Raw genomic sequence first — 144,179 nt, forward strand, 5'->3', positions numbered from 1 at the left:
TCTCAGAGTATGACTTAACACTGTAGCTAATTCTCCCCACACCAGAAAAATCAGATAAGGTTGTCAAGATGGAACTATATATCCAAATAATGGTATTCAACTCAGGGGCTAATTAGTAGGTTAAGGACTGTCATATTCACCCCTACAAGAGCCTGGGTCTCAGTCCTCCCCTGAACATCTGCACTAAATAGCTCAGGAGAGGGTTTACTATTCCTAAAACAAGTTGAGGAAATATTTTTAATATTTAACATTAAGAATGTCTCAGCAAATTTATTTGATAGTGTAGATACTCAAGAGAGGACAAAGACTAAAATTCTTGCATATGTGAACTTTTTAATCATATGTGCTCCTCACCTTTTTTTTTAAATAAAGCATCATGGACCTGATTGAACTTCCTCTCTGCATTTTGTTTCTATAATAAATAAGTAATATTATTGTCTGTCTGTGACATATGGTTAATCTTCCTTTGTTAAAAAATTGAATTTCTCATAATGCTCCAAACAGTATCAAAGGCCACTTTATAAACCAGAGCTTTCAGTCCTAAACATGAATGAGAAGTCTTGAGAGCAAGAAAAAAAGTGTAATTTTTCCAAATTAGCAAAATGTGCATTATACCTCTTTCTTCTCTCAGTCAAGACAAATGTTTGCCTACTAAATGATTTCACTCTTATGTGGAACATAGAGAAATGAAACATGTTTAGAAGAAGGAGGAGGAGGAAAGGAGTAGGAGAATGAGAAGAAAGAAATGAGAAAAAAAGGAAGGAAAGAGGGAAATACCGCACTAGGTTAAGTGCACATAGTGTGGAGCACAAGGTCCAGCCCAGGGATCCTGGTTCAAGCCCTGGGAGCCCACTTACATGGGGGTCACTTCACAAGCTGTAAATCAGATCTGCAAATGTCTTTCTATCTTCCCATCCACTCTCAATTTTTCTCTGTCCCACCCCAAAAAAATGGGGAAAAATGGCCTCCAGGAACAATGGATTTGTTGTGTAGGCACCAAGCCCCAGTGATAACCCTGGAGGCAAAAGGAGAAGAAATGACACTGGGTTTTCAGTTGGAGTTTCAGTATCACAGGTTGCCAATAAGAGCTTCCTTCAGGTTTTCTTCAGATCTACAATGTAGATACAAATCAATCTTCTTATTATGAGCGTATGGCTGGCAGAATAGCTCACCTGAATAATGCAATGCTTTGCCATGTGCACAACCCAGGTTTAAGCCTGGCCCCCATTGTATTGTATTGAAGGAAGCTTTGGTGCTGTGGACTCTTTCAGTCTCACTCTACCTTTGTGTCTCTAAGATAAACAAACAACCCACCAAAACAAAACAATAGTGCTTAAGGGCTGTCCAGTTATGGTTTTAGAGAATGAAAAGAAAATCAAGACAGTAACCCAAGAGAATGTATTAAAGGTGGTTCCAGTATTAAAATATGGCATATTTATTTTGCATTATATATATATATATATACATGCACATATATATCCTTATATATTTAAATTCTATGTATTATTTTGTATTTGATAGGGCAGAGAGAAATTGAGAGGGATTGGGGAGTAGAGATGGAGAGAGACAGAGAGACACTTGTAGCAACGTTTCAACTTGTGAAGTTTCCCTCCTTTAGGTAGGGATCAGAGGCTTGAACCCAGGTCCTTGCACTTGGTAATGTGTTCACTCGACCATGTGTGCCACTACTCAGCCCCCTAAATATCGATATATATTCTTGATTTGTCTATACTTCCCAGAGAGAAGTCCATATAACCTTGTTCTGCTCTCCTTAAGGAATGTCACAATATTCACAATGTCCCTAGCTCGAAATGTCCTGCCAATGAAGAAGTGTGTCCTCAAGTTCCTTTTAGTTAGAAAGCAGTTTTTTTTTTTTGCCTCCAGGGTTATTGCTGGGGCTCAGTGCCTGCACTATGAATTGAATCTATTGCTCCTGGAGGCCATCCTTTCCTGTTTTTGTTGCCCTTGTTGTTGTCGTTATTATTACCAATGATGTCATTATTGTTGGATAGACCAGAGAGAAATCCAGAGGGGGAGAGAAACATATTACCTGCAGACCTGCTTCACTGCCTGTGAAGCAGTCCCCATGCATGTGGGGAGCCGGAGGCTTGAACCGGGATCCTTACGCTGGTCCTTATGCTTTGCTCCATGTGCGCTTAACCACCTAGCCGCTGAAGGAAGCTCTTGTTGGCATCCTGTGATATGGAAAACCCAATTGATGTCAGTGTCATATCTTCTCCTTCTTCTTTTTCTCCTCTTCCTCCTCCTCCTCCTCATCTCCAGGGTTATCTCTGGGGTTCGATGCCAGCTCTACAAATTCATGGATCTCGGTGGCCAATTTTTCCATTTTTTTGGATAGGATAGAGAGAAATAGAGAGGAGGGGAAGATAGAAAGACACCTGCAGACCTGATTCACTGCTTTTGAAGAGACCCCCCCGCAGGTAGGGAGTCGGGGGTTTGAACTGGGATCCCTGTACAGGTCCTTGCACTTCATACTACATACTATGTGTGCTGAACCCGGGTCACCACTGCCTGCCCTCCTCGGTGTCATATCTCCTAGGAACAGAAGCCAGTAAGATGTGCTGAAGTTTACCAGTGCCCCTGGAGCCATACCCATTGCTAGAGGCCTCAGTCCTTTGCTAACCAGATGAAGACAACCTTCTGGGAGCCACGACTTCTACTGTTCACTATCCCAGGGCCAACAGAGAAGGGCTCGTCAGCTTCTCATTGCTCTGTGATCTGACTTTCCTCTCTGCTGTGTACAAATTGCCATGCTGTGCAGGAATAAGTGTCTGATAAATCGGTTGGTCTAACATGGTGGATGTTGATCTTAGGATGAACTGACTGCTCCAGATTCTAAACTTGATGCTATGCAACCTGAGGTCACAGGCTCGGCTGAAGACACAGAGGTCTATGGTACCTATTGGAGACTGGAGTGCTCAGCCCTTTATTGAAGTCTGCCACTCTAACTGCTCAGGTCCCAGAGTGAGGAGGAGAGGCTTGTTCCTTTTATTTTTTAATTTAAAATATTTATATTTCTGTGAGAAAAAGAAGAGAAGGTGGAGGAGGAGAAGAAGAAGGAGCAGGAGGAGAATGGGAGGAGAGATGCTAGAACACCATCTAGCTCTGGCTTATCCAGTCTTGGGGTTCAAACTTGGGGCCTCAGACTAATGATCTATCGCTGTGATCTATTACTTACCTATCCCTCCCTCCACTTTTGACCTGGGTAGAAGTAATTTTTTTTTTTTTTTGCCTCCAGGGTTATTGCTGGGGCTTGGTGCCAGCACCTTGAATCCACTGCTCCTGGAGGCCATTTTTCCCATTTTTGTTGCACTTGTTGTTGGATAGAACAGAGAGAAATCAAAAGAGGAGGGGAAGACAGATACAGGAGAGAAAAACAGACACCTGCAGACCTGCTTCACCACTTGTGAAACAACCCTTGGGGAGCTGAGGGGCTCAAACCAGGATACTTGCACAGGTCTTTGAGCTTTGCACTATGTGCACTTAACCTGCTGTACTACCACCCGACCCCCTAGAAGTAATCTTAACCTAGTTGTCCCCAGACTCTTCTTTTTTCTTCTAATTCTTTTTTTTTTCCTTATGATTTTATTAGGGGTTTGTTGACACATGGGTACAGTTTCTCATCTCCCTGTTATAGGTGTTTGCAGAATATTCTCACCCCCAACTTAGGTCCTTTTCCATCATCATGCACCAGGACCCCACAGTCAGACAGCCCCCCTCCCCTACTTCTCAAGAGTCCTTTACTTTGGTACAATATGCCAAATTCAGTCCAAATTTTACTTTGTGCTTTCCCTTTTGGTCCTTATTTCTTAGATTCTGCCTATGAGTAAAATAACCTGATATTCATCCTTCTTATTTTGGCTTATCTCACTGAAAATGATTCATTTAAGCTCCAAGACTCTTAAAACAGAATATGGAAGGAGGATGGTGGGAAAATTAACTTTCCAAGAAAAAGAAAACACCTGTCCCTGTATTCATGACTTATATAGTTCTTTTCCTCATTGTTAGGGTTTGGCTTGATCAGTAAGATAATAAACAGGGGGGTGCCAGGTGATAGTACTCCCAGTTGATTGCACACATTACCATGGGCAAGGACCCAGGTTCCAGCCTCCACCCTTCCCAAATGCAAGCTGAAGCTTCACATGTGGTGAAGCAGTGCTGCAGGTGTCTCTCTCTTTCTCCTTCTCTACCCCCCTTCCATCTCAATTTTTCTCTGTCCTATCAAATAAAAATAGAAAGAAAAAATAAAAAAGGAAAAATCTTTCTTCCCACAAACATGAATCCCCACAATAACTCTGGTGGCAAATTAAAAAAAAAGAGAGAGAAAAAGAGGGGCTATATGCAAACAATGACATAAACTTGGATTTAAAAGGCATTTGTGTAGGGTCAATGAAATCACAAGACTCAGGTTTGAGCATAAGCCAGGTTCAAATACAGTGCCCCACCCCACCCCTCCCATAGCAATGAAGAAATCTCCACTGTAGAATGATCTCTTTCTGCCTCTCTGTCTCTCTCTAGGAAAAAAAAATGCATTGGGTTTTATCCTCTTGAAAACACTGTACCAAAGCCTGTGCTAGCCTCCTGAAGACAGAAGGCCTAGCTGACATGAAGATATATGAGTGAGGCCCTCTGAGACCATGCAGCCACTACCCAGTCGCCATGGTTACTGTTAAAGCCACCAGAAAGCCACTTACCTGAGTTTTGTCCAACCTGATGACAGTGGAACTATTAACTTAGATATAAAATAGTTGTTACCTTAAATCATTGTTGTGTTGTACAATGATCTGTAACTGATACAGCAGGCATAGTTTTAAAGACATTAGCAAACTAGCCCCATTTATTACTTTCTATGGAACAAGTAACCTTTAGAATAAACAGGAAAAACATAAACTTGAAATCAATAGTAATTATGTTGCACTAACAAGATAATCTATTAGCTGTCCACTTGCATAGAAACATGTCCACTTAACAATTAGGCTGCAAAGATCAGGGCATCCAATGGAATGTCTCATAATTTCTTATTTAAATTTATATGTGGAGGTTACCGGTGGTATTTACAAATACATGCTGTGAGTGTTGATTGGATTATTTACCAGGGCCATTCTTCTATTCAAGTAGATGTTTAGCACTTATCTTTCTAGTACTTAGGAACACTACTAGCCTGAGGGAATGTTTCAGTCAAATCCCCTACTTTTCCCCTACTATATTAAAAAAAAAGAAGAAGAAAGCAATAAACAGGAAAAAGAATGGTGCTCTGGTTAAAAATCATTTATAGTAATAGAAAAAAAACCTGTTGAAATATTGCTGCTTGCCAGGAATTTTTCTTCACTTTCCATCCAGTTGAGGACCTAAAGGGACTGGGAAAAATGATTTATATTTGAAGATCTCTGTTGTTTCTATTAACAAACCTGATGGTCCACAAAGAGTTAAGAAAAGCCAATAAAAGCAGAGTATGCGGGTGTCTTCTGGTAAACATAGCACTTGGCCTTGTAAAAAAATCTCTGTACTTAAACATTTTTCTGGAGTTAAAGGAGAACAAAGTGAACATGACTCAGATCAACTTGGAGCTCTTGACTCCTCCCCTCCTTCTTAGTCTTCAGGATCAAGTGGTGTCCCGTCGAGGCTGACTTAACCTTTTGGCTTTACCTGAGCCTTCAGGGTTTGTGTCAAAGACCCTGTGGCTCAGCTCTTTTCAGTGAAACGAAACAAAACAAAACAAAACACAAAACAAAACTACACAAAAATCTTCAAGATCCCAAACCAGAGCTGGGGTTGGAGCCCAGCAAGGAAAGCCCAGGAGGTGTGGGAACCTGGGCCGCGCACTCCACCTCCAGGGCGGCGCGGGGCGGGGCGGGGCGGGGCCGGCGGGGACCCGGGACTGGGGCGCAGGGCGCGCAGCAGCCGCGGGAGCGGGCGCTCGGAGCGCGGAGTCCGGGGCGCACTCCGCGTTGTAGGGGCGCGCGGACCGCGGGGACGCTCTAGGACGCAGTGTCGGAGCGCGCCGCCCCAGACCCTGCCCCTCCTCCGCGCCTCGCTCCGCCCGGACATTCCGCAAGTGCCCGGACCAGCTGGACAGCTCAGATTGCCCGTGGCGATTGGCGCTCCAGGAGGCAGCAGGTGGACCCGGGCTTCCCGCGGGCGGCCCCCGTCCCAGACTCCCACGTCGGGCGTGATGGAGGCGGACGGAGACCCAGACGAGCTGTCCAGGCTGCGCAGGGTCTTCGCCGCCTGCGACGCGAACCGCTCGGGCCGCCTGGAGCGCGAGGAGTTCCGCGCGCTGTGCGCCGAGCTGCGCGTGCGTCCGGCGGATGCAGAGGCCGTGTTCCTGCGGCTCGACGCGGACTGCGACGGCGCCATCACCTTCCAGGAGTTCGCGCGCGGCTTCCGCGGGGCCCGGCGCGGGGGGTGGCGCCGGAGCTGGGGACCCCGGGAGCCAGCGTCCCTGGCGGCGGCCCAGGCGGGGCTGGAGCCCCCGGGCAGCGAGGACGAGAGCGAAGAGGAAACAGCGGCGGCGCTGGCGGCTCCCTGGGGCCCGGAGAGCCCGGGCCGCGCTTGGCAGGACTTCCAGGCGCGACTGGGGGACGAGGCCAAGTTCATCCCCAGGTGCGTGCGGCGACTCCACCTGCATCGCTCCCTGGGAGCTGATGTTCTCCGCTTTAGTGACTCAGTATAACTTTTTTCTTTCTTTCCTTCTCTCAGATATATTTTTATTTCATTATTATTTTCTTTTTTTTCCTAATTTTTTTATTAGATAGGACAGTGAGAAATTGAGAGAGGAGGGGAAGACAGAAAGGGGGAGAGAAAGACAGACACCTGCAGACTTTCTTACTACATGTGAAGCATCCCCCATGCAGGTGGGGAGCCCGGGCTCGACCCTGGCTGGGTTCTTGCGCTTGGTAATATGTGCACCACGGCCCGGCCTCCTCTTAAATATATTTTACTTTGGATACAAACAGAAGTTGAGAGGGAAGGTGGAGATGGGGAAGGAAGGACTTGCAGCACTGCTTCGCCACCTATGAAGCACCACTTCCTGCAGGTGGGGACCAAGGCTTGAACCTGGGACCTGATGCACTGACTGTACGTGGGGGCTCAACCAGCTGCATCATCGCCACCAGTCACCCCCCTTCTCTCTTCCTTACCAGAGTCTTGCTCAGCTACCCTGGGTCCTGGGAAGCTAAGCCACACACACACAAGAAGCCTTCTGCATAACCATTATGCTATCTCCCAGGTCTAATTGTTAACTTTTCCAAGAGTTCAGGAGAAGAAATTCGTTCAGAGTCAAGGTTTGGGAGAGAAAGTTTCCCAGCCACATCCCTGAGCCTTTCACAGGGCTTTAGTGAAAGCTTAGGTGTCCCAAGACTTCCGGGATAGTCTTAGCAGTGCTCGCCACTTCTCCATGCGGTTTGGTTACGTCAACTCCAGGCCTCCTGGCTGTGCCCTGGCCGAGCCAGGCTGTCTGCCAGTTTGGCAGTCTCTGTAATAATCGTTTTTGCGTTTGCTGATTTCTTTTTTTTTTTTTTTTTTTTTTTTTTTTTTTATTTTATTTTTTTTTTTTTTTATTTAAATTTTTAATTTAAGAAAGGATTAGTGAACAAAAGCATAAGGTAGGAGGGGTACAACTCCACACAATTCCCACCACCCAATCCCCATAACCCACCCTCTCCCATGATAGCCTTCCCATTCTCTAGCCCTCTGGGAGCATGGACCCAGGGTCGTTGAGGGTTGCAGAAGGTAGAGGGTCTGGCTTCTGTAATTGCTTCCCCGCTGAACATGGGCGTTGACTGGTCGGTCCATACTCCCAGTCTGCCTCTCTCTTTCCCTAGTAAGGTGTGTCTCTGGGGAAGCTGAGCTCCAGGACACATTGGTGGGGTCTTCAATCCAGGGAAGCCTAGCCAGCATCCTGGTGGCATCTGGAACCTGGTGATTGAAAAGAGAGTTAACATACAAAGCCAAACAATTTGTTGAGCAAACATGGATCCCAAGATTGGAATAGTGGAGAGGAAGTGTTGGGGAGGTACTCACTGCAAACTCTAGTGTAATCCTGCTTTCAGGTATATATTTTGCAGTAGTTTATGGATACGTGTGCGCATACGCTCTCTCTCACAGAAACTGGTGTATGTCTAGGTTATGGGACTTTGTTAGAAAGTGAACTACCTGAGATGAAATTAGAGTGTACTATAAAAGGAAAGGTCTCACCCGAGTAATGAAGCTGAAGGGTTGTCATTCCACACGTGAAGTCTCTGGATACACTCTGAGGTGAAGCATGTTGAGATGGCAATCGTTGCTTTGGTTAGGTTGTGATCGGCGGATGCAATATTATTTGGTATGGATTGGGAGAAGCATACGGGAAAGTGAGCCCTATCCATGGGTGCCAGGACTGGGGGAAGTAGGGGCTCTATAGTGAAGATGTGAGGTTCCTGCTGTCTTAGGGTTCAAAAAGACAATCAATAGTTAATATTATCATCACATTATTTGTTAATTGGGTTAACTTTGAAAAGTCCCTTTGTAATGGTTTGCTGTACAGTACCCAGTATCTTGTATATAGCTGTGCTATTGGAAGCCTCCAATCTACTTGGTCTAGGCTTTTGAGAGAGTCCGCATATCAAATACGTAGCCTATCTATTAAAAAGATTCAGTTTGTCTCCTGAGAACCTTTGAGACATACAATTGATTTCCCCCTCTCATATTAATTAACTACTGATTTATATGTCTACATTTTGCTAGGAGTGTACATAAACACCATTCCCATCACCAAAGGACCGTGACCCATCCCTCCCGCCCATTCCCACCCCCCACTGGCCCAGAAAGCTACATGTCTACCCCTCACCACTGGGTTTTTTCTTTGGTGCCCTACTTACAATTTGATCAGGTCCTGCTTTTAGTTTCCCTTTCAGATCTTCTAAGTCAGCTTCTGTTGATGAGTGGGATCATCCCATACTCATCTTTAACTTTCTGACTCAGTTCACTTAACATAATTCCTTCTAGCTCTGTCCAAGATGGGTCAGAGAAGGTGGGTTCATTGTTCTTGATAGCTGCATAGTATTCCATTGTGTATATATACCACAGCTTTCTCAGCCATTCATCTGTTGTTGGGCACCTGGGTTGCTTCCAGGTTTTAGCTATTATGAATTGTGCTGCTATGAACATAGGAGTACACACCTCTTTTTGGTTGGGTGTTATGGAGTCCTTGGGGTATAACCCCAGGAGAGGAATTATTGGGTCATATGGAAGGTCCATGTCTAGCCTTCTGAGGGTTTTCCAGACTGCTCTCCACAGAGGCTGTACCAATTTACATTCCCACCAGCAATGTAAAAGGGTTCCTCTGTCCCCACATCCTCTCCAGCATTTGTTGCTGCTGTCCTTTTTGATGTATGCCATTCTTACAGGAGTGAGGTGGTATCTTAGTGTTGTCTTAATTTGCATTTCTCTGACAATCAGTGACCTAGAGCAGTTTTTCATATGTTTGTTAGCCTTTTGGATCTCCTCTGTGGTGAGTGTTTTGTTCATTTCCTCTGCCCATTTTTGGATGGGGTCATTTGCTTTTTTGGTGCTAAGTTTGCTGAGCTCTTTATATATTTTGGTGATTAGTTTCTTGTCTGATGTCTGGCATGTGAAGATCTTCTCCCATTCTGTGAGGGGTCTCTCTGTTTGTTTAATTGTTTCTTTGGATGTGCACAAGCTTTTCAATTTGATGTAGTCCCATTGGTTTGTTTCTACTTTGGTCTTCCTTGCAATTGGGTTTGATTCATCAAAGATATCCTTGAGGTGTAGATGGGAAAGTGTTTTACCAATGTTTTCCTCTAAGTATTTGATTGTTTCTGGTCTGACATCTAGGTCTTTGATCCTTTTGGAGTTGATTTTTGTTTCTGGTGAGATAAAGTGGTTCAATTTCATTCTTCTGCATGTTTCAACCCAGTTTTCCCAGCACCATTTATTGAAGAGAGCCTCCTTCTTCCATTTAATCCTTTGGGCCCCCTTATCAAAGATTAGATGCCCATAGGTGTTGGGATTTACTTCTGGGCTTTCAATTCTGTTCCACTGGTCTGTGTGCCTATTTTTGTTCCAGTACCATGCTGTTTTGATGATGATGGCTTTATAATATAGTTTAAGGTCTGGGAGTGTGATGCCTCCATTTCTGTTTCTTTTCCCCAAGATGGTTTTGGCAATTCTAGGTGTTTTCAGGTTCCAGATAAATGATTGTAGTGTTTGTTCTATTCTCTTAAAGAAGCTTGGTGGAACTTTGATGGGTATTGCATTAAATTTGTATATGGCTCTGGGGAGAATGTTCATTTTGATGATATTTATTCTTCCAATCCATGAGCATGGGATATCTTTCCATTTCTTGGTATCAGTTTCTATCTCCTTGAGTAGCGACTCATAGTTTTCAGCATACAAGTCTTTCACTTCTTTGGTCAACTTTATTCCTAGGTATTTGATTGATTTTGCTGAAACAGTGAATGGGAGTGATTTCTGGATGTCTTCTTCTTCAGATTTAGTGTTTGCATAAAGAAATGCCACTGATTTTTGTACATTGATTTTGTAGCCTGATACCTTGCTATATTGCCTAACAACTTCCAGTAATTTTCTACTGGATTCTTTAGGTCTTTCTATGTATACTATCATATCATCTGCAAATAGTGAGAGCTTGACTTCTTCCCTTCCAATCTGTATCCCTTTGATTTCTTTCTCTTGCCTGATTGCTATGGCAAGAACTTCCAATACTATGTTGAAGAGTAACGGTGACAGTGGGCAGCCCTGTCTAGTCCCTGATCTGAGGGGGAATGCTTTCAGCTTCTCTCCATTGAGTATGATGTTGGCTGTAGGTTTGCTATATATAGACTCCACTATCTTGAGGAATTTCCCATCTATTCCCATTTTTTGTAGAGTTTTGAGCATGAATGGGTGTTGGATTTTGTCAAAGGCTTTCTCTGCATCTATTGAGATAATCATGTGGTTTTTGGCTTTGCTTTTATTGATGTGATGAATGACATTGATTGATTTACGGATGTTGAACCAGCCTTGCATTCCTGGGATGAATCCCACTTGGTCATGATGAACAATCTTTTTGATGTGTTGCTGTATCCGGTTGGCCAAGATCTTGTTTAATATTTTGGCATCTATGTTCATCAGAGATATTGGTCTGTAGTTTTCCTTTTTTGTTCTGTCCCTATCAGCTTTTGGTATCAGGGTGATGTTGGCTTCATAAAAGGTGGAAGGGAGTATTCCTGTTTCTTCAATCTTATGGAATAGCTTAAGAAGTATGGGTATTAACTGTTTCCTGAAAGTTTTGTAGAATTCGTTTGTGAAGCCATCTGGTCCAGGACTTTTGTTGTTGGGGAGATTCTTAATAACGGTTTCAATTTCTTTGTCTGTGATTGGTGCATTTAGATTTTGTAGTTCTTCTTGGTTCAGTTTTGGAAGTGCATAGGTTTCTAGGAATTGTTCCATTTCTTCCAGATTCTCTAGCTTGGTGGCATATAGTTCTTTATAGAAGTTTCGCAGAATTCTCTGGATTTCTGTGGTGTCAGTTGTGATATCTCCTGTATCGTTGACAATTCTATTAATTTGAGTCTTCTCTCTTTTTTGTTTGGTGAGTCTGGCTAGGGGTTTGTCAATTTTGTTTAATCTTTCAAAGAACCAACATTTGGCTTCATTGATCTTTTGTATGGTTCTTTTATTTTCGATGTTGTTTATTTCTGCTCTAACTTTAGTGATTTCTGTCCTTCTGGTTGCTTTAGGGTTCCTTTGTTCCTCTTCCTCTAAGTCCTTGAGGTGTGTAGTAAGTTCGTTCATTTGGGCTTCTTCTTGGTGTTTAATATGTGATTGTATAGCTATAAGTTTCCCTCTCAGTACTGCTTTAGCTGTGTCCCAAATATTTTGATAGGTTGTGTCTTCATTTTCATTAGTTTCCAGGAACATTTGAATTTCCTGTTTGAGTGAGTGTCTGACCCAGTGGTTCTTAAGGAGCATGTTGTTTAGTTTCCAAATTCTATGTCTTTTAATAATTTTCTGTTTGTTGTTAAAAGTTAGTTTTACTCCACTGTGGTCTGAGAAGATACTTGGGATGATTTCAATGCTCTTGAATTTATTGATGCTGTCTTTGTGACCTAACATGTGGTCTATCCTTGAGTATGTGTTGTGTGGATTTGAAAAGAAGGTGTATTCCAGTTTTTTGGGGTGGAGGAGTCTGAAAATGTCCAAGAGGTCTAGTCTGTCAATCTCTTCATTCAATTCTCTTATATCTTTATTGGTTCTCTTCTTTGTTGATCTGTCTAAGTGTGAGAGTGGGGTATTGAAGTCTCCCACTATTATTGTATTACTATTGATGTATTTTTGAAATTCTTTCAATAGGTGTTTAATGTATTTAGATGGTCCCTCGTTGGGTGCATAGATGTTAATAATTGTTAAGTCTTCCTGGCTGATTGATCCTCTTATCATTATGTAATGTCCTTGCCTATCTTTTATTACTTTATTTAATTTAAAATCTATCGTGTCTGAGATGAGAATGGCTGTTCCTGCCCTTTTTTGTGGACCATTAGCCTGTATGATAGTTTTCCATCCTTTCACTTTAAGTCTGTGTTTATCTTGTTGTGACAGATGGGATTCTTGCAAGCAGCATATGGTTGGGTTATGTTTTCTGATCCATCCCCCCACCCTGTGCCTTTTGATGGGTGAGTTTAAGCCATTGACATTTATTGATATTATGGATTTAATGTATTGTAGTGCCATTGTTCTAAAAAACAATTTGTTTGCTCTGATATATTACAAGTATTATAGTGATGTTCTTGTTTATAAGAGGTCTTTTAATACCTCTTTCAGGGCCGGCTTGGTGATAGTTGCCTCCTTTAACTGTTGTTTGTCTAAGAAGGTTTTGATCCCTCCATCTAGCTTGAATGAAAGTCTAGCAGGATATATAATCCTTGGTTGAAACCCTTTTTCATTCAGGGCTCGATAGATATCTTGCCACTCCCTTCTGGCTTTTAGAGTTCGAGTTGAAAAATCTGCAGAAAGTCTTATGGGTTTTCCCCTGTATGTGACTTTTTGTTTCTCTCTTGCAGCCTTTAGGATCCTTTCTTTATCCTTACTTCTTCTCATTGTGACTATGATGTGTCTTGGTGTTTTCAGGTCTGGGTTGATTCTGTTTGGTACTCTCTGGGCCTCTTGCACCTTGATATCCTTTCTGTTATTCAGGTCTGGGAAATTTTCTTGTATTATTTCCTCTAGGATGTTTGCTTCCCCTTCCTCTCTTTCTTCCTCTGGCAGGCCAATTATACGAATGTTACTTCTTTTGAGATCATCCCATATGTCTCTGTTGTTGTTTTCAGTGTCTCTCAATCTCTTTTTAAGCTCTTTCACCTCTTTCTTAGTTTTCTCTAACTCATCCTCTGTCTGACTAATTCTGTTTTCTGCTTCTGTTAGTCTGCTTTCCCTTGCCTCAGCTTCTTTCTTCATTACAGCTATTTCAGCTTTCAGTTCTCTAATTGTCTCAAGATAATCAGTATTTTCCTTGGGGGTCTCAACTGTTGTTTCCCTAATACTGCCATTTCTTTCCTCCAATGTTGTTTTCATTTCTGTGATTAATAAGTTTATTATTGCTTGCATACTTTTCTTATCTATGGTTACTTCTGACTGATTTGTGGTTTCTTCTGGGCTCTTGTCTTCATTCATTGGGGTAGCAGTTTTATTTGTTTTTAATCTACCCATTTTTTTTTTAATTTATGTGTTTCTCTCTTTTTTTTTTTTTTTTTAATGTTCTGTTGTTCCTCAGTTGTTGTGTTTTGAGCACAAGTAACACTGTACTAAATACCTTTATGACAATTGCACTCACCAACCTCCGGAATAACCGTAGCAACTGAAGTAAGTATTGAAGGAGTTTAATCGTTACCAGTTAGCCAAACAATTTCTCCAGTCCGTGAAAAAATAGTAACCAAATCCCAGTGAAGAAAGAGAAAAGGAAGAGAGGATAGCAAGAATAGACAGTTATGCAAATTTACTATCCAGTGTATATTCTAAGGGTGACAAGAGTGTAAAGGGAACTAGAGCAGAGATACACACATAGAGAGTCCACTCTGGGTCAGATTTCTTCCCCAAAGTAATTCACAAATTCAGAAAGTCAAAGAAGAAAGACGTGTATGACAAGATTAAAAAAAAAAAAAAAAAAAGAGAGAGAGATTGAGAGAGATAAGAGAGAGAAAAGGGAGAAGATAGGAAGAAGAGTTGTAATTAAAGAGCAGTGCGAGGAACTTCCCAAATGTGTATCAGTGAATTAACAAAAAAAAAAAAAAAAAAAAAAACCCTGTTTGGTGGTATGGGGTATCCTGCTAGTAGCTGGTCCCAGGCACTGCTTATGGGGGGAGGGGGGGCGGGCGGCGGGAAGGATGTATGCTTGAAAATTAAAAGGAAGAAAAAAGAATTTTTTCCCCCTACTCTAATTCTTAACCCAAATTAAGTTATAGAAACATCCTTGGTATGACCGTTATGGCCCCTTATTGGATGGCCTGCTAAAGGCAGAAAATCCTATTGTTTACACGAGATGTGTCCGGAGCTCAAAGGCTGGCCGCTTCTGCTTCTCCGGGCGCCATCTTCCGGGAAACCCCGCCCTCCAGACTTTTTTAAAGGATTTCTCAAAAATGAAAACTAGCTCCAAGTCCTTTGATCCAATGAGAGCTATACTCAAGAAGTCTTTGGATCCACCCTCAGGGTCGCGGTGGACCCTGGCAACTCCCAAGAGGCAGCCCCCGAGCTAAAGTGCTCTCTCCGGGTCCTCTGCCCGCCGCGCTCTGCAACCGGCGGAGGAGCCGCCTTCCCGGGCGGGCGGAGGACAATGCCCGGCGCACTCGCCTTGCCTGGCGCCGCCTGGGAATTCTGGCGCCCCGCTAGTCCGTGTCACCTTTGCTCTAATTGTTAACCCAAATTAAACTGTAATAACTTCTTTGGTGCCCCCCCCCCCCTTATTGACTGGCCTGCTAAAGGCAGAAAATCCTACCTTTGCCGACGATGCTATCAGAGCAGTCGCTGTTAGCGACTTCTCAGGCCGTCGCCATATTACCTCCCCCCTGCTGATTTCTTAAGATTACAGGGAAGTGGGTCATTGCTGGACATCTGTAGTGCAGAAACAAGCATTCATGATACTTTCTCTGTCTTAGGTTTTTTTTTTACAGAGTTCCTTTATTTAGTAGAGTGTCTCGTCTTAATACACGTAGGCCCAGAAATTTAGTTCTAATAATGTGAAGGAGGAGGGGTTACCCATTTAATAAAGAGCAGAGATTTGATCCTAGATACTGTGTACCAGAAAACTCACTTTTTATGTGACAGATTAATATGATGGCACCCGCTGCAATAAATTTTCTACGCTTAAACCCAGCCAGAAACATTCATCACATTACTCGCTGAATTCTCAAGGAAGAAAGGAATGGCTGCTGGTTTGGGTCAGTAAGGTAAAGACAGACATTCGGGCCTTATTCCTTGAGATTGATCTGTATTTACCAATGTCTTGGTGTCTTGGTATGTATTTACCAATGTCTTGGTGTCTATTTCTCCAGGCAGTCCAAATTTGCGAAGGCTGTAAAATGATTTTCCCCTGTTTGGTTCTTGGTGGAAATTTTTGGAGAACTCAAGACTCTGAGTAGTACTAAGGAGATTTGGAAGTTATTTTTATTGGCATTTCAGCTGGCTGAGACACAAGACTGAAAAGAGAATGGCCTTTGCAGGTATCCTTGCTCACAGGTTCACAGCTGAGACCTGAGGGCTGGGTATCCTCACTTCCTCCTCCACCCAGCATCTCAGTTCAGTTTGGAAAGTAAAGGCAATATAAACTTGAAGAGTGACTCACTGCAGTATAGGAGGAATTGTGTAGAGAAAATGGGTGTGAAATAAATGACTTAAAATGCAGTGTCTCCCCTGGGGAAATTTAATAGCTTAAACAAACTATACCATCATAAGTATCTTGATTTGGTTTTAGCTAGTTAGTAAAGATACTAGTTTTAGGAAGAGTCCATATTCTGTTTTATGTACAAGTATGCACATACGGGTCTACCTTCCAGAGTTATCAGATAGTCTGAATGGTAAATATTTGACATCTAACCTTTTAAATGATTAAAAGAGCCCTTAGGATCAGCTCACAAACCAGGGCATCGTAATATCAGTGACATGATTATTATTATCATGATGCCTTTCCAAACTCCCCAGAGGTTGTTAAACTTAATGGGCTCTGGTGTCACCTAGTAGGCTTGTTTGCTAAGTCCCACCCCCTTCGCGTGGGAGATTAACAAGTACAATATTTGCCATCCTGTACTTGTTGAGTGGACAAGAACTCAACTAAGTTGCTTCATGTGATTGTTACTATGGCAGCAATTCACTGTTTTGGTAAATTGGATTGCTTCTGTTTCACTTCCAACTTTACATCAGGCTCAACCTGACGCTGTTGACTGGCTACGGAAGAAGGGCAAACGCTAGAAGAAGAAGAACTTCCTCTTACAGCTGTTGCTCTTCCCGACCTCCCATCCAAATGTTATAACATTCTTTTGTTATTGACAGTGTCATTGCCATTATTTCAACTAAATTTATTCTTTAGACATTATCCAGTACTTGTTTTGTGCCTATATGGTCTTTAGTATCCTAGGTCCTAGGTCCCTGGGTCAGAGAGAAAGATGCAATGTAGTTCACACCCTCTAGAAATTCATTGTGTGGGAAAAATATTTTCAAATATGTTCACAAAGAACACTTGAAGGCTTTTGAAGGCAAGAGATCATTTGTAGGAATCTTCACATAGTCTACTAGACTCCTGCAAGTGGGAGATTTCTTTGAAGTCTTGAGTCTTTTCCTTTAAAAATGTCATGTTTATTTCATTTCACATGGTATTAGGTCTTGCTTGAAACAAAATAAATGAAGTAAATAAAACAAAACTAAACTTTTAGATTATAAGAGTGATTATCAGATGGGAGAGGGGAAGAGGGGGCTAGTGACATAAAAAGGGTCAGCTGTATGGTGAAGAACAGGTTGGTACTTTCAGTGATGAGTTTAATATCTAGAGATGCTGTTTATACTGATGCTCACCTGGAGTTTATATATTAGTGCAATTTTAATTTTATACTAAAGAAATAGATACTATGAGTAGTATGTCAGATAATAAAGGCATACTTCCATTGAATATTTCTACCTGTATCTGTAGGTTATACTAACATACTACATACCTAGGTTGACTATCATTTTTTCTTTTGAAACTGGGGTTATCTGTGGGGTTCAGTGCAGGTACTGCGAATCCACCACTTCTGATAGCTATCATTTCCTCTTTGTTGAATTTACATTTTATTTGATAGGAAGGAGAAATTGGGGGGGGCGAGATAGGGAGAAAGACACCAGCAGATCACCTTTGCTGCTTGTGAAGTGTCCCACCCTTCAGGTAGGGAGCAGTGGCTCAAACTCAAGTCTTTGAACATGGCAACTTGTGTGCTGAGCTAGGTGCATGCATTATCACCTGGCCTCTTGTCTATTGTTTTCTCCCAAGATGAAAGTTGTCTCTCTGGGAAGGCATATAATTTCATCTGATGACTTTGTGTCTCATGTAGGACTGTGTTCTCCCTGTCACCTCAAGGTACATTTGTGATAAGTCTGAGAAGAACAGCTATCAGTTATGAAAGTATTTGGTCTTTGTAGAGGCAAGATATGGTAGTGTGACATGATTTGCATTTCAAAGATCTTGTAAGCTCTTAGATCAAAATATTAAGCAGTTTGGGATTAAATTTTCCCCGTCATCAATAATTGTGATGTTAGAGAGAGAGTAGTGTTGTGTTATGAAAGGATGAAAATGGTCTCTGGCATCTACAGTTCTTTTTCCTTTAGGAAATTGAATGACTTCTTTCTTGTCGTTGAGTTTGGCAAGCTCTTTATATATCTTGGTTATTGGCCTCTAGTCTGATGTATGGCATGTAAATATCATCTCCCATTCTGGGAGGGGTCTCTTGCTTTGGGTAGTGGCTTCTTTTGTTGTGCAGAAGCTTTTTAATTTGATGTAGTCCCATAGGTTTATGCTTGCCTTAGTCTTCAAATTTGTGCGGAAAGGAGTTCTACCAATCTTTTCCTCTAAATATCTGATAGTTTGTGGTCTAACATCCAAGTCCTTGATCCAATTGGAATTTACTTTTGTATTTGGTGAAATATAGTGGTTCAGTTCCAATCTTCTGCATGTTTGGACCCATTTTTCCCAATACCATTTGTTGAAGAGACTCATTTTTCCCCATTTAATAGTCTGGGCACCTTTATCAAAGATTAGATGTCCATAGATGTTGGGGCTTAGTTCTGGGCTCTCAATTCTATTCCACTGGTCAGTGTGTCTGTTCATTTTCCAATACCAAGCAGTTTTGATGACAGTGGCCCTATAATACTATTTGAGATCAGGGAGTGTGATGCCTCCAATTCTGCTGTTTCTTCTCAAGATTGATTTGGCAATTCTAGGTCTTTTCTGGTTCCAGATAAACATTTGTAGCATTTGTTCTATTCTCCTAAAAAATGTGGTTGGGATGTTGATGGGGATAGCACTAAATTTGTATATGGCTCCGGGTAGCATATTAATTTTGATGATGTAAATTCTTCCAACCCATGAACATGGAATATCTTTCCACTTCTTTGCTCCTTTTTCAATTTCCTTGAGTAGTGACTCATAATTTTTAGTATGCAAGTCTTTCACTTTGGTTAGGTTTGTTCCTAGATATTTTATTATTTTTGTTGCTATAGTAAAAGGAATTTATTTCGGGATTTAAACTTCTTCTAACTTAGTGTTTGCATAGAGGAATGCCACTGACTTTTGAGTGTTAATTTTGTAGTCTGACACCTTACTATATTGCCTGATGATTTCCAAAAGCTTCTTGCTGGATTCCTTAGGTTTTTCTGTGTATACTATCATGTCATCTGCAAATAGGGAGAATTTGGCTTCTTCTCTTCCAATCTGTATGCCTTTAATTCCTTGCTCCTGCCTGAATGCTGTGCTAGCTTGGTGGCATATAGTTGTTCCTAGAAGTCTCACATGATGTGCTGAATTTCTGCTGTGTCTGTTGTGTTATCTCCTCTTTCATTTGTGATTTGATTTATTTGGGCCTTCACCCCTTTTTTTTGACATGAGCTTTTGTTTTCTTTCTTTCTTTATTTTATTTTATTTATTTATTCCCTTTTGTTGCCCTTGTTGTTTTATTGTTGTAGTTATTATTGTTGTTGTCATTTTTGGATACGACAGAGAGAAATGGAGAGAGGAGGGGAAGACAGAGAGGAGGAGAGAAAGATAGACACCTGCAGACCTGCTTCACCGCCTGTGAAGTGACTCCCCTGCAGGTGGGAGCCGGGGTTCGAACCGGGATCCTTATGCCGGTCCTTGTGCTTTGCGCCACGTGTGCTTAATCCGCTGTGCTATAGCCCGACTCCCCCTTTTTTTGTTTTGTGAGTCTGGCTAAAGGTTTGCTGATTTTGTTCACTCTTTCGAAGAAACAACATTTACTTTTGTTAATCTTTTGTATGGTTTTCTTTTTTTTTCAATGTTATTTATTTTTGCCCTAACTTTATTGATTTCTGTCCTTCTGGTTGCTTTAGCGTTCCTTTGTTCTTCTTCTTGTAGGCCTTTAAGATGTGCAATCAGGCTGTTTATTTGTGCTTTTTCTTGTTTTCTAATGTGTGCTTGTATGGCTATGAAGTTCCCTCTCAGTACTGCCTTAGCTGTGTCCCAAATACTTTGATAGCTTGTGTCTTCATTTTCATTGAACTCTCGAAACATTTTGATTTCTTCCTTTATTTCCTCTATGACCCAGTAGTTGTTAAGCAGTGTACTGTTGAGCTTCTACATTTTGGGACTCTTACTAATCTTTTGTTGTTTGTTAAGTGTTAGTATAATTCCACTGTGGTCTGAGAAGATGCTTGGAATGATTTCAATGCTCTTGAATTTGATGATGCTGTTTTTTGTGGCCTAACGCATGGTCTATCCTTGAGAATGACCCATGTGGACTTGAGTAAAATATGTATTCCAGTTTATTGGAATGAATGACTCTGAAAATGCCCAATTGTTCTAGTTTATCTTTCTCCTCACTTAGCTCCCTTATGTCTTTATTGATTTTCTGCCTGGATGATCTGTCAAGTTCAGAGAGTGGAGTGTTGAAGTCCCTTACTATGACTGTGTTGCTCTTAATATATTTCTGTAGCTCTTTCAGTAGTTGTTTGATGTATTTAGATGGCTTCTCATTTAGTACATAGATGTTAATAATTGTTATGTCTTTTTCTTTTTTTTTTTCCCATCCCCTCCCCAATAGCTTTCCCATTCTCTATCTCCTAGAACCTGGTCCATATCTAGGTTTTGGGACTTTGTAAGGAAGTGAACCACCTGGGATGGAATTAGAGAATACTATGAAAGGAAAGGTCTCACCTGAGTGATGAAGCTCAAGGGTTGTCGTTCCACACCTGAAGTCTCTGGACACAGTCTGAAGTGAAGCATGCTGGGGTGGCACTCATTGCATTGACTAGGTTGCAATCAGCGGATGCAATATTGTTTGATAAGAATTGGGAGAAGCATATGGGAAAGTGGGCCCTACCCTAGGGTCCCAGGACTGGGGGAATTTTAGGTTGTATAGTGGAAATGTGAGGTTCCTGTTGTCTTAGGGTTCAAGAAGACAATGGATAGTTACTGTTATCATCACATTATTTGGTAATTGGGTTAACTTTGAAAAGTCCCTGTTAGACATACAATCAATTTTTCCCCCTCTCATATTAATTAAATGGTGATTTATATTACTACAATTTAATAGGTGTGTACATAAACACCATTCCCATCACCAAAAGATTGTGTCCCATCCCACCTCCCCACCCCCACCCCCGCCGGCCCAGGAAGCCACATGTCCACCCTCCCCCTCACCACAGGGTTTTTACTTGGGTGCCCTACTTTCAATTTAGTCAGATCCTGCTTTTAGTTTCCCTTTCTGATCTTCTTGCTCAGATTCTGTTGCTGAGTGGGATCATCCCATACTCATCTTTATCTTTCTGACTTAGCTCTCTTAACATAATTGGTTTTAGCTCTGACCAAGATGGGTCTGAGAAGTTGAGTTCATAGTTCTTAGTAGCTGCATAGTATTCCATTGTGTATATATACCACAGCTTTCTCAGCCACTCATCTGTTGTTGGGCACCTGGGTTGCTTCCAGGTTTTAGCTATTATGAATTGTGCTGCTATGAACATAGGAGTACACACATCTTTTTGGTTGTGTGTTATGGAGTCTTTGGGGGTATATCCCCAGGAGAGGAATTACTGGGTCATATGGAAGGTCCATGTCTAGCCTTGTGAGAGTTCTCCAGACTGCTCTCTACAGAGGTTGACCAATTTACATTCCCACCAACAGTGCAAAAGGGTTCCTCTGTCCCCACATCCTCTCCAGCATTTCTTGCTGCTGTCCTTTTTGATGTATGCCATTCTTACAGGAGTGAGGCGGTATCTCAGTTGTCTTTATTTGCATTTCTCTGACAATCAGCGACCAGGAGCAGTTTTTCTTTTTCTTTTTTTTTTTTTTTCCTTCCAGGGTTATTGCTGGGCTTGGTGCCTGCACCACAGTCCACCGCTCTGGAGGCCATTTTTCTCCCCTTTGTTGCCCTTGTTGTTGTAGCCTCGTTGTGGTTATTATTATTGCCCTTGTTGACGCTATTCGTTGTTGGATAGGACAGAGATAAATGGAGAGAGGAGGGGAAGACAGAGTGGGGGAGAGAAAGAGAGACACCTGTAGACCTGCTCCACCGCCTGTGAAGCGACCCCCCCTGCAGGCAGGGAGCCGGGGGCTCGAACCGGGATCCTTACGCTGGTCCTTGCGCTTTGCGCCACATGCGCTTAACCCGCTGCGCCACTGCCCGACCCCCAGGAGCAGTTTTTCATATGTTTGTTAGCCTTTTGGATCTTCTCTGAGTGAATGTTCTCTTCATACCCTCTGCCCATTTATGGATGGGGTCATTTGCTTTTTTGTTGCTAAGTTTGCTGAGCTCTTTGTATATTTTGGTTATTAGTCTCTTGTCTGATGTATGGCATGTAAAGATCGTCTCCTATTCTGTGAGGGGTCTCTTTGTTTGTGTGATAGTTTCTTTAGCTGTGCAGAAGCTTTTCAATTTGATATAGTCCCATTTGTTTGTTTCTGCTTTAGTCTTCCTTGCAATTGGGTTTGTATCAATCATCAAAGATGTTCTTGAGTTTTACGTAGGAAAGTGTTTTACCAATGTTTTCCTCTAAGTATTTGAATGTTTCTGGTCTAACATCCAGGTCTTTAATCCATTTGGAGTTGATTTTTGTTTCTGATGAGATAAAGTGGTTCAGTTTCATTCTTCTGCATGTTTCAACCCAGTTTTCCCAGCACTATTTATTGAAGAGAGCCTCCTTCTTCAATTTAATACTTTGGGCCCCCTTATCAAAGATTAGATGTTCCTAAGTGTGGGGGTTTAGTTCTGGGCTTTCAATTCTCTTCTACTGGTTTGTGTGCCTATTTTTGTTTCAGTACCATGCTGTTTTGATTATGATGGCTTTATAATAAAGTTTGAGGTCTGGGAATGTGTAAAGTTTGAGGTCTGGGAGCCTCCATTTCTGTTTCTTTTCCTCAAGATGGTTTTGGCAATTCTAGGTGTTTTCTGGTTCCAGATAAATGATTGTAGTTTTTGTTCTATTCTCTTAAAGAAGTTTGGTGGAACTTTGATGGGTATCACATTACATTTGTATATTGCTCTGGGGAGAATATTCATTTTGATGATATTTATTCTTCCCATCCATGAGCATGGGATGTCTTTCCATTTCTTGGTATCCTTTTCTGTTTCCTTGAATACTGACTAATAATTTTCAGTATACAAGTCTTTCACTTCTTTAATCAGCTTTACTCCTAGGTATTTTATTGATTTTGCTGCAACTGTGAATGGGAGTGATTTCTCGATGTCTTCTTCAGATTTAATGTTTGCATAAAGAAATGCCACTGATTTTGTACATTGATTTTGTAGCCTGATACCTTGCTATATTGCCTAATAACTTCCAGTAGTTTTCTGCTGGATTCTTTAGGTGTTTCTATGTATACTATCATATCATCTGCCAATAGTGAGACCTTGACTTCTTCCCTTCCAATTTGTATTCCTTTGATTTTTTTCTCTTGCCTGATTGCTATGGCAAGAACTTCCAATACTGTGTTGAAGAGTAATGGTGACAGTGGACAGCCCTGTCTAGTTCCCGATCTGAGGGAATGCTTTCAGCTTCTCTCCATTGAGTATGATGTTGGCTGTAGCTTTGCTATATATGGATTCCACTATCTTGAGAAATTTCCCATCTATTCCCATTTTTTGTAGGGTTTTGAGCATGAACGGGTGTTGGATTTTTTCAAAGGCTTTCTCTGCATCTATTGAGATAATCATGTGGTTTTTGGCTTTGCTTTTATGATGTGGTGAATGACATTGATTGACTTACGGATGTTGAACCAACCTTGAATTCCTGGGATAAATCCCACTTGGTCGTGATGAACAATCTTTTTGATATGCTGCTGTATCCAATTGGCCAAGATCTTGTTTAATATTTTGGCATCTATGTTCATAAGAGATATTGGTCTGTAGTTTTCCTTTTTTGTTCTGTCCCTATCTGCTTTTGGTATCAGTGTGATGTAGCTTCATAGAAGGTGGAAGGGAGTGTTCCTGTTTCTTTGATCTTATGGAAAAGCTTTAGAAGTATGGGTAGTAACTGTTTTCTGAAGGTTTTGTAGAATTCGTTTGTGAAGCCATCTGGTCCAGGACTTTTGTTGTTGGGGAGATTCTTAATAATGGTTTCGATTTCTTTGTTTGTGATTGATGCATTTAGGTTTTGTAGTTCTTCTTGGTTCAGTTTTGGAAGTACATAGGTTTCTAGGAATTGTTCCATTTCTTCCAGATTCTCTAGCTTGGTGGCGTATAGTTCTTCATAGAAGTTTCACATTATTTTCTGAATTTCTGTGGTGTTAGTTGTGATATCTCTCTATGGTTTGCAATTCTATTAATTGGAATCTTCTCCCTTTTTTGTTTCGTGAGTCTGGCTAGGGGTTTGTTAATTTTTTAAAATCTTTCAAAGAACCAACATTTGGCTTCATTGATCTTCTGTATGGTTCTCTTATTTTCGATGTTGTTTATTTCTGCTTTAATTTTAGTGATTTCTGTCCTTCTGGTTGCTTTAGGGTTCCTTTGTTTCTCTTCCTCTAAGTCCTTGAGGAGTGTAGTAAGGTCGTTTATTTGAGTTTTTTCTTGTTGTTTAATATGTGATTGTATGGCTATGAGTTTTTCTCTCAACAGTGCTTTCGCTGTGTCCCAAATATTTTGATAGGTTGTGTCTTCATTTTCATTTGTTTCCAGGAACATTTGAATTTCTTGCTTGAGTGACTCTGTCCCAGTGGTTGTTAAAGAGTATGTTGTTTAGTTTCCACATTCTGTGTCTTTTATAATTTTCTGTTTGTTGTTAAATGTTAGTTTTACTCCACTGTGTACTGAGAAGATACTTGGGATGATTTCAGTGCTCTTCAATTTATTGATGCTGTCTTTGTGGCCTAACATGTGGTCTATCCTTGAGTATGTGTTGTGTGGATTTGAGAATAATGTGTATTCCAGTTTTTTGGGGTGAAGGGCTCTGAAGATGTCCAGGAGGTCTAGTCTGACCATCTCTTCATTTAATTCTCTTATTTCTTTGTTGATTCTCTTCTTTGTTGATCTAAGTGTGAGAGTGGGGTGTTAAAATCTCCCACTGTTATTGTATTACTATTGATATATTTTTGAAGTTCTTTCAGTAGGTGTTTGATGTATTTAGATGGTCCCTCATTGGGTGCATAGATGTTAATAATTGTTAAGTTTTCTTGGCTGATTGGTCCTTATTCTTATTTTCATTTTGATGGCATGTCATACCAGTCAGTTACGAGCACATTGTAGAGTCACTTGGGTGACATTAAGTACTTGGCTACACACTTTGAAAACCCACATTGTGTTTCAGACTTTGCAGCATGCCGCAGCACTGCTGCTTACTGTGAGATCCAGTGGACAAGGAAGCCTGAATGGGGTTTATTCAAGTGATGTGAGACAAAGGACAAGGAATGCTGGGTCCTTTATGGAGAGATGATGGAGTCAAGCGTTTGGATCCTATAAGAGTACTCAAAAGTCCTGTGCACAAGCTGCCAGCACTACCCTGGCAGTGACTGTGTGACTTAGTTGCAGTAGAACTGCATCTCCTGTGAGATTAGATGAGGGTTGCAAATTCTGACTTCATTTAGTGTGTTGGTCTTATATATCGACATGTCAGAAAAGTCATGATGTTTTTTTTTTTTCTGTTTTTAATTCAAAATACATGGCTATCTAACAATCCAATATTTTGAAGCACTACAAGTCTGGAGTAATTTATATTTAGTTTGTCTCTTCATCATTAAGTGATATAAAATTATTTATATCTACTCTGGAAACTATAGGAGAGACTTCATTTTTCTTCCTCCCTCCTTTTCTCTCTTCTTTCTTTCCTCCCTCTCTCTACCTCTATTCCTTTCTTTTTTCTCTCTTTCTTTCTTCCTCTCCTTCTTTCTCTCTTCCTCTTGCCACCAGGGTAATTTTGGGCTCAGTGCCTGAATAATGACTATCATTCCTGATTGCTGGTAACCAATCCCCCTCTCATCTTTTCTCATAGAGAAAGAGAGAGGGAGAGGGTAAGAGAGACACCTGTATCCCCGCTCAGTTGTTTGTGATGCCCCCTCACTAGATGGGCTTGAACCTAGGAGATACTGTCTTTCGCCAGTTCTATTTAAGTAAAGGCAAAATACTATGAAAATTCATCTTACCTCACTCTCAGTGCCTTGGGGATAATCTATAATTTTTCCACAGGAAAAGCTTTTTTTTTCCTGCCTTCCTTTAGAATCATTTTTTTCCATACTGTCTGTGGTTTAGATTATAGAAAGCACTGTAGACTTTAGTTTTGTGTCAAAATCAGATTCTTGGCTAGCATGTTTATATCCAGAGATGATAGCAGCAGTAAGAGTACTAGTGGAAAAATTCTCTGGTAGATGGTCTTGGTCTAGCTCTCACTGGCAGTCAGAAATAAAGCACTGCAACTACCTTCTCTCTTTTGAATAGAGAGGTTATCTCCACTTATCTCCCGAGGTGTTTCATTTCCATTGAGAGACCTGCTAGGCTCTGTAAAGTGATTTCCAGGTTTCTTCTCTTACCATCCTGTGAGCTGTGACTGACTCACTGGAGGGGGGCTCACAAGTTCAGGAGCATTGGAGGCCAGGCAAGAAATACTCAGCAGATTGGAGTGAGGATCCAATAGGAGGTTCTGCTTCATCTTCTGGGAGGATAGTTGTTGCCATGCTAGACAGTCTGTGTTGCCAACTTATAAAAGACATTGCAAAGCACACATCTTAAGAGAAAACTTCCAATTTCACGTTTTTCTGTGATGGTCAAACCATGGTGGTGAGAGAGATATTTCCCCTCTGTCAGTGTGCTCTGACAAATTCAAATGCTGGGTCTGATCTCAGATGATCCCTATCTTTGGTACCATGATTTGGAACTTTAATTATTGCTACTTCCCTTCCAAGTCTGTGGGACAGATTTAAACCCAAATGTAGTCCATCTTTACTCTCACTGTTGCTCCTGGCTTTTGTGCTTTTCAGGGTTGTCTTGCTCAATCCCAAGCCCAACAGATGTCACTGTACAATATTTTCTATCTATAGGTTATATTGCCCTTATTGGTGTGTCCTTGGGGAAGGAAGTCTGAGCTCTGAATGCACTGGATGTCCACAGAACCTTTTACTCTAATGTTTTTTTTCTTCTTTTTATGTTAGCCTGAAAGTTCTGGGCTTGCCATAGTTTTTGAGATATGTAAAAATACAATTGGAATAGAATACTTACTATTAAAAAGAATGGAGTTTACTTATAAGAGGTACTATTTGATGGTATTAAAGTGACATTTTCTCCTGTTTTTGGAATTTTTTTTCCCTTTAAGTACTTTATTTTTTTTGAAAGAAAATGTGATGACCATATGTTTAACATCAGGGAAGTGAAAACCAAAGTGAGGTGGCAGTCCACACTTGGGAGGACAGGTATTAATAAGAAGCTAGAAAACAGTAAGCACTAGTGAGGAGGAGAGTGTGGAAGATACGGACGCCACTGGTAGAAATGTGAAATGGTACAGCTACTGTGGAAAGCAGTGCATGATGTTCCTTTGAATATGAAAGATAGAAATAGAAATCGCTGTACGATCCGGCAATTCCATCTCTGGGTTTAATGCTAGAATAATCTAAATCATAATCTCAAAGAGATATCTGTACTACCATGTTTATTGCAGCATGATTCCCAGTGGTTCAGAGTTAAAAACAATTACCATTTTCGCCCATTTGTGGACGGATAAATGAATAGTACATACAATAAGATGTTACTCAGCTTTCATCAAAGAAAGTATTGCTACAACCCATGACATAATGGGTAAACCTTGAGGATGTTATGCTGAGTGAAATAAGCCTGTCACTGAAGGACAAATACTGCATTATTCCACTTAAATAAGGTGGTCAAACTCTTAGGAACAAAATGTAGAGAGATAGGGACCAGGGGCTGGATAGCAAGGGAAATGATGAGGAATTTAGTGGGTTGTAGCTTTGGTCATTCCAGATAAAAAGCACATTATATCGGGGATCGAGCAGTAGCGCAGTGAGTAAATACACATGGCACAAAGCCCTGGGACCAGCATAAAGATCCCAGTTCAAACCCCTGGCTCCCAACCTGCAAGGGGCTCACCTCACAAGCAGTGAAGCAGGTCTGCAGGTGTCCGTCTTTCTTTCCCCCTCTCTGTCTTCTCCTCTCGATTTCTCTCTGTTCTGTTCAACAACAGAATAATAACATAACAACAACAACAAAGGCAACAGAAATGGGAAAAATAACCTCCAGGAGCAGTGGATTCACAGGACAGAGAGAAATTAAAAGCTGGGGGGGAGAGGGGATAGAGAAGAAAAGAGAAAGAGACACCTGCAGACTTGTTTGAGAAGCATCCCCCCTGCAGTTGGGGAGCAGGGGTTTGAACCCGGGATTCTTGTGCATGGTAGTGTGCACTCAACCGTGTATGTTACCACCCAGCCCCTTATATGAATATGCATTCAAGCAACACTGCTCTACTGCCTATGTTTTTAACATCAGGAAAACAAAATGTTACGGAAATATGAACACATTTTCAGAGATAAGGAATTTGAATAGCTTACAAATACCTTGTTTTATTTGGAGCAGGTCCATATGTAAGTTGTGAACCTTTGCCCCGTAATTATCCTCACACCTATCATACCATCTCTCCGTTAAGTGACCAGGAAGAAACACTCTAGACAATAACACAGTCTGAGAACCCCTCCTACACATGTACTTTAGGGACAACCATTCTCTTCAGTTTCAAGTTTTGAAAATTCAGTGTAAGGATGGATTTGTCAATGATAATCAGTGGTCATCATTTCCAACTATTTAGAGAATGGTCAAGTGCCTATTTTTATTTATTTTTTCTTTTCTTTTCTTTATTTCTTTATTGAGGGATTCATGTTTTATAGCTGACAGTAAATACAGTACTTTGTACATGCATAACATTTCTCAGTTTTCTACACAACAGTACAACCTCCACTAGTTCTTGTTCTTTATTTTTCTTTTAAAACCTTTATGTATTTATTTATTATAATTTTTATTTATAAAATGGAAACACTCACAAACCATAGGATAAGAGGGGTACAACTCTACGCAGTTCCTACCATTCCTACCGCCAGAACTCCGTATCCCATCCCCTCCCCTGATAGCTTTCATGTTCTTTATCCCTCTGAAAGTATGGGCTCAGGGTCATTATGGGACCAGAAGGTGGAAGGTCTGGCTTCTGTAATTGCTTCCCCATTGAACATAGGCGTTGGCAGGTCGATCCATACTCCCAGCCTGTCTCTGTCTTTCCCTAGTGGGGCAGGGCTCTGGGGAGGCAGGGCTCCAGGACACATTGGTGGGGTTTTCTGCCCAGGGAATTCAGGTTGGCATCATGGTAGCATCTAGAACCTGGTGGCTGAAAAAAACGTTAAGATTAAAACAGAACAAATTGTTGACTAATCATGAATTTTTTTTTTTTTTGCACAGAGTTAGAAATTGGTAGAGAAGGGGGAGATATGGAAATATGGGAAGATACCTGCAACACTGCTTCACCACTCCTGAATCTTTCCCCCCTGCAAGTAGGGACCAGTGACTTAAACCTGATTTCTTACTTGTTGTAACGTGTGCTCTACCAGGTACAAAACAACTGGGCCCTTTCTTTATTTATTTCTGTTGCCGCCAGGGTTGCCATTGGGGATTGGTGCCTACACAACAAATCCACACTTCCTGGCAGCCATTATTTTTATTTTTACTCCCTCCCTCCCTTCCTTCCACATTTAGGTAGAAATAGAAATAAATTGAGAGAGGAGGGGAAGTAGAGAGGAGGAGAGGAAGAGAAACATCTGCAGCACTGCTTCAACCCTCATGAATCCCCCCCCCCCCGCAGAGGTCAAAACCGGACCCAGGTGTACGGTAACATGTGCTCTCTACTAGGTGTGCCACTGGCTGGCATCATGACCATTTTATTATAATGGTATCTTTGACCAAGGTTTTAAAAAAATCTGGATATAATGAAAAAAGTGCAAATGAGTTATTCATTCTGAAATCATTCTGAATACAGTGGGACAAGTACCACCTGCTGATGGCCTTGTAGGGCTCGTAGGTTCAGAGGTAGAGGGGTGTGTGAGAATAGCTATTGCTGACTTAATGCCCATCTTGGGCTTGGTGGGGACTGTGCAGCTTCACTCCTTGGCAGGTACAGTCAGCTCAGAATTCTTGTTTCTTTCAGAAAAGTTACAACATGCTTCTGGCTGAGGTGGAGCGATTTCTAAGGAGTCAACCACCAGTTGCTCAGAAAATCAATGCTTTAAAATGTTCACATATCATTCAATCACATAATGTACATACCATAAGCTATTGTTCATATTTGTAATGTGAGAGACTTTCTTTCTTCAGGAGGGGAGTAGTTTGTTGGGGTAGCATCTTCAGTCTGACAGATGTGGTTGACTTGGGGATGTTCATGAATGAATGAGAGTGCAGGCATTTGAGCTCTAGCACAGTGTGTGCATTTTAGGAAAACTTAAAGTTCTGTAAACATACAGTTTTTTTTTTGGGGGGGAAGGTAAGGGCTTGATCAGTTATTGATACTTAATGCTTATACAGCTTTGTAAATATAAAACTGAAAGAAAAAACTGAGCCCAGTAACAATCCTAATAAGATAGTGGCATAGTAAAAAAAATGAAGCTGGGCAATTGTGCACCTGGTTGAGTGCACGTGTTATCATGTCTAAGGATGTGGGTTCAAGCCACAGTCCCCACTTGCAGGGGGCAAGCTTCATAAGCAGTGAAGCAGTGCTGCAGGTGTCTCTCTTTCTTTATCTCTTCTCTCAATTTCTCTGTTATCAAATAAAATAAAGAAAGGAAGGAAGGGAGGGAGGAAAGAAGAAAGGAAGGGAAGGGAGGGGGAGAGAGAGAGAAAAGGCAAAAATGGCTTCCAGGAGTGGTGGATTCATCCTGCAGGCGCTGAGTGCCAGCACAGTCCTGAATGCTTATAGATACTTAAAAAATGATAATGTAGGATATTGCAGTTTATTTTATTTTTGCAAGTGGAGCTTAAAGAGAGCAGGTGCTATGTTGGTTGTGGATACTGAGTTGTGGGAAGGGACAAAGATCTGGAAAAGAGAACCAGATTAAAGCTTGTGGTCTACCTGTGCCAAAAGAAAACTCTGGGCCAGTGGGATTTGCACCCAGCATTGTATTCACCTGCAGTCTCCTGTCTTCAGTGGTGTTAGTGAACTTGCATTTGGTAGTTATAGCTTGCGGGTGGTGGGAGGGCAAAACGTTCCTTGTATGGGGAATGCAACTTCTGCTCTAGCTCCCTTTACCCCTTGACCTAGGAATGAGCTCACTGATGCCATAGAAGTCTGCACCATGGCAGAACAATCCTCAGCTCAAGTACAAATTCTGAGTCAAAGCAAGACTCAGAAATGAGTGATTCTGCATATATAAACCAGGAGTTTTCATATTACTCCAGAAGGGTAATGCCTCACTTCCCAGTAGATTACAGTGAATGAGCTGTCTTCAGCCTAGTAAAAGTCTATCAGTCCACAAAAGTTCACAGATCCATTAGACAGGTTGTTAAGATCCTAATGAACCCTGGCTGAAATTAAAATGTTATGGCATAGCTAAGCATTTGGGGCATTAAAAAGTGACATGCTCTGCGGAGTGATATTTAAAATAAAACTTTTTTTCTCAGCAACAGAATACAAATTCAGTTGTTTCTGAATTTAGCTTTTTTCAATTGAATAAGTGAATAATTAAAAATCTTTTCCAGGCAGTACTAATATAGATTCACTGGGAAGCTGATACATTTGTGTGTGATTATCCTTAAAGAAAATGAGTGGAGCCAGACAGTTGGCACACCTGATTGAACACATAGATTTTGATGAGCAAGGACCCAGGTTCAAGTCCTTGCTCCCCACCTGCAAGGGGAAGATTTACAAGTGGTTAAGTAGTTCTTCTTCCTCTCTCCTACCTCTCCCCTCTCAATTTATCTCTGTCCAGTTAAAAAGAGAGAAAGAAAAGAGAAGGAAAGAAAAGGAAAGAGTTTTAGATGTCTGGAGTGCTGCTATCATTTTGAAATTACCATTATTGTTATTTACAATTTTACTCCTCTACCATTTTTAATTCATATCTGAAATCCCCTCTCTTTTAAATTTTTATTAGTGGATAGAGACAGAAATTGAAGGGGTAGGGGAGACAGAGAGGGAGAAAGGGAGAGAGACAGAGAGACCCCTGCAGCCCCACTTCACCTGGGGGCTTTCCCCCTGCAGGTGGGGACCAGGGACTTGAACCTGGGTCCTTTTGCACTTAACCAGTTTGTAGTTTGTGCACTTAACCAGTTGCACCACTGCCTGGCCCCTCTTTTTTTTTAAATACGAATTGAACGGTCCAGGGAGTCAGGCAGTAGTGCAGCGGGTTAAGCACAAGTGGCGTGAAGCGCAGGAACCGGCTTAAGGATCCTGGTTCGAGCCCCCAGCTCCCCACCTGCAAGGGGAGTTGCTTCACAAGCAGTGAAGCAGGTCTTCAGGTGTCTATCTTTTTCTCCCCCTCTCTGTCTTCCCCTCCCCTCTCTATTTCTCTCTGTCTTATCCAACAACGACAACAATAATAACTACAACAATAAAACAAGGGCAACAAAAGGCAATAAATTAATAAATATTAAAAAAGAAAGGTTCCAAATATAGACACTCTTTCTAAATTGCTGTTGCACAGTTGATGCCAGTTAGAAAGACAAGCACAAAATGTGGATTTCTGCTGTTATAAATACCTGTGAGAAGTGGGCATCCAGCCAAAGGTGGGGATGGACTTTGCTTAGTGATTCTAGAGGAGTCTGCCAAGGTATGGTTTGTACCTGTTTTTTTTGCATCCCCATCCAGGCACTAAAGTTATCTTTAATGTTCTCCTTTTTGAGTTTTAGGGGAAATGCATTAAAAACTATACATGGAGGTAAACAGATATAATTCTCTTTGCACACTCAAGTGACCTGTAATTTTATTACAGCTCCTTATTTTTACTAGTTGGATTTAAATCAACCTTTTACTTCCATTTTGTCCAGCTGCCGAGGTGTGTTATCAAGGCTGGCAGGAGAGGAGAGCAGCTCAAGCTGCAGGAAACTGGAGCTAGGAGTCAGGGAAAAGTAAAAGTTTAGGAGGAAAAGTATAAACTGTGCTAAATGTAAACACACAGCCCACTTGAAATTGCTTCCCTCCCCTGTTATCTGATGAACCACTGTGGTAAGATGATAACTCAATTAAGAGAAGTCTGGTTTTTCTTTGCTTGGTTCTCTAGAGGGGCTGAGATCAGATTCCTTCAGGAGATAGTGTTTGCAAATCTAAAGGTTGTTTGCTCTTTTCCTGGGCTGCAGCTCTGGGAACTCAAATGTGGACTGTTTGCTGGCTAACAGATCCTGGTGTATAATGTGAAAAAGTCAGATTTGAATAGAATTTTCAGCTCCTTTCTTCATAAGATCACACTAGAAAATCAACCTTTGGTTCTTCAGAAAATAAAATGAAGAAGTAGCAGGATTCTGGTGATTCAATGAAGTGGACAGTTGGTGGGCAGTGAAATGTATCACAGGAGGCTTATTTAATTGTGTTGAAAATATTCCCAGCCATCATTGGATAGGACCAACGACCCCTCATAGGGTCTGCACTGTTGAGATGCCAAATTAGAGATGACAATAGTATATTTTAAAGGGGAAATATGTTCAAGAAAATTTGTAAGAAAAAATCTTAATTTTGAAAAATTTGTCCAACTTATTACACAAAATCAACTGGAAAACTATAGATGGATTTATCTTTATGTTTGATTGATGGCAGGATAGTTGAGAATCAATGATTCTTTGATTTTTTTAGTTTACTTGTTTAGAGAGAGAGAGTGAGTTGATTTTTTTTAATTTACTTATTTAGAGAGAGAGAGTGAGAGAGAGTGTGCACACATGCCAGAGTACCACTCTGTTATATGTGGTGTTGGCATTGAATGGGGAGCCTCAGACATGCAAGTACTGTGGTCTAATAGTGGAACTATTTTCTCATCTGGTAGTTTACATTTAATATATATATATTTTTATGAATTCATATATCTAATTTCATAAGAATATATACATCCATTATATGTAGGGTTTTAAATTAGTGATTGTTAAAAATGTTTCAAAAGTTGTGTGACCTTTTTTTGTACTGTGACTAAACAAATACTGCCATATATACAAATAAGATAGTTTGAGGGTGTGGTCATTGAGAAGAAATCTTATTTAAATACATGATTCTTTTCATAGAAAACTCTCCTAATCTTTGAGTTAGACTTCTAAGAAGGACAGAACAAGTTAGATTCTGCCTCCATTTTTTTTTCAGCCAGTATTAACTGTACTCAAGTGTGAAGTAGATATTTCACTGTCGGAGAAAATGTGACCATAGCTTATGCTTCAATTATTCTTCTTTGATAACAGTAATAGTTTAGAGTTAGATGTTCATAACTCAATAATTAGTAGTTTCTGTTCAGTAGATAACTAAATGCTAGTGCAAGGAACAAAGTTACTTAAAGCAATTACTAATGGTTTAATAGTTCTTTACAAGATTTTAAGAGGATGACTCCCCCACCCCGACCCTCACCCCTGTCCTCACCTCCATCCTCACACCTTCCCCAAATATGGTAGTATGAGAACTACCATAGTTCTCCCGAAGTCTTAAAGACAAGTTGATTTTTTTTTTCTTTTTCAAGTTCATATGTTTCTCATATTTCACATGTGAGCAAAATCTTCTCTGGTAGTTGTTTTTTACTTCCTTACTTACTTTATTAAGCATAACTATTGCCAGTTCCATCCATTTTGTCCCAAAGGACACAATTTCATCTTTTTACATTGCAGAGTAAGTGCTTCATTGTGTATATGTCCCATAATTTAAAAAAATGTTTGTTTATAGGCTAGAGATAGAAATGGAGAGGGGAGGGAATAAAGACGAAAGAAAGAGAGACACTTGTAGCACTGCTTTACCGATTATGAAGCTTCCTCCTTGCACTGTGCAACTATACGGCTGCAATCTTACAATCTTGTAAACCATTATGAAGTCACTAATAAAAAGCTAAAATGAAAAGGCATTTGAAGATTTTAGAAAAACAACAGATCTTCACTTTTCTTTGAAGCTACTGGTGGTTATTTTTTAATGCAATATTTTAAGTTTGCGTTGATCTGCACAACTTGTGCTTTGGAACTCATATAATGTTTATAAGCTAAAGATAATTATTCTTTTGTTAAATGTATCCTTGTTTATTACAGAAGCCATATGTATAGGATTCAGAACACTGGTTTAACCAATCAGTTGAGCTTCTGGTTTCAGCAACCTCAACCTAGAAAAACACAAATCTCAGATGTAAGGAAGGGAGTGAAGTTACAAGCCTCAGAAGAACAGATAATTTCTTGGGCTGACTGTTTTTGACTCTTTTCTTTTCTCTTTCTTTTTTTCTTTCTTTCACTGCAGAGTTTTCACTAGAATCGGGTACACTCGTGGAAGCTGTTTTTTTTTTTTTCCTTTTCTATTTTATTTGATAGGACAGAGAGAAATAGAGAGGGGAGAGGGAGATAGGGAGAAAGAAAGAGACACTTGAGACATGCTTCACCACTTGTGAAACTTTTTCCCTGCAGATGGGGCTTTTTACAGCTTTGAAAGTGTTGGCTATTTGGTTAAGTATTGAGCATCTTCCTCTTTAAACGTACTGGGAAAGATGAGGAGGAGAAGGGAACTGTCAAATTGTACATAGGAGATACTTCTTGCCTGCAGCATCAGATAGATGCCTACTGGCAATCTTTCTAGAATCTTCTTCATTTGTACTATGTTACTAGTTTGCCAATCAGATTTCTAATAGATTGTTTCTTCTCTCCCTGGGCCTTGTGTGTGGCAGTGTTTGGCTGCTTCTTCCTTATCACTGACTCCCCCCTCCCCCGGCCCCCAGTTGCTTTAGCTTGCCTCAGCTCCTGTACACAGCTGTTAGTTTCTTCATATCAACTCTTACCGAGCCCTTCCTTTCCCAGGTCTCCATCCTTATTCTGTCATTAATGCTGGATCTGGGTGCTGCAGGGGGTACAGACTCCAATAGAGAACTGGGGGAAATAAGTAAGCTTCAGACTAAGCATGCCAAGGTACCTGAAGGGTAGGATTTCTTGTGGTTGGAGCAGTCAGGTCAGGCTTCCTGGAGTAGGTGACTTAGCAAAACCTTGCTTGATGTGCAGGACCTGATTTCTAGATAGTAAACATGAAACTTGATCATTTTCTCCCCAACCCATACCTGCACATTTAGGGACAAATAACTGCAACAAATCTACTTATTCTAACATTACTAGGTCATGCCTCCATTTATGTTGACTCAAGATAAGTTGATGGAAAGTGCTGGAAGAATGGATGGGGATTGGGAGGTAAATCCATTTTTTTAAACCCGAGCACTGCTCAGGTGGTGCAGGGGTTTGAACTTAGGATTTTGGAGCCTCAGGGATGAGAGTCTCTTTGCATTGCCATTATGCTATCTGCCCCAACTGGTAAATACTTTTTTTAGTTGTGTGAATTCTAATGTATTTAGAGAGATGTATGCGGAACATTCAAAATGTGATCTTCATAAATGAAAGGACCTCATTTTCCTAGATGCAGAAGGGTTAGGTCTGCATTGCCCCACTCCATTCCTATGCACAGGACTTTCTGTTAATAGAAAGGGATCATAGTAAGCTCTTTGAATGTTGTGTAAATAAAGTTTTATTGATGCATAGTCAAATACATTCATATGTACATTGTGAATGTTACAAAGGTAAAACTGAAAAAGCTGTAACCGAGAAGGTAAATGTTTTCTATCTGATGCTTTGCTGGCCACTGGACTAAAAGCTTTGCTGAATGACGTTGGTCATGACCCAGTTGCCATTTTTTAGTTTCTTCTGACTGGCTTTTCTGTCTGTGCAACATCCCTAGTATAAGACTTTCTTCCATTTAGCCCTCTCCCATAACACAATACAAACAGAAGTAGGCAGGAGACAATAATCTAAGTCATTGTAACCCACTTGGATAGAAGAATCAAGAGGAATAATAGATCATAGCAAAGGCTGTAAAGACTGAACCGGTGGTAGGTTCTAATGCTGTCCTTGCTTTATGACTGAGGGAACTTCAGCTCAAGAGATTAAGTATTTTGCCCTGGGTTATGAAGACAGGATGTGGTGGGGAAGCATTTGAGTATAGCCAGACCTTTCTACTTAACCTCTGTACTCCTCATTTATGTTTAAGAAGCCCTCAGATGTTTCAAGTGGGTCTTTCCTTAATAATGGCTCTTGCTGTTTCTGTCTTCCTTCCTCCACTGGCAAATGCCCAGTATGTAAATGTCCATGATTTTAAATGGGGAACCATTTTCAATTTGAAATGTTTCTTGACTGGATAAATCTAGTTCACATTGTCATCTTCCAGGAACTGTTCATTTAAAAAGCTTTTGGGGGACCTGTTACTCAAGTAAACACTTAGATAAATAAAGCATTTTTTAAGAATAACATGACTATGGGAAGAATTACATGTGCAGGAGATGAATTTGGGCAGAGGGTTCTGGAGTACGCATCAATAGGCAAGAGACCCCATCAACTGGTAAATGGACCAATTTGAAGAAACCATTGTTTTATAGACTGGCAAGCTCTGTATGCTAGCAGAACAGCATCTTTGGGCCACAGAGATTGCTCTGCCTATTAGCATATGCAACTTGCCAGTCTGAGACCCTAGAGGCCCCAGGTACTACATCTAGCACAGCCATATCCTAGTGCTCTGCTCTCGCTCTCTCTTTCAAGCTCTTGCCCTCTCCTCCCTCTCTCTTTCTCAAAAAAAAGATAATAAATTTTAAGAAAAATGTTATTAGGGGCTAGGTGGTAGACCACCTGGTAGATCACACGTGCTATTTATTTTTTATTTTTAAATTTTATTTATTTATTTATTATTGGATAGAGACAGCCAGAAATTGAAAGGGAAGGGAAGGGAAGGGAAGGGGAGGGGTGATAGACAGGTAAAGAGGGACACCTGCAACACTGCTTCACCACTCCCAAAGCTTTCCCCCTGAAGGTGGGGACCAGGGACTTGAACCTGGATCCTTGTGTATTGTAACATGTGCTCAGCTAGGTGTACCACTGCCCAACCCTAACATATGTTATTATACAATGCCTAAGCTTCTCGGGGGAAGCTTCACGGGGGGAAGCTTCACAAGTGGTAAAGCAGTGCTTTGAGTGTCTTTCTCTCTCCTTTCACCTCTCCTTTCAATTTCTCTCTGTATCCTAAATTATTTATATATATATATATTCATTATTCTTGCCATCAAAAATAATCAAAGAGGTTTATAAGATTACATTATTTTTTAGAGAAACTTTAGGTTCACAGAAAAATTCAGAGGCATTACCTCCTCACCCAAATGTTGTCTCCTCCCCTGCCAGTAACCCTCACAAGAATTCTGGGGGCTTTATTATACTTGATTTATAACTTCCCCATAAATGTTTTTCAGTGGAGACTTTCTGGATGGTTGCATTGTGAATTAGATTTTTCAGAGTCTAGAAGCATTTCAAATTGTGATCAATGAACCCCCATGTTTTATTACAATTGATGAACCTATATTTTGTGGCTGTAGATAATATTTAAAGATTTATTTATTTAATGAGAGAAACTAGAGCACTGCTTTGGCCATATGTGGTGCCAGGGATCAGATCCCGGCTTTTGGTTTGCAAAGGCTTTCAGGCATGTAAATTATATGCTCTGACAGGCTGAGCTTTCTCTATAGTGCAGGAAATTATTCTTAATGCTATTTTGTTTTTTCCATAATGTCAATGAGTTGGAATATCTCCTTTTTTAGAATGCCTTTTTTTTTTCACTTGGTAATATGCTTTTAAGGTGCCTCCACATCTTTTCATGGATTGCTCTTTTCTTTAAAAATATGTTTTACTTATTTTGATGAAAGAGATACAGAGAGAAAGAAACAAAGAGAGACCAGAACACAGCTCAGCTCTGATTTACGGTACTGCTGGGGATTGAATCAGACCTCAGGGGCATGAAAGACTTTTGTAGAAGCATTATTCTATCTCCCCAGCCAGCTCACTCTTTTCTTTATAGTGGATGTGTGATAGAAGGCTTTTCCCTGCAAAGTGCTGATTCCTACAGGAGTGGAGAGGCTTCACTTATGACTCAACCAGTCTCATATAATCATAGTATGACTTTATTAGGTGGGTGGGTGGGATTTCAGCCAAGGCCTCACATATGCATGATTTTACCATTCTGGGCTATGTTTTCCTTCAGTTGGAGAGACAAGGAGAGAGAGAAACAGAGACATATAACCACCCAGAGACACCATAGCACAAGAGCTTCTTGCATTGGCTTAACACCTCCCATCTGGTGCCAGCACTCAAACCTGGGTAGTGACCTTTGCCTGTAGTATTATTGCCCTTGTCATTTTGCCAAAGATCATTTGACTTGATGTAGCCTCTTTCTGGACTCTGTTCTGTTTGGCTATATTATCAAATTTCAGTTATCTGAGACTTTATACATTTTACAGCAGAGAAGAGAACCTAGTGAAAACTGCTGAAGTCCCACATTTCTGGATTTCTGGATGAAAGGATAGTGGATTTAGATTTTCTTTTATCTCTGCAAGCTTGCTTCAAATCCTTTGCTTAATCCTCTGCTGCAGCCCAAACTGAAATTGGGGAACACTTCTACTGCAAATTTGATCACACCCTTTCTTCCCTTAAGCCTTCCTGTGGTTCTTCCTGCAGAACAACTGTTCCACTGGTGTCTGTTCTGTTTTCAGGCCTTGAGTGGTCACCTGGCTTCTACTCACTCCTCTCTCATATGCTGTTGCTGTTCACTCTACCACCCTGAGCTTGCCAGCCTCATCAGCTTCTAACATCCATCGACCTATGGTTATGGCCTGGGATAGAACAACTTCCCACTTTCTGCTTATCTGACAGTACTCATGCTGAAGTTATATCCTTTTAAAGAAAATATTAATTTATTCTTTCAATGAGAGAGAGATATAGAAAGAGACAGAGACACAGAAACATACACACACAGACCCAGAGCACTGCTCAGCTCCAGGTTAGGTGGTGCTGAGGATTGACCTTGAGATCTTTGAAGCCTCAGGCATATCTTTTTTATAGTGCCTTATGCTGTCTCCCTCCCAGCACCTCAGGTTGTCTTAAGACCTGGTCTTGTTCACCTCTGCTGTGTTGTCAGACCATCTTGTACTTAAACTTCACAGTGAGGCTTAGAAGAGAAGTAACTGGTCTGTTTCTTAGTATCTGGTTTCCAGAATCCAACATTGTACCCATTGGATGGCATTGCTGTTTTAATTTCTTTTAAAAAATATTTATTTATTTCTTTATTCCCTTTTGTTGCCCTTGTTGTTTTATTGTTGTTGTAGTTATTATTGTTGTTGTTATTGATGTCATTGTTGTTGGATAGGATGGAGAGAAATGGAGAGAGGAGGGGAAGACAGAGGGGGAAAGAAAGATAGACACCTATAGACCTGCTTCACTACCTGTGAAGCAAAGCCTCCCCCAGCAGGTGAGGAGCTGGGGATGCAAACTGGGATCCTCACGCTGGTCCTTGCACTTTGTACCACCTGCACTTAACCCACTGCACTACTGCTCGACTCCCCTGCTGTTTTAATTTCTATTACTAAAATGTTAGGGTCACACTGTCAATTTCCTTCTGGCAGTTCCTTTGAGTAGACTGTTGGATATTCTGACAACTAACACTGTTGTGCTGTTGGTTTTTGTTAGAAACTTTTAGGGCTTTTGATCTATATAGCTTAAGAGTTTGATCAAGTAGGTTAACCTCTTATAGGAATATTTAAAGCAGCAGGACTATGGAATCTAAAAGACCAATTTTCTTGGCTGTCTTTCTTTTTTTTTTTTTTTTTTCTTTTCTTTTTTTTTTTTTTACCAAAGCACTGTTTAGCTCTGGCTTATGGTGGTGTGGGGGATTGAGCCTGGGAATTTGGAGCCTCTGGCATGAGAGTCTGTTTGCATAACCATTATGCCATCTACCCTCTGCCCGGCTGTCTTTCTTAGTCCCTGTTTCTTGGTGTGGAGTGGTGGTGTCTGCACTACTTTTTTTTTTTTTTTTTTTTAAGATTTTTAAAAACTTATTTGGTTTGATAGGGCAGAGAGAAATAGAGAAAGACAGAGAAACCTGCAACAGTGTTTGTGAAGCTTTCCCCATGGAAGTTGGGACTGGGGGCTTGAACCTCGGTCCTTGGGCATGGTAGCATGTGCTTTTAACCAGGTGTACCACCATCCAGGCCCTGCACTAACTACTTCTAAACAGTAGCTACACTACATCGTAAATGCATAGAAGTAGGTGTTTATGTGCTCTTCTAAATACTATTTTGTTAGTTTTATAAGAAAAATATATCATCTTAATTTTTTTTAATTGTGTGTGGCTTTACAACGTTAGACTGACTCTCTCAGGTAGATAGAAAAAGACGGAAGAAGAGGGAAAGACACTATAGTTTCCAGTGTGATAGGAGCCAAGTACGAAACGGGGTCACATGACCATCTTTTAACACTTTTATACTTCTTAAATATACCTGGTTATTTCCTTCAAATTTTATGTACTAGTCCTCTCAGCTCATGGGAACATGTGACATGTGGCTTGATTGTTTTACAGTTTAAAGTTATGATTTTTTTTTAATCAGTAACTAACCATCACCCCCATCATTCATGTAGATCACTGTGAAATTTATGGAACAAGAAAATGAAGAGACCCAGATTTTAAATTTCTAAAACTGGTTTCATTCAGGTGTATCCCCCCAGATTACATTTCATTTGATCTCTTTTCTTCTAATAAATTCAGTTATTTTTCAGGGTTAATGGCTCTCAGCACAGAAAGAGAGACTTCTAAAAAAAGTTTTTGGGCATAACTTGATCCACTTGATCCTTCTTCTTTGCCAACTGTTTGTCAAGTCCACCTGTAAACAGCTATATCTGAGATTCATGAATCCAATGGGAATGCCAAGTGGCTGCAAGAAGGCCCTGGAATTAATTAATTAAAAGTGATTCAAATCTTGTCACAACTGGGCTCCTTTCCCAGCTTTACTTGCACCACACCAGTTGAGGTGTGTGTGTGTGTGTGTGTGTGTGTGTGTGTGTGTGTATGTGTGTGTGATTGTAACGTCTCTGCTTGTCTAACCTTTGATGTAGAATGTCAGCAACTGCTGCCTCAGGAACAGAACAAAAGATTATCTTGGCACCAAGTCTACTGAGCTGAAGCAAGTGCTTTGCTGCCTGCACAAGGCAACCTGAGTCTTACCTCTTGTGATGAAGTGTTTTTTTCTTTTTTTCTTTTTTTAAATCAGGAGTGAAGGAGTGGGTATTACCAAGGGCATTGGATATGGGACTTTTGTATTATGCATGTGGTTATCAAGTTTCACAGATACCAGCCTGACAAGTCCACAGGCTATTGGGGGAAAGACAAAGAGGGAGAGTGCTTTCCAGTGTGCACCCCACCAAATAGTTTACAACCCCTTAGTGATAAGGCTTAGGGCAGCAGGACTTGGAACTTAAGCTGTTTTACTATTTTGTAAGTTTTTCTCATTTTCATCTGACTTTTTGTCTTTGTTCCTCTAAGAGTCCTGCTATAATGTGAGCAGTACCTATATCAACAATGCATAGCTTCCTCCCAAGTCATTAAAAAAAGAAATGTGTGTGTGGGGGGTCGGGCGGTAGTGCAGTGGGTTAAGCGCACATGGCACAAAGTGCAAGGACCGGCATAAGGATCTGGGTTCGAGCCCCTGGTTCCCCACGTGCGGGGGGGGGGGGGCACTTCACAAGCTGTGAAGCAGGTCTGCAGGTGCCTTTCTCTCCGCCTTCTGTCTTTCCCTCTCTTGATTTCTCTCTATCCTATCCAAAAACAATGACAGCAATGACAACAATAATAACAACGATAAAACAACAAGGGCAACAAAAGGAAAAAAAATTCCAGGAGAATTCCAGGAGCAGTGAATTCGCAGTGCAGACACTGAGCCCCAGCAATAACCCTGGAGGCAAAAAAAAAAAAAGAAAAGAAAAAGAAAAAGAAAGAAAGAAAGAATAAGAAAGAAAAGAAAAGAAAAAGATTTTTAAAAAAAGAAACTTTGGCACAAAAGTTTCCTAAAATCAAACCATGCATGCACTTTGGAAGCTTCTGAACCTCAATTCAACACTTAACTTAGTGTAAGGAACTAATTCTTCTCTAAAGAGCTGGACTTTGTAGCTAGCTGGTCTGAGAAGGAATCCAGGCTTTACTGCTTTTCTGTTAGGAGGATAGTTACTTCTCTCTGCCCTCAGCTGTGTCTTAGTGAATAGGATACTACCTAGTGATAACTTCTTTGTAAGCTTGCCCTGAGGAGTGAGGAAGAAGCTGAATTACTTCCTTGACTATACACATCTAGTGCTTTGGAAATGTCTGCTTCGTTATGCAAATGCTTCAGAGCAGTCTTTTTGCTTCCTTGAGGGAGAGGGGTGATGGTGGCAAAGACTTACCCTGGATGTAAAAGTTTTATTACTTGATTAATTTGAAGCTATCAGGGAAGGGGGTACAGAAATAACTTTGTCTGGAAGAGGATAAATATGTATTAAAAACAAACAAAACAACTCCTTTAAGTTCAGGCTGATAAGACTCCATGACTTTACAAAGTTGAACCCTGATTACTTTCTTGTGGGTCACACTGACTGACATGATTAGAAAGCTCTCCCAGAGAGGCCAGGTGGTGGTGCATCTGGTTAAGCACACACATTTACCATGTGCAAGGATCCAGGTTTGAGTCCCTGTTCCTCACCTGCAGGGGGGAAACTTCATGGTTGGTGAAGCAGATACTACAGGTGTCTCTGTCTCTCTCTTTCTCTGTCTCCCTTCCCCTCTCAACTTCTCTCCTATCAAATAAAAAATAGAGAAAAAAAGAAAACTGGCTACTAGGAGTGGTGAATTTGTCATGTAGGCACTGAGGCCCAGCAATAAACTCTGGTGGCAAATAAATAAATGAAAAAAAATCTCTCCTGAACAGTTCCCTTTGATGTAGGGGTTCAGGGATCTGAACACATAGCATGGGGCTTTGCCCTATTGGATTTCTTCATTTAAGTTGTGAGGATGAGAAAGAGGGAAGGTGGCATAGCAGAGAAAGAGGAGAGAAGCCAAGTCAGCAGCAGAAAGTGACTATAAGCCAAGGATCTTACAGAGGCTTCTATTAGGGCCAAGCATGGACGAGGCAAACACACAGTTTCTGTTCTCAGTTGAACTAGTCACATGTTACCACCTACCTGCCAGGGGTTCTGGGAAGTCAGTTCTACCTGTTTGCCTGGAATAGGAAATGGGACAGATGGGCACCCAGGTAGTCTCTGGCATAGCAGTTAGACATATAGTGCATTTCTGTAATTTCTTTTGTTTGTTTCTTAATTGCCACCAGGGTTATCCCTGAGGCTTAGTTCTTGCATGAGAAATCCACTGCTCCTGGTGGCCATTATTACCTCCCATTCCTTCTTCCCTCTTTCCCTCTCCGCCTTTCTCCTCTCCTTTCTCTTCCATTCTCTGTCTTTGCCCTCCCCCTCAACTTCCCTTTCCCCTCTCCTCCACTCAGTCCTCTCCTTTCTTCTTTGTTGTATTTGATAAAGGTGGTGGTGGGGGCAAATTGAGAAAGGAGTGAGAGATAGAGATACACCTGCAGTACTGCTTCACTACTCTTAAAGTTCACCCCAATATAAGTGGGGGCCAGGGGCTTGAGCTTCAATCCTTGTGCATAGTAATGGATGCACTCAATCAGATGCAGCACAACCTGCCCCCCCTGTAATCTATTTATACACCCCTCCTAAAATTCTGAGTAATGCCAAGACCAGCAGAGGACCCATGAGAATTTACTTTCAGTGTATTTTTTTCTTATTTTAGAAATTTGAATCAAGCCAGGCAGCTAGTGAGATCTACTTCTATATATTTATTTCTGTGTAGCCAATTAGGAAAGACAAGCAGGTTCTTAATAACAGTAGCAGTTTAAGAATTTTTTTTATTGATTTTTGTGTGTGTATATGTGCATGAAAGAGAGACAAACCATGTGTAGGGATGGAGACCATATGTGATAAGGGAATGAACTCAGGTTTCCAGGCTCACAAAACCTGTGCTCTACCTGCTGATCCACTTCCCTGAATGCTTAACCAGAAAGTTTTTTTCATGCTTTGTATCCTGTTGGTGGTCAGTAAATGACAAAAGACAAAGCAAGTTAAAGACCCTATTTTGAGGGCCAAGTGGTACATCTGGTTGAGTGCACATGCTACCATGTATAAGGATTTGGGTTCTTACTCCCTGGTCCCCACCTACAAGGGGGAAGCTTCTTGAGCAGCAAAGCAGGTCTGCAGTTACCTCTTTCCCTCTTGTCTTTTCCCTGTCCTGTTCAGTTTCCCTCTGTCCTGCCAAATAATAAACAAAGATGTTGTTATGTGTTGAAATTGCACAGGACATTCTAAGAATGGAGATTTTGATTTTCTTTTAATTCAGTACTGCAACCAGTATTTGTACTCAGATCTGAGGGGAGGAATGAGAACAACTTTCTATTTTTCTATTATGGAACAAAGGGACTACACCTGTAGGTTTGGTGATAATAGTTTACTTGAGTAGTTCTTTTGGATTATAATTGGCCTTTGCACAGACGGTTTATTTTTAAAGAGTTTATAGTTATATGGACACACCTTAGGGTCAGGCTTAATTGAACTTTGTGGTTAATGGATACCTTACATTTTGCAGTGTTTTTTTTTTTTTTAACTTGCTTTCTTCCCCTCTTTTTGTTGTCCTTGTTGTTTTTTTTATTGTTGTTGTAGTTATTATTGTTGTTGTTGTTGGATAGGAGAGAGAGAAATCGAGAGAGAAGGGGAAGACGGGGAGAGAAAGACACCTGTAGACCTGCTTCACTGCCTGTGAAGGGACTCCCCTGTAGGTGGGGAGCCAGACGCTCGAACTGGGATCCTTACACCAGTCTTCACACCACGTACACTTAACCTGCTGCACTACCGCCTGACTCTTGTTTTGCAGTGTTTTGTAGTTCTGAGAATCAGTTTTGAATCCCTTTCTTTCCCTCCCAAAATTCAGGTATTTGCAGCTTGGAAGCACTGTAATGTAACTGTGTATCAAGTAGTCTTCAGAGTCAGGCTGAAGAACTCCATTGGTGCAGTGGTTACCTTTATGGTTATGGTTATGGGGTGGTCCTTAAACAGAGTCAGGCTGAGTCTGAGATCCTTGAGCCATGCTGTCCAGTCACTTTGTGGCTTGGGCACTGCATTTTTTTTTTTTTTTTTGCTATGTTTATTACCACAAATAGGGCAGTGTCTCAAATCACAGGAATTTACTTCTTCCTGATTATGGAGAGTAGAAGTCAGAGTGCAAGGTGGCAGTAGGGTTGCTTTCCTCTGAGGCTTCTCCTTGCTCTGCTCTGCTAGTGACTGTCATCTCCCTGTTTTTACATGGCCCTGCCTTTCTACTAGTCTGTGTCCAGAAATTTCATCTTCTTGACAGGAAACTGGTGGATTAGGACTCGTCCTAAAATGATTTTATTTCAATTGAGTTATCTCTTTTAAAAAAAAAAAAAAAAGCCAAATGTAGCAGCTGGAGAAATAGCTCAGCTGGTGAAGTTCAAGGCCTGCATGCCAGAGGCCTGATTTGGTCCCTGAGGCTGTGTGTACTGGGGTGGTGCTCTGGCTCCATCTTCTTTCTTTTCTCATGTGAAACACTCTCTATCTCACATTATATAAACAAAATAAATCTTAAAACAACAGCAAATACAGGACTAGCAAGATAACTCACTGGGACAGGGTGCTTGCTTTGTTATGCGCATAAGCTGGACTCTTAACCTTATTGAAGGAAGCTTCAGTTTGTGGCCTCTTTCTTTTGAAGTCATAACACATTTTTAAAATATCTTTATTTACTTATTTTGGGTAGAGAGAGATAAATGGAGTGGGGTGCCAAATAGAGGGAGTAAAGGAGAGACAGACCTGCAACACTACTGCAATGCTTAGGAAACTTACCCTATGCAGGGCCTTGAACCCAGGTCCTTATGCATTGTAATGTGTGCACTCAACCAGGTGCACCACCACCTAGCTCTTGTCTGTCTCTCTATCTCAACAACATGGCCTGGAGTGGTGAAGCTCCACTGATAACAAAAAAGAAAAAATTAAAGAGGAAGGAAGAAAGGAAGGAAGGAGAAAGTGGGGAGAAAAAGGAAATAAAGAAACCAAAATGCAACCACATGATGAGATCCCAAGAGATTAACTCACATTTTAGCCTATGGCTTTGAGGGTGACACAGTTGAGTTCATAACAGGCACTTAGACTGAGTGGATAAACAAATTGCTTTAAACTAAAGGACTTCATAGGGTTGTTTTAAGCATTCAGAGATATATTGCATACACATAGTTCACCACAGTCTCTGACATGTACTGTGTGTTCAGTGCTAAATACAACTTTTTAAATTTATTATTTATTTTAAACAAATATTTCTAAAATTTTTACTTCATTTATCTGTTTTGGGTAGTGACAGAGTAGTCGAAAGGGGACAGGAATATAGAAAGAAAGAGAGACATCCACAGACTTGCTTTACCTCTTGTGAAATTCCTTCCTGAAGGTGTGGACTGGAGGGCTTGAACCTATTGCCTTGCACATGAGGTAGCATGTGCATTCCACTGGATGTGCCACCACCCAGTCCTCTGAACTGTTTTCATTATAGTCACATAACTTATGATAGTTAGCTATGTCTTACTTCCCAACTAGGAGATAGCTTTATGCTCTGCTTTTCAGTCTCTGAGGCCTAAGCTTCTCCTAGTCTTTCTTGTGTTCTTAGAACATTTATTAGGATGCTTTCCATGCAGTAACAAGGAAAGTTGATTCAGTGAATGGTAATGAAGCTTGTACTAAGGAGTTCTGAGTTGTCTTTGTTGACTGTCACTCCAGCACTGTGTTCTCTCCATCATCCTGCTTTATAAAATAGTCTACACAAAGACCATGTCAGGGCAGGGGACAGACGACTTTTCAATTCTTGGGCTTCTTCTGTCAGCGGTAGACATGTTCTTTGCTTGTTATGTAAAGTGCTGTTACTGCCACAACACAGTCACAGCCTGTGTGAACTACAATCTTGGGTCTCTAGTCTGGCCACAGGGACGAAGGGTGCATCATACTGGCTCTGATGGAGTAAGTTGTCTCTGGGAAATAATATGGGACCATTGACCAAGAGCAACTTTGGATGTGGTGTGGGATCCCACACCATAGTCATGTGCACGGATGGGAGTGAGCTCTTCACGGGTTCCATTAACTTCCACTTAGTGCCACAGCTCCTAAAACTGAATGAGGCCTACTGCTAGCTTTCTAGACTTTTCTTCTTTAACCTTGATGGGACCAACTGCTTCATCTTGGAAAATTTCCTTTTTAAATGATTCTGAAAGATTTATCTTTTAATAAGGCATTTAGTACAAGTATTAGGATTGTTGACTTTAATATAAATGGATTTATATGAAGTAATCTTAACTAACTAAAAGAATAGACTTATCAATTCTCATGATTATAAAAGCTTTGATATATCTCTATCAGGTGTTGGTAGAACCCATTATTAACATTCTAATTACTAATTAATGATACCATTTTCCCCCAGAAATATACTTATCTTTCTATTAAAGAAAAAGGATAACAAGTGACAGTCTTTTTTGTCCTATACACTACTTGGTCTTATAGGCCTCTGTCTTTTGATATAGATTAGAAAATTGTTCAGCTTAAAAATAAATCACTGTGTGAGTGATTCTTGAACTGGTTAGGATATACTGCTCTAAAGCAAAAGACCTTGGGGATGGGATGGAGGGGAGGAGAAGGGGCTTGAGAGGTTGTGGGGATCCTGGTGCATGATTGTAGAAGAGGCCCTTAGTTGGAGGTGAGAGTGTTCTGCAGGTACCTGTGATTGGGAGATAAGAAATTGTACCTGAGTGAGGGAGACAGCATAATGGTTATTCACAAAGACTTCCATGCCTGTGATTTCAAATTCCCAGGATCAGTTTCCCACATCACCATAAGCCAAAGCTAAGCAGTGCTCTGGTGTCTCTTTCTCTCTAGCTCTCTGTATCTTTCATTAAAATAAAGCAAAATATATTTAAAATTGTATGTATTGAAAATCATTAAACCTCCAATAAAAAGATTTTTTTAAAAAAATTATTTATAAAAAAGAAACTGATGAAACTGATTTTTAATCATCATCTTGTGTGGTCTAAATAGATAAGAATTTTATTTGTAATTGTATCTCAAGAAAGTTGGGGGAAATAAATGTTGTTGTTACATTATAAAAAATACAATACAGTAGCATCTCCCCTCAATTCTGGTAGTTTGGACATCCTGGATTTTCCCATCTTTTGTCTTTAATCATATCTCCTAAAATAATTTCAAAAATTTACCTTTTAAATTTTTTTACTTGGCTTAATTTAATTTTATTTATTTTTTGCAGGAAAGAGCAAGTTAGTACTTTGTATCAAAACATCAACCTTGTGGAGCCCAGACTAATTCAGCCATATGAACATATTATCAAGAACTTTCTCCGGGAGATCAAGCTTCAGAGCACAGAAATGGAGAATTTGGCCATTGCAGTGAAGAGGTATTAAAGTTCTTTCTTTCTGACTGCATACACGGTGATGTGCTGACTCCAGGATCTCAGAGTAAAATGTGGGTCCAACTGCTCTATCACATGACTATAGAGGAAGATTCCCCGAACCTCAGCAATCGAGCTTTCTGAACTAAGCCAGCACAGGTGAAGTTGAATCAAACCCTGCCTCATTGGGCTGCCACCAGCACATCAGCAAGTCTCCATGATCCTGTCATGGAGACTTTTCAAGATCAGTAGTCCATAAAGAACAGTTCAGAGAGATTTGTTATTTTCTATCTAGTCCCTTGAAATATACAGAAAACTTTTCATCCAGAGAGGCAGGCAGACTCCATTTGAAGGCTAGCCTTGTCACCAAACAGATATATGACTTTGGGCAGGATACTTAATCTATCTTAAGTTTCAGTTTCTGCTTCTGTAAGGTGAGGCTATGCATCTCTGCTTCCTCAGGCAGGGTATGAAGAATGATAGATACCATCATGGTACTCACATAGTGAGTGCTCAGCAGTGATTCTTTCCCACTCCTTAGCTTTTCTCACTTGGCCTGACAGTCTCAAAGCTGTTAAAACCTTGTGATCAAAAGGTTTATGTAAGTCATAGCTGGCTTACATAGGCTGTCTTACTGGCTTTAATAGCACTCCAGGAAGAATTTATATGTGCTGCAATTCAGACATCAGCCTGTTTGCTCCCTGTAAGAGCCTCTTTGGAAAGGGCATTTTATTTGCCATAATTCCTGTGTTCTGTGCCTGCTGAACTTATAAAAAGCCCCTTAGATAGAATGCCCTCCCTCTGCATGGGAGCAGGTGAGGGCTGCTCCTTTATGTCTCTTTATTCTTCTTCCTCTCAACATGATGATGGAACTATTGCATTGACCCTTTGGAGTAAGTGAAGAGAATTAAAATGCAGAAGAAAAAATACTTTACATTATTTATATCAAATCGGACTTTGCCTATAGTCCTGGAGTCCTGGAAGAATTGAACTATTCACAGGGGGTTTCTTATGAACCTTTTCAGCTGGTCTTTTCCTCTGTTCTTTTCCTTTAAGCTTGTCTGCTAGGGGGCTTTCATTAGGATAATAGGTGGTCCTCAGAACTTCAAATTCTGTAGAGCACTGTGGAGTGTGATCCGAGACCCAGAGTTGACCTTCTTTGGGAGGGGTACTAACAGAACTCATGTTAAGTCTGCAGAGTGTGTCTAGTCAATATCACAATAGGCAAACTCCCATGTATGTACCGGTAGATACACATGGATGAACATGGAAATATGGGGGTCAGTCTCTTCCCCCCCAGTATAGTCCAAACCACAAGAAAAAGAAGAATGGTGTTTTATAAGTTACTGCCTGGGTTGTTGGAAAAGTCATGATGCATTTTTGCATAGAAAATGGTTCTAACATTATATTGAGTTGTGATAGTACTGTATTCCTTCTCCTTTTAGTCCTCTGGGTGTGATCTAAAATCAGGCTCTGTCCTGAGCCTAAGACCTAAGACAAAGCAGAGTTCAAAACTCTGTTTGTGACTGTTCCCTTAGATTCTTTGCTAAGGACATTTGTCCTCACCTTTTCTTTGGGAGTGGGAGTGGGGGGGAAGTAGGGGGTGTAGGAATCTTAGTCTTTTCTTTGAACTTGCAGAGAATTTGTGATGTCCTGGTGAGCACTTTGTGGTGGGACTTCCCAACACCCCCTAGGATTACTAGGATTTTTTTTAGTTTTTACTAGGATTAGCAGTTTTCTCTCACTCTCTCTGTCTCTATCTCCTACCAAAACTGAAGGTGTTACTAGATGTGGGAAAGGTAGAAAGGATTCCTAGATGTTTGGAGCCAGGTGACTATAAGGAATGAATGGAGAAAAATGACCATAACAAAAGGACAAAGATGATGGGACTTAGATATTTATAGTCCCAGAGTTGAACACACACACATACACACACACACACACACACACACACACACACACACACACACACACACACACACACACGTTACTTGTTAATTCCTCGAGTTTAAATAACAGGTACACACACACACACACACACGTGTTACTTGTTAATTCCTCAGGTTTAAATAACAGATACTTATAAACCAACTCGAAAAACCAAGTAACTTTCTAGTCTTGGTTAACATTACCTCGGGCAAGTAGTATGTTGAGGAATAAGTAAATGGACAGAATATAGTAGTGATTGAATCAGTATTTAACCTCCTTGAACCAGTACTTATTTGGAGCCTTATATAGAAATTAAACTTACACATAAGTTGTGTTTCACGGGAGTAAATAAGCCAAAAGTAAGTAGGATGGTACAGCAGAAGGCAGACAACTGGAAGGTTTTGGGCTTCTATTTAGGTCATGTTCTAAACTTTTTAATGTTCTGTATTTTTATTAGAATCATGTCATTGGTGCAAGTGAGTTAACTCTTGAATATCAAAGTGTTTGCTTTCAGATCAGTTATAATTTATGTGAATTATTCGTGGGAGATTTTAAGATAATTGGATATACACTGTACACCTGGGAGAGAACAAAACCATATTCTTTTTCTGAGGTCTTAGTCTGAAGCTTCAGATATTGCAAAGTACCATATATCTTCTTACTAAAAACAGTTATATAGAACTGTCCTGAAACTCCTCTCAGCAAAATTGGTGCATTTCTAACTTTTTGACAGGTAAGTGCAGTCTTTCTCCATAGAATGATGTGAGTTATTGATCTCATTAATAAAAGAAGCAGAATTTTTCTAAAAAGTAACCATACCTACATTCTGGAACTTGAGGAAACTGCTTTGAAATAATTGTTGAAGTTTTCCTGTCTCAATATATAGCATCCTGCAATGCATGTTTCATGTAATAACATTTAAAATGACAGTCCACCACCTTTGTGCTGTGGATTTCTTCTGTGGTCAAGGCTGTAGCAGAGTCAGTGGATTTTCAGAATTTCCCAAGTGCCTTCCAGTGATGTAGTTAGTATCTTTATCTATTCTTCAACACAGTCTGATTTAATGCCACTTATCTCCTTTATTCTATTTATATAATTTCTAGCTTTGGTGTCACTTTAGACCCAATAGTAAAATTGCAGTCTCATTTTGCTATGTGGAAGGAGCAAGGGATATTAATTCAGATAGTGTGCTTCTCTGATCTGTAAAATAGAAGACTTGAAATAAATGGTATAGAAGTTTCTTTCATGTGCCATGTCCAAAAGTAAAATGAAAAGGCATGTGTCTTCTTGACTTTCAGGGCCCAGGACAAAGCAGCCATGCAGCTGAGTGAACTGGAAGAGGAAATGGATCAGAGGATTCAGGCTGCTGAACACAAGACACGGAAAGATGTGAGTTTGTGGAATTGAGTCTTACTGAAAAAACAAAGGCAGCCATTTGGATAGTAAAAATGGTGGTTATATTAGGTTCCTAGAAGCTATTGTAGTAGCTTGACTTTCTGGTCTTAGGATAAAGCTAAGTTACAATGAGAATAGGTGAAAGAGGAAAAGACCTAACAGTAACCACATGGCGTGGGGCAGTTTCTGTCACTAAGTCCATTCTTCAGCCATCATCTTCCAAGTACATGCATCCTAAAGAGAGCAGATCCCAAGAGAAGGAGTGTGGATCTTAGGAGAATGCTGCTTTGACAAGCACACTCTTAAGAAGTTTTTAGATCTGGCATTACTACACTCCATTCTCTCCTGTCTTCCCCTTGCCCTCTGCATTGTTATTTGTCCTATGTTAATGTTAAAATGATGTCACACCCATGTGGCCTCCTCTGTCTTCCTCTTAGTTCACCGGCTTTAACAATTAACAGTCATAATGGATCACAGTATTCCCCTGGGCCTTTCATTCAGTAAATCATAATGGAGCACTTTGATGGAGTGGATACTGTAGGTGGAGAAGTCCAGCTCCCACCTGCACTCTTAGAACAGACATTTTATTTTATTTTTTATTTATAAAAAGGAAACATTGACAAAACCATAGGATACGAGGGGTACAACTTTGCACAATTCCCGCCACCAGACCTCTGTATCCCATCTCTTACCCTGATTATTTTTCTATTCTTTAACCCTCTGGGAGTATGGGCCCAAGATCATTGTGGGATGCAGAAGGTTGAAGGTCTGGTTTCTGTAATTGCTTCCCCGCTGAACATGGATGTTGACAGGTCAATCCATACTCCCAGCCTGTCTTTCTTTTTCCCTAGTGGGGAAGGGCTCTGGGGAAGCGGAGCTCCAAGGCACATTGGTGGGGTTGCCTGTCCAGGGAAGTCTGGTCGGCATCCTGCTAGCATCTGGAACCTGGTTGCTGACGAGAGTTAACATACAAAGCCAAACAAATTGTTGAACAGTCATGGACCTAAAGGCTAGAATAGTGCAGATGAAGTGTTTGGGGGTCCTCCATTTTGTAGACAGCTAGTAGGCATATTTTAGTTATATTTCAAAGGACCTGTAGCTATACTAGTGTTTTGTTGTTGTTGTTGTTGTTATTTTATTTTATTTTATTTGCCTGAGCCTGAAATCTGATATGCAGGTGGATCCAAGGTGGAAAATAACTTTATTGTCTGGGGAGATGATGTCATGGCTGGAAAAGGACCAGAAAGTTGGATCAGGGAAGATAGTAGCTCCCCATTATGGGAATAAGTATTGTTGACTGTAAACCCCATCGATCTGATGTGATCTGGGGCCCATAATCAGTTTAGGAGCCTATGTGACCTCTGCATCCCTGTAGATCTGAGCTCACATTCTGTGGTCATGAGTAGAAATGTTCCAAGCTGCCCCAATATCAGGACCCATCTTCCTCAGGTGGAGCATACAGTATGTAATCCAGCTTCCCTTCAAAGGATGGAACATTCTCTACCATTGTTGATCCAAGTTGAGGGCAAGATCCTATGCTGGCCCACAAAGGGGTCTGTTGTATTGTTTTTGATAGCACAGACATTTTAGTGGTGGTGATTCAGGGAGGGGGGATTAAAGTCAGGAGAGAGAGAGAGAGAGAAACAACCAAATAAATACAGAATAATTTCAGGTATTTACAAGTGCAGTGAAACATACACACAAACAATAACAAAACCAAATGTGGCAATTACATGAGAAGGATGCTGTCAGGTCTGGAGTCTCTTTGAAGTGGTGAAGGGAAAGGTTAGACCTAGAAGAGAAGGCAAAATCATCTTTTAGTAGAGGAGGGTGGCTCAACAGTTATGTACAGTCTTGATCACTGTCAACTTCAGTCTCGATTGCAATGAAATTAAAATGCTGTCTATACATTGGGATGTTTTATGATGGAGTATATTTGGACTCATCATTATAGAAAGTCTTATAGTTGAAAGTTGGATGCTACCTTTAGTGACTGCTAGTCAGGAAATACTGATCCCTTCCTCCCTCCCTCCCTCCCTCCTTCTTTCCTTCCCCTCTCTCTCTCTCTCTCTCTCTCTCTCTCTCTCTCTCTCTCTCTTTCTTGTCACCAGGGCTATTGCTGGGGCTTGGGGCTTGGGACTCAGTGCTCAGTGCCAGCACTACAAATCCACCACTTCAGGCAACTGTTTTTTTCCTTTTTTCCCCCTAATTTTTGTTAGGATAGAAAGAAATTGAGAGAGGGTGGGAAGATGGAGAATGGAGAGAAAGAAGACACCTATAGACCTGATTTACTACTCTGAAATGGATCCCCTGAAGATGGGGAGTGGGGGCTCTAACCTGGGTCCTTGAGCTTGGTAATATACATGCTTAACCAGGTGCACCATGCCCAGTCCCCCTTATAAAATATATTTGGGTGGAAAACTGACAATGAACCTATTTCTTTGAATAGCCAATGTTAGGTTGAACACCCCGCCCCCTTTTTTTCTCCCCTCTTACTTTTCCCCATAAAGTCTGAGAGGCAACAAATTAGAGTGAGAAGGGGAAGAGTGTCAGCTTCAAGTAGACCTTAAGTTTGTCTTCTGACTTTTCCATTGTCATGACTAGGTGGCACAGGGAAGGTTAATTTCAGAACCTCATTTTTAGAATAGGATGATGCCACCTATGTGCCTTCATGAGGACTAAGCTTAGCATTCTATTTGGGGATCCTGGAACAGTGCCTGAAGTGTGGAGGTGCACTGTGGCATTCTACTCTTTATATCTTCAAATTTTGTGCATTAAATGTTTCCTTTTCTTCTTCTTTCTCCTATCCTTTTCCTCCACTTCTTTCTATTACTCTTTCAGCTCCTCCTTCTCCTTTTCCATTCTAGGAAAGATGTGTAACTTCACATCTACATGATTCCATTTCTCTCAGTAGAATTTTTTCCCACAGAGTCAGAGACAGAGAAGGGGAGACACTACAGTACTGTTCCACTGCTTGTGAAACTTCTCCTTGTAGTAGCCTCCCATGTGGTGCTGTGGGCTTGAACCTAAGTCCTCACACATGGGAGAGTGTATACTCTACTAGGGCAGGGTACCTCCCACACCATCCTGATCTTTTTTGTTGCTCTGTGTACTCTGTTCCTAGTCAGATTCTTTACTTTGAACTGTTCTACCACATATATGCCTTTGGGTCTTTGTGTTGTCTTACTCTGAATGTCAAGGTTAATAACTGTTTGGATGTCATACCTAACAGTGGGAATGGGTCCGAGTTCATGGTCCTGTGTTAATGAAGTAAATATCCCATTTTATGGTAGCACTCCTTTTTTTTTTTTGGTAGTTTGAAATTATAAAATCATATTTTTCTATTCTTTTTTCCCCTTCTCTGTCTACTTAACTGTGTCCTCACTCACTCATCAAACACAAAGCATATTTATTATTCTGGAACAGATCTCATTGCTTTAGCCAGCTCAGCACATCGCATATTATCACTTCATGTTTTGTTAATTATAACATTTACCTCCATTTCCTTGGGTCTGGTACAGGGAAGGCAAATACAGAGCACCCACAGCTTCTGACATCTCTTGTACAGTAAGGCATATGTGGCCAGTCAGTCAGTGTGCAGATGTGGTCTTGGAGACCTCAGCACATCACTGCCAATTGAATAGTTTCAGCGCTGAGATGATTTCCTGCTTGCAAGCTGCGCAAGCCACCTCCTTAAACCCTGCCAGTCTCTCTGGAACAGCCTGTGGAGGCTAATGGAAGATCTTCCCACTTCCCTGTACTCACCTTGCTTCCCCACAGATCTTTATTTCCTCACTCTGCCCCTACTCACTCCTGTCATTTTCTTGCTTTCCCCCTTCCATTTCTTATTTGATGGGGCAGACTAAAATTGAGAAGGAAGGGAAGGTAAAGAGGGAGAGAGAATAAAGACACCTGTAGTACTGCTTTACTACTTGTGAAACTTCCCCCCTGCAGGTGGGGCCCTGGGGCTTGAACTTGGATCCTTGTATATGGTAATGTGTGCCTTCTGCTAGATGTGCCACTGCCTGATCATAAGGTCCTTCAGTTTCCATAGACTCAATTTGTCAATTTCTTTCTTTTATTTTAGTGATTTAGTAATGATTTTCAGGATTGTAAGATAATAGGGGTATAATTTCAAATAGTTCCCACCACCAGAGTTCTGTGCCCCATCCTTTCCATTGGGAGACTTTCCTATTATTTATCCCTTTGGGAGTGTGGACCAAAGTTCTTTTTGGAGTGCAGAAGGTGGGAGTTCTGGATTCTAAAATTCAGAAAGGTGGGATGTTCAGGGTGGTATGGCCATAGATGGAGTTCTGGATTCTATAACTATTTCTCTGCTGGCAATGGGTGTTGGTAGTTGTATCCATACCCCCATCCTATTTCTATCTTTCCTTTGTGGGGTAGGGCTCTGGAGAGTTGAGATTTCAGGACTCATTAGTGAGTTCATCTACCTAGAGAAGTCAGCTTGAAATCATAGTAGCATCTGTCTCTTGGTAGCTAAAAGGCAGCAAGATATAAAGCAGGGAAAATTGTTTAATAAATAGCAACCAAATTGTAGGAATAGAGCAGATGAAATTAGAGGTCTTCGGGTGGAAAGAAGCTAGAAAGTCTCTTTTATGTATGCTCCACTGACTGGGCCCATGACTTTAGTAATTTTTGCTTGAGCCTGATAGCTCGCATGTAGATGGGCTAAAAAATATTGTCTGGGGAGATGGTATCAGGGTAGAAAGCTGGATTAGGCCAGAGAGTAGCTTCCAAACTTGAAGAAAGTATAGAAATACAGTTAAGTGTTTACCCCACTGATTTGAGTTTGCCAATTTTACACACACACACACACACACACACACACACACACACACACACTTCTGTACATCTATAGGCCAGTTATTTGGGAACCTGATATATATTCATTTAGATCTTTAATTTCTCTTAGCTTCTCTTAGCAGTGCCTTATATTTTCAACATATAAGTCTCATACATTTTTCTCATATTTATCTCTATTTCATTTTATAATACCACTTTAAGCAGTGTTGTTAAAACGTTAATTGCTGTCTATTCATTGTGAATATATTGAAACACATTTGATTTTTGTATAAGTTTTGTACCCCATAGCATTTATTATATTATTTACACTCAGTAGAAGTTTTTTGTTTGTTTTTCTCCCCCCCCCAGGTAGATATCTATGTAATCTGCTAACTCTTCTGATCTGGAGAATCATATTATTTATTTTTCACTCCTTATTGTACTTGGTGGAAGCAAAGTGATAAAAGCAGGCACCCTTGTCTACACTCACTCCTTCAGCATGACATTTGATAATGTTGGAGTGCTGTTCATGGATGTCCTTTATTAAACTGAGTGTGTTTTTCTGAGACTGTTATTTTTATCAGAAAGGATTGTTTCTCCCTTTTAAACAGTATATTTTTATCAGAAAGGATTGTCCTCCCTTTTAAACAATATAGTGGATTGCATTATTTTTTTAACTAAACCATGTCCTCATCAATGAACAATTTCACTGTTCTCAGCTAACCTTTACATTCAGAGAAAGGGGGCTGGAGAAGAGGGAAGAGGAGAGGGAGACGGAAAAAGAAAAGATGGACTGATATCACAGTACTAGCACTTGCTCCAATGTATGGCAGCTCCTATGTGACATTGGGATTCTAACCTCATACGTGGTGAATAATGTGCCCTGTCCAGTGACCTCTTTCCAGTCCTGATTTGAGTTTTGAATGTCCAAAAATATCCTAATCCTTGGAATAATTCCCATTTTGCTATAATCTGTTATAATTTTTTATATTTTGTTGAATTTACTTTGCTTAATATTTGTTCGTTTTGCATCTATGCTTATAAAAGATTTGGCTTAATGTCTATGATTTTTCTACTTGACTGAGTTGAGAAAAATTCCTTCTGTTGAAGTGGCCTGAAAATTTTTGATAAGGTAATCTGAAACACCACCTTTTCTTGCTTCCGTCCTTATTTCCTTCCTTCTTTCCTTCTTTCCTTCTTTCCTTCCTTCCTTCCTTTTTTTTTTTATTGTTGTTGTTATTGTCATATCTAGGGCTTCACTGCTCTGGCCTGGCTTCTTTGGATGGAATAATCAAAGATGGAGGGGAAAAGGTAGGGGAGAGAGAGGGAGGTGTCACTTGATCACAGGGGGACCAGGTGGTGGTGCACCTGGTTGAGCGCACTTTTCAATGTGAAAGGACCTGGGTTTGAGCCCCTGGTCCCCACTTGCAGGGGGAAAGCTTTGCGAGTGCTGAAGCAGTGTCTGCCAACTCCTCTCACTTTCCCTGTGTTGGATACAGCTCAGCCTGAGTTTGAAACAGAATGTTGCTCATATCTGGTATTCTAAAGAAATAATTTAAATCAACCAAATCCTTTCTCCTTCTTTTAGGAAAAACGCAAAGCTGAGGAAGCCCTCAGTGACCTCAGGCGCCAGTATGAAACAGAAGTTGGAGATCTTCAGGTGACAATAAAGAAACTCAGAAAGGTATGTATGTGCCAGCCATTTTGAGGAATAGCTTTAGTATGTCAGTGCCTGAATCGTTAGCCATTAAAACCATCTTAAATTATATTCAAGAAATAGATGAAATCAGATTTAAGTCAATTTTGAATTCTATTTTTTTTAGAAAAAATCAATTTACAGATTTTTGTTTTGTTTTGTTTTTTTCCTTACAAGAGTCCACTTTCACATTTCTCAGAGGTAGATATCAGTACATTTTACCCTCTTCCAAACTGTCATCTTATTCTACTCTAGGGATATAGGTCCCCAGCATCCCTTTAGAATTGTTTTTCCCCTTCTGAGACCCTGAATCTGCTTCAGTAGACTATAGTCAACTGTGGAGTCACTCTGTGTTGTCTCGTGTATTTACTTTGCTTCATTTCTTAGATAATATCTGTGAGATCAACTGGTACCCCTTTTCCTCCTTCTGGCTAATTTTTTTCCACATGATTCCCTCTATTTCCATTGATGTTGTAGCAAAGAAGAATATGTCCCTGCTTACTACTGTGTATATTCCATTTTGTATATATGTCACAACTTATTTAGCCATCCATCTGTTGGACTACTTGGGTAGACGTACCATCTTATTTATTTATTTATTTATTTATTTATTTATTTATTTATTCTCTTTTGTTGCCCTTGTTGTTTTATTGCTGTAGTTATTATTGATATCGTTGTTGTTGGATAGGACAGAGAGAAAGGGAGAGAGGAGGGGAAGACAGAGAGGGGGAGAGAGATAGACACCTGTAGACCTGCTTTACCACCTGTGAAGCGACTCCCCTGCAGGAGAGGAGCTAGGGCCTTGAACCAGGATCCTTACTCAGGTTGTTGCGCTTTACACCACGTGCACTTAACCCACTGCGCTACTGCCTGACTCCCAGAAGTACCATCTTCTAAGGGCTTTTATTCCTTTCTCTGCCTAAGGGCAGCCTACTTTTTTCGTGGGTCAGATAGTTATGACTCATTGAGCAGACGCGCAGCAAGCCCCACTTTTCTTTCATTAATCTTCAGTAGCCAAGTGCCCTCAGGTTACATGTGTTCAGTGGACTGTCTGCTCTGACAGGTAGGGTCATTGTCATGCCGACTGTCTATCTCTACCACCAGATAATGTAAGGTACATGGTAAGTTCAATGAATATTAAATAAAATGAGTAATCCACTCATATGTAGAAAGTTCCATGTCAAGAGGACCCTTAATCAGTAAGAGATTATAGACAGAGTTTGTTGAAGTGTGATCGAAGGTCTAGCTAGGTTTTGACATTTGCTGTAATTAATTTATTTTTTTATTTTTTATTTATAAAAAGGAAACATTGACTAAACCATAGGATAAGAGGGGTACAACTTCACACAATTCCCACCACTAGACCTCTGTATCCTATCCCCTCCCCTGATAGCTTTCCTCTTCTTTAACCCTCTGGGAGTATGGACCCAAGGTCATTGTGGGATGCAGAAGGTTGAAGGTCTGGCTTCTGTAATTGCTTCCCCGCTGAACATGGGCGTTGACAGGTCGATCCATACTCCCAGCTTGTCTCTCCCTTACCCTAGTGGTGAAGGGCTCTGGGGAAGCAGAGCTCCAGGACACATTGGTGGGGTTGTCTGTCCAGGAAAGTCTGGTCACAACATGCTAGCATCTGAAACCTTGTTGTTGACAAGAGAGTTTACATACAAAAACAAACAAATTATTGACCAATCATGGACCTAAGGGAATTTCTAATGAATACAGTGTTTCTGTGTGGCGTACTGGCTCATGCTTAGCAACTGACATAGTCACTTTATAAGTATTTCTTGAAATAACTGTGAAAAAAGAAAAACATAGGTTAGTCTGTTATTAACTCTGCTCTTAGAAATCTTAGACTCTGGTAGGACAGGTAGGACATTCATAAATGACCATAATAGAGAATGGGAAGTTTTTAGGAGACTATAGAGGTCCTAGACTTATGCAGTTTAACTTTAAGAGTGAGCACTGGAATGCTTAATAAAAGAGTGGTTTCCAGGAAGGACTTGCAGTTATTTCAAAGAAAACACATTTACAGTAAAATCCTCCTTTAAATTAGTAAATGTAGGGACTCAGTTAGTTTTGTACCCAGTTAAGCAGGACATTACTATGTTCAGGGACCCCAGTTCAAAGCCCCGGCTCTCCACCTACAGGGGTGAAGTTTCACAAGTGGTGAAGTGGTTCTACAGGTGTTTTTCTCTCTCCCTCTCTATCTCCCCCTTCCCTCTCAATTTATGACTTATCAAATAAAAGAAAGAGAAAAAGAGAAAAAAGAGAAAAGTAAAAAGGCCAACAGGAATAGTGAATTCATTGCCATGCAGGCACCAGAGCCCCTTCCCTTCCCCCCCAAAAGCTGTCAAAAATAAGCATATGTTAAATATTAAGTTTTAAAATTCAAATTGTATGAGTAAATACATATTTGTTTATTTATTTAATTTTAGCCAGAGCACTATTCAGTTGTGGCTTTTGGTGGTACTAGGGATTGGATGTGCAACTTCTGAGCCCCAGCCACAAAAATCTTTTGCAGAACTGCTATTCTATCTCTCTCACTTCTAGTTTAATGTTTCAGGTTGTAAGATGTTGAGAATTGGAGACTTTTAGAACACTCATAGTAATATATCAGAATATTCTTTAACACAACTGAATCTATTACAGTGTTTGTTATTGAACAATTTTTGTGTGCTTTTTCAGCTAGAAGAACAATCAAAACACTTAAGTCAGAAAGAAGACGTGGCTGCATTAAAGAAACAAATTTATGACTTATCAATGGTAAGAATCTCTCACAGAAAAATGTTTCCTGTTAGGCTACTATTTTCTTTTTTTTTTAATATTTATATTTTAGTGAGAGAGGTATGGAGAGAAAGAGACTGTGAGAGAGAGACTAGAGCACTGTTCAGCTTTGGCTGTTTGTGGTTCTGGGACACCTCAGAGTCTCAGGCATGGCAGTCTTTTACATAACCAATATGCTATCTCCCCAGCCCTAGGCTACTATTTTCTAAACATAATGATGCTATTATTTCATTGTCTAGGAAAAGAAGCTTAAAGAGAAATTAATGCCTTAGGCTAAATAAAGTCATTGAACCATCTGCTGGTGGTAATCTAGTTAAGCTTACACATTACAGCACACAAGACCGTGGTTTGGGGAGGGGGAAGGGCTTCAAAAGCAGTGAAACAGTGCTGTAGGTGTCTCTCTCTTACCCTCTCTACTTCCCCCTTCCCCTTCCCCCTTCAATTTTTCCCTGTCTCTATCTAAAATAAATGATGCCATTGAAATATATTCAATCAAATACATTCTGTGTGGAGGTTCCCCCCTCAAGATACTCACCTATTACTAATACTTTTATTGTTCGTCTAAAGCAGTAATGACACAGTCCTTACACTTTAGGTAGTTAACTCTGCATTCTTACAAGTTGAGGGTATTCTCTTTTGTTCTTCATCCAAATTTTCATTTTCATGTTGTCCTGCCTTTATTTTTAGCCTTTCTAATCATCAAAGCCAACATTTTACATCTATTTATTATTAAGTTTTCTCTATTTTTTCAGGTTTACTTTAAAAATTAAAATTAGAAGTCAACAATGAACATTTCCTTTATTGTGATCTTCAGTATTTTTACCACAGAACTAAGAAGTGAGCCAGAATTATGAACTGTTTTTCCCCACAACCTCTGGTCACAATCCCTGTGTTCTTGAGAAAGGAAATTTTCTTGTTTTATAGTAAAATTAAGTGTCTTTATCTATCTCCAATTCCATATTTTGCCATATCTACGTTGACTTTGTAATTGGTTGTGACTTACTTGCAGATGTGCTTGTTTTTCTTGGGTTTTTTTTTACTGAATTTTTGGTTTCTTATAAAAAGAAACTCTACTGCCTTTATAACATCATCAGTAAATTACAACTTCTTATTATAAAGTATCACATTATCCTTAAAATGCTGATTTTGTCCAGAAGTTTTAGTTCTTATTGGACTGGTTGCTTTTCAGACATGCTATTCAGACATCATATGTGCTTGAAGACATCATGCTAAGTGGAATAAGCCAAAAAGAGAACAAATATCAAAGGGTCTCACTTATAGCTGTAGCTTAAAAAAGCACAAAGCAAAACATGGACTGGGTGGGATATACTATATCAAAGTAAAGGACTTTTGGGAAGGAGGGGAGAGGGCAGGGGTGAAGAGAAACTTGAGCCTTATTGCAGCCTTATTGCATGTTGTTGGAAAAGGACCTAAATTGTGAGTGAGAGTGTTTTGTAGAGAACTTTCATAGGGAGGTAATATCCATATGTCTACAGCTACACTGTAAATCATTAACCCCTTAATAACTGATATAAAAAAATAACGGGGCCAGTGAACACAGACCCAGGTTCAATCCCCTGGTCTCCACTTGCAGGGGGAAAGCTTCATGAGTGGTGAAGCAGTGTTATAGTTGTCTCTCTGACTCTCTCCCTTTCTGTCTCCCCCCCCTTTATCAATTTCTCTCTGTCTCTATCCAATAATAATTAAACAATTAATTTAAAATACAATAAATTTTTTAAAATGAGAATTTTGAGGACTTAGATTTTTAAAAATTTCTTTATTGGGGAATTAATGTTTTACATTCACCAGTGAATACAATAGTTTTTACATGCATAACATTTGTACATTGTACGTGCATACAGTTCCAAAAAGGATGACAGACGACCTAGTGGAGGTTATATTGTTATATGGAAAACTTGGAAATGTTATGCATGGACTTAGATTTTTGACACTTAAATAATTCATAATATTTTCAGGTGATCAAGAATTTATAGTCATTTCATTGAACACCAAGATTGGAAGACATTCAGGGGGCTGAAAAGTTTTGTGAGGAGGATGCAGAACATGTTCCTTCTTTATTCTTACGTAGAAGAAACTGGACTCTAATGACCACTATTCTTCTCCTCCAGGAAAACCAGCAAGTTAAGAAAGATCTCTTGGAAGCACAGACAAACATAGCTTTTCTTCAGAGTGAATTAGATACTTTGAAAAGTGATTATGCTGACCAAAGTCTAAATTCTGAAAGGTATGATAATTCACATTTGTTTCCCGGCTTAAGTGAAATGTTTACTTAACTGGCCACCCATATGAATGAAACTCAACTCTGCAATAATACAGGGTTACTTGAACAGATGGGAAGATGATGGGCTCATGTCTCAAAAAAGTCATCTGAACATCTTAGTATAAGGGTAAGGAGTTGGGGACAAAAGGCTGCAGGTGCAGACTCTGGTTTTTACAAGAAACCTTCATAGAAGACTTCAGACAAGGTTCTGTTAGAAGTTGTAGTTGTCCATATCTGTGACCTTGAGAGAACTATTATTGCAGTTTCCAATGCAGGGAATGTAGGGCACAGAACTCCAGTGGTAGGAATGGTGTGGAATTAAATCCCTGTTATCTCATAATTTTGTAAATCAATATTAAATCACTAATATATTTTTTGAAAAATCAAAAAATAATACAGGGTTATTAACTAGGATTATATGTTCTTTGCTCCCTGAAGATGCTTTTTTAGTGTCAGATTTCCTTATCCTTCCTGCGCTTTTAAACAAGCAGATTGACTAGTTAATTTATCTGTTGCTTAGGGCATTGCAAAAATTAATTAAATTACCTGGGAACAGAAGAATATATCTAAAGTGTCAAGAGTCACTGCAAAAAGTGCTTTGAAAGTAGGAATACTAGTCCTACAATATAAGACCAGGGAAATGTAGAACCTTAGGGAAGTTATATTCTCTTGCTATTCTAAGACATGTGTATGTCCATGAAAACATGTATACTTATATAGTATATGCAAATACAAAATGTATATGTGCATATATGTATACATTTGTAATGTCACACAAACTCTTGGGAAAACATATTGCCTTTTGTTTGTCTGCAAACTCAGTCAGAATTAAGATCTTGTCATGGGAAGTGGGAAAGACATCTATTAATTACTTACTTACTATAAATAGGTACCTGAGCTAATAGGGAGCTAGGAGTATGGAATGTACATATAAAAGAAAATATAATATATTTGCCTATTGAGAACCTCAAATTAATTGGGAGAAATAAAAAGATGCAAAGTTATGGGTTTTAGCTTAGGATCTCAGCAGTGTTGGAAATAATACCATCAGCGGAGTTATGGTCTTAGTTAATTTTTGTGTGCTGACAGAAATTATGTTCTTGCTGGAGCCCTGCACTACCACACTGTTGGAAGCTTTGGTGCTATGGTCTCTTTCACTCTGTATCTCTGCCTCACTGCCTTCCTGTCTCTATCTAAAACAGTAATGTTATTTTAGTTTAGGAGAGGGAAAAGATTTCCCTAAAGAGGAGATGCTAAAGTGAGCTTAGAAGGAGGTGTAGCTGGTAAAGAGAAGGTGCTGGTAGAGGCAGCAAAGAAGACATTAGGTAGCCCTGGCATCTTCCATGTACTGTCTTTTTTGTACTTATGTAGTGTCATTTTTTTTTTTTTTGCCTCCAAAGTTGCTGGGGCTCAGTGCTGGTACTACAAATCCACTGCCCCCCCCCCTCCACTGGATAGGACAGAGAGAAAATGAGAGGGAGGGGAAGATAGGAGGAGAGAAAGATAGACACTTGCAAACCTACTTCTCCACTTGTGAAGTGATCCCCCTGCATGTGGAGAGTGGGGGGCTCAAACTGGGATCCTTGCACATTGTGTTATGTGCACTTAACCCGGTAAGCCACTGCACGGTCCCCTACATTCTTCAACCACAGACTATCCTACCTGATAGAGACTTTTGTTACCTCCAGTTCACAGATAGCAAAAGAGAATCTCAGAGATGTTACAGGGGAGGCAACAACCAAAGCAGGGGTGAGAACCTAGGGAAGAAGACTGTTTTGGAGATTGTTAGTCAGACCGCTGATATAAAAACATATTTTGAATGGAAAATCCAGAGCTAAAAGAAAAGAGTTTAAAAGCTAGCTTAAGGCTGTGAGAACCCTGAATTTTGAGCTAAGGAGCTTAAATTTATATAAGCAATAAGGAATTATTTTAGCCTAATCAAGAGAGCAAGCGGATAGGTCATTATGGATAAAACTTGCAGCCTGAGTTTTGGAAGATTAGTACTAGGACCTCCTTAAAAATTGGGTGGAGTAGAATAGAGATTGGAGGGAGGGGAGGGTAAGTATAGATAAAGCAGGACCAAAGAACTAATTTTCATTCAAATACAAAATACAATTTTGCAGGGATTTGGAAATAATCCGAGAGTACACAGAAGATCGAAATAGTCTGGAGAGACAAATTGAAATACTCCAGTAAGTTCTAACATAAAACATTTATTGCATCTATGTTTTGCTTATTTTTCGTTAATAAAACACGTGCCACATATAATACGAGTTGACATATTCTGAAGACCAGGTTCCCAGGTTTTCTTGCTCTGGTGTGTTCACTTAGCTTTTTGATGTTTCTAATCCTCAATAAACTGTTCACATCCAGGGATTAGGGTCTTAATTTTCTGAAGTCCTCACTACTCAGGTGATATGTCTAGTGTGCTTTGATTAGACTTCTGTGAAGAAAAAGGGCCCTGGCTTACGCTGCCATCTTTGGAGCTCAGCATACTGAGTGGTTGGCAGTCTCTCTCAGCGGTGGCTGTCACAACACCAGGCCTGCACAGTCATTCATTCATTCAGTTCACTGTGCTTGGTAAGAGTTATATTTTTCATAAAGTTTATTCCCCTTACTACTGGAAATATTATGCCTTCCCCATAACCTTCATAACTCAAGTCTAGTAATCCTATCCTAACCTTCTCCCATTCTTTCTCTTTTTCCTACCCAGACACTATTGTAGGTGGGGAGGGGTTCAGTTTCCCCCCTCAGTAAAGTCATGCTTCACAGTTATATTTTCCTTATTTTTTAATGCTTTTCAAGCCTCACATGTGCCTTTTATGAAGTTGTTATATCAAAATAGCCCCTTTATATCTTTATTAACTCAGCAGTTTTCGCTTTGTATGGACCAAGTATTAGCCCAGGAGCTCAGGACAGAGTGGAAAGTAGGAGCAAAAAGGTTTCCCATGTGAATCTAGTCCAGGGGAAAAAAGATGAAAACTCAAGAGTAATTATCGACATAAATATACTAAACAAGAGACCTCGTGAGATGACATGGGACTTGTTTCTTTTTTTAAAATTTTAATTTTATTTATTTTACCCCCATTTTTGTTGCCCTGTTGCTGTTGTTATTTTTATTGTTGCCATTGCTATTGTTGTTGCTGCTGTATAGGACAGAGAGAAATGGAGAGAGGAGGGGAAGACAGAGTGGTGAGAGAATGATAGACACCTGCAGACCTGCTTCACTGCTTGTGAAGCGAACCTCCTGCAGGTAGGGAGACAGGGGCTCGAACTGGGATCCTTAGGCTAGTCCTTGTGTTTCACGCCATGTGCGCTTAACCACCCAGCCCTAGGACTTATTTCTTAAAGGCATTTATTTATTTATTTATTTATTTATTTGTTTATGAGAGGCCAGATCATTGCTCTACTCTAGTTGATAGTGGTGCTGGGGACTGAACTTGGTTGGAACTTCGAACTTCTGGGGTGTCATACAAATCCTGCACTTCAACATGATGAATCTTCTCCCACCTCCACTCCCCTTTCCCTTCAAGGCATATAGTAGAAACTTCCATCTCCCCAATTACAGAAGCCAGGCCTTCTAACTTCTGTATCCCATAATGATCCTGGGTCCATACTCTCATAGGGATAAAGAATAGGAAAGCTACCAGAGGAGGGGATGGGATACGGAGTTCTGGTGGTGGGCATTGTGTGGAATTGTACCCCTCTTATACTATGGTCATGTCAGTATTTCCATTTTATAAATAAAAATTAAAAAAAGAAACTTCCACCTCCCCACAAGAAGCAACATTAACCTGGAATCTGAAGAATGAATAAACCATACATAGGGAGAGATATTAGTTATTCTTTAAGACAAGGGCTGTCATCACTGCCTGCATAGTTTTTTTTTTTTTTTTAAGAAAGAGAGATAGATTGAGAGAGGAGAAACACTTGCAGTACTGCTTCACTGCTTATGAAGCTTCTGCCCCTACAAGGGGCAACTAGGGATTGAACCCAGGTCCTGTAGCATAATAACATGTATGTCTTAACTGGGTGAGCTACCATCTAACCCTTTTAAATGACTTACATGGAAAGATAGCATCTGAGTTTAGATTTGAACCCATGATAAACATTGGAGCCTTTAACTGGTATACAACCTGGACTGGTGGGGCAGCACCAGGCCAAGAGCAGCCAGGACAAAGGAGGATAATGCCACACATCACATCCATGCCTGCTGGGGCACACACAGGGGAACAGTGGTGCAGGGCTGGCTAGATCTGACATTTGGGGAGCAGAGACCAGCATGCATGCAGCCCATCCCCACAGTGGAGCCTCTTGAGAACAGAGTGCATTCCCCAACTTCACTCATCTCCTCCTTTAAGGAGAGGCGATGCACTTTATCACTGTCACTTCTGTTAACCAAGGATGGTCTCAGTTTATGCTGTCTGAAAGTAAAAGGTAGAAAATTGGAACAGGTGGTAAGTAGTTTCAGATTCTGAACCTCACGGCCTGCAGAGAAGGTAGTGCCTTGACTCCCATGGTCTTTCCATATCAATTAATTTATAGTATTAATTTTCTCTGTAGAACGGCTAACCGGAAACTGCATGACAGTAATGATGGCCTAAGGAGTGCTCTGGAAAACAGTTACAGCAAGCTAAACAAATCCTTGGTATGCTATGTCTCCATTTTTTTTTCATAATTTTGGATAGAGAAGGGAGGAGAAAACAAAGGGGGGGATAGAGAGACATCTGCAGCACTACTTCAGCAGGGGCTTGAACCCAGGCCCTTGTACACTGTAATGTGTGCACTCTACCAAGCTCACATCCCCCCTTCAAATACCATGTAATTACTGTACATTTTGTTCCTTTTGGTAGTAGAGTATCTCAATGAAAAGCATATGTATTTTTAGAGTAAAACCTAATGTAGATTCCGTGTGTATGTGTGTGTGTGTGTGTGTGTGTGTGTGTGTGTGTGTGTGTGTGTGTATGTATGAAGGTATTCTATCTGACAAAACTAGGTAACCTTTTTCCAAATTAACAAAATACTCTCTTGTCAGATGCTCCAGAACATTGGTGAAGGATATTACCTGTTTCTAAGAGTTAATAATACAATAGAGAATTGAGATGTGTGCAGATAGCAGTAATAGGTAAAAGGGGGAAAATTCCATGGAGGTATAAATAAAACATTGCCTAGTTGTGAGGTAGGAGAGGGGGCTTCTGAGGAGCAGTGTGCTGGGACACACTGACTATTCTTTAGGACTGAGGCTGTCAGAATGGAGGTGTGGCCACTCAACCTTCCTGCAGGAACAAGTTTAGGCCCACTCTGAATTTTGAGGACAGTTGGACAAGGCAGTCATGGAGTTAGTTTTGATTTGAGAAAAGACAGATCTAAAGGAGCTGGCATTTCAGGGACCTGGAAAATCAGAGCAAAGAAGTATTCCTTTATGGCTGTGCCATAGGATTGGGGCTTAAGATAATAGAAAGAAAGAACATTACAGACAGTTACTTGTTACACTTTTGTTCTTGGATTTCATGCCCATGTTTGTTTAAAATTTCATGTTCATGTTTGTTTAGGTGGGGTACCAAACTTTTAACTAGTGTGTTACATTTTCACAAGCATGTATATGTCTATATATATTTTACATGTAGTAACAATATACTACTTATGCATTACAGCGCATAAATAACATATCACCAGCGAATACAATTTCAAGAAGCAGTCCCAAATTTAACGGTCATTCTCCTCAGGCTCTGGGATATGACAGGTATGTCAAGACCTACTTTTTGTTTATATTCTGAATCAAAGTTGAAAGTCAGTTTCTGCCATGATGAGTGCATGTTTGTGGTAGTAATTTCTATTTTCTAATGTCTTACTTTAAATGCCTGAAATGGGTAAGTATAAAGTGAGATGTTAAAGAACTGTCAGAGTGTTGGTATGCATGAGACCCTTTCTGTTTCATTTGGTTTAAATCCCCCCTGCTTAACACTATTCTATTTACATAACCACTTCATTCTATTTATATAACCGCTGTTAACAAGCACCTCCCTCCAGGGCATTGGTTCAATCCCCACTGTTTCATGATATGTTTTTGCTCCACCCCCCCTCCTTGTCACACCCTGATCCTCTCCTTGTCACACTCTGATTGTCACCAGTCACTTTTCTCTCCACCCTCTCTATGTCACACCCTGTTTCCACCCTACTTGGCAAGTATATATAAAGACAGCATTGTGAGTTTTAGAGTACTTTACCTTTAGTTTAGCTCAGCTCGGCTTAGATTGTGCTGCGTCCTGCATGAATAAAGAGATACTGCCTACAGCTCAACTATGAGTCCCTGGTCGTCTGTTACCTGCCCATGAAGCCAGCCCAGCGAAAACAACCTAACCCGTCGAAAACGACATCAGAGAACTCAAAATGATTTCTTTAAGATGTTATCATGACCTCATCCTAAATCATGTGTTGTTTTTTTCAGCAGTGGGTTCAATAAAAGATGCTTGAAGGAAACCTGTAATCTTGTGGCATATAAGCTATATGATGTTGGGACACTTGGCATGATCTGTAACTGCTTTATAGTTCAGCATAGTATTATGTCAGCTATGCTTAAGGAGAAGGAAACTTTGACAACAAAGAGAAAAATGGCTCATATGTATTTGTATACAGAAGGAGTCACAGAAGCTGACCAGAACTGAGAGATTAGCTCTGTTTTTGATTAAATAAAGTAAAATATTGGTCCTTCAGATCCTGTAACTTGTTATGTAGTAATAAAAATAGTATAGATGTGTATGCATGCATACGTTCTGTGTTGCTACTTAATAGGTTAATATTGGAGTATGCCAAAATGTACATAGTGGTGAATACATGCACTTCAAGTTTCCAGCTTTCCATTTTTTATGAGCCTTTCTGATTCATCTTCATCTTCTCTAGACATTTCATACCTTAACAACAGCAAAATGGTGAGATTGCATTCTAGGAATATCTGTTACTAAAGGCTTGTTAGTGAAAAGTGTTAAGAAAATTTAGGGGCCGGAGGTGGCGCACCTGCTTGAGCACACATGTTGCAATGCACAAGGGCCTGGGTTTGAGATACCTGCAGAGGGAAAGCTTTGCAAGTGGTGAAGCAGTGCTACAGGTGTCTTTCTATCTTCCTCTCTATCTTTCCCTCCCCTCTTGTTTTCTGGCTGTCTCTATCCAATAAACAAATAAAGATAGTAAAGAAAATTATTTTCAGGTGTAAGGTGCTTTTTATCTTTAACCAGTTTGTGAAATAATCTTTTGACCGTATCAGGGTCTTGCAAATGTGCAGTCTCACTGCTCTTAAGCCAACTTTTTCATCTTTTTATTCCAGAGAGAGAGAGAAAGAAGGAGAGAGAACTACTGAGATGGAGATAGAGGGAAAGTGAAATAAAATTTTTAATGAATTATTGATTTATATAGGCAGCTGTCCATTCTGTTATTCAGGAATAGATACAGTGAAAAAAATAAGTGGCCTGTAGTGATGAAATTACACAATTGAGGCTCCAGTTCCACTAAATTAAATAAACAGGTGAACAAATATTTTAAAATAAAACTTTTGTCTAGTAGTGAAATAAAGTAGTTTGTCTTGTATTTAGCAAGAATGACTTTCTTAGGATCTTTACAGGCTGATGGGCTGATTTATAATCAGTTTCTCAAGAAAAGTTTACACAAATGATTAAATAAGGACAAATGTGTACACACACACACACACACACACACACACACACACACACACACACACACACACACACACGCAGACAGATTGGGGTTTAAAATGTAGTTTCTGGGAGTCGGGCTGTAGCGCAGCGGGTTAAGCGCAGGTGGCGCAAAGCACAAGGACCGGCATAAAGATCCTGGTTCGAACCCCGGCTCCCCACCTGCAGGGGAGTCGCTTCACAGGCGGTGAAGCAGGTCTGCAGGTGTCTATCTTTCTCTCCTCCTCTCTGTCTTCCCCTCCTCTCTCCATTTCTCTCTGTCCTATCCAACAATGATGACAACAACAATAATAACTACAACAATAAAACAACAAGGGCAACAAAAGGGAATAAATAAATAAAATAAAATATTAAAAAAAAATAAAATGCAGTTTCTACCCCAGTATAAAGACTTCATAAATGAGCAGCCTAATTAGAGTATGGTGTTTAAATTGCCTTATAAAAATTTTAACTATTTGCTGACGTATTTTAAGTTCAGTATTTTTGGCTTCACAGATTTTGTTTTTTTAAATCTTATTCTTGTTTTTATTTATTATTTGATAAAGACAGAGAAGAATTGAAAGGGGAGAGAGGGAAAGAGACAGAGAGACACCTGTAGCCCTGCTTTACCACTTGCAGACCTTTCCCCCTGCAGGTGGGGACTAGGGGCTTGAATCCAGGTCCTTGCATACTATAATGTCTGCACTCAAGACTATACTTTCAGGGATCATTTCTATAGTTTGTAATGTGTGCACTCAGCCAGGTACGCCACCACCTGCCCGGCACCACAGATTTGTATAGTTTATACTTACTTACATGAAGGTTGTTCTCTCTCTCTCTTTTTTTTAATATTTTTATATTTTATTTATTCCCTTTTGTTGCCCTTGTTGTTTTATTGTTGTAGTTATTATCGTTGTCATTATTGTTGTTGGATAGGACAGAGAGAAATGGAGAGAGGAGGGGAATACAGAGAGGGGGAGAGAAAGATAGACACCTGCAGACCTGCTTCACCGCTTGTGAAGCGACTCCCCTGCAGGTGGGGAGCCAGGGCTTGAACCGTGATCCTTATACTGGTCCTTGTGCTTTGCGCCACCTGCGCTTAACCCGCTGTGCTACAGCCCGACTCCCTGTTCTCTCTTTTATAGACATAATTTTCCTCTTACTGATTTTGTTTCTGTTCTCTAATTTTTCTCTTATTTTCTTTCATTTTTTTCTCTTTATTTTCTTTCTATTCCTGGAGATTGGTTTACTGTACTCATTCTTTCTGATGAGACTAAGTTTGCGAGGTAGTTAGGATGATGTTGATGGTGAAGTTAGTTGTGATCTTTGCTATTTCAGTGTAGACTTACATTCATATGAAAATAACTGGAAAGATGAAAGGAAACAGGGAAATATACCATTTATTTTGATTCTTCTGTTCGATCTTAATTTCTCCCTCACTTAAAACCTCTCCTATAGGGGATTTTCTGACTGAGGGTCAGTGGTTTGTAACCCATCTTATTCTAGTACTAGCATTCTAGTACCATACCTTTCAGATTGCTTGGCATTTATTCACCCTGTTTATAAGAAGTAACATCTCTTGAAGAGTTTGTCAGTTGACCCTTCTTGTTTAGCACCAAGCTGAGAGAACTTATTCATTTTGTGTGTCAATTGTTTGGCTATTAGAAGAGAGAGACTACAAAGACTTCCTGTGAATACACTGAAACAGTTCTCATATCTAAGGGTTCAAGTCTCATCTCATCATAGCTATCTTGTCCATCTTCTTTCTTGAAGTCCCTTGAAATGGAGATGTTATGCAGAAATGGGCACAGTATGCAGACTGTATTGTAATCACAGTAAAGAAGGTCGCATGTTCTATATGCAAGCTTATTCATTCAGGTGTCTCTGTATGCATTGCTTGTTGGGTAGAATGAACTGACATTGCTTTGAACTTAAAATTCCCCCTGGAGCTTAAGCATGGGATATATTGTGGCTTTTGGCAGTGCTTTTCTTGTCTGACTATGTAGCTCAGGCAGTGCGAGCCCTCAGATAAAGTGGTCTTCTTCACCTCCAGGTCCTCCCGCTCTTCCTATGTGGATGAGGACTGTGACTCCTTGGCCCTCTGTGACCCCATGCAGAGGGTAAATTGTGAAGTGGACAGCCTTCCTGAGAGCTGCTTTGACAGTGGTTTGTCTACCCTGAGGGATTACAATGAGTACGACTCAGAGGTGGAATTCAAGCACCAGCGGGGATTTCGCAGGACACACGGCACACAGGAGAGCTTTGGGGGAGATGCTTCAGATACGGACGTAAGCTCCAGATATCATTCTCTGCTCCTCGCCATCTTATCTTCAACATAAATCTGTTATTATTTTTTTTCTTCTTTTGGACTATTACTTTGTCATGGGAATCTATTTGAAAGGCCATAAGCATGAAGTGTAATTAATGGAATTTTTTTTCTCTTCCTATTTTGGGGTAGGGGGCACTCTCATGGATTGCCACTTGGGGTTCCTCTGTTCCAGAATAACATTATCTCAGCTGCCTAGCTTTCTTCTCTTTAATCTTACTTTTAAAATCTATACCTCACAGGTTCCTGACATAAGAGATGAAGAGACATATGGTTCAGATGGTGTGGCTTCTGTCTTAGACTGGAAGCCCCCAGGCTCAGTTAGTGAAGGCAGCATTGTAGGTTCTTCCAGAAAGCCCATCTTGGCACTTTCACCACAGGTAGGTAGCTTCTGATACTCTTTTATTTATGGATATTGTTAATTATATGTGCCTCATAACTTCATATGAAGAAAATTGGGACTGCCTTTTTCATCCATGGTGGCTTTCTCTCTCCCTAGACAGACATGGCAGATGATGAGCATAAATCTTCCAGCTCACAGAAGGCTTACAAGATTGTTCTTGCTGGGGACGCTGCAGTGGGGAAGTCTAGTTTCCTCATGAGACTTTGCAAGAATGAATTTCGAGGAAATGCAAGTGCCACCTTAGGTAAGTTTTCTTTTTTTCAGTGGTCAATGAGACAGTGGCTTTCTTTAGTGTTTTCTTATTTTCTTTTCTAAGTAAACTATCTATTTTATAATTAAGAAACTGACATAAGAGTCATCAATAATGTACGCTAATGCTGTAATCAGATTTGTGCCAGATGCATCTGTCCAAATTATATTCATTTTAGAAATGCTGATCCTTAGAATTTGGTATTCTTTTATCATGTTTTTCAACCTCGTAAATGGTTTTGGACATAATAATCCCAAATATAGAAGTGAATATTGTGTATTTCAATTTGTATTATGCTAGAAATGATAAAATATACCAAATTTCTTCATTTGTCAATTGCTTGACTTTTGAACTGTCTTTTAAACTAAGTTGTCAGTTCAATATTGAAAGTCCCATAAGTCAATGTCACATGTAGTATTTACCTTATTTGCCATTTGTTTGACCTTCTTACATATTTCAATAGTTTGGTCAGGCAATGTATTGAAAACATAAAACATTAAAATGAAATCAATTTCATTAGACTGAAGCAGGTAAGATATTTTAAAAGATATTATCTGAAAAGCTAACTTTAAAAATTTTATTAATGATATAATATTGATTCACAAAATTATATAACAGATGTATAATTCCACACTGTTCCCCTCCACTAGAATTCTGTATCTCCATTCCCTCCATTGGAAGCTACAGTAATTCCTCCAAGGCTGCAGATAATAGGTTGACTATCATTTCTATAACTGTCTATATTTGCATATACTTGCCCATTTTCCCTATCATCTCTCTGCCCCCCACACACTGGGTGTATGGACCAGAAATTTCTTTTGAGGTGCTGAAGATGGAAGGTCTGGCTTCTGTAATTGCTTCTCCACTGGACATGGGCATTGGCAGGTGATCCCTACCCCCCAGTTGGTGTCTGTCTTTAGCTAGTGGGGTAGGGCTCTGGAGAAGTGATGTTTTGGGTCACATTGGTGAGAACATCTGCCCAGCAAAGTCAGGATGGAATCATAATAGCATCTGCAACTTGGTGGCTAGGAGGTGATAAGATATAAAGCAGGGCAAAATTATTAGTGAACAGGAACCAAAAAGTAGAAATAAAGCATATGAGAATAGGGGTCTTAGAGTGGGAAGAAGTGAGGAAATCTAGTTTAAGTATGTTTCTAAGGGACCCATGACTTTTGTAGTTGTTGTTTGAGTTTGATAGCTAACATGGAGTTGGACAAAAATATTGTCTGAGAAGATGTAGTCAGAGTTGAGAATAGGGCTAGAAAGTTGGATTAGGACAGAGTGTGGGTCCCAATATTGAAGAAAATCTATGAATAAAATTAACCATTTACCCCATCAACCTGACCCAGGGCCTATTTAACATACGAGCCTGTGTAAGCTGAGTCCCTATTGGTCTGAGCTTGCAGTCCATGCTCACAGCTGGAACATTCTAAACTGCACTCATTTCTAGACTAGTCTTCTTCAAGTGGCAGGGTAGGATGACCCTGCCTCCCTTCAGAGAGTGAGGCAGTCCCTACCATTGCTATCATGTAGGAAGCACAAGTTCCTGGAGTGAGCCACAAGAGGGCTTTTGTTGACATTCCTGATGGAAGTGACCTGACCAGTGATGGTGAAAAGAGGAATCTGTTAAGAGGTCTAGGCTCATTATATCTGTGGGAATCCAAGGATTCCCTAACTAGGGCCCCAGATGATGGGGTGGTATTGACCCTAAAGGCCATAATTAAAGTGAGCCAGTCTCTTGCTCTTATTGAGCTTTTGTAGCCCTTTCTTTATCTGACAAGCTTGGACTTTCTCCAAATTGTTAAAACATTTAGTATCCTTTATTGTATCCAACCAGTATTAGGTCTATGGGATCTGTCTTCTTTGGGCCTTTTTTTACTAGATTGCCAAATTTATTGGATGTAAGTCTGATTGCTTAGAGAATTTATGATGCTTTCTTTAGGTCCTTCTGCTAGGATCCTAGACTTATTAGGTCTACATCTTTTTTTTTTTTTTTGGTTATTTTTCTTTCTTTTGTTTTTAAATTTTTATAAAAAAGAAACACTGACAAAAACCATAGCATAAGAGGGGTACAACTCCACACAATTCCCACTACCAGAACTCCATGCCCCCTCCCCAACCCTCTCCTGATAGCTTTCCTACTCTTTATCCTTCGGGGAGTCTGGACCCAGTGTCATTATGGGGCATAGAAAGCGGGAGGTCTGGATTCTGTAATTGCTTCTCTGCTGAACATAGGCGTTGGCAGGTCGATCCACACTCCCAGCCTGTCTCTCTCATTCCCTAGTGGGCAGCTCTGGGGAAGCTGTGCTCCAGGACACATTGGTGGGATCTTCTGCCCAAGGAAGTCTGGTTGGCATCATGTTAGCATCTGGAACCTGTTGGCTGAAAAAAGAGTTAACATATAGAGCCAAACAAATTGTTGACTAATTATGAACCTAAAAGCTGGAATAGTTCATATGAAGAGTTGGGGGGGTCTCCATTCTGTAGATAATTAGTAGTCCTATTTTAGTTATATTCCAAAGGACCCATGGCTATATTAGGGTTTTTTGTTCTTTTTTCCTGAGCCTGATATCTGATATGCAGGTGCATCCAAGTTATTGCCCGGGGAGATGATGTCATGGCTGCGAAAGGACCAGAAAGCTGGATCAGGGAAGAGAGTAGCTTCCTAATTATTGTTGACTGTAAACCCCATTGATTTGATGTGATCTGGGGCCCATATTCAGCTTAGGAGCCTATGTGACCTCTGCATCCCTGTAGATCTGAGCTCACATTCTGTGGTCACGAGTAGGAACATTCCAAGCTGCTCAGGTGGAACATAGAATATCTTGTCCAGCCTCCCTTCAGAGGATGGAACATTCTCTCCTGTTTTTGATCCACCATGTTGAAGGCAAGGTCCTTTGGGGCCCAAAAAGGGGGTATATTGTGGGGGTTTTTTTTATAGAAATGACCAGTAACAATGGAGAGAGGAATCTATTCGAGGTCTAGGCCCATCATATCTGTTTGGGAATTTTAGGACTCCCTGACTAGGGCCCCAGCTGATGAGGACTACTAAGTTCTTATACTTTGAGTTATATAATTACCCCTTGCTTATGAGTACGTGTACACTTGTACCTAGTATCCTAAGCCCTAGGTTGTATCTAATACTAGTAACTTTGTAAGAAAATGTCATCTTAAATCTAACTAGGTAATCCCATATGTTAGGGAAGATCTCACCAGATTAGAGGAGTTAGGTGGTTGATGTCTCAGGTTTGGTATCTCTGGCAACAGTCTGTAGTAACAAGTCACTAGCAGCATAACATGGCATGGCAGCATGGGTAGCACTGATTTAGTTGAGGTTAACAGGCAGTATGATATGGTAAGGAAGCAGAGAAAAGAAACATCAAGAAATATGGGCATATTCCTAGAGTTTCCAGGACTATGAGAAATAAGGATCTTAAAGAGAATGAGAAGGGTTCCTTGTAGTCTTAGGAAGAGTTTAAAATAGAACTACTTAATTATTATTATAGCCAAATTACTTGGAGGATTGAAAATACAATGGTTACAATCTACTGTAATATACTTCACCTAGCTGTGTTGTGCCTTTTAGTGGTATCTTACTAATCATCATTTCCTAGATACCAACAGGGCCAAATGATTTTGATCTATCTGACCTAAGGTTATAGGTAACTCAGATATTTAAAAAACTATGTATACAAATGTATTTTTAGAGCTCCTTGAACAGTTTCAGCTCAGTGTCAGAATTTGAAAATCTTATGAATCATAAACATTAAATACTTAGTCTAAAATAATGTATACTCAGAGGTATGGGCTAAGAAGTTAAAGAATTTGAAGTATTAGATCTATTTCCCCTCTTGACATGTTACATTAATAGTGATTTATGAGATTATGAATTAATAAGATTATAATTTCATATTTTTCCTACCACCAAAAGTCTGTGTCTCCACCAACTCCCAGTATCCTAGATAATCACTATAGTTTTCTGTAGTCTTGGATATGGGTTGATATTTCCTTTGTTTGTCTTAAAGTTCATGTGTTCAATTCTCTAAATTTCACATATGAATGAAACCATCCTGAAGTTTTTTTTACCTTACTTATTTTACTAGCATAATCTTCTCCAGTTCCATCCATTTTATCCTAAAGGACAAAATATCTTTTTTTTTATTATTATTATTGCTGAGTCTTACTCCACTGAGTATGTGTCCCATGACTATTTTTATGCAGTCATCTGCTGAAGGGCATTTTGGTTACGTCCGTATTTTGGCTATTGTGAACATGTGGGTACATATATCTGTTTGAATTTGTGTTATTATCTCTTTTGGATAAATGCCCAGATTGGAATTGCTGTATCATAATGTATTTCCATTTAAATTTATTTAAGGATTCTCCATACTGTTCTCCATAGTGGTTGTACAAGTTTCTTTTCCACTAGTAGTTAATAGAGTTCCTCTCTCTTTACATCTTTTCCAACGCTAACCCTCTCCTGTTGATGAAGGCCACTCTTTTGTTTATATTATTTATTTATAAAAAGGAAACCTTGACAAAACCATAGGATAAGAGGGGTATAACTTCACACAGTTCCCACCACCAGACCTCCGTATACCAACTCCTCCCCTGATAGCTTTCCTACTCTTTACCCCTCTGGGAGTATGGACCCAAGATCATTGTGGGATGCAGAAGGTTGAAGGTCTGGCTTGTGTAATTGCTTCCCAGCTGAACATGGGTGTTGACAGGTCGATCCATACTCCCATCCTGTCTCTTTCCCTAGTGGGAAGGGCTCTGGGGACGCAGAGCTCCAAGGCACATTGGTGGGGTTGTCTGTCCAGGGAAGTCTGGTTGCATCCTGCTAGCATCTGGAACCTGGTGGCTGAAAAGAGAGTTAATATACAAAGCCAAACAAACTGTTGGACAATCATGGCCCTAAACGCTGGAATAGTGCAGGTGAAGCGTTGGGGGGTCCTCCATTTTGTAGATAGCTAGTAGGCATATTTTAGTTATATTTCAAAGGGCCTTTAGCTATACTAGTGCTTTTTTTTTTTTTTCCAGAGCCTGAAATCTAATATGCAGGTGAATCCTAATTATTGTCTGGGGAGATGATGTCATGTCTGGGAAAAGGACCAGAAAGCTGGATCAGGGAAGAGAGTAGCTCCCTAATATGGGAAAGGGGTATAAATATTACTGTAAACCCTATGGATTTGATGTGGTCTGGGGCCCATAATTAGCATAGGAGCCTGTGTGACCTCTGCATCCCTCTAGATCTGAGTTCCCATTCTGTGGTGATGAGTAGGAACATTCCATGCTGCCCCAGTATCAACCCATCTTCCACAGGTGTTCCATCCCTTCGGTGGATGGAACATTCTCTACCATTATTGATCCAGGTTTAGGGCAAGGTCCTATGGGGGCCCACAAAGGGGTCTATTTTGTTGTTCCTCATAGAGATGACTGGAAACAATGAAGAGAGGGATTTATTTGAGGTCTAGGCCCATCAAGTCTGTTTGGGAGACTCAGGACTCCCCATTTAGGGCCCCAGCTGGTGATGAAGGCCATTTTGACAGGCCTTCTCACAAATGGTATTTCAATGCAATCTTAATTTTCATTTCTCTGGTGATGAGTAAATTGGAACATTTCTGCATATGTCTGTGGGATGTGTATATCTCTTCTTCAGAGAACTGTCTACTCATATCTTCTGCTCACTTTTTATTGGGATGTTCTTTCTCTTTTTGTTTAGGTGTATGCATTCTTTTTTATTTTTTTTTAATTTATTATCTTTACTTATTAGATAGAGCCAGAAATCAAGGGGGAAATAAAGAAGAGAGACAGGGAGACACCTGCAGCCCTGCTTCACCACTCACAAAGCTTTCTTCCTGCAGGTGGAGATTGGGACTTCATTCCAGGTCCTTGAGCATTGTGATATGTGCACTCAACCAGGTGCGCCACCACTCAGCCAACTATATCAATTCTTTATAGTTGTTTGTTATCAACTTCTTATTTTTAATTATGGTATGCAAATATGTTCTCCTAGTTGCTAGGTTTCTTGTTTATTCTAATAGAATTTTCTTCTGATGTGTAGTAGCTTTTTAATTTGATACAGTTTCATTTGTTCAGTTTTGATTTTGTTTCCCTTGCCTTTGGAGTGGAGTCTCCATATCTTTAGTTTTAATGCCATAAAATGTTTCACCAGTATGTTCATCTATGTATTTTGTAGTTTCAGGTCTTATATCCAGATATTTTATCTGTTTTGAGATCTGTTTTGGTGTATGATATTAATTGGTGGTCTACTTTCATTTTTCTACATGTGGCTCTCCAGTTTTCCCAGCACCATTTGTTAAAGAGACCTTCTTTTTCACACTGGGAAGTTTTGATCCCTATCGTGTATATAAGGTGCCTATACATGTATGGGTTTAGTTCTGGGCTTTCCTATTCCATTGATCCATATGTTGATTTTTGTTTGAATACCACACTGTTTTAACAAATATTGCTTTGTAGTATAATCTGAAGTTGGGCATTGTGCCTCTATTTTTCTTCTTTTTCATCAGGAGTGATTTTGCTCTGTGTTTGTGTGTGTGTGTGTTTTATAGTTCCACACAAATATTTAAGTAAGTTGTTCAAGTATGTCATTGAGATTTTAATAGGGAATGAATTAAATCTATAGATTGCTTAGAATGTGTATTCCTTTGTTTCCTCTTTGCTTGTGGGATTCCTTTCAATTATTCTCGTAAGGGGTTGATGATGGCAAATTCATTTACCTTTTGGATATTTGAGAAGACCTTTATTTCTCCCTCATATTTGAAGGATAATTTGGCAAGATACAAGATCCATGGCTGGAATATCCTCTCTTTTAGTACTTTAAATATGTCATTCCGTTCTTCTTGCTTCTAGGAACTGTGAAGTCTGATGAAAGCCTGATAACTTTACCTTTGCATATAACCTCTTCTATTTCCCTAGCAGCCTACTAAATTTACTTGTCATTGAGTTTTCGTAGTTTTACATTGATATCCCTTGGCTTTGGTTGTTTTTCATTCATGTACCTGGGTGTATGCTTGCTTCTTGAATGAATATGTTCTGAGGATTGCCTAAGTGAGGAAAATTGTCAGCTAAAATTTGTCTGAAAATGGTCTCTGGTCCTTTCACCCTGTTCTCTTCCTCAGATATTCCTATCACTCTTACATTTGATGTAAGAATGTAAGACCCTTTTGATGGGGTCTGCAATTTCACAGAGAGTTTCTTGATTCTTTCTAAACCTCTTCTCTTCCTCATCTTTAAATTAAGAGTAGGATAATTGTATCTTCTAACTTAGATTTTTTTTTTTGCATTAGTGAGTCTACTCCCTAAGCCTTCTACCTGAGCTTGTACTGCTCTCAAAGTGTCTTTCACTGCCTGCAATTTTTTTGAAGTTTTTCTTTCATGCTTCCTAACTGCTTAGTTAACTCTGATTGAAGTTCTTTCATGTTTTCTAATTTCTTAGAGAACTCTGAAATTCTTTTTTCACATTTTCTAGTTTCATATAGAACTGTATTTGAAGCTCTTGTTTTGTGTTTTCTAGGTCCTTATTGAATTTATTCTTTCAAATCTTGAATATGCTTTTACATACTATGCTAACATCCTTGGAGGGTCCTCATAATGAGCTTTCTGTGGTCTTTCTCTGATAGCCCCTCTATGTCAGCATTTGCTTGGAATCCTTTTACTTTACTTTTATCTAATTTGGCACATTTGGTATTTTGTTTTTTGCTGTATTTCTGTTTATGCATTTATTGTGTTGGTTGTTGCTTTCCAGCAGGTGGTGCTATTGTGGTTGCTGGGCTTTGCTTTGTTTATATGTGTGTGGCAAAAAGGTGGGTGCTGGGGTTAGGTTTGTTTCTTTGAGCTGTTTTGTGCTCTTTGTAGTGCATGCATGTTGTTTTTCTGTATTATTTCAGTCTGAAATTAAGCCTCAGGGGTTTGTTGCTGAGCTATAGCTGTGTTCATGAAGTATGACTAACTACCGTTTATCCACTATCACTGCCATAAGTTACCATTATGTCTTGGTGACAGACTGGACTTCTTTTGGTCACAAATGCTCCCTACTTTTTTGGTGTGTCCTTGCCTGTAATTTGGTTGGATGACACCCTGAGGTCATGGATTAAAAGGTCATAAGTTTCCTTTTCTCACCACCAGCACTGTGTGTTGCCTTGAATACCTGCTGAGTATAGAAAGGAAATGGTGCCATGCTCTGCTGGACCTCTAAATTCTTTGTTTGGCTCCTGTCCCACTCCCCTTCTCTCCACCCCGCTTCCCCCAACCTTGCATGAGAGTATTCACTTGAGGCTGCGGTGCTTCTGTGGCTGTCTCAGTTTTAGTTGGTGAGTTTTATTAAGTTTGGGAGTTGTACAGATTTGTTGTTTGGGGGCTCATTATTTCTCCTCACTGTTACTCTATGGTCACACCTCCCAGAAGCTGTGTTTATTTTCTTTAGGGGTAATGTATCCAGAGGCACAGAGCTTGCTTCTTGCATCTGTATGTTTTAATATGGAAAAGTGTGTATCAAAGTGCAGAGGGATCAACTTAGCCAGTCAAATCAACCAAACCCAGTTTTGAGTATGTGATGACAGAATTAGTTACTTAGTAAATATTTTCTGAGTCCTACCATAAGCCAAATACTATTCTAGGCTCTAGGGATACACAGTGAATGATGTCTACTAAATCCCAATCTGTAAGGAACTTCTATCCCAAAGGGAAGAGATGGATGAAAGACAAATTGTAAAGAAAATGAGATTTTTCTGGAGAGGTATAGTTTTATTATATGGGGTACCTAGGGAATGCCTTTCTATAAGGTGCCACTTGATGTTGATAAAGTGATATTACACATGGCCAGTTTGTCATTGTGTTTAAAATCACAGCAGATTATGCTTCCTTCCCTCCTCCACAAGGGAACACAGGAATAATACCTCTCAGAACAAGGAAAGAAGTGGTGTCCTGACTAACCACGTCTGCATAATAATCATTTAAAAAAATGTTGGAGGTGTACAAATTATCTTTTATTTTCCTTATTCATCTAAGGAGTTCTTATTTTGACAACTGGAAATTTTACAATAAATTGATTATCTTTTTCACAATGGGAATCTTTGTAAATATGTGGTTTTCGAGAATAACAAAACCAAACTTCACTGCAGTCTGGTTCATTTGCTAAAAAGTATGGCATATATGATATTATATACTTTTTCATACACATAAATATTTGTATATGTACAGATATCACTGAGTTCATCTCATTATAAGCAGATAGAACACAGATTTTTCCAGGCTAGGCAGTGGTGCACCCAGTTGAGTGCACACATTAAATTGCACAGGACCTGGGTTCGAGCCCCCATTCCCTATCTGTAGGGGGGAGCTTTCATGAGCAGTGAAAAGTAGGGCTGCAGATCTCTCTCTTTCTTTTTATCCCCTCTCTTACTTTCCTTCTCTTTCTTCTCTGCCCCTCTCAATTTCTCTGTCCTATCAAATAAAATTAAATTAAATATTAACCAAAAAAAAACATGTTTTCCTCTTGTCCATAAATTTTCTCCAGGTCAGCCAACCACCTACATGTATACGCGTGGTGTCACTTACAATTCATATTTGAAGGTCACTCTCTGTGAAATCCGTGTTCTTCCTCTCTACATTGCTGGGTTTTGACCTCATGGCTTTTGTCTCATCTACAGAAGAACTAAAGGAAAAAAAAAAAACCAGAATTATTTGCATCATATTCTCTTCTGTTTCTTTACAGGGGTTGATTTTCAAATGAAGACACTCTTTGTTGATGGAGAACGGACAGTACTGCAGCTCTGGGATACAGCTGGCCAGGAGAGGCAAGTGCTGCTCATAGAGGCTTGTCTTAGGTTTGCCTAGCTGCATAGAAGCATGGTACTGTGGGTGCTTATAATTTTTTTAAACCTTTTTATTATTATTTTCCCTTTTGTTGCCCTTGTTGCTTTATTGTTGTAGTTATTATTGTTGTTGATGATGATGTTGTTGTTGGATAGGACAGAGAGAAATGGAGAGAGGAGGGGGAGACAGAGAGGGGGAGAGAAAGATAGACACCTGCAGACCTGCTTCACTGCCTGTGAAGCGACTCCCCTGCAGGTGGGGAGCCGGGGGGCTTGAACTGGGTTCCTTACACTGGTCCTTATGTTTCGCACCACATGCACTTAACCCGCTGTGCTACCGCCCAACCCCCAGGTGCTTATACTTTTATAAGTATAATATACTGTTGTGGTGTCTCTCCCCTTTCTGCCTTCCTCCTCTCTGTCTCTTTCTTACATGCAAAAGTAAAAAAGAGGTGAAGAGGGGTAGTCCCTTGTGTGTATACAACCTTCTTAACCACTCATCTGTCATTGGACGTCTGGATGGTTTGTAGATTTGAGCTACTACAAACTGTGCTATACAGAGCATAGACATATATAGACCTTTTTGGTAGGTGTTTGTATATTCTTTCAGTAGATCTCTAGGAGGGGAACTGCCAGGTCATAGAGTTGATCCATTTCTAGTGTTGTGAGGAACCTCCAGACTGTTTGCTATATGAAATCTCCCTTTTTGTATCTTGGATAGAACTTGAAACATGTTAGGTAAGACAAGCCAGAAAGAGAAGGATGAATACCAGATGATCTTCTTTCTTTAATATTTATTTACTTTCCCTTTTTGTTGCCCTTGTTGTTTTTCATTGTTGTTGTAGTTATTGTTGTTGTTGTTGATGTCATCGTTGTTAGATAGGACAGAGAGAAATGGAGAGAGGAGGGGAAGACAGAGAGGGGGAGAGAAAGATAGACACCTGCAGACCTGCTTCACCGCCTGTGAAGCGACTCCCCTACAGGTGGGGAGCCGGGGCTCGAACCAGGATCCTTACACGGGTCCTTGCGCTTTGCGATGATCTTCTTTCTTAAGAAGCAAGACAAGAAAAAGGAAACACAGGGTGAAACTTGTATTGGGTAACATGCATTGTAGCAAAGTGAAAGATTCTGGGTTACAGCGAGGTGGGGTGTGGAAAGAGAGCACTGGACTCCTAGGACAAGATGGTGACTTGTGTTGGTGGTGAGAGTGATATCTATGAGGGAGATAAGAAATGATACAGAAGGTATCGACAATTGTCCTATAGAGTTGGATAGAAAGTGATTATCCAAAAGACTTCTATGCCTTAGGCTCTGAGGCCCCAGATTCAATCCCCAGCACCACCATAAGCCAGAGCTGAGCAATGCTCTTGGCTTTCGCTTTCTATCTTTCTCTCTGTTGCTCATAATAAAATAAAATAACAGAACTGTCCCATAAACCATTATTTCCTCCTAATAAAACAGTTTGGGAAAAAGAGAGATAAATGCAGAATGTTGTAGTACTACGCTGAGTGACTATTAGGTCTGTAACTTTTATGCTCTTTTTTCCCCCAGATTTAGAAGTATTGCCAAGTCTTACTTTAGAAGAGCAGATGGTGTTTTGCTGCTGTACGACGTTACATGTGAGAAAAGCTTTCTCAATGTACGAGAATGGGTAGATATGATTGAGGTAAGAAGTCTGTGGGTAAACATAATTATATGGGGGAAATGTTATCTTTTCACTGAAAACACTGAGAACCATTGATCTAAACTGTCATAAAGCTCAGATATTAGAGGCAGAGTTTCCAGTGATATTATGTGATGCTGAAGATTAAACCTACAGTAACATGATGCCCTTTAACATGGGACTATTTCTCTAGCCCACTATTTTTTTAGAGAGTGTGTATATAAAACACCACTCCACCAATTTGGGAGCTTCACTTGCTGCTCTTATGTTGGCTTGGGAATCAAATGCTAGTTCCTCATGCATGTGAGGTCGGAGCTTTATTGTTTAGTTCCCTCCTGGCTCCTTAGCTTTACTCAGGTAGAGACTTGGATCTTTTGTTGTTGCTGGGACTTCACTGCTAGCAATTGACCTTTTCAAACAGAACAAGACAGAGGGAGATAGGGAAATGACACCACAGCACTGACGTGTCCTCCACTGTGGTGGGGGCTAGATTTGTATCTGAGTCACATGAATGACAGCAGGTACACCATTCAGGTGAGCTACCTCGTTGGTCTATGAGTTGGGTCTTTACACCCCCTCACACTACTCCCTACACCCGTCAAGGTGCCAGTGAAAAGCATTTGGCATTGCAGACGTGTGGTAACGTGTGGTATCTTCAGGATATGGATATATATATATATATATATATATACCTTTCATTTGAGGAACTGCCATGTCCTTTAGTTTTTTGGTAGGTAATATCTCCAAATAGGAAATTACTTTCCCCATAGTTGGTATACTACCAATAATTATTAATACCCACAAAACTGTAATTCAAACTATGGTTCAGCACACTTTTTAAAACCCTCTTATTGAAGTCAATTACCTATCATTTTTAACAGGCATTAAAAGCAGTGGTGATTAAGCAGAATTGATTGCTGTATAATCTCAAGTGTGCCTCTAGATTCTTAATTTGGGCCTTTTGTTTAAAAAATACAAAACAGAATGAATATTTGTTGTCTAACTAAAGAAATAATACTGAGATAAGGCCAATTGCCATTAGCACTTAAGACTTAAAGAATGATAAATAAACATGCATTTTGTTCTTTGGGAATATCATGACAAATTATTTCAAATCCAGTGAAAGTATGTTGACATTTATTTAAGACTTTAATTTCACAAAATTTTCTGTTTTGTATCTCTGTAGCAGCAGAGAAAGGAAGAGATGCACTGTTTTCTTTTTATGAGAAACTTGAGACATACTGATTATATGACAGTGAGTTCTAACTTTTTAGGAGTTAGTGGTGGAGAAGGTCATTGGATTGGGCTGCCTGGTGCATTGACATCAGATACTGCTTCAGTGAAGCAACAGCTTGAGGAGCAGGTTTCAGGAAAGATGCTTGTGAAGCCATGTTAGGGAAGGGGCCAGGAAAGACATCTCAGCATGCCAGGCTTGTATTTGCCATAAGGCTTATAAAACCCATGACCTAATTATTCTGCGTAACCCACAGAGATAAATAACTTCTCAACCAGGGATAAGTGGTAGTGAGGCCACAGCTCCAGGCCACAACCAGTTTGATACTTGATGTAACCGAGGGGGTACTTGACCAGCTGACACTGTAGCCATAAGTCTGCTGAGTTCCCTTTAGGAATATTAAAAGAGAATATAAAACAAAAGAATGTTAGTCTACAAGTTGGCAGCTGCCTTATTATGCAGATTTTCCTATTGGTTTTGTTCCCCCTAAAGAACATTTGTTCTCCTAAATAAACCATTGTACTCCTTGCTGATTTAAGCCCTTTTAGCATTTGCTTGAGACAGGAGACCCTGGTGGTCACTACTATAAGGTTTGTTATCTCCCTACAGGACAGTAAACATGTAAGGTACATCAGGCCCAAATGAGTCTTTGGTTAGTTATTTGTGTGAATCCTGCATTGAGACTGAAGTCATAGAGGATCATAAGTGCATACCCACAATGTCAGGAGAGGAATTCCAAGGAACAGTGAACACTTGGAGGAGAGACATCAGCTCAGGAAACCTCTCTAGAATATAGCATGAACCCAGAGCACAGAAGATTATCCTAGCTAACTAATACACAACAGTATTGAAAATCTATAGCGGACATGTCTCATCATTCAAACTATTAGATTTAGGATATGTGTCTCTGGAATATGCTCCAGAAAAGGAGGTTCCACAGCGAAGTCAGGTGTAGTGCTGAAATAGTCACCATGGCCTACCCTACTGTGTGCCAGGAGAACCCTGCCAATGCTGCTGAGCACTCAGACCTGGCAGGTGAGCTTTTCAGCTGGTTGTTACCACTTCTCACAGGATCCAGAAAGGAAGGAAACTAGATAAAAAATGGATTGTTGGGGAGTAGGGTGGTAGTGAAGCAGGTTAAGCACACATGGCGCGAAGCGCAAGGACCGGCTTAAGGATCCTGGTTTGAGCCCCCGGCTCCCCACCTGCAGGGAAGTCACTTCACAGTGAAACAGGTCTGCAGGTGTCTATCTTCCCCTCTCTGTCTTCCCCTCCTCTTTCCATTTCTCTCTGTTCCATCTAACAATGATGACATCAATAACTACAACAACACTGAAAAACAACAAGGGCAACAAAAGGAAAATAAATAAATATAAAAATTTAAAAAATGGATTGTTACACTCATTATGGGAGAAAAATAGATACCTCCTAGCCTTTCACCTTGTCTTCAGAAAAAAAATGGGCATGACTTACCCTTTTGGAGATGATGTCTTTTTAACCTGAGGAAATTCTGTAGACAGTTTCTGTGGCCATAGTTGAAATTAATGATGTACTCAGTAGGATAGACCAGAGGATGGAGGAGTAGGATGTCTGACGAATGGCCCTTCTGAATTAATATTTAATATACTTCTATTGAAAAGCTCTGTCTTACAATATCTTATAATAAAAGTATGAATAATTTAAGTTAATGACCATTGGTTTTCCTGTCATGAATAATTGATTGATTCAGTAGGTAGGAATTGAATGGAGTTACTTAAGATGTGAAATCTGTTCCCCAGATTTGACATTTTCAAAAATATTTGGGGTACTTACAATTTACTGCTTTAGTGCTTAAGAAATATCAGTGAATAAATAATAGTGCAAACAGTGCTATTTTTATGAAGCTTGCACTCTAGAGGGACCTAACAAGCAAAACTGAAACAAGTATAATGATAGGTAGTCCAGGAGATGGCATGGTGGATAAAGTGTTAGACTCTCAAACATGAGATCCCCATTTCAGTTCCTGGCAGCATGTGTATTAGAGTGATGTCTGGTTGGTTCTCTCTCTCTCTCTCCTTCTATCTTTCTCATTAATAAGTAAATAAAATTAATAAGTAAATAAAATTTTTTAAATAAAAATTAGAATGGTAGCAGTGACCCTCATAGAAGCAGAGAATGAGGGTTTTCACTGTCTTAGGTCTGAACTGTTGTTACTCTGTCAGCCTGGCAAAAGTGTTATTTATAATTTTATTCCACACACCCCTCCCAATAAAAAAGGGCCCTGAGCTCATGAGCTCTCACTTTATCCAACAGTTGGTGTGGCTGTTATAGTTCTTGTAAGTAATGAACTTCAATATATTTATCCCCAGAGTTTTCCTGAGAGCTATTGTTGAAGGGATACCCTTTAGTCGTAATAAAGAGTCTCATGAATTGGTACAGTTGTGGTATTGACTTAAAAATGGGACATATCTATGGAAATGCTGGGAGGCAGGTGGGGGCTCAGTGTTCCCAGGCATTTCTAATGATCAAAATTATCTTCAGTAAGCAAAGGCAGACACAAAACTGGTGTCAGGATCTTTCTGTATAAAATATAGGTTTTTTAAATTGGGAGGTCATTTAAAGGTTTAGATTACTATTACTATTATTTTTAATATTTGTTATTTGTTGGATAGAGACAGAGAAATCGATAGGGAAGGAATAGACAGGGAGAAAGAAAGATACCTGCACCGTTGTTTCTCTGCTCATGAAGTTTCCCCCTGCAGGTGGGGACTATGGGCTTGAACCTGAGTCTTTGCACATCGTGACATGTGCATTCAGCGAAATGAACCACTGGTCAACCCCTTATTACTCTTTATATATTAGCTATTATTTTTCAAAGCTGCTTTTTTCTTTTTACTAGTGATTTAATAATGATTAAAAAGACCATAAAATAACAGGGGAACAATTTCACATAGTTCACACCACCAGAGTTCTGTGTCCCATCCCCTCCATTGGAAGCTTCCCTATTCTTTATCCCTCTGGGAGTATGGACCAAAATTCCTTATGGGGTACAGAAAGTAGATGGTTTGGGTTTTGTGATTGTTTTTACATCTGGACATGGGGGTTGACAGGTCAATCTATACGCCCAGCCTGTTTCTGTCTTTCCCTAGTGGGCTAGGGCTCTGGAGAGGTGAGAATTCAGGACACATTGGTGAGATCATCTACTCATGGAGGCCATGATGGAATCATGATAACATCTGCAACTTGATGGCTAAAAGGCAGTAAGATATAAAACGAATTGTTCAAAAAACAGGAACTCAAAGGTAGGAATAGAGCAAATGAAACTAGGGGTCTTTATGTAGAAAGAAGCTAGGAAGTCTCTTTTAGCCCTGTTCTATGTGGCCCATGACTTCATTCATATAGACACAGAAAGACAGAGAGGACCAGAAAGTCCCCTGATGCTATAGGATCTCTCCATGTCTGAACAGCACTTGAACCTGGGCCTCAGGAATATAGCAAGGCCTTAACACTTACTTACCACTTACTCTTTTATGAGATTCTTGACTCACTAAATGAATAAGTTTTAAAGATTTCTTTATTAAAGATAGTGAGAAGGAGGGTAGCTAGAGACAGAGACAGAGAAAGATAGAGAATACCAGAGCATCATCTGGGAAATGCAGTTAAAGTTAGGTGTTATGCTTGCAACTCCGAGGCTTTATCTGCTATGCCAGCTCTCCAGCCGCTCTGATTAACCTAGAATCCTGGGCAGATCACCAGAGTATACCATTAATTAACACACTAATAGGCAGAACATGTTATTCTAAAGAGGTCTTCTCTCTTGTCCCCTTCACATTCACAACACTCTGGTGCCTTTGCTTGGAAGATATTTGTCTGTAGAGAAAGGACGTCAGATACAATGTTTCCATCATTTTCAGGTTTTACTCTTGATCCTCTATCAATTCTAGCACAAAAGTTGGTTCTTGGATTACTTTAGAATTCTTGCTGTTCCTTTTCTTATTGAAGAGCCAGAAACCTGTCTTTGTGAGCTAGTCATACAACCCTCTTTTTTAAAATTTGTTTTACTTCACTTTATTGGGGGGGTTAATGTTTGACTGTACAGTTGTGGACACATAGGTACAACCTCTCATCTTCTTGTGACAGGTGTTTGCAAAACACTCTTTCTATCAATGTTGGTCCTCTTCCACCCTCCTGCACCAGAACCCCAATGCCTCTCCACTTGTCTTTCACTCTTATCCTGCCAGTGGAGGTGGAAGATGCCCTAACTGAAGCCTTCACTTTATAGAAATGGAAATGAGGCAGAAACATGAGGCCATGCTTGGTTTCACACAGCTAGTACATGGCAATGTGTCGGCAAGCTGAGCCCCATAACCAGCTGTTTTTCACATCTTCCATTTTGTTAGTTCTGCTGTGAATGCTGACTGTCTCCACCTGCTGAATTGGGATCACTAGCCATATATTGTTACTTTCCAAAAACGGTAAATGACTTCTCCTAAACAAAATGTTGATGTCAAGAACTTTGATGTCTTGCTTTGTGGAGCTTTTTCAAACTGCATTTTTTGGGGGTCGGGCAGTAGTGCAGCAGATTAAGCAAATGTGGAGAGAAGCGCAAGGGCCTGTGTAAAGATCCCGGTTCTAGCCCCTGGATCCCCACCTGCAGGGGAGTCGCTTCACAGGCGGTGAAGCAGGTCTGCAGGTGTCTGTCTTTCTCTCCCCTCTCTGTCTTCCTCTAATCTCTTGATTTCTCTGTGTCCTATATAACAACAATGACATCAATAACAGCAATAATAATAACCACAGCAAATATAAAACAAACAAAAAAGATAAAACAACAAGAGCAACAAAAGGGAGAAAAATGGCCTCCAGGAGCAGTGGATTCATGATGCAGGCACGGAGCCCCAGCAATAACCCTGGAGGCAAAAAAAAAAGCTTTTATTTTTTTTTTTTGGTCCCAGGATAGCCGGATGTGTTTTGTAGCTGGAATAATGAAATTATTTCAGTTGATCCATGATTGGAGTGAAAGTTGTAGAAAAGTATGTGTGAACCACAGCCAAATGTAGTTCCCTGGGCATTGCTTCTCAGATGTATAATGGTTAATACAGAGAAGAGAGTGACACAGTTTCTTTGAACTTGGCCCTGACCCTTTTAGGTTCTGATGTAACCTTTTGAAAATTTAGTATTTTCACTTTTCAGTGAGGGAAAAGTGTTTGACTTCTTTTAGACATACTTGGAGCTTAAAGCACATCACCATACATTATGTGACACATAAGAGACTTTTGGAGATGGTAGCTGCTTCTATAGCTATTGCTGTGTTCTCACTGTTGACCGGTATTTGATGCATGCACTTTCCCCCCCCCCCTTCTCATCGTGATAGGATGCAAACCAAGAAAGTATTCCCATCATGTTGGTAGGAAACAAGGCTGATCTTCGTGATACTGCAGAAACAGAGGGACAGAAATGTGTCCTGGGGCATTTTGGAGAAAAATTGGCCATGGTAAGAGTGAGAGCGGGCTCAATTCGGGCCTTTTTCCCATCTCTGCTTACAAAGTTCATTGACAAATCTACACCCAGTGAATTTAATGGAGCTCTTAGCATCCCCTCCTGCTTCATGAATATATGTAATTACACCAAAGATTACACCCCTCAACTTGATGAAGCAGTTACTTTGTCATTTTTCTTCAGTGACTATCATTGGCAAAGATAAGTCAGTTCTTTCCTGCTTTCTTTCTCACTCTCACTTAATCTCTACAGTCCTTCTCTAGTCCTGAAATTTGGGTAAAAGAAAAAGAATGGGTGGTTTCTTATTTTGAAAAGATGATCATGACTCTAGAAGGTCGTTATGCCAAGGGGTGAAAGATGTTATCTTGTGTTGCTTGGGTGGAATAGAATTGAACATGCTGGGTTTTTTTAAAATTAATATATGTGCTTAAATAGTCTAAAATAATTTTGCATTTTGGGTACATGTAAATAATAGAGCTTGTTTCTGTCTAAATTATTAGTTTTTTAAATTTTTTTTTAGATATGTATTCCCTTTTGTTGCCCTTGTTTTATTGTTGCAGTTATTATTGTTGTTGTTATGATCTTGTCATTGCTGGATAGGACAGAGAGAAATGGAAAGAGGAGGGGAAAATAGACGGGTGGAGAAAGATAAACACTTGCAGACCTGCTTCACCACCTGTGAAGCAACTCCCCTGCAGGTGGGAAGTTGAGGACTCAAACCAGGAACCTTACACCAGTCCTTGCACTTTGCACCACCTGTGCTTAACCTGCTGCACTACCGCCCGACTCCCTAAATTATTAGTTTTGTAGGCAGTGTTTACTCTTTTAATACCATTGTGTCAGAATGCTACTTGATACCCTGGTGAGATAGCATAATGGGTATATAAAATACTTCAATGTCTGAGGTTCTAAAGACCCAAACCCAGGTACAATCCTGTGTACCACCATAAACCAAAACTGAGCTGTGTTCTATTAAAAAAAAAAAGTGCATGATCCTCTTATGACTTGTCTGACCAATGAATGAAATCAGATGCATCTTGGATTAAATAGGGACTTGTAGCAGGGATGATAAGATCTGTGGTAATTTGTACAATCACTGGGTGGAGAACTAGAAGATGACCATTGGTTTTATCAACTTGAAGGCTGCTGGATCTTGATATAGAAAAAAATGGTAGTATAAAGTGTTAGATGGAATGAATCAGGAAGAGAGGAATGAATAGTAGATGATGTCATATGTAGGTGGAACGTGCATAAGGTGAAACTTGGACTGAGGTGAATACGGTACCAAAACAAGGGACTCTGGGGAGGGAATAGAATAGGGGAGTTTGGGGGAGTGGGGGCTTGGAGTCCTTGATGGGGGACAGGGGAGTATTTAGCAGATACCTGTTATACAGAATTCAGGAATCATACACATTTATAGACAAGTGTCTGTAATTCATTAACCCTCTTCCCTCAATTTAAAAATAAAGGTGGCTGTGTAGCCACTAGACAAAAGGAGATATAATTTTGATGGACATTTAATTCTTGGGTGGTTATCTTAACCTTCCATTTCTCTCTCAAATGATTTGATAGCAGAGATTGGTGAGTGACTGAAATTGTGGGAGGGGGTAGGGAGGGAGAGAGAAAGAGAGAGATTTAATTCAAAATAAAAATCCTCTGAGTTGGAACTGTTCCTGGAATAACTTAACTGAAACATGACATCTTTTGTCTTTTTGTTTGTTTGTTTTGTTATTGAAACTCTGAATCTAATTTCTTAGTTACTAGTCATTCTTAGCATATACAATAGGAAAAAAAATAGAGAGAGAGATAGCTGGCATACCAGAAAACCCAATTATAGCCTTTTTAAAATCTATGTGTATATATTTATTTTCTACAGACCTATGGGGCATTGTTTTGTGAGACGAGTGCCAAGGATGGTTCTAATGTAGTGGAAGCTGTTCTTCATCTTGCTCGGTAATGTTTTGCCTTATATTTAAAAAACTGGACATAGGGGTGAATTTTCACTTTGCTTATCTAGCTGTGAAATCTCTTGGCTATGAACATACATTGGAAACCACTATCTTGTCTTTCAGCGTGGGTTTAATCAAAGCTATTGCTGCTTCTTATTCACTATGGAAAAAAATAGCTTTAATACAAAACAAAGCAGGTGCAGCTAAGTTGTCATTGACATTTCTGCAAATGTCATTGTAGAGCTAATAGTTGTCTTGCATGAATTATTTCCAGGTTTTAAACACACGAGACTATTATGAAAATAATTATATTATGTCATTTTCCTGGATAGTAAAAAATAAAAACTCTACAAATCAAAGTCTTTATAATTGCAATTGAAAGCACTTTGTTAAAATAATTACCCAGGTAATTATTGAGCTAAGGCAGTGGGGTTAATAATAAATAAAAATTTGGATTTAGATTAGAATGAAGACTGTATTACTGGAGTGCTTAGATGTGAATGTTTTAATCCCTGGCATGTTCTTAGAAAATACCATTTGTTAGATTGATCTTCACTTTCGAGTTTTCTGCCATGAATGAAAACTAACTAATCTAAAAGAACTAAAAACCTAGAGAAAGAGAGAAAGGCATTCATACTAGTAATTGCTAATAGGGCAAAAAAAACCCCCATAATTTTAGGCATTTTATTCTCTTTCTGATTATTGGTAAGGTTTTACAAAAATTTTAACTTTGGCAGGCTAATTTTCCTCTTTTGCTGTTTACATTGACAATTAAAACACTTTGCCACACATTAAACACTACTTTTCTATTAGTGTTTTAATATTTATAGCACTTAGTATTTTCAATTGAATGCTTGAACTCTCGCTTTGGAAGAGACCTCACAAAATTGCCCTCACTCAAGAGTGTCAGAATTAGGCTCAGGACTTGATTTAGCCATTGTTTGTACAGGATTTGACAGATGTTTTATATGCAAATTCAGAGTCTTTGAATAATATTTTCTACATCAGTTTAAGATTTCCCTCATCACACTGTAAGTCATCATTGGTTAAACAAAATGAATGCTAACTTTGTGACCTACAACATATAGCAAAAATATTGGAATACCTGTGGATTCAAGTGAACCATATATTATTTGCTTGTGATTAGTAGGAGAATCATTTATCAAACACAAGCCCAGGTAAGAACCTTTGTAATTTGGATAAAGCAATGGATTCTGTATTCTTGTACACCAAGCCTTTTAGCCAAGCAAGTATAAGAGGGTGTATGTATATTGTAGATTGTAAACCATTAATGAGAAAAAATAAAATAAGGAAAAAAACTGACCACCAGGAGCAGTGGATTTGGCATGCAGTCACAGGAGCCCCCAAAACAATTCTGATGGCAGTAAATAATGATTTAAAAAAAGAGGGTAGAGATGGACGTGGAGCTAGAGCAGCTGGAGGGGATCATGGCCACCTGTGAACGCATTTCCATTGCAGTCAAACCCGATGGTGTTCAGCGTGGCCTAGTGGGAGACACCATTGAGCATTTTGAGCAGAAGGGATTCTGCCTGGTTGGTATGAAATTCATACAGGCTTCTGAAGACCTTCTCAAAGAACACTACATTGACCTGAAGGACAGCTCGTTCTTTACTGGCCTGGTGAAATACATGCACTCGGGGCCAGTGGTTGCCATGGTCTGGGAAGGGCTGAATGTTGTAAAGACAAGCCGAGTTGTGCTTGGGGAGACCAACCCAGCAGGCTTTAAGCCAGAGACCATCTGCGGTGACTTTTGCATCCAAGTTGGCAGGAACATTATTCATGGCAGTGATTCTGTGGAGAGTGCAGAGAAGGAGATTGGTTCATGGTTTTATCCAGGGGAACTAGTAGATTACAAGAGCTGTGCTCAGAACTGGATCTATGAGTGACATGAAATCATACTACAGTGATTTCTCCATTCCATCCCCTTTCCTTCCCAAGGGCCATGGACCAAATTATAGCAAATGTAGTGATTTCCAAGAACTTCCTTCTAATCTGGAGTGAAATTCTTGGAGCTATTGAGTGCTCCCTATCCAGTATTAAGTGCTACCATCAAACTAAAATATTTTATCCCTGCTGTAAAAAAAAAGAGATTGTATGTATGAGAGAGAGAGAGAGAGAGAGAGAAATTCAATAAAATACAGTGTCTGACGTGGCTAAAGGTTGAGTAATAACTGAATTGGTAGTGGTGGGGTGGTGTTGCTTTTTCAGATGGTTGTGTGGATATTGTGTTAAAATATCCTGGGATGGGAGTGAAGTGTTTGCTGAGGCAGATGGGTTTGGACAGGATCACAGCTCTCTAGACCATAGCTGAACTCAACATTAGACAATAGTTGGGTCTGACCTTAGCTTTAAGCAGTGGGCTGGAGAATTGAATCCCTGCTCCACTTGGTAAGGGCAAGGATGCCACAAGCCAGCCCCCTGCATGGCTGTTAGCTGCTGCCTAGTATCTTAAAGGATTGTGGCATCAGGAAGCTCAAACTTTACATCTATCCTTAAATAGCTGTGTAGTCTGAAACAAGTCCCTGTCTTCCTGTTGGCATTTGAAACCTGTAAAATGAGGGAAGGTGATCTGACAGAACATGAGCTCCCACGTTTTTCTAGTTCTGACAGTCTCCAGGGCTACATATAGCTGCTGCATGTACCCCACGGGGTTACATAACTGCTGTGTAGTGCTGGAGTGTCTTATGGGCTCCTATTAAAGTTAATTGACTCCAAATTGCCGTGGTCACACCCCAAGCACCAGAATCCATAGTCTTTATTACATCATAAAGATGGGAGAGGCTGTGAGCCTCCTTTGCTTTCCTACCCACCTGCTCCTGCCTAGTGGGCTGGCAATGCTCCCAGGTACAGTGCTGCTCCCACAGTAGCTTGCGTTTGCTTACTTATAACACCTGTGTGCAAAGGCATTCTGATAACGAGGTCACCTCAGCTGTGTTCTGAGCGCAGGTTAATTGTTAACTCTTGAGATGATCAAAGAAGTCTGGCATACTGCTCTCTTGTGAATCACATATCAAAGAGTTTTTCTCATTTTTATTTCTGCATTGTGGACTGGTTTGAGGATTCCAGTACATACTAACAAAGTTTTTAAATAGGGAGATTGTAGGGGCCCAGGAGGTGATTCAGTAGATAGAGTGCAGACCTGGGTTTGATCGCTGACACCACGTGAGAGCACCAAAGATACAAGTGGATGGAACTCTATGGATGTGGAGGTGTTTTGGTCTCTCCCCCCCCTTTTTTTTTTGTACAAAATAAAGAATTGAATCAGGGAGGTGGTTCAGTAGCATCACACATGCATGTGGCCTTTGTTCTATCCTTGGCACCACATAAAAAAATGAAAAAAGCAACAAAGAGTTTCATTTACTTTGTACTCTGCCTTCAAGTTTGCTTCTCAAAGTACCTTAAATAAAAAATGGGAATCACTTAAGTCTCTGCTAGTGAAATTGTCATTAAAGAAAGTTTTTCAGTCTTTGGAAAGTTTCATATAATGTATAAGTTCTTGACATAGACCTTATAAGATGATTCTAGGTGTGGTCCTTCTCATAGCTTGTCATGTCCGAAAACTTAAGCTGGAAGAGTTTTTGTACTTGCACTGTCTGAAGCAATTTGTTTTTGAAGGGAGACAAGTGTTTGGTCACCAACCTGAGCTACTCTGCTTTTTCTGGGGATCTCTCTCAGTCAGGAAAAGGTTTTTTTTAAATTTTTTTTATTTAGATACCTGTTCCTCCCTTCTTCTTCTTCTTCTTCTTCTTCTTCTTCTTCTTCTTCTTCTTCTTCTTCTTCTCCTTCTCCTTCTCCTCCTTCTCCTTCTCCTTCTCCTTCTCCTTCTCCTTCTCCTTCTCCTTCTCCTTCTCCTTCTCCTTCTCTCTCCTTCTCCTTCTCCTTCTCCTTCTCCTTCTCCTTCTCCTTCTCCTTCTCCTTCTCCTTCTCCTTCTCCTTCTCCTTCTCCTTCTCCTTCTCCTTCTCCTTCTCCTTCTCCTTCTCCTTCTCCTTCTCCTTCTTCTTCTTCTTCTTGCGTTTGCCCTTCTTCCGTAGCCAGTTAACAGCGTCAGGTTGAGCCTGATGTAAAGTTTCGAGACCTCCTTTGAATCTGGAGAGGTGGCAGTCATTGACTATGTGGGTCATAGTCTGTCTGTAGCCGCAGGGGCAGTTCGGGTCGTCTCTGGCTCCCCAGCGGTGGAACATAGCGACGCACCAGCCATGACCTGTTCGATAGCGATTGAGGAGGACCCAATCATAACGTGCTAGGTCAAAGTCGGGTTGACGTTTGCAGGGTTCTGTGATGAGGTGTTTGTTCTTTACCTCAGCTGACTGCCAACTCTGTTTCCAAGAGTCTGGAACAGAGAAATTCAGTGTAGGCATAGGAGACCAGATTGGATGACGAGACGTCAAGCGTTGGACAGGGTGGGCGAAGATACCTGCGTATATTGGCAGGTCCGGTCGAGCGTAGACGTGGGAAATGAACTTAGATGATGCCGCATCCCGACAAATATCTGGCGGGGCGATGTTGCTAAGAACTGGCAGCCATGGAACCGGGGTGGAACGGATGGTTCCAGAAATTATCCTCATGGAGGAATATAATTTGGAATCGACCAAGTGGACATGAGGGCTATGGAACCATACTGGGGCACAGTATTCTGCAGTGGAATAGCATAATGCCAGAGATGATGATCGTAGTGTGGAAGCGCTCGCGCCCCATAAAGAGCTGGCCAGTCTTGCAATGATGTTGTTCCTCGCACCCACCTTTGCTGCAGTTTTTATGAGATGTTCGTGAAATGACAGAGTGCGATCGAGAGTAACGCCAAGATAGACTGGCTGGGCTTCATGCCGGATTCTCGTATCGTCAAGTTGCACATTAAGCTCACGCGAGGCCGAGGCATGGTGTAGATGGAAAACAGATGATACCGTTTTTGCAGTGCTAGGGATTAGTCGCCATTTTTTACAGCAATCAGATATCAGAGACATGTCTTTCGTGAGTGTTTCCTCGAGGATGTCGAACTTGGATGCCTGAGTTGCACAGCAGATGTCATCGGCGTAGATGAACTTCCTTGAAGAAGTTTCTGGGAGGTCATTGATGTAAATATTAAATAGCGTAGGAGCCAGAACAGAGTCCCGGGGGAGGCCACTTGAGACAAGTCTCCATCTGCTAGACTTGTCACCCAGAGGCACGCGGAATCTTCTGTTTTGGAGAATAAACGATATAGTGTTGGCCACCCATGGCCACCCATGGCCTCCCTCAAAACTCACTAATTGAAGACCCTAAAGTTTAGAATAAATTGGGAATTGCTAGTTTTCTATTGCTTCTGTAACAAATTACCATAAATGCTGTGATGTAAGCAACATGAAACTGTTATCTGTCAATGTCCATGTTCAGCAGGGAAACAATTACAGAAGCCAGACCTTCAACCTTCTGCATCCCACAATGTTCTTGGGTCCATACTTCCAGAGAGATAAAGGAAATCTGTCAGGGGAGGGGATGGTATTGTACAGAGTTCTGGTGGTTGAAATTGTGTGGAGTTGTACCCTCTTATCCTATGGTTTAGTCAATGTTTCCTTTTTATAAATAAAAAAATTTTAAAAAAAAGAAACTTACCTTATAGAGGTCAGACATTTGTAGTGACTTGTATAGTGTGCTCTAGATTGAATTGTGTATCCTCCTTCTTTACTGTAATCTTTATTTCTTCATCTGTGAAATGACATTAATAACACTTATCTGTCACATGTTAGTATTTTGTACATATGTCTTACATTTTTAAAATTTGTTCTGTAGTGTTTATTAATTGGCTTTCAGCAAAAATTAGCCTTTTCTCCTTACTGAGATGTGTTCTTTCCAATTCACTAGTTCAGTGTTTATCTAGTCCTCTCTTCTCTTTTTCTTCAGGGAAGTGAAAAAAAGAACTGATGAGGATGACAGCAAGTCTATTACCAATCTGACCAGTTCAAAAAAGTCAACCCATATGAAGAACTGCTGCACCAGTTAAATCCCAGACATCCATAGCTTATTAAGCCTTCATTACCAGAGTACTGAATTTCTATGTCTTGTTGGCTTCTTAAAAAGACTGGTGTGTTTTCAAACTCCTGTCACATGGAAAATTTCAACATGGGAAATCTGAACTGTGCCCTCAGATCCCCCTGGCACCTCTGCTCTTCTCTGTTACACACCAAAGAACCATTTAGGCCCTCTGGCTAAATAGTTTCTTTTTTTTTTTTTTTCTACTCTTACAGAGTTTTAAAAAATGGTGAAAAATAACATGAGCAGATAAAAGCTATGGACAAAACTGATATAATTAGATTCTGTGGTAACTAACTGGCTTTGTAGAGAACTTAGGGCCATATTTCTTTTTTTTTTTCTTTTTTTGTCACCAGGGTTATTACTGGAGCTCAGTGTTGGCACTGTGAATCCACTGTTCCCAGATGTCATTTTTCCTTTCTTTTTATCTGATAGGACAAAGTGAAATTGAGACAGGAGCGGAAATAGGGAAAGAGAAAGATAAACACCTGCATATCTGCTTCACTACTCATGAAACTCCCCCCACCCCCATAGGTGGGAAATGGGGGCTTGAACCCAGGTCCTACATGTGGTAATGTATGTACTCAACTGGGTATGCCACAACCCAACTCCTGGACCACGCTTCCTTCAGGTTGTCAGTACTAGAGGATTAGTAAATGGGGGATCATTGTCATCCTAGCTTTACTGTTAATTAACCTCTTGCTTGGGACCTAGCAGCAGCCTGCGTTAGACCTGTTTCTTCATCAGTAAGGCCTTGTAGATCTTGGCACCTCAGAGCCTATAATGCATAACTCTGAGAAGAAGAGCACAGTGGCCTACAGGTAATAAAGACTCTGGTTATTCAGACTTTTTAAATATTGGGACATTAATTTTTTGCACTCCTGAAATGACAACATTGTTAATTGAGAAAAAAATTAATAATATTTTAGGTTCCATGGGAGACCGAAGAAAACATTTTCTTGTGACAAAGCCACACATAGAAAAGAAGGTACTTTAAAATCTCAGAATACTTATGAAGTTCATGGTTTTTAAATTCAGTGTTCTAATGAAAATACAAAGTCACATACTACTGAAAGCAGAAACCAGGAGAGTTATCACTCTATTTGAAACATACACACCCACCCATCCCAGTGAATGGTTGCCTGGGCTAGCAAGGAACTAGAAACCTTTCATAGGTATTTGGTTTCTTTGGGGGATCATGAGAATGCTCTCGAATTAGACAGTTATAATGTCTTTGTGGATATATTAGAAACCATTGAATTTTTACTTTAAAGAGGTGAATTTTATGACATGTGAACTGATTTTAAGAATGTACCAGCACTTAGGATGATTTAACATTTTGCCATAATATGCATTTCCTGGTGGTTTAAAAACCTAATCTCCAATATAAGGAAAGTCTTCTTATTCCCTAGTTGTCAGTCTTCACTTCCATAAGTAAAGAACAGTGAGGAAAACATCAAGGGTATAAATGGTTTGGGAAGGTACATCTTTAAAGGAAGAATTACTTTTAGGAAAGATGAATTAGACACTTGTTTAATGAGATGAGTGACTCATCTTGTACCAAGAATTGGAGTGTTCTTACTCCTCTTTTAGAACCTGCAGTGCCTCCCAACTTCTCTGCAGTGCCTCTGAGAGCTAAAGAAGTCAATACTTAGCCAAGTCAGAAAAGCCTGGTTTTTGGTTTTCAGTTTCTTGAACTAAGTTATTCCCAACCAAGGATTTGAACTTAGCTTCAGTTTATATAGGTTCAGACTCTGCTTAGTTTAATTCATTACATAAGCTAAAATTTATTTTCCTTTTTGTTGAAATAAAAAATTCATTATAGGAATATTACTCCTGCTTATGATCTTTTATAATCAAGCCTCAAATTCCCAAATATTTATTTGTCACAATAATTTACCAGAATTACTATCAATACATTGATCATAAGTAGCTGTAATGTCATTGAGCTTTTCAAAGTATGTCTTGCCTTTACAAATGACATCTAGGATTTATTTTTTACTGTAAAACAGAAAAGTATGTATTCTTAGCAACTCTACCATGAGTTCCTCTTTTTTTTAGTTCTAGAATTAAAAGTTTACATTTTTAGCCAAAGCTTAAAAAATAATGCCTTACAGATGGGGGATTGTCAACCTGGACAGTGGAGGGAGTGGTTGTTACTTTTGTGTCTTGGTGAAACAGATGCTTTGTTACAGCTGTATGCCTTGGTGGTATCACCTGACCAGCCCCAGTTATAGTGTAGCTGATATGTATATATGACAGCATATGAGACACATATTGTTTGGTGCATCTGCACAAAACTGTGCTAGTATATGTTATTGTGTTGCCTTTATTTATTTTTCCTCAAAGTGCTCCTCTATATTTCTCCCACAGTGTGTATATGGAATATACCTTTCATTCAGAAGTATTATCTTGGCCATTACCTCTTCATTGTGAGGCCAGTACACCCAAATTGATTTTGAGATTACTTAGACATCTTTAATAAACAAAGCAATCATCTTTTTAACTATTTGAATCCAGATAAATATTTTCACAGTAAAATCTAACTAGAGGCTTAGAGCTCTGTTGATCTCTGTATAGTTTACAGAAAAGCCACATAGAATTCTTTATAAGCTTTCTTGCAAGAAAATCATAATGATTAACAATATTTACTTCATGAAAGTTTTCTTAAGTGTAAAGTGTGTTTTCAGAAGGAACAAAGATCTTTAATGTTTTAAAATAGATTTATTAATAATCAGCTATATTTGCGTAGTCCACAGACAGGCAGCTCTTCTGTTTTCTCTGAGAAATTTTAAAGCCACAGTTATACCACACAACTTTTTAATGATTCCTGGCACGTATAAAATTATAATTTCATCCTGAAAAAGGCAAGATTAGGAGACATTTGTCACTGACAAATCTTAATCTCATTCACTTTTGTAATTTTTCTACTTGCTGCTTTGTATGGCATATGTGGCACTAGATTATTTAATACTAAATGATATGTATAAGCCCAAATTGCACACACTCTAACTGAAGACAAAGTTGAGGCTAAAGATTTATTTTCATATTTGTACAGTGATACGCTTTATGGTGATGCTTTTTTGTGGACTTTCTTTGTATATGTGTATAAGGAATTTCATATGTATATGGTAAGTAGGCCTCTGCATATTGAATAATTGTTTATGATTTTGATTTATCCGGTTTACATTTTCATAGTCTCAGCCATATTTTGTTTATACTGTTTATTTTTATTCAGACCATTAATGATTATTCCATAAAGTGTAATTTTATAGCAATACAAATGTCTAAGGAACTAAAATTATCTTCTGTGTTGTCAAGTCAATAAAGCATGCCTCATTTTGTCCTTTTGGGTGTTCCTTTCAGCTTTACTGCAGAAGTAATTTTAATTCTAGGATTTGTCTACATGAAACTGCCTCTGCCTCTGCCTCTAAAACACTTTTTTTTCTTTCTGCTTTTTCTGGCCTGGACAGCTGGCTGATGGGAGGAAAGATGGAACACGTGGTTGATGCTGTGGCAATCAGGGCATCTTGGCCACTGGGGCAGCAAGGGTGATGGCAGGTGATGTGGGAGCTTTGTCCAAAAATGCTAGGACATACTCACACATGCTTCTGACCTTATGGTTTCTCAGGGCTCAGTCCCTTTCTTACTCATCCTTCACTTCCTAGCTGTCTCCTGTCCCTCCTTGTGTTTTAGCTTACACTTCAGTTCCTTCACGAGTTTTTCCCCCTCAACCCCCCACACTAGTATGACACTGCCTGCTTATACTATGTGTTTTGCCTTTAAGTGCTCAGCATCTTTATTGCCTTCATGAAGATCTTCCTGGACTTATGATGACATTTATGTCTTGATAAAGCAATCATCTTTAGCTGTAAGTAGAAAATATGGGTTAGGAAGACCACACAATGATTATGCTAAAAGACTTCCATGCCTGAGGTACCTAAGGTGCCAGGTTCAAGCCCCATTTCATTTTTTTAAAGGAAGAATGCTTGATTCTTCAGTCATTTGCCTTTTTAATCTTTTGATTATAAGTATGTAATGTTTTTTGGTTTTTTTTCCTGTGAGATTTACTAAAAGTTCCAAAGTGTTCTTTGAGACTAGGAAATGAACATTTAACACTTCACACATAACTTCTACCTAAATGGCAACAAGTTGATGTAGAGTTGGCTAACTAAACATTTGTCTTATACTGACTGTAGGGAGTAGTCTCTGAAAAAGAAGGAAGCAGAACAAAGGCAAGGAAGAATAGACTATTGAGTTGACAAGATCTTAAAAGCAGCCACTGCCTTAGAAGATGGAGAAAATTCCAACTGAATGGTCACTGGAAGAATGGTTTCACAGGTTTCTCCAGGAAATCCCTGGGTTACTAAATACTAAGAGCCTCGTCATTTTAGAGGCTGTTCTACTGGCCATAAGGAAATTTGATCCCTTAAAGAGTTCATAGATCGGGAGTTGGGCTGTAGCGCAGCGGGTTAAGCGCAGGTGGCGCAAAGCACAAGGACCAGCATAAGGATCCCGGTTCGAACCCCGGCTCCCCACCCGCAGGGGAGTCGCTTCACAGGCCGTGAAGCAGGTCTGCAGGTGTCTATCTTTCTCTTCCCCTCTCTATCTTCCCCTCCTCTCTCCGTTTCTCTCTGTCCTATCCAACAATGACGACAACAACAATAATAACTACAACAATAAAAAACAACAAGGGCAACAAAAGGGAATAAATTAAATAAAATATTAAAAAAAAAGTTCATAGATCACAGACTTGATAGAATTTGAATGGAGAGAGAGAAAGAGGAACTTGCATTTCTTCACATTCTGATAACGTACAACCCAAAATATTTTTTTTTAACTACAACTGTGACTGGGCTATCTGGTGGTGTATCCTTTTTTAAGAGCAATCAGAGAAGAACACAGAAGAATCACTAAAGATATTTGTCCTGGAATGCACATTTGGCTACGCACCTACTCTATCTTAGAGATGATCTGATAGCTACCAGAGAAAGCCAGAGTGTTCACGAGAAACTTGTGGTTAGCTCTGATTCAAGGAACCACATCAAGCACACAAAGGATATATATTACATTGTGTAGACTAGAAACCTAATATTGCCTGAATGTTTGTTTTTTGTACCCTACAAGCTTTTGACACATTCTCATTTTCTTTTCGATAGCATCTGAGGAAACAGGCTTAATCATAATGGTTGAGTTAAATTGATAGAAGAATTTAGTTTCAGATAGAACTGGAAGTTAAAAAATCCAGATATTTCTCAGTTTTTTCCTCTACAGAATCCTTTCTCAGATTTGAAGTTCACTGAAATAATTGAGTCTAGCTCCTTGGGGATTTGAGCCCAAATGGGAGGTGCTAGGGGATAGGGTTGGAGGAGTAAGTACTGTGGTATTTCTATGCCTGTTCTCTTTGTTGGTATGCTTGTGTTTCACTAAATTAAAAAGTGTCCCGGAGCAGTAAAATATGTAAGCACAAGGCCCCAGCTCGGCAAACAAATGTTTTCAGAGAAGTAAATATATCACAGTGTAATGATGGTTATGTTTATCTAAGGGGAACAGTCACAGGGAAATCTTTTCTTTCAGTTGTCTTGACTCAGTGAACTATAGAATATGAAAGGAGTAGCCACTAATGAAATGTGAATAAAGTTCTGTGTCAAATTCAAGGTAGCCATTTGACCTTTTCCTTGTAGGGGGGCAAGGACTCTTGAAGAATATGTTTCAGGCTCACTCTGGTTTCTGTAGTTGTTTTTCCCCTCAACCTGGAATATTGAAAATTTCCAAGTTCTAAAAAAAATGGTTCTTGGGGGCTGGACAATGGTTCACTCAGCAGAGTGCATACATTACCATGCTCAAGCACCTGGGTTCAAGCCTCCAGCCTCCACTTGCTGGGAGGAAGCTTCATGAGTGGTGAATTAGTACTGCAGGCCTCTCTATCTCTGCAGTTCCTCTCATTTTCTTTCTATGAAAAATGAAAAAAGCCACTGGGAGCAGTGGATTCATCAAGTGGACACCAAGCTTCAAGTAATAATATTGTTGGCAATAATAAAAATGAGATAGTTCTTGATTCCCTTGTGGATGGTGGGCAGAAAAGTACTCTCTTCATTATGTGCCTCACCGAGACACCCAGCATAATGCCAGTGCTAAGAGATTTTGTTGAAGTCAGGGGATGCATAGGGCGAACCTGGGGAGCACAGATACTGTCATACAGTGTTTGGTGCAAGATGCTGCTGTTCTTTATCATTCTGTGCAATATATGTCACTAGGAGGGCAGGTTTGGACTACACTGAGGTGCTCCATCACTTGCCCAGTGTTTACATTGCAGAAAAACATCTTTGTGTGTGTGTCAAGTTTTTTTTTTTATTATGTGTGCAAAACATCTTAGTCATAGTTGACGCTAAAGACTAAAATATCATCCACATGATATCATGCTCCTTACTATCAAACAGAAAAAAAAAAATGACTTTAAAAAAATGTCACCAGAATGATTGCTGGGGCTTGTACTTGCACGACAAATTCACTGATCCCAGGGGCCTTTTTTTTTTCTTAATAGGAGAGAAAGTTTTAGGGGAAGGGAAGAGAAAGAAGAAGAGAAAAGAAGAGGCACCTGCAGCACTTGCTTCACTACTTGTGAATCTTCTCCCCTGCAGGTGGGGACCAGGGGCTTGAGCCTGGATTGTTGCTCATGGTAATGTGGGACTCAACTATATAGAGACAGTAATTGAGGGAAGAGAGAGATAGAAAGGTACGGGGAGGGAGGGGGGAAGAGTGAGAGGGAGATAGACAGGGACCTGTAGCACTGCTTCACAACTTCCCCCTGCAGGAGAAGACCAGGGGCTTGAACCCAGGTCCTTGTTCACTGTACGGTGTGTGCTCTACCAGGTGCACCACTCCCTAGTTCCCAAGAGACACCAATGAAAAAAAGCTTATATGCACCAGGAATCACTTAAAATTTAGGGTAGAGGCTAGGAGAAGCTTGATTCTTCTTTAGCTACCAGTTTGTAATGCTATGTGATAAATTGGGTAAAGACATCATTAGAGAACAGCTGTTGTTTCTCAGTTAGTGAAAGACTTGATAACCAGCGTTCTCTGGGCTGCTTTGAGTTACTCAAAGTCTCTTTTGTGTTATCCTTGTGAAAAACAGTGTCCTCTTGTTGGCCATCTCTTGGTAAACTCTGGTTTTAAGGGCGATGCCTTTGCTCACCAAAGTGTCTTCAAACTGCTGTGTTATAATCTGTTAGAGTTTGCAATTCAATTTTACTATTTTATATTTCATATTACTTTATCACCATGGATTTTATAATGTAAATAAGCAGAACAGAGTTACTTGAAGCCAAGACTGTCATTCAGCTCTCGTGTCATTATTTTGTTGTTGTTACCAGCAGGATTTCTGCTGTTGCTCACGTGGGTGGGTGGCCTCGCAACTGAGGTAAGCCACTGGCCTTCCCGTCACCGGTTCTAGTGACCGCGTGATGCAGAAAAGAAGCGCCAGGAGAAATTCAGGTGTGAACTTCCAATTTTATTCTGAGAAGGCCAAGGCTTATATAGTAACGTGGGACATAGAACATTTTTCACATATGTCAGTGATCACAGGTTTTCAAAGGGTCAGTGTACCTATGGTGTGGCAGAGCTAAGGAATGACCGGAATTGATGAGATACAAAAAGTTCAAAACAATTAGTTTCCAGGAGGCAAGAAACGTTAATTATCTAAAGGTGTTAGGAAGGACATGGTTGTTAAAACAGCAGAGTGAGATAAAGCAGAGAATGGCAAAGTATTGATGTAAGCCATGATGATCAAAGAACCGGGAAGTGGGGTGTGTGGAAGTCCCATTGTTATGTTACTGGCAAGGCAGTGTGAGGAGTATTCAGACAGGCAACCATTTGGTTTGCAGCAGAGGAATGAGTTAAGTGTTAGAAGTTGCAGGCCTCTGTGAATCTTGGGAGGCTGATAAGGGGAAGCTGAGTCAGGAAAAGCATTTCCCCACCAAGCTCTATCCCTGAAAGGGAGAGACTGACAGGTGAGGGTGTCTTTTCAGACCTCCATCTCAAGGATGGGGGAGTTTCCCTATGTTCTACCATGCTTTCACATAACCCCACAGGTTTCAATACTCCAGGCTGACTTTTGCAGACAGAAAGATAGACACAGGGATAAGGAGAAAGAGAAAAAAAGACACTTCCAAAGCTTTCTTCAGTGTTGGGGCAGGGTTGGGTGGGGCTTGAACCTGAGTTGTGCACATGGCAAAACAGGTACACTATCTTAAGTGAGTTATCTTGCTGTCCCAGTTCTTGTATTTCTTTTTTTCCTTTCTTTTTTTTTTTTTTATGGCAAAACTGCTTAAGGGTCAGTTCACTATGTGGCAAAATGTTGAAGCAAAAAGCTTCTAATAAAGAACCTAGTGCAAATTGACCTGACAGATCTTATTATATGACAGTTGTTACTACTACTATACCACAAGCTACTGAAGTTTGAGACCTGGAAAGACCTGAAGGTAGCAATTCCCGCTTCCTCCCCATCCCCCAGACCTGGGGCCTCTCATGTATTTGGCTTCACTGCTCTTGGGCCACCACGACAGCCTCTCATTTTATTGGGAGGATTTTAATGGTTTATAGTAAGGTGGGGAGATGCAGTTTCTCATCTCCCCATGGTAGGTGTCTACAGGACACTCTCACCCCCAATTTAGGACCTTTTCTATTACTGAACCCCCCGGGGCCCGCCCGCCCGCCCGCCTGCCCGCCCTCCCTCCCTCCCTTCCGTCCTTCCTTTTTTCCTTCCTTCCTTCCTTCCTTCCTTCCTTCCTTCCTTCCTTCCTTCCTTCCTTCCTTCCTTCCTTGTTTTTAATTCAGAGAGAGAGAGAGAGGGAGAGCCAGCACAGCACTGGAGCTTCTTCCGTGTCACAGCACACCCGTGGGGTGTCAAGGCTCCACTCTGGCTGCATACATGGCTAGACATGCACCCTACCTGGTGAGCAATTCCACCTTTTTGAAAAAAATTATTGTACAAACCTGAGATGTCAGAAAAAGTTACATTGAAGGGACTAAATAATTTATTCAAGGGAAAATGCCAAACAAGGGGCAGGTTGGTGTCCCCATTTTTCTGATCTCAAACCTACTGATCTTTTTTTCCAGGCTAGCAGTTGCTAACACTAGGACTCGGGGAAAAAAAATAAAAAGACAGACCTAAACAAAACAAACAAGAACACTATGTGAAGACCAGTTGCCTTGAATAGAAATCTTAGCTTTTCCCTTGTCAGTGAGATAAGCTTTAGAAAGATCATTTAGGGGAATGGGCAGTGGTGCACCCAGTTGAGTCCACATGTTATCATGCTCAAGGAACTGGGTTTGAGTCCCCACTCCCCACCTGAAGAGGGGAGGCTTCATGAGTGGTAATGTAGTAAGCAGATCTCTCTCTTTCCCTGCCTATCTCCCTCTATGCTCTGAATTCCTCTTTGTCAACAATAACATCTAAAAAGAAAAATTAATTTTAAAAAGCTGTAAGAATTGAATAGTTTGGCATATATTGCTATGAGACCATTTCCAAGATGTACCACTAAGTGAAAAAGAAAGATAAGGCCTGGTAATCATAGTATGATATAATATGACTTGTGATAGAAATAAATCATTATGACTACATGTATGTTTATATATGTTTGAGCTACCTGGGGAGGGACCCAGAAGAAATTCAGAGGAAGAACACAGGGAACCCGAGACAAGTAAGAGAATGAGCTTATCACTCAGCAGGTTCTTTGTAACTTGGTGAGACCTGTTCCATGACCCTGTGTCCTCCACTAAAAGAATGGGAAACACTGCAGAGAGAAAGCCAAACCTAACAAAATACTTGTGGGCTCAGTGCTGACACAAACAGCCCTCCTGTCCATCTACTCAAATCTGGCTGGCTCATCTTTTCTGGCTGCCTGGCCTTTTGGCTCCTCACCTTGGCTCTCTAGAGCTCCAATACTCACACTCACCATTATCCTCTGCTGCCCTGATCAACTCTGAGATTTCAGACAGGCTTCTCTGGCTCCCAACTCTGGTGTGCTCTCTTGGGCATATGCCATAAGCGTTTTCTGGCTCTGATCTGTGAGGCTCTGCTCATTGGAATCTGGCAGCTCCTGGTCTGACCATCAGAGTTTTTGGATAGCACACACCCCCAGAGTGCAGCCATGGCCCAGGGAATGGCAGGCACTGTACTAGCTGGTTGTCTGCTGTGTGCATAGATGTACAGAGGGGATGCCTATGAGAACAGGCTTGGTTGGTCCAGGAGATTTTGTTTGCTTCATTCACTTGTTTCTTTACTAATTTGTCAGTCAGTCCATCCATCCATCCATCCATCCATCCATCCATCCATCCATCCATCCATCCATCCATCCACATGATCCTTTTGAAGCAGAGAAACAAGCTGTATTTGAATGGGGCTGATGTTAGTGGTATGCTTGAGAGTTTCCTATCTCCTCAGTCTCCTCCTAAGCCCCTCACTTCCAACCTTATGAATGGTTTAGAGTTTATTATATTCTGCCAGTAGGAGGCTTAATAATTAAACCAACTTGACCGTGGTACATACACAGAAGCAGCTTCTGGGAGTGATAATTCAATGATCTCCCTTTGACCTCCAGAAATGATCTCTCTGCAAGGTACAAACAGAGGCATTTAGTTTAATGACATTTGCACATGAGTCTTATTTCCCTGGGCTGATTTTTTTTTAACCAGTAAAATCCTTATTATTGAGGCTTTTTTTTTTTCAGTGACGAAAAGAGGAGTGAAGGCCTGTAGCCATCGACCACTTTCTATGTGCAGCCTCTGGGGATCTCACATGAGGTTAGAAGTGCTGCCTGGAACCCCATCAATATTGAAAATGCCTCTAGCTTGATTAAGCTTCGGAAACACCTCTATTGATCCTATTCAAATATTTATTGAACACTTCCCTCAGACCTGGTATGTGAAACAAATTCAGTAATGGTGCCTTTGCTCAGAGACTAGAGGGGAAAGAAGCAAGAGAGCACATGCTGGAAAAAGGGAACTCCCTATGGTGTGACTGAGTAATGGGATGGCTCTATGCCAACCGGCAAAGAATCCAGGAGGGAAAGCCATAAGGTCTCAGAGCACAGACTGGGCATACAAGCCCCAACCTTAGAGGAAATATCCAAAAATTAAGCCCCTGACTATTCTTATAGTGTATGCTTATAATATGATTATGGTGTGTTTGTGAGAAGGCCTCAGAAGGTACTTATTAGAAATCTGGGTGATTCCAAAAATATCTATACCCTGTGGCTTACGCCAGAGTAGAAGGTGCCTGATAGGAAGGCCAGAGGTGGGTGAGGCCAACCTAGAACTAAGAGGGGAACTAAATGCATGTAACTAAGTCACAGTCACACAGAATATATAGTAAGACTGAGAATGTGCAGAGACAATGAGTATGTGCAAAAGTTTGATACAGAAGGTCAAGTCAGTGAAAGCAAAGAATTGAGATGAGGCAGGTCAGACTAAACTCACTGAATAAGCAGTAGATAGAGCACAAGGCCAGAAAAGTAAAATGCCTTATATGGAAAAGAGAATGTTAAAGCAAAGATGAGTTAGCTAGCCAATCTGTAAGAAGGAGAGAAGCCCCGGATAACAGGTATCCTCCCCCAATAGTTTATCTTATGCTGAGGCTAAACTTTCCTAGACACAGGTGTTCAGGAAAAGATAACAGTAATCATAGCAATAACTAAGGCAACCAGACCCTGAGCAATGGGTCCAAGTCCCCCCCCCCCCCCTTAACCTTGCAGCCTCTGCTTCTGTAATGAGGCTTTATGTTCTCAGTCTTCACCTACTACATAAACTTGTACCATCCCTTTGTTCAAGGCCATGAGTTTTCAGAGTGATCCGGACTTTCTATCCATGCAAATAAATTCCTTTCTCCTTTACCCATCTCCGCTCATCTTTTGATTTCCAGCAGAATTCCTTAACAAGCTCTCACTAGGCCACCTGAATGGTCATATAAGCAAGAAAGGAAGCCTCAGAGAGATAGCAGTAATAGTCCCCAGAAAGGTATGGCTCTCTCTGAGGGAGAATGCCATCCCGAACAGCTGCATGCATGTGCTTACACACACACACACACACACACACACACACACACACACACACATGGTTTCTTCCTTTCTTTCCTATCCATCCCTTTTTTTTCTTTTTAATTTGATTTACTTTATTGGATAGAGACAGACAGAGGTCTAGAAGGAAAGGGAAGATAGGGAGAGAGAAAGAGAGAGGCACCTGCAGTCCTGCCTCACCGCCTGTGAAGCAAACCCCCTGCAGGTGGGTCTATCTCTGTTTTTATGTCTTTTATTTTCCTAACACCAGGGTTATCACTGGGTTTGGTGCATGCACAGTAGGTCTGATTCCCTGACACCACTTGAGAGAACCAGGGGGAAACTCCATGACTGGTGGAGTGGTGCTGTGGTGTCTCTCTCTAAAATTAAAAAAAAAGGACACTGAGAATAATGGACTTGTACATGAGTGAGGCCCCAGAAAGAAACACCTCAAAGCCAGACATTAGAGTTAACTGTCAAATTAGTGACAGTATATATCTGTCCAGTTCTGTCATTTGAGAGACAATAAGCTGTCATTGGCCTTGTCCTTTATACCCACTATACACTGTGACTTGAGTTGAACCTGGGAAACCATTTTTTTAAACCTGAGCACTGCTCAGCTTTGATTTATGGGGTGCAAGAAACTAAACCTGGGACCTCTGAGTGAGAATGCGTTTATATAACCATTATGCTATCCCCACCACCCTAGAAAAATAGTTTAAATGCACTTTATTTTTGCAGTCAAACTTCAGTCCCAATAATATAAGTCTATTAAGATTTACTTTTGCCATCAGGGTCATTTATAGGTTTGGTGCCTAAAAGACAAATCCATTTTTTTTCTTCTAATTTGATAGGACAGAGAGAAATTGAGAGGAAAGAGAGGCATAGGGAGGAAGAGAGACAGCTGTAGCACTGCTTCTCTGCTAGTGAAGCATACCCCTTGAAGGTGGCTTAAATCCAAGTCTTGTGGGCTCAACTGGGTATAACCACTGCCTAGCCCCCTGTGAAGATCTTTGCAATTCACCAATGCCAGGCAGTGGCGCACCTGACTAAGCACTGACATTACAGTGGGCAAGGACCCTGGTTTAAAGCCTCTGGTCCCCACCTGCAGGGTGAAAGCTTCATGAGTGGTGAAGCAGGGCTGCAGGTGTCTCTTTTTCTTTCTCCCTCTCTATCTTCCAAACCTCTCAATTTCTCTGTCTCTATCCAATAATAAAAATATAATTTTTTTTGCCATATAGTCCCTCCAGGTGGTCAATTCAGTCCTAGTTGCATATCAAATCAAATTGTAATGAGGATTTTCAGGGAAATAATTTTATATTTTTATTTATCTTATATTTTTATTGCCACCAGAGCTATCTTCTGGATCTGTGCTGGCACTATGAATGAACAGATCCTGGTGAGCATTTTTCCCATTATTTCATTTTATTTGACAAGACAGAAAGAAACTGAGAGGGGAAAGTAGATAGAGAGGGAGAGAGAAGATAAACACTGCAGTCCTCCCTGCAGGTTGGGGAGCTGGAGTCAGGGGGTGGCTGGAACAGGAATTCTTGCTCATGGTGATATGCACGCTTAACCTTGTGCACAATGCCTAGCCCCCAGGAAATCATTTTCCAATAGCCCAGCAGAACCATCTCTTAAAAACAACAAAAACAACTTTCCCCGGAACACAACTGGAGTTTTTTTTTTTTTTTGCCCCACCCACAACTGGAGTTTTTTATAGTTTATTTTGTCTACAGGAAACATTTCAGTTCCCTTACTCAGCTCCATGCAAAGGTTCGCTTTTAACTGTTACCTGTTTTCTCTGAAGTGCAATGACACAGCTGCGCCTCTAGATGGCAGTGCACCCCCAGACAATGCCCGAGGTCGTCTGCCTCCTCCCCGCCCCCTCTTTTGGGCTGAGGTTGGATTGGCATGCAGGGAAAATAATCATTAAAAATAAATGCAATCAGAAGAAATAGGTTATTATAGTGGCACGTTGTGCTTCAGTTAGAAATCTGTCAGCCTCCCATTTGAAATGCTGTTTGGGAGGAGTTTGCTACTGGGCTGTGAAAATGTGCTGGAGGTTAAAAGTGACAATGGAGGACAACATTGTGACCAATTTATTCTAGGAAGCTGGATTTCTAGATGCTCATTGGCTTTGAAGTAACATGCAAAGACAGACACGCAGATGTATTTGTTTTGCTTAAGGCCATTCCTAACTGTTTTGGGAGCTCTGAAATGCACTATGGCCCAAGAGCATGCTGCATTTTCACCAGACATCTTGGATGATACTTGAAGACATCAAGTTAAGTGAGATAAGCTAAAAAGAGAAGGACAAACATCAAATGATCTCATGTATAGGTGAGACAATAAATAGGGACCACACAAATTGAAATGTGAACCAGGCATGTTGAATTGCATCAGAGCAAAGGACTGTGGTAAACAGGGAGAGGGAGGGCTATCAATGGCTGGACTGTAAAACATGAACCCCTTTTAATAAAAAGAAAAAAAAGGGAAAAATGTACGTCCTTTCTAGGGCATCAAAATTCTGTTCTTAAAAAGTGCTGTTGTGGGGTGGATGGTTGTTGACCTGCTAGAGTGCACAAGTTACTTAAATGCATGAGGACACTGACCCAAGTCCTGGTTCCCACCTGCCTGGGGAAGCTCCAGGAGCAGTAGAGCAATATTCAAGTATTGTCTCCTCCTCTCTGTATTTCTGTCTTTCTCTTTCTCTCTCCTTTCTCACTTGATATCAAGAGAAAATAAAAAGGGAAATAGTCATCAGTAATTGTGGAGTTGTGCAGGTACTGAGCCCCAGCACTATCCCTGGTGGGAAAAGAAAGAAAGGAGGAAAGAAAGAAATAGTATTACTCTGCTAGAGGTATTGGGTGTTACCTTATTTATTTCTAATGCCTTCAACCATAAACACTAAATGCATGTTTAGTCCTCAAAAGCTAAATTTAATTGATTACTTTAATGAACATCCAAGTCCCCATCAAGACTAAAGCTCTGTACATTTTTTGTCTGTGGAGCTTTGCTTGATCGCTCTCTCTTTCAGAAAAAAAATTATTGTTTCTTCTCTGTGATTTGGTTAATGATGACAATTTTGTATGTATCAGTCCAATTTGTTGCTGCTCTGTCTCCTCTGGTGAAATGAAGTCTCCGTCATGACAGATATTCATTGTTATCTAGCTTTCCTGATTCCTGAAAGGAGAAGGGTGGAAAGAATGCACACATGGGAAAAATTATAAACAATAATAATAGAAGTAACATTTTCATAGTTATGTCATAAAACGACCAATTATAGTGTTAGTATAGCAGGGTACACACACACAGAGAAAATGGACAGAGATTTGGAGAGAGGAAAGTCATGTCCAGGGCAAGTCTTTTGAGTTTCACTTGTAGAAATCTCTACCGTTCGTGGCTAGAAACATTTATGAACTTGTACAAGGGTGCAGTGGATAATCAGCTAATTAAAGGCTAATCATCTGTGCAGTGAGTTCAGTGTCTTCCCACTTAAGGGCTTTGGATTTTGGAATTCAGACTCGGCCTTGGAGAATGGGCCTGATGAATCAAAGCAAGATAATTCACTGGTGTGAGGTATCATTAAAGTTGGGCAGAAAATGCAGCATGTCCTTATATGAAGCAGAGAGGTAGAAAATAGGAAGGAAATCATAGGGCCACACTAGGGATTCAAAACAAAGTTGAATGACAAGAATGGAGCCTGTGAAGTGTCTTTGGGCTGCTGATATCTGTCTTTGAGCTCTTACAGAGGGAAAGTCTGGCCTCCACAGTGGGAATGGAGGTAGCCATGATGGGCACTAAGCCAGGGGGACAATAATGAGTTTATACTCCTCTCTGTCTAGCCTAAATAAGACAAAGACACAGACCAGAGGCTGAGATTTGATGTATTGATATGAGGAGACTACTGCTTGCAGGGGCGGTACTTGCTTCTGCATGTTTTTGTGTGCATGTGTGGGCCCAGCTATTTACTTTTTAACAAAAACAGTCATCTCAAATAGTCTCTGGAGACTGGGCAGCTATTATGAATGTCACAGATGAACTCCTACAGGATGGCAGGCTTTGCTTTGACCTGAAGCAAAAGTGATTTCAATTTTATTAGGGAAGCAGGCCAACCACCCTATTAGACCTTTGGGTGATTAAAAGAAAATCATCCTATAAAACGTTCCAATATATATGCCTATTAACTGACCATGGTCTCTTGATGAATTTAAAGTAGTGAATAGGCAGATAGTGTAACAGTACCAATTTATCTGAGACTAAACGCCTCAATTTTATGAAGTATCATGTGATCTATTTTTTTATCCTATTTTTAGATAACCCCCCTTTTCTCTCCCTACCCCACCTCTTCAAACATAGTTGCTTCAGCATATTCTGAAATCCATGTTCCCATGATTGTTTTTGTCTTGCTCCAGTGAGTCTGGAGCATTTATCCCTGTAATAGCACGGGCTTCTGCTCCACTGCTTATGTAGCCCTCATGCCTCAATGAATTTGCTTGATGGGATGCAGACAAAATGTTGCTTAGTATATTTTATGTATCTAAGTGAATATTTATATCAAACAAAGGAGGCAGACATCTCTAAAATGATATAATCATTTTGAAGCCAATCACTAATTAAGTCTTTATCCTAGAGGATCATTTATATTCTGTGTGCCCCTCCTTTGCTTTACAGAGCACTATGCTGTGCATTATTTGACAAAATGGCGAATAGTGGTGTGCTGGCTCATAGACAAATCAGAACGCCTACTACAATATGACTGCAAGTGGGTATCTGGGGTGAATTATTCTTCAGTCGTTATTGGCATGTATAAATGTATAGGGATGATTCGAACAGTATATTTCTTATTGGAGAAAATTAGTCTCAAATTTAATAAAAAGGATAACTAGCTTATTGTACTAACTCTTAGAGGAATATAATGGAGTTATTAAGAAAGATGAGATATATACTTGCACAGCAGGAAGGATATCTAGAACCAAAGCAATTTCATGAATATATATATATATATATATATATATATTATAGGCTGATTTTAAATAAAAATTATAGTAGATAAAAATAACTTTGAGAAAACTGTGCCAAATTTTTATGAACCTAATAAGATAATAGCTTGATCGCTCTAACAATATTCCCAAATAATTTTCTTATGAAATCTATTCTTTTTGAGTAAATTTTTAAATAAAATAAAAAAATGAATGTTTTCTTCCCAAAACATTGCAGCATGGTTAATGTTGAATTATTCTGACCCTCTGTTGGAAAGATAGCATCCAAAAAGTGAGTTACAAGGTAAAGTGAAGCCATTTCTATTGATATTTATAGAAGAATAAGTCCCTTCTAAGGATAGAAGGCTTTGAGATTTGACTGGCAAGGAACTTAGTGCCAGTGACTCCAGCTTGCTGTTTCAAGGATGGGGAACATGCAAAATTGGTAGGTCACATGCCAGTCAGTCATGGTGAGTTGTCCATAGCCATAATGTCTCCAGACTCCTCTGATGTCCCATCATTGCTTTCTCCATGAGACCCTTTCCTGTAGTTTATGGGTGTGTAATACTCAAGTTTGAAATATGTTTGCCATTGCATTTGAAAACTAAGTAACATGCTAGCTCATTAACTTAAGAATCCTAAAACAAGTGGTGTCTTTGTGGCTTGCATTTGATTATAATGCAGTCCAATTTAGACTTTGAGTGTGAAGAATGAATTAATCATGACTCTTCCCTTGCAACCTTGAAAGGCACTAAGCCCTTATTATAGTACCTTCATTTTCCAGATGAAGGAACATGGCACCAAGAGGGTAAGTGATGTGCCCTGGGCCACATGATAGGTCAGCAGCAAAATTGTGAACAATCAAGCCTGCGTTGGAGGATTTCATCTCCAATTCACCCTATCCTTCTGCATTAAAAACAGATTCTGAAAACCCAAGGCACTTAACAGTTCTGGTGTTTTGGGATTCCTCCCAGAAATTAGATTTTTTTTTTTATAATAAGAGAGATGAGATTTTAAAGTACAAAAAATAAAAGAAAATAAATATATAGCAGGAATATTAAAAGGATAATTAACCCTCACTGCTGAACATAGATTTGCATATCTGTGAAGAATGCAGTACTTCTAAAGTGTCTTATGTATGAACCATCTGTTTCCATTCTATGAGAATGATACAGAAATCCTCTTTTCAGCTGCTTTGTTTTTATAAAGATGTGAACAGGGCCCATAGAAATGTTTTTAAATTTTCCTATCTTCACTATGCACAGTGTTGCAATGAATTTGTTTTCATTGAATCATCCTTTGCATAAGAATATTTCAATTATATTTCAGAAATCCCAATTAAATCCTGTGTTAACTCAATGGCAAAAAGTCAGATAAGGTGAATCATATTATCCCAGATCTCCTGAGACATTCACCCTCTTGATGAACCTAATGGGACTCTCAATTCATCAATGCACTTATGAAAATTCTCAGGCAGATTTTCTTTTCTTCTTTAAGGTTTTGGAGGGGGGCCCTTGTTTTATCTACAAATATTTTTTAAAATTTTAGTTATATTTATTTATTTGTTGGATACAGACAGAAATTGAGAGGGAAGGGGATGATAAAGAGGGAGGGAGAGAGACAGAGAAACACCTTATAGCCCTGCTTACCACTTGCAAAACTTTTCCCCTGCAGGTGAGGACCAGGGGTTCGAACCCAAGTCCCTGTGCATTGTAACATGTGCACTCAACCAGGTGCACCACCTCCCGGCCCTTGTACAAATATATATTTTAAATAGTTTATTTCTTTTTATTTTATTGGATAGAGACAGAAGGACTCGAGAGGGAAAGGGGAGTAGAACAGGAAAGAGAAAGAGAGATCTGCAGCCATACCTCACTGCTTGTCAAGCTTCCTCCTGCAGGTGGGGACTGTGGGTTTGAGTCCAGGACCCCTGTGCAAGGTAATGTGTGTGATTAACTAGGGGTACTACCACCAGGTCCCCATATGTATAAATACTATTTTGTTTAAACACTCATGCTTAAAATTATTTTTTGGTGCTATGAAATGAAGCTGTCCCTCCTCTACCAGGGTAGAGGCATGGAAATCAGAAATATGGAGTAAACTACACTAGTTAACAACTTAATTGCCTTCAGGAATTAATATGGACTTCTGTCAACGGACCCAGAAAGCAGTAAGTGTACTCACTTGTGATAAAATGGCCTAGGAGAGGTATAGGGTGTGGGGTGTGGAGTTGGATTCCTAAGAGCATTCCTGTGAATTGCTTCTTGAGTAGTTGGATGTGGATAGAAAGGGCAGTCCTCAGATATGCCAGCCCAGGTGACTGCCAGAAGATAGGGACTTAGAATGGAGAAGAGCTATTCGTGCCTTAGAATTTCTAATGTGGACTTCCTACCCACTAGCTATAATTTTGGAGGAAAGATGCAGAGTTCAGAGTTCCCTCTCTCTCTCTCTCTCTCTCTCTCTCTCCCTCTCTCTCTCTCTCTCTCTCTCTCTCTCTCTCTCAGAGTCCACTTCTCTTTCCAGACACAATCTGTGGAAGCTTTCTTTTACCAGAGTCAAAAGCAGTCATGTATGCAGGACACAGAATGGGCTACTCTGTACCTCTGTCAGCCTGTAAATGGGTAGGACCAGAGGGTGTCTAGTTTTGAGTGTCCTAAGGCAGGGATGGTGATACTACATAAGAAGACCATAGGCTGAGTCTTTGAAATGTTGACTCTCTTAAAAGCTTAGACCAGGGAGAACGGAAACAATTGGTGGCATTACTCTATAAGACACAGCTAAGCCACAAATAATGTCAAAGGACATAAATTATGGTGATGCTGTGTATGTATGATACAGCAAATCCAATGTGATTTTCAAAGTTAATCCAATTGCCAAATAATTTGATTACAGCAATAACTATTTATTGCCTTCTTAATCCCTAAGACAGCTCCGGCTTCCTTTATATAAAGCCTATATTCCCCCCAGTCCTAGAACCTCTAGGGTGGGGCTCACTTTCCTGCATGCTTCTCTCAATTCATACCAAATGATATTGCATCTGCTAATCCCAACCTAATCAACGTATCGAGTACCACCTCAGCAAGCTTCACTTCAGACTGTGTCCAGAGACATCAGGCATGGAATGTCAACCCTTCAGCCTCATTACTCAGGTGAGACCTTTCCTTTTGTAGACTTCTCTAATTCCATTTCAGGTGGTTCACCTTTCCTAACAAAGTCCCAAAACTGTAGACCAAGTCCCATGAGATAGGGCATATGTTCACATGTATCCCATAAATTAGGGCAAAATATATACCTGAAAGCAAAAGTACACAATAGTCTGCAGTGAGTCAGTATATGCAGCAAGCAAGTAGAAAGACCTAAAAAGACACCATAAAGTTCACAATGAAATAGTGTTTACTTAGACTTAGATACCCTCCTCACCTACTTCCAATTATACTTCCCTCAGTCACTCCAAAGCTAACCGTATCAAACTAAGGACTGCAAAAGCTGAATAAGGGTGAGAGACTGGGATACTTGAACGATGACTTTTTTTTAAGCCTTTTTCTTTATATATATATATTTTTTTCTTTCTTAAATTTTTAAAAAATCTTTATTTGTTGGATACACAGTCAGAAATTGAAAGGGAAGGGGGTGATAAGGAGAGAGACAGAGACACACCTAAAGCACTGCTTCACCACTTGTGAAGCTTTCCCCTTACAGGTGGGGACCAGGGGCTCGAACCTAGGTCCTTGTGCACTATAATGTGTGCTCAACCAGGTATACCACCACCTGGCCCCACAATGACTCTTTAGTTACTACCAGGCCACCCCATCAGTTGGGGCCCTAGTTGGGGAGTCCTGAGATTCCCAAACAGACACGATGGGCCTATACCTCAAATAGATCCATCTCTCCATTGTTACTGGTCATTTCTATCAAAAACAACACAATATACGCCCTTTTTTGGCCCCCATAGGACCTTTCACTCAGTGTGGATCAACAACAATGGAGAATGTTCCATCCTCCGAAGGGAGGCTGGACAACGTACTCTATGTTCCACCTGAGGAAGATGGGTCCTGAAATTGAAGCAGCTTGGAATGATCCTACTTTTGACCACAGAATGTGAGCTCATATCTACAGGGATGCAAATGTCACGTAGGCTCCTAAACTGAATATGGGCCCCAGATCAAATCAGTGGAGTTTACAGTCAACAATATTTATACACCTTTCCCATATTTGAGAGCTGCTCTCTTTCCTGACTCAGTTTTCTGGTCCTTTTTCCAGCCATGACATCATCTTTCCAGACAATAACTTGGATGCACCTGTATATCAGATGTCAGGCTCAGGAAAAAACAAACAAACAAACAACTAATATAGTCATGAGCCCTTTGTGGAATATAACTAAAATAAACCTACTAACTACCTACAAAATGGTGACTCCCCCAACTCATCATCTGAACTATTCCAGTATTTAGGTTCATGATTAGTCAACAATTTGTTTGACTCTATATGTTAACTCTTTTTTCAGCCAAAAGGCTCCAGATGCTAACATGATGCCAAACGGACTTCCTTGGGCAGATGACCCCATCAATGTGTCCTGGAGCCCCACTTCCCCAGAGCCCTGCCCCACTAGGGAAAGAGAGAAGGCTGGGAGTATGGATTGACCTGCCAGTGCCCATGTTCTGTGGGGAAGCAATTATAGAAGCCAGACCTTCCACCTTCTGCACCCTTTAATGACCCTGGGTCCATACTCCTAGAGGATTAAAGAATAGAAAAGCTATCAGGGGAGGGGATGGGATACAGAGTTCTGGTGGTGGGAATTGTGTGTAGTTGTACCCCTCTTATCCTGTGGTTTTTGTCAGTGTTTCCTTTTCATAAATAAAAATTAAAAATAAAGAAAAAAGGAGTTGGGTGGTAGCGTTATGGGTTAAGTGCATGTGGCATGGAGTGCAAGGACTGGCTTAAGGATCCTGGTTTGAGCCCCCCAGCTCCCCACCTGCAGGGGAGTCACTTCACAGGCAGGTGAAGCAGGTCTGCAGGTTTCTATCTTTCTCTCCCCCTCTGTCTTCCCCTCCTCTTTCCATTTCTCTCTGCCCTATCCAACAATGATGACATCAATAACAATAAAAAGGTCAGCAAAATGGAAAATAAATAAATATAAAGATAATACAAAAAAGAAAAAAGTGAGAGAAGATAGTGTAGGAGAAACTAGGAAAAGATTTGGAGTGATACAAGTAGAATATAGATAAAGCAAACCCTTTTGGGTATGTATATCTCGGGTAGGGGGTACCCTGCAAGATCTTTTTTTCAGGCGGAAGGACTTTAAGTAGAGAGTTTTGTGTGAAACAATACAGAAAATGTGCAGCTAAGAGTATTGGTAGGGCATATATGGCTGTGATCACTCTATGTATATAGTGTATGTAACAATGGTTTGTTGTAACTAGAAAGATAGTGGGACAACAAGAAGGGCAACAAAAGGGAATAAATAAATAAATAAATATTAAAAAAAAGAAAGAAAGATAGCGGGCAGAATGAAATAAAGACCCAAAAAGACAAATTGAGATAGTGGCAAAATGTATCTAATGCTACAACTAGCTTGAAAAAAAATCTATCTTAATTTTTGTTTTAAAAATATTTGGGTGTCACTGAGAATTCACTGCCCTAGATTACCTTTTTTTTTTTCCCAGCTAGAAAGACAAAGACAGAGGTAAAGAGAGAAAAAAGATACTACAAATCCTCCCTCAGTATAGGTGTGTGGGGGGTGGAAATTTGGGGGTGGGAAGATGTGCTTGAACCTAGGTCATTCCCAGCACAAAGCAAGCACACTAAAAGAGTCATCTTGCCACCCCATATCCCCCCCCCCAAAAAAAAGAAACCCTATTCTCCTAAGAGTTAGCTAGAACCACTTAGTGACTTGTTTGCCTTTTGACTGATATTAACTACTACATTAGTAATTAAAGATATTGATCAAATCATAAATGATTTTCTTTTGTATCTTAGCTAGTAAAACTTTTCTTTCAAAACATTGTATTGACAACCATTGGAAGGAGGTAACTTGGGTACTTCAGCTTGGATTTCACAGGCGATGAGATGGAGATTTGAGGGGCTAAAGTATTTCCAAAGCTTCAAGGACAGTTAGTGATCAAGCTAGGACAAGAGCCAAGCCACTTTGAGTCCCAGGTTGCTATAATTTACCATTGAACTATGCTAATGAATATGGCTTTAGCCACAAATCCTGAACATTTCTCTCCTTCCCCATTTTTTTCACAAACATGGAATGAAAATAGGTCAGTTAAGTGACAGTGCCACTTGGTACTAACCCAGAATGTCTGATAATTTCCTGCTATCCATCATTCTTAGTAAGATGTATTTCTTTTCTAATTAATTCCCTTTTGTTGCCCTTGTTGTTGTAGTAATTATTGTTGTCGTTGTTGGATAGGACAGAGAGCAATGGAGAGAGGATGGAAGACAGAGTGGGAGAGAAAAATAGACACCTGCAGACCTGCTTCACCACCTGTGAAGTGACTCCCCTGCAGGTGGAAAGCTGGGGACTCGAACTGGGATCCTTACATCTGATCCTTACATTGGTCCTTGTGCTTTGTGCCACATGCACTTAACCCACTGCGCTACCGCCCAACTCTCAGTAAGATGTATTTCTTCTCCTTCATCTCTCCCACTCTCCCTTTACCCTCAAGATCATGGGTCTACTTTCACTGGTTTATAGAGCACATTGAAGCAGGCTTTACACTAGATCTTATAAAAAATCTACATTAGATTAATTATATCCTTCAGAGAAGAAACAATCTCACAAAACCTAATAATACTTCTTTAACTTTTACCATACCTCTAAATGCAGATCTAGTTCAAGAAGCAAATTCTAGCTTGTCATGTTTAACTCAAGAAGCACTAGCTGAAATTACTTATTCCTTACCAGGGGACTGTAAAATAAGTTAGACATTGTTTTGAAACATCATCGAGTTTTAGCCTTTCTTGGTACAGTTGTTCTTAATTTACACAATTCTCAGGACTAGCAATCAAGTTGCTTCGTGTTTGAATGTACACTTGGCAAAATGAATTCATTTTGAGTATTGCAAAAAGTGTGAATTTAGAAATATACAATGCCAGAGATGATTTGCTTTTCTATTTACTTTTTCTCCTTTCATAAGGATTTGTCATAAAAAAAAATAGACTATAGCGCAATCTGTTTCATTCCATTTTGATGGGAGCTTTCTCTTGTACCACACATCCATGTTGAGTGATACAAATTCCCTCCCCCCATAAAAGCATAAGCCTTTCAAGCTTGGATTCCAGCAGAAGACTTACAAAGCTTTAACTTTACTAAACATGATGCTATAATTAAGGAAATGTGGACTTTGTAGGTAATCATTAGTTCTTCCGTATGAACATCTAGCCTGGGATTTTGCCGCCTACTGTATTTCCTTCTTAATGACAATGTTGGGATGCTTCCATATAGTGGAAATTGCTCCCTTTGAAGAACTGATGTGTTAAGTGATCATATAATCTCATGATGAGTTAGTAATGGGGAGATGAAGAGAACTGATAGACTGACACAAAGTAGAAGTAAACAGACAATCATATAGTAAATTTCTGCAACACTCTGCAAGTTTGTGCAGTGGAATTGAAATAGCTGGGTGCTGCCACTGATGCATAAGTTTAGAAAGATGCTTCTAGACCATTTCAGACAGATCATAAATCGATGTCTGTCATACCCTATGTATTTAGTCACTTGGGGTAGATGATCTCATGAATATTTATACGCTATGTCTTATAGAGGGTAGACTGTAGATGATACTGTTCAGCAATTTCTTCAGTGGGGTTACATTTGAGCACTATAACCTACTTACAGGTCTAAAGATCAGGTGCACTGAGTGAGGCTAGACTTGAGATCCAGATTGTGATTCATATCTGGTTTGCATCTACTTCCGGAGTTTCTTGTCCTCTTTAGACCAGTAGTGACCCATAATCTGCCCTTCCTATGGCAAAAATGGCAGGCCCGTAAGAGAGCAGATGAAAGCAAATGATGCAGTTGAAGCTACAAGCCCTGAATTCTCCTGCCATATTGTAGTCACAATTCATTGGCAAATTGAAGGGCTGGGCTCAATATGAATGCAGCAGGGCAAGAATTCTGTCTCATAGTAAAATGTGCTGTTGCAAAGAATGACATTAAATATAATAATTGTAAATGCTGACTCAACCAACTGTAAGGCCAATCATCTCATGTCCTACACATTCCTCAGCTGTTTCATACAGTCTCTATCCAGGAGAAGTATTAGGTATGTCTTGTTTATTTTTGTACTTTCCTTACTCACAGATTCTCAAGTCAACAATAAATGTCAGACCGTTAATACTGAATTCACTTCAAATAAACATCACAGATATGCTGTGAGGGGAGTGTTTGCTCTCCAGAGGGTACTGCTTGCTTTGTGGGACTTTGTTTACAGAGACGTATAATTAGGGCAGAAGAAATATTTAGATTGTGTCTCATCTAATCTTTTAGAAAATATGAAGATGAATGACATGGAACAGTCTTTGCCAACAGGATGGCCTCTCTGTCTCAGGGCGGAGAGGGAGAGAGCTGTCCCTCTTCCCTAGTTCACTCCATTTTCTTTTCCTGGATGTCCAGCTGTCCAGCACAGAGGGAAAAAAATCCCACACCTGGTCGGTGTAAGTAAGATATGTCTGAGGTGCTCTCAGCTTTTTTTTTTTTTAACTTCTTTGCATTTCTTTTTTTATTTGATAAGAAAAAGAGAAATTAAGGTGGGAGAGACAATGAGAGAGAGAAAGACACCTGCAGATGTGCTTCATTGTTCATGAAGCTTCCCCTCTGCAAGTGGGAACTGGAGGTTTGAACTTGGGTCCTTATGCATTGTCACATGTGTGTTCCACCACCTGGCCCCATAATTAGATTTTTTTTAAATGATTGATTTATTAACTGCCACTAGGGTTATCACTTGGACCCGGACCTATTTGATTCTACCATTCCTGATGTTCTTTTCATTATAGAAGATGAGAGACAGAGAGGGAGAGAGAGGGACAGAGAAGAGGAGGGGTACCTGCAGCACTGCTCTCCCATTTGTGAAGCTCCATGTGGGGACCAGGGGCTTGAACTGAGGTCCTTACACATGGCAATATGTGCACTCTACCAGGTGATCTAACACCTGGGCACTCACAACTTTAATTTTGTATGGCCTGAAGTCATGCTTGACTTTCAAGGAAAAAGATTGTAATATCAAATTCAAATATGAGAATGTGTAGTACTTTTGTCTAAAGGAACATTCAAAAACTCACATTCTTTTTTTTTTAAGATTTTATTTATTTATGAGAAAGATAGGGAGAGAGAAAAAGAACCAGACATCACTCTGGCACATGTGCTGCCAGGGATTGAACTCAGGACCTTATGTTTTGAGAGTCCAAAGCTTTATCACTGTGCTACCTCCTGGACCACCAAAAGTTCACATTCTTTAACAATTTTCCCCCATATAACCCACAGGAAATATTGGATGATATTTCATCCAATAGAGAACAAAATGGTTTCTAAAAATATCACTAGAGGGCAAGGTGGTGGCAGTTGGACACACACATTACCATGCTCAAGGACCTGGGTTTAAGCCCTACTCCCCTCCTGCAGGGTGGATTCTTCAGGAGTGTTAAAGCAGGAATCTTTCTTTCTCTCTCCCTCTCCCCCCTCCCCATTTCTCTTTTTCCTATCAAATAAAATAGAAAAAAAAAAAAAAAGGCCACCAGGAGCAGTGGATTCATTTTTTTTGTTAATTTATTTATTGGGCAATCAGTGGTTTACAATTAGCAGTAAAATACAACAGTTTGTACATGCATAACATTTCCCAGTTTCCCACAGAACAGTTCAACCCCCACTAGGTCCTCCTCTGCCATCATGATCCAGGGCCTGAACCCTCTCCCCCAGAGTCTTTTACTTTGGTGCAATATACCGACTCCAATCCAAGTTCTGCTTAATGTTTTCTCTTCTGATCTTGTTTTTCAGCTTCTATCAGCAGTGGTTTCTTAGCGGATTCATCAATATATAGTGATAGTGCACAGCTTTGGCATGTGCTTAACCCAGGTTTGAGCTGGCGCCCACTGCAGGAAGTTTTGGTGTTGTGATCTCTTTCAATCTTTCCCACTGACTCTTTATCTTTTGTCTCTAAAAGAATCTCTCTAGATCCTTTTTGCTTAGTCGAACAGAGCTTCATTATACTTCTTATTCTATAATATCCCAATTTTTTTTTTACATCTTCTAAAGATGAGTGAGTTTTAGAATAGACTGCTTGAGATAGAGAATGCCCACTAAACTCTGAAAACACACCATTATCTGTGTTAGCACTGTGGTGCACTCTTTCCACATTTAAGCTTGGATCATCAACTTTATTCTACTTGATTAATACTCACCATTTCTGCTATTAAAATCAACTTAATCGTAGGTAATCAGACTCCGAATTATCTGTGAAGTTCTACAAAAGCTTTCTGATTTTGCAGTGATTGGGATTCAAATCCCGGGATAGACGATGAAGGTAAGAAGGTTTGGTCCCCCTTCTCAGTACCTTGCACTAGATTGAAAAAGAGAACATCTATGCATTTCTGCATGGAGCAAGGCCCAGAGGAAAGTAGGGGACACATACGGGCCCCCTGCCACCTTCAGGTTAACGGTCATTTTTCAGTATATTCTACAGGGCTAAGCACTAGGAAAGGCAGTTTGTTGTTTTTTTTTTTTTTGCCGGTGAGCGTTTGTAACATTCACGGGACTGGCAAAGTAGAAGAGCAAATGGAACATGTTTTTGGAACCTCTGAAGGTGGCCAACAAGTTCTGGAAGAGACTTAGGATGTGCAGTCAGGAAAGCTAAAAAAAATAGCGACAGTAACACTATACCCCTGGTATTTTTCTCACTAGCATTTCTAGAACTAAGTTAACATGGTGCTCTTGCCCCCATCCCACCCCTCCCAAATACACACAAAGGTGAAACCTAAGGCAATTCAGGTCATTCAAAAGTTGACAGATGTATTTAGACAGAAATATCTGTTGAAAATTGACACTGGTGATCTCCTGCAAATAATAACATTTATACAATGGTCCTCTGATAAGTATCTGGTCAAGGAAAGGTCATGAAAGCTACTCACTGCCACTGCTCTGTCAATCACACTTGAGTTTCCTCATTCTGATAATTTCCCAGTTTACTGCTACCGTGTGTCTGTTTTCCTTTTATCACAGATAATTTTTTGAAGATGCTGTAACTGGTTTCAACCCCTCTCCCTCCTTTTCCTTCCCCTCTCCTCCCCCCACCCTCTCATCTTTCTGCATTTCACTGAACACCTGTTACCAGAGCTCAGGGGCAGAAAATTAATCAATTAACTTTCTGCTTAGGGTTGAGTATTTGATGAGGATCTTCTTTCTTTAAGGAACAATGGTCTGAATTCAGCACATTGTATGGGGAGAGCTAAGGCTTAGCTCTTGCCTTAGATTTCAGGGATTCCTTCCAGCTTCTTGGTTCAGAAGATAATAGTAGGGATGGCCTGTGGCACACCCAATAGCATACATATGTCATAGTCCATAAGGACCCAGGTTCAAGCCCCAGTTCTCAGTGGCAGAGGGGGAAGTTCATGATCAGTGAAGCAGTACTGCAGGTGTCTTTCTTTCTCTGTCTCTACCTCTCTCAACTTTTTTCTGTCTCTATCCAAAAATAAAATAAAATAAAAGGCACCAATCATTCACAATGGGTAGAGCTGTCTTATAGGGAAATATTAGGAATGCTTCTAGCTTTTTTCTTTTTGGAATGGCCTATTTCTTTTAGTATTCTTACTCCAAAAACATCATTATACTGTATTTCCACTGTATTTCTATCTTTTTAAAATTACTCTGAATGAAAGTTTATCTTTTTAAAAATATTTGATTTATTTTAATGACAGAGAGAGAGAGAGAGAGAGAGACAGACCAGAGCACTGCTTAGCTCTCATTTATAGTGGTTTAAACACACAAACAGAGAGAGAGAGAGAGAGAGAGAGAGAGAGAGAGAGAAACCAGAGCACTGCTTAGCTCTCATTTATGGTGATTTACTGGATTGAACCTCGGACCTCAGAGCCTCAGGCATGAAAGTCTTTTGCATAACCATTATGTTGTTGTCCCTTCCTCCACTGCATTTCCATTACTGACTCATACTTCTGTAACAGGAATCTTGTGACCTGTGGCCTTGGCCCACAAGTTAGACTAAATTTATTTATTTATTCTTTCATTTATTCATTCTTTTTTGCCAGAGCACTGCTCAGCTCTGGTTTATGGTGGTGGGAGGGATTGAACCTGAGACCTTGGAGCCCTCAGGCATGAAAGTCTTTTTGCATAGCCATTATGCTATCTCTACCAGCCTAGACTGAATTTTAAATTCTCTCCAAATCATGTTAAAAGCTGAGCTTGCTGCCTACAGATTTTTAGAGGAAGTCTAGAAAATGAACTTCTTAAGCCAAGTCACTGCTGCAAGCGCTAACCTGAAAGTGCAAAATATGTTTGAGATTTTTTTAAGAGCTCCCTGAGACAATGGCTCCTCAGTGATTGAGGCTGGAACGCCTGTGATCTGCTTAAAGCTGACAAGGTTATTCTGAGGGCTATGTGCAAGAAACATGTCATTACCTCAGATTTCAACAGACCTTCTAAACATGCCAAGAGTTTTCTTGCTATTCCCAAATCCAGTGAAATATAGCCTGATCCAGCAGGTCAGAGAACCATACCTTTGAATGTGGTCCACCAGGAATAGATAGGAAATGCTAAGTCTTTATCACCAGCACGTGGTGATATGGCCTTTCAGTTCTTAATTAGTGGATGCTTTTCTCCATCGTTGACTACCTGGAAGTGACATGGAGGAGAATTTGCCTGGTTCAGAGGGGGGGCCTCCCTGAGCCATTATCAATCACAGTGTGTTAGGAATGAAAGATTAAGGGATAGATGATTAAAGCCCCAGTGGCGGCCTTCACAAATGAACTTCAGGGAAAAAAAAAAAAAGCAGTTTAGTGTAAATGTGGCAAGTCCTCATATTGGAGCTTGATGAAATAAAAGGCAATGCTAGGTGATATAAACTATTGTTGAACCTTTCTTTTATTAAAACCAGGCAAAAACAAGGAGTAGGAATGTGTCAAGTGGAGTAATTTGGTACTTCCCTGATGAAAGGTCTCTTTGGCAGAGCCCTCCTCTCTCTCTCATCTCTTTTTCATTTCCTCCTTCTACTTTCAGTGGCAAGAGAAAAATAAATATGAGACAGGGGAGGGGGGCACTTCACATCCTATCTATTTATGAATTAAGTATTTCTAAGGCTGACAGTGTTTCTCTCACTCTTCCAGTTGCTTGAATTAGGTGAATGCTCTTGAGACATTAATGGATTGTTATTTTTATTTTCTATTCGTTTTATTGCCACCAGAATTATCACCTAGTCCTAGTGTCTGCACTGTGAATATACTGCTTCTGGAGCCCATTTTTTCCTTTTTATTTTACTTTATAGGATGGAAGGAAATCCAGAGAGAAGGAGGAAATAGAGACAAGGTGATACATCTGCTGCACTGCTTCATTGCTCATGAAGCCCCTCTCCCCCCAAAGGTAGAGGTCTGGGACTTGAATCCTGGTCCCTGTGTGTGGTAACACGTGTTCAGCTCGATGTACCACCACCCAGTCCCAGTTCACGTAGTCTTAAAAACAGTTTTTATGAAAAAACAAACAAACAAATAAAACTCCCAACAGCTTTGTAGTACCCTTTCATATCCTCCTTGAATATTTTCTTCTTCTTCCTCCTCCTCCTCTTCCGGGTTCCTCACCTTTTTTGAATGATTTTTTGCAAAGAAATGTCATTACAAACACCATTTGTCACAGGTGATGACTGTAATCTCCAAAAGCAATGCATTTCAATGGTTCTCCTTGGGAGGCATAACAAATCTGTCAAATAAATGAATTTGACACAGGTTATGAACTGGATAGTAGAAAAAATTGTGCTGTTACAACTCCACTCTGACTTTCATTTTTGTTGTTTTGTTTTAAAGCAAGTAATTCCCCTTCCCTAGGTGTCAGTGTCCTTTTTTGTGAACTGTCAAGTATGACTCACATAAGACCCACGCAGTGATTACCAGGAAGGGGGCAGGTCTAGAGGTTAAATGTATGGTGAAGGATACAGGCAGATGTAATTAAACTAAACCATGGTGCAGACACATGCTGATTGCCTTTAGTGAAGCACAGCTGCCCCTTCAGTCCTGTTGCAATTCAATGCTGCTTCAAGACAAATTACAAAGAAACAAAATACAGGATCATGAGTGCATCCAAAATCAAATTTCTAGACCTCTAGGATGAGAAGCTCACACAAGAACTCTGGAAAACTTTCCTACGTGATAAGTTAAATTTTTCCTGGTATAGGACAAATGGGGTCTGGGTGAGACAACCCTGGGCAGAGAGACCAGTCTTTCTCCGGATACAGACCTTTCCTTAACTGGAAAGAATTCGAAGAGGATTTCCATTCCTATGCAGAAGGTCAACAGCAGAACTAGTGCTTAGCTTGGATTGCTGCAGTCACCATGGAGGTAGAAAGAAATACGGAACTGCGAGAGCAACCCTGCCAAGTTCCTTCCCTGAGAATTACTGTATATGAGTTCTTTTGAGTTTTATGTGCTACTTTGTATGATTAGTTAGGTTATTATTTTTTGGGGGGGTGTATGGGAATGCTCAAAATTTCTATTCCATATAAACAAATGACAATTTGCTTCTTTGCTTTATATCACGTTAGCTTATGGGGTTTCATAGGTACATTTGAATAGTGGAGAATCTACATCAAGTTTTTCTTGGGGTGAGGTGAGTCAGGCTGTGATGAATCTGGTTGGACTCAAGTTCATGCCTCCTATCCCCATCTGCTGGGGGGAAGTTTCATAAGTAGTGAAGCAGGGCTATGGTCTCTCTCTTTATCTTTCTCCCTCTACCCACCCTTCCTTTCAATTTTTTCTTTCCTGTCAAATTAAAAAATAAAGGAAAAAGTTAAAAACAGAAATAAAGGAAAAGCCTCAGGGAGCCATTGATTCATGGTGCAGGCCCCAAGTTCCAGTGATAACTGTAGTGGAAATTTAAACAAAAGGGTTGGGGAGCTAGCATAACGGTTATGCAAAAAGTATTTCATGCTGAAGGTACCAAAGGTCCCAGTGTTGATCCCCAGCACCTCTATAAGCCAGAGCTGAGCACCATTCCAGTAATGTTAAATGAATGAATGAATGAATGAATGAATGAATGAATGTTTATTTGGACTGAGGAGTTAGCAAAATGTTTATGCAAAAAAAAATTTCATGCCTGGTATACCAAAGGTCCCAGGTTCAATCCCTAGTGCTACCATAAGCCAGAGTTGAGCAGTGCTCTGGTAAAATAAAATAAAATAAAAATATTTTTAAAAAGATTGAGGAAAAAAAAGTTTCCGAGAAAAAAAACTTTCCAGAGAGTCATTTCTTTCCCAGTTTTCTTTCAATATGGAGTTACATTGGTCAGCCTTCTTATAATATGGACTTTTACTTTCTTTTTTTAAAAAAAATTAATTATCTTTATTTATTTGTTGGATAGAGATAGTCAGAAATCGAGAGGGGAGGGGGAAAATAGAGAGATAGATATAGATATATATATAAAGATACACACCTACAGCTTTGCAAACCTTTTCCCCTGTAGCTGGCGACGGGGGTCTCAAACCTGTGTCCTTGTGCATTGTAATATGTGTGTTCAACCATGTGTGCCACCACCTAGCTTCTGGACTTTTACTTTCTAAGGTGATCTCCTTTCATATTCTGCTCTCTCTGTCTCTGTCTCTGTCTCTCTCTTCCTCTCCCCACTCCCTCATATTATTGGAGGCATTGTTGACAATCTATATAAAATCAGGAAAAAGAGGTCTTGGGAATGCTCAGGCATTTCACTCACACTTCGCCCATGTCACCAGGATAGAAGGACTGGCACTGATGCACGTCGTCATCCAGTGGGGACTGCTGTCCTTGAATTCCTGGGCTGTTCCTCTTTTCAGCCTAGCCACACTTCTCTGCCCTTTTTCTGTTTTCTTTCTGGCTTCTATAAATAATCTCAAATTGGGCAATTGGTAGCCAGGTAATCAATTTACCCTTATATCTTCTTTAATTAATTTCTTATTGCCAAACAAGTGAAATAGCTCATTGGGATAATGTACTGATTTTTCCATGTTCATAATCTAGGATTGTACTGGGTTCCCATCACATTAAAGGAATGTTTGTTGCTGTGGCCTCCCTCTCTCTCCTCTGTCTCTATCGTTTTTTTCTAATTAAGATTTTTCTTACTTTTTTAATCATTATTTATTTATTATTTGATAGGGACAAAGAAAAACTGAGAAGGGAGGGGGGAGATAGAGACAGAGAGAGAGAGAGAGACCTGCATTCCTGTTCCACCATTTGTGATGCTTTTCCCCTCAGCTGGGGATCAGGGACTTGAACCTGGGTCATTGTGCAATGTAATGTGTGCACTTAACCAGGTGCATCACTGCCTGGCCCCTAAAATTTGTTTTTTCACTGTCAGATAAAAACAGGGTATTTGTAGAAAATAAAACGAATGGATTCCCTGTTATAGGGCTTTATGTAGATGACAAGCAGGTCAATAGTCTCAGCAAGAACATTCCTGTATATTCACCTAAGAAAAAAACATGATAGCATGTTTCCATACAAAAACTTACACACTGATGTTTATTGCAGCTCTTTTCATAATCACCCCAAGCCAGAGACAATCCAAATATCCTTTAACAGGCACACGGGTAATAAACTCCTAAATAATGTGATAGAGTAGTTTTTAGTAATCTAAAAGATTAGTTATTTGGATAAATTTCAAAGCTAAGGGCCAGCAAGATAACTCTCTTGGATAAGGCACTTGCTTTGTCTTAAGCTTGATCCACATTTGAACAGACCCCCACTGTACTGAGTTTCAGTACTGGGTTATCTTTCTCTGTCTTTGCAAGTTTATGTGTGTCATCTTTTTTATTTGTTATTTATTTATTTTTGATTAACAGTGGGTTACATGACTGTAAGATTACAGGGTATAGTTGTCAGTTCCTTTGGTTTCACATATGAGTGAAACCATCTAGTTGCTGTCTTTCATCTATTTTTGCAAAGCATAAGTACTTTCAAAGGATACAACATCATCTTTCTTTGATTGTAGTATTGTAGTCTATGGAATATATAACCAGTCGTCTTTGTTGATGGACATCTAGGCTGCTTCCGCTCTTTGGCTATGGTAAATATGCAGCTGTGAACACAGAAGTATATATGGCCCTTCAAATCAGGGTTTTTAGTATACTTTGGATAAATGCTTAAGAGTGGCATTGCTGGATCATAAGGTAATTCTATTACTATTTGTTTAAAGACTCTCCATACACTCTTCCAAGGGGCTGCACCAGTTTGTATCCTCACCAGCAGTGTAGCAGAATTCCTTTTTCTTCACACCTTGCCAACACCTTTGAAAGTTATTATTTTTTTAAGGTGTGGTATCTTAGTGAGACAGAGGAAGACATATATCTACACAGAGAGAGAGAGAGAGAGAGAGAGAGGTGAGAAAGAAAGAGATACAGAGGAAAGGATTCTGAGAAAGAAACCAGAGCACTGCTCAATTTTGGTTTTTGGCGGTGTGGGTCACTGAACTTACGGACTTAAGCTTCAGGCATCAAAGTCTTTTGCATAGTGGTTATGCTGTCTCCTCAACCTGACAGTGACTATTGTATTTCTAATTAATTACTATATTACTATTATCTTTTAAAAATATTTTATTTATTTTACTTTAATATTTGATAGAGACAAATAAACAGAGAGGAGGGAGCAATAAAGAGAAAGAGGGAGAGAGAGAAAATATTTTATTTATTTTACTTTAATATTTTATTTGATAGAGACAAAGAAACTAAGAGAGGAGGGGGCAATAAAGAGAGACAGGGAGAGAGAGACAGAGAGAGAGAGAGGGAGGGAGGGTCCTGCATACCTGCTTTACTGCTCCCAAAGCTTCCCCAATGCAGGTAGGGGGTGGGGGCTTGAACCCATGTCCTTGAGCATTGTAACGTGTGCTCAACTAAGTGCACCACCACCCTGCCCCTTACTAATATCTTTTCATGTCAGTATTTAATGATCTTTCTTCTTTCTATATATTCTAAAGGCCATTTTGGAAGTATAACATAAGTTGATATATGGATTGTAGTTTAATTTATATAAGTAACATTTATTCAGTACTAGGATTAATATCGTACATCCTATTTAGATATATTGTAGTAATGATGTCATTATTGATGATGTTAACCTTTTATGTTTAAGCTGATTTTTAATTTTTGAAAAAAAAAACTTAGCAATCCAGTTCCAATGACTTTTCTGTCTTCCAAAATTTGTACATTGCTGGTGACCCCCCTCCCCAACATCCTGTTTTTCACTTTTAAATCTTTTTGATAAAATATGTAGTCTTTTGGGAAGCAGTGGAAGTGATGTTAGTGATCATCCCACCACTTTGAACTGGAAGTTCTTGTTTTTCTTAGATCCTCTCTAATACCCATCCTGTGGTTTCGGAGAAGGACTGAGACAGAAGGGAACATTTGAAGAAGACAGTATGTCTCAGACTGGGGAGTCTGAGTAAAGTTGGAACCTTATTAAATATTTTCTTTCTTTCTTTCTTTCTTTCTTTCTTTCTTTCTTTCTTTCTTTATTTTAGAGATAGGAATTGAGATGGAAGAAGGAGGAGGAGAGAGAAAGAGAGCGAGAGAGAAGGAAGAGAAAGGTATGTGTAGCTCTGCTCCACCTCTCTTGAAGCTTTCCCCTACAGGTGTGAGCCTGCGGAGTGGAACCAGGGTCCCAGTGCAATGTACTATGTGATCTCTACTAGGGCACCACTCAGTCCCTGTGAGATTTGGAACTTACCTTGTGGCCTCTGATTTTCACTGTCTTCAAGTATAAAATGCCCAGTCAGCCTAGACGTATTCTAAAATCCTAAATTCCCTGCATGGAAACTAGGGCTCACAGAAATGAAAGCATGTGATCACCGAGTGAGTAGAACAGAATCTTGAACACATATTTAGCTTTCAACTGGACTGTGCACTCACATGACCTCCACACGTCTGCCTCTGGAGTAGAGAGCGAGCAGTGCCTCCCTCAGATCCTCTCCTGCCAGAGATGGCTGAAGGTGTTTGTGCCCTCCTAGTGGAGCTTGTGCTGGAGGCCTGGATCTCTTGGCCCTGCACACCCCCAGATCTGTGTTGCAGTACACCGATTTTTCCATCTCACCCTATGCAGCTCTGGGTTTGGCCCAGACCGTGAAGGGAAGCAGCCCTGGACAGATGGTGGTGCGGCTGTTTGCACAGTGGTCGGGCCTTTCTGTGCAGGAAAGCATGGCTGTGCTCATTCCGATGTCGTTCTGACAACATTCCCCTCCTGGCAGCCATGTACTCTCTCCTCCAGTCTTGTGCAAGCAAATGGCTTTGCTGTGGCTTCCTTTGGTTGCTGCCATGTAGACTAGGCTACAGGCATTAGGTCTGTGCGTTTGCATTGCATTTCATGTATTTGAATCTTTCTACAAGACCTCCTCCAGATTACAGCTCCTCATTCTTTTTCATGGATTCCCCATTGGATTGCATGAAGACACTTGTTTTTTCTTGTGATTATTATAGTTATTTAAAACAAAAATGCCCCAGACCTAAACTCCCAACTCCTACAAACACATGGGAAAACAGTAATTCTAAGCCAACAGATTTAGGCATCCTACACATCCATCAAAAAGTTTTTTTTTTTTTTTTGGCATGGTCTTATCAACACTTAATTGGGAGACAGGCTTTTTTTTTTTTTTTCAGTGATTTAAGACTCTAGCATTTATACATTTCCACATACTTCTCATGTACATGAATACAGCCTTGTGAGATAATGTCTAGCAATTTCACTCTTCCTAGTCTAGTTCTCACTACCTGGCTCTGTCCATTTCCTGATTCTTGGACACTTATATAATTTGGCCAGACTCTATTGCTCCTGTAGAACAGTTGTTCTCAACTCTTGTTGGGCTAGGGTCACTGGTGGGAGAGATGATCCAGGAATCAAGCTTGTGGCGGTAGCAATACAAATCTTTATTCATGCAGGAGCCCCAGAGTCCTGCTGAGTGCAGCCACGTGGAGCCAACCTCAGTGGCTGGCTTCTGCCTCCTGGTCTGCACACCTGACCTCCTCTAGGTCAGGACATGGAAGAGAGGAGCCAGAAACTGAAGTGGCTTTACAATCCCATATGTAGTTAGGAGAGGGGTGGGGAAAGGCACCTCCCCAGCAATGGTTGCTAGGTACCACTGCTAGGATAGCAGTACCCAGGGGGGAATCAGGAAGGAGGCCTTCAGTCATTTGTAAGACAAAGCAGAAGATTGGTATGTAGATAATAATACTAGCATGGAAATAGGGTGGTTTGTGAGCCCTGACAAGCTCGACCATATCTGCACAATTTCCCAACAAACTCTGGCTGCACATTCACATCATTTGGAATTTAACTTGTGCTTAATTTATTTACTCAGTGTTGGCCTATACTGGTACAAGAGATTGTAAGTTTAGGACTTTGGATTCTCTGATATGAAAGTCTTTTTGCATAACCATTCTGCTGTCTCCTCACCCTTAATATATACCTTTGTTGCATCCCAAGCCTGAATATATTGAAAAAGTATATATATTAAAAATATTTATTTATTTGTTCCCTTTTGTTGCCCTTCTTGTTTTATTGTTGTAGTTATTATTGATGCTGTTGTTGGATAGGACAGAGAGAAATGGAGAGGAGGGGAAGACAGAGAGGGGGAGAGAAAGATAGACACCTCCAGACCCACTTTGGAAGTGACACTCCTGCAGGTGGGGAGCCAGGGGCTCAAACTGGGATCCTTATGGTCCTTGAGCTTTGTGCCACCTACACTTAACCCGCTGTACTACCTGTCTACTTCACCAAACCCTTCCTCCTTAACCAACCCACCACCCCCACCATGATTCTCATATAGGAAACAGGTAGTTCGAAGTGGCTGGTGATTACAATTGAGTGTTTGATTTGACAGTATATTTGCCATTTTAAGACTATAATTGCTCACTCTATAGGCTTAGGAGTTACATTGAAGGATCATAAGATGACCATGAGGTACAGAAGACTCTTTGTTCACTTTTTTTTGGTCTTATTATTGGTCTTTTATCATTCTGAAAACAGCAAAACAAAATTCAAATTATGTACAGTTTTCAGACTTGTCAAACAAAGGAGAACTGGAAAGGGAATTCATGGCTACAGAAAATTTTTCAAAGATTTATTTGTTTTTATAAATGTGAGTGAAAGGGAGAGAGAGAGAACCAGAGTGTCACTCTGTTACATGTGGTATAGGGATTGAATTTAGGACCCCAGGTTTGAGAATTCAATGCTTTATCCACTGCAGCACCTCCTGGGCCTTTTTTTTTTTTTAAAAAAAAGTTCAAGTCAAGGACTAGAGAGATAGCATGATGGTTATGCCAATAAATTTTCATCCCTGAGACATCAGAAGTCCCAAGTTCAATCCCCAGCACCCCTATCAGCCAGAAATGTACAGTGTTCTGGCAAAAATGAATCTTAATTCAAGGTTGCAAAAATTATATAGAAAGGTTTGCTACAGTCAACATACATTGTAGAATATATGGAAACACTATTTGGGATGCTACTTTTTTTTTTTTTAATTTGTTTGCTTGATACAGATATTTTGTGCAGGTTGTATTCTTAAGTTCATGAGAAGAAATTCATAAAGCATGTCTTCCATGTCTACCTTCTGCTGGGAATTGAGAAAACTCTTTTCTCTTCTCCTCAACACCTGTGTTGAATTTGGTAGCTGTGGTGTTTGGACTGATTCAGCAGTAATTAATCTCCAGGCTAATTATGAGCTCTGTTGTCATTTTGCTAGATGTAATTAAACTGCATAGCTGGAGAAAGTTTGGAAACTGCAGTTTCCAAGAAAACTCTTCCCTGTGTTTTGGCAAGGAGTTCAAGAGTGACAACATAATCAGCCAATTAAATATAAGCTGGAAGCCTGGTGTCCTTCAGGATGAGTTTATAGTAAGAAGACAAATGTATGTTCACCAGAGGCACCTGCTGTTTTACTGCTGCCTTTTTGGAAAAGAGTTTGGAGTATTCTTGAGATGTTCTCTCATTAATCGTTTTGATTGCTTTATTAAACAAGAAGTGGGACAAACATTTCAGTCCTTTTCAAATAACTGACTTTAACATTGTGAAGTTCAAACTATCTTGTCAAAGGACGCAGTGACTATGAGCAAGAAGTGCTTTTAATAGTGTTTCCTTACAAGGTCTGATGTTTGTTTATATGGATTCCTACAGGACCCACTCCATACACTGGACAATTATATCACAACAGAGTTATGAATGTACTTTTTGCTGGATAAATTCTTCAAGACTTTTGGGTCCAAAGTACTGCTTTTTATTTTTATTATTTATTTTTGTTTGGTCTAAGCTAAGAAGATACAAACCATAAGCCAACCTTAAAATAATACAAGGGAGGGTAGCATATTGCTAAGCCATAGTGGCCTTTGCTCAGAAAGGTTACTTTGAAGAAATGTGCCAGACAGTCCCTCTGATCCATATGTGTGTAACATTTAGCCTTGGTAATCTCTGGCAGATAGCAGTGGACTTCCCATGCCTGATAAAGGTATGGAGACATACTGCAACTTTAAATAGGTTTTAACGCTTTATTACTAGAATTCTGAGCTGATTTTTTGTCTTGAGTGTACAGAGAAGTAAGAGAGAAAGCAATCAAAACACGAGGGAACTAGAAAGTTGCAATGTTTCCAAAAGTTTAAATGGGTAAGTACAACTTTATGGTGTGACTCAAGAACTCAGGATGATTTGGAGTACTCATAAAAGTAGGGTTTTAAATTGTAGGATGTTTTTCATAGCTTTATTTATGTCAAATGCTTCCCATAAAAACAGTAGAGAAGAAATTCCCTTTCGAAATAATTTTGTAACAGTAAAACTAGGGCTTGGATAGTCTAGTTGTTATGTAACTCTTAGTAAGAGCAACATTTGGGTAGAGTGAAATTTCAAAGGTGGCATTTGAGTGTCTGAAGTTTGAAAGCAAGGGGCTTCTACACATTATTTTCTAATCCCATTAAGAATTCTCTCTCATTTTATTCTCATTATTTTGCCTCAGTGGCAATCTACAGGTGGGCTAGAAAATAAAACTAATGTATGTATCATGAAGTCACAAATACCTGTGCTGTTACTATGGCAAATGTGTAAAAATAATGAAGACAACATTCAAATTCTGTCTTATGTCTCCTATCTTAATTTTAATGCCCATTCATGTCACTAACAAAAGTTGGGATCTTATGAACATAAGATTTTGTGCCTGTAACAATTATAGGTTATGGCTGTCTCTGGAGAGGGTTGATTTTCTCTCTAGTATACCAAGGAACAGACAACCTTACTTAGCTCTATACCTTATCTATTGTCAAAACTCTTCATGGAGAGAGAGTCCAACTTTGCTTTTTGATGTTGGCTTTGGAAAATGATGAGACATTAAAGGAAGACAATCCAATTTATATTTGCTGCATTATTGACCAACATAATAACATAGATGAATCTCAGTTACCTTGTGCTAAGTGAAAGAAGTCAAACACAAAATGTTTACTACTCCTTGATTATATTTATATGTCTCTCTAAATAAAGTAAAATGATAGGGACAGAAGGCTTCTTTGTAGTTGCCAGGGGCAAAGGGTTTTCTTCCAAAGAGTGGGAAAATATTTCAGGATGATAAAGGTATTCTTTATCTTCATTATACTGATGGTTGTATCACCATATCCATTTGTCAAAGCTCCTAGAATTGTGTGCTAGAAAGGGTGACTTTTACTAGCTTTAAATTATACCCCAATAAACCTGACCGAGTCTGTGTTCTGTAAGAAGAATTACAAGTGAGATGTAAAATAGTAGTGGAATCAAAGCAAAAGGGCACAAATAGCTACAAATCATTTCTGGGGTGGGGTGGGGTGGGATGGGAGGAGGAAGTCAGATTCAGCTCTTGAGTTGATTTACATTGGACAGCCACTCAATCTGTATGTCGAGAATGGGGATGTCTGGTGTGTGCTTTTATACAGACTGTTTCTATGCTATCATTTTGCTTAGGCTAAAGTTAAATTATTTTCTGTCCTTTTGCTGCTCAAAGCTGGAAAAATGTTTTGGCTCTAGTAATGTCCTGGTTTGGTGTCCAATATAGTTGATGGTTGCTGTTAATTGGTCTGGAGCAATGTTTGCACGTAAAACATCATTTTCTTTGATTTTGATATAATTAGGAGACTCTAACAGTATAAATGGTTTAAAATTATTACATGTATAAACTTTTCAAGAAGACTTCTTCAGAATGATTTGGGAATGGCCTGTGCATTTAATAATGTGACAAAGTTCAAATGCCATGTGTGCTCCTTTCTGCCTCATGTTTCTGATCCTGAGTGGAGATTCTTTTTTCTTCCTTGCCATTTTAGTCTCTGTTGAGTTCCTTTGGAACAAGAGCCAGACTTCATTAATTTTTAGGCTGATTTTACTACTTGGTTGTGTGAAACAGAGATTACTTACAGGTTTTAAAAGATTATTTTGTTGTCACCACTCTGAGGCTGACATTTTCAGATAGGATATGAGATACAGATAGTCAGAGGAGGAGCAGAGAAACTAGCACAACACCAAAGCTTCCTCTAGTGCATTTGGGGCTGAGCTTAAATCTGGTTTGTACTCACAGTAAAGCAGGTGCACTATCCAGGTAAGCTATCTTGTAGGCCCTACTAAAAGCTTTTAATGCCATAAGTGAAATATTTTAGTTAATATAGTGATGTAAATTAAGTCACTTAAGAAAATATAAAATGCATTGGTGAATTTTGAAAAGCTCCTTATCAAAACTTAAACTTTTAAAAAAAATAGACATTGTTTCTACAGGAGTAATCATTTTCTTTTGAAGTCTTAGTGTACTTTTCCAGTGCAGGCAATTTGATAGTTCACATAGAATGTATCATTCCTTCATGGTCATTTAGGAACTCTTTTTATATAGCATGTGAAAGTCTGACTAATATATATGCCTAATGTTTGTCATTGTTTGTATTGTGATGCAAGAGCTGATTCCCTGCCCCCCTTTTTTCCTTTTCCACCTTTCTTTCTTTCCTTTTTAAATTCTTAAATTTTTAAAATTTATTTATTATTGGATAGAGACAGAGAGGAATTAAGAGGGGAGGGGAAGAGAGAGAGAGAGAGACCTGCAGCACTACGTCACCACTTGTGAAGCTTTCCCCCTACAGGTAGGGACCAGGGGCTTGAACTTAGGTCCTTGCACACTGTAGTGTGTGCACTTAAGCAGGTGTACTACCTCCTGGTCACCTTCCTTTCCCTTTCCCTTTCCCTTTCCCTTTCCCTTTCCCTTTCCCTTTCCCTTTCCCCTTCCCCTTCCTCTCTCTCTCTCTCTATCTCTCTCTCTCTCTCTCTCTCTCTCTCTCTCTCTCTCCCCCTCTTTCTCTCTCCCTCTCTCTCTTCCTCCCTCCTTCCCTCCTTTACTTCCCTCCATTCCTTCCCTCCCTTCTTTCTATCTCCAGGGTTATCACTGGGGCTCACTGCCAATACTAGAATCTACCACTCCTAGCAGCTGTCATCCCCCCACGCCAGTTTATTGGATAGGACAGAGAAATTGAGAGGGGAGGGGAGAAACACCTGCAGACCTGCTTCACTGCTTACAAAGCATTCATCCCCACTGCAGGTAGGGGAAGGGAGGGCTTGAATCCAGGTTCTTGTGTATAGTATATGTGCACTTCACTGGGTTCACTGGGTACGCCACTGCCTGCCCTCTGCCCTTCCTTTCTTTAATTTGATAGGTCAGAGAGAAATTAAGAATGGAGCAGGAGAAAGGGAGAGAAAGAGACACCTGTAGCACTGCTTTACCACTGATGAAACTTCCCTTCCTGTAGTTGGGGCTAGGAGTTTGAACCATGGTCCCTTTGTATAGAAGAGCTGATTTTTAAGATACTGATTTCATTTTAAATATTTTATGCTTTTTGTTTTCTGGCAATTACAGACAGTTAACCAAACTTACCTTTGGATGCTTATGACATAATATTCATTTTTCAGGAAGCAGA

The 144,179-nt window shown here is 40.2% G+C and overlaps 2 protein-coding genes across 3 annotated transcripts; both read left to right on the top strand.

Annotated features, from left to right (window-relative positions):
* The first annotated feature begins 5,911 nt into the window (after positions 1–5,911).
* RASEF (RAS and EF-hand domain containing) lies at positions 5,912–101,210 on the top strand. 2 transcript variants are annotated; one of them, XM_007528393.2, is made up of 17 exons: positions 5,912–6,624; positions 49,135–49,281; positions 52,503–52,593; positions 58,991–59,086; positions 61,784–61,861; positions 64,012–64,127; positions 66,287–66,355; positions 68,727–68,811; positions 69,818–69,906; positions 73,902–74,136; positions 74,417–74,554; positions 74,674–74,821; positions 84,567–84,648; positions 86,218–86,332; positions 92,914–93,033; positions 94,915–94,991; positions 100,887–101,210. In XM_007528393.2, the coding sequence occupies exons 1-17, from the start codon at positions 6,194–6,196 to the stop codon at positions 100,984–100,986; spliced, it is 2,217 nt and encodes a 738-aa protein (XP_007528455.1). In that variant the 5' UTR covers positions 5,912–6,193; the 3' UTR covers positions 100,987–101,210. The 2 variants fall into 2 exon arrangements, with proteins under 2 accessions (XP_007528455.1, XP_060055485.1); XM_060199502.1 differs by lacking the exon at positions 94,915–94,991.
* On the top strand, positions 96,403–97,055 carry LOC103118203 (nucleoside diphosphate kinase A-like). The gene has a single exon (XM_007528392.3). It carries the CDS (start codon positions 96,403–96,405, stop codon positions 96,892–96,894), a length of 492 nt encoding a protein of 163 aa, XP_007528454.2. The 3' UTR covers positions 96,895–97,055.
* Positions 101,211–144,179: the final 42,969 nt, after the last annotated feature.

This window comes from Erinaceus europaeus, chromosome 10, assembly GCF_950295315.1.
Source record: "Erinaceus europaeus chromosome 10, mEriEur2.1, whole genome shotgun sequence".
Taxonomy (NCBI): Eukaryota; Metazoa; Chordata; class Mammalia; order Eulipotyphla; family Erinaceidae; genus Erinaceus; species Erinaceus europaeus.

Excerpts from the sequence above, each read along its gene's own strand:
- RASEF (XM_007528393.2), top strand. The coding sequence starts at position 6,194 with ATGGAGGCGGACGGAGACCCAGACGAGCTGTCCAGGCTGCGCAGGGTC. Across the intron at positions 49,282-52,502 it reads TTGGCCATTGCAGTGAAGAG|GGCCCAGGACAAAGCAGCCA; the intron begins GTATTAAAGTTC and ends CTTGACTTTCAG. Across the intron at positions 61,862-64,011 it reads AAATTTATGACTTATCAATG|GAAAACCAGCAAGTTAAGAA; the intron begins GTAAGAATCTCT and ends CTTCTCCTCCAG.
- LOC103118203 (XM_007528392.3), top strand. The coding sequence starts at position 96,403 with ATGGACGTGGAGCTAGAGCAGCTGGAGGGGATCATGGCCACCTGTGAA.